Below are 144,179 nucleotides of genomic sequence, written 5' to 3'. Positions count from 1 at the left end.
AAAGCATAGAAAGTTCCCACATACCTCTCCCTGACCCCCCCCCCCCCACCACAGTCTGCCACCATCAAAACCCTGTACTACAGGAGTACATTTATTGGTTTCAGGCAAAGACCCAACAGAGACACATCATTATATCCCAAAGCTTGTAATGTACATTAGGGTTCACTCCTTGTGTTATACATTCCATGGGTTTTGACAAATGTGTAATGACTCATACCCACCATGACAGTATCATGCAGAAGTTTCCTTGCCCTAAAAGCTCTCCGTGCTCCACCTATTCACCCCTCTCTTTCTCCCTCCCTCCTGGCAACCACTGATCTTTTTACTGCCTCCATAGTTTTGCCTTTTCCAAAATGTCACTTAGTTACAATCACAGAATATTTAGCCTTTGCAGACTGACTTCTTTCACTTAGCAATAGGCATTTGAGTTTTCTCCATGGCTTTTTGTGACTTGACAGCTCAATTCTTTTTAGCATGGAAAAATGTTCCATTGTATGGATGTACCATGATTTTTATTTTTTATAGTCAAATTTCTCACTTAAAAATGGTTGCTGAATTTTGATTAGTTAGCAAGGACTTGTGCATTTCAGATTATGAATAAGTTCACTCAGATTTTTCTTCTAGAAAATCCATTTATGGTTTATGCTTTACATTTAGATTTTGACTCACTTGAAATGTATCCTGGGATACAATGGATATTCAAAGTTTCTTTTTTCTGTTATCACTCCAAAATTGTTTTTTGAAATATCTTTTTCCTACTAAATTAGGTATCACTTTCCATTATGTACTAAATTCTTTTTATTATGTTTATTTCTGAATTTACTATTTAGGTTTATATTCCTGTAGGTATCAGGATGTAGGTTAGGATTCACATTCTTCTATATGCTTAGGCTTATTTCTGCATTTCCAGTCCATAGGCCCATTTGCTTGCTGACAGGTTCGGCAGTCCACCGTTTTAAATACTGAGACTTTATATATGACTTCAGTAACCCCAACCCACTGCTCTCCCCAACCTTGTTTCCTTTGTTATTGCTTTTTATTTTACTACATAAATGTTAGAAAAGTTTTTGACAATTCCAGAAAAAGTGTTAGTAACTTTATGGAATCTACATCAAATTAATAAATTTAGGGAAAACTAACACAATGTCTGAATCTTCCTAGCGAGCACATGGTGTCTTGATTCAAGTCTTCTTTTTGTATCTTTCAGTATTATTTTAATTTTTTTGACATTGGATTTGCTTATTCCTATTTCACCTTTTGGCTTTGCTTATAAATGTGGCTTCCCCCCTTTCATTATACTGTCTATATTTTTGTTACTGATATATAAAGGCTAATGATCTCTTTAATTAATTTTTTTCCTGTTATCTTACTGAATTCTCTTTTTGGAGTAGTTTCTCAGTAGATTCTTCTGTGTTTTCCACATATACACTCATGTCATGTCATGTTACTGTGCCAATAGTAACAGCTACCTCTGTTTCAAATGGTTATTCCTCTAATTTCGCTTGTCCCAGTTGGCTAGTATCTGAAGTAGTATATTAAGCAATAGCGATCACAGTGAGATTTCTTGTCCTGTTCTCTTTTCAGAGGGAAAGCCTACTGTATCACCACTGAGCATGATATTGGGATTTGAGATATATACATATGTGTACACATTAAGTATATATAATATAAGGAAACAGCCATTGACTACTCTTTTACTGAATGCTATTTATAAAGACTGGCTGTTGAATTTTGTCAAATGCTTTTCATTAGGTAATTGGAGATAACCATATGATTTTTCTCTTTAAGCCTATCAATAAAACAAATTATACTAATAAATTTCCTAAGGCTCCATTATCTCATACCCTGAATAAACTTCTCTCTCTCTCTTTTTCCCCTTGGGTCCTAGAGCCTGAAGTATTGTAACATATTGTGAAACCATGTGACCAAATACCTAAATATATCTACAACATGTATACCACAGTAATGTATAGTACATTATATACTAACATCTCAAAATGAATTTCTATTAATTTTATGCAAATTATGGTATAAGATTACTATGTGACACATTCTGAAATGGCACCAACTTCACATAGCATTCCATGTCAATTTACTAGTCAAAATCCTTACTGGTAATGATGTTTTCATACATTGTTATCTGAATATTTAAATTAAGCTGTTAATCTAATAACCACAGTACTTTACCAATTCAAATCACTGCATATGTGGATGTTAAAGTAAATGAGTAATACGGCAGGAAAAATATTTCTAAGTGAATAAACTTCTCTTGATCATGATGCATTATTTTACTGATGTGATGCTGGATTCCATTTGTTTAAAACAGTTTTGCAGCTAGAGTCACAAAAGTGAGATTCAGTCTATGGTTTTCTTCTTTTGTGCAGTGTTTGTCAAGTTTTCATATCAATCTTATACTTGCTTCCCCCAAATATGGAAGTTTTCCTTCTTTCTCTATGCTCTGAAACAGTCTGAAAGGCAGCAGTGGAATTACTGATTGTTTAAGGATTTAGAGAGCTCTCCTGTGAAACACCTGGGCCTGATACTACTGGGGGAGTTGCTTCTTTGGTGATTTTCTATGGAAATTGGTCTATTTGAATTTTCTTTATTCAAGGTCATTTTTGGTAAATCATATTTCCCTGTGTTTTCATTACTATGATTACCTATACATTCTACAATGGCTATTTGTATTCTCCACTGATCCAAGAATTGTTTGAGTTCAATATCCAAATGGAAGAGCCTTAATTTTTACTACATTGTGACTTTTTGATACTGTTTCTCCTTTATGACACTTACTAAAGTTTTCTCTGGGACCTACATAGGTGTTTTTGTGACCCTTCCAGGAGACTAAACAGGGCAGAGCTCTGGCTACTCAAACCTGAGTCTTGTCCTCTTGCCTTCTTCCCTGAGCAACATGAGCTTCAGCACCCTCTCCAGCTTCTCCACAAATTACCAGACTCTGGATTCCATGCAGTTGCCCAGCCACCAGGCCTGGCAAGCCAACAGTGTGGCCAGATTCTATGCAAGTGCTGGGGGCTTGGGCTCCTGGAACTCTGTGTCCCATTCCACCAGCATGCAAAGTCTCTGAGGTTCCGGGTGCCTGGCTGTGGGGATGGCCAGGGGTACAGAGGGCACATCCAGAGAGAGAAAGAGACTATGCAATGCCTGCATGGCCACTTGGCCTCCCACCTGAAGAAGTGAGAAGTCTGGAGGCTGATAATTGAAGACTGGAAAGCAAAATCCTGGAACACCTAGAGAAGGGACCTTGGGTCAGACACTGGGGACATTATCTCAAGACCATTGAGGACCTGAGGGCTGAGATCTCTGCAAGTTCTCTGGACAATGCCCATCTTGCTGCCCATCTCAACTTCAGAGTCAAACATGAAATGGAGCTGGCCATGCACCAGTCTGTGGAGAGTGACAACAGTGGGTTCCGAAAGGTCACTGATGACACCAATATCACTCAGCTGGAGCTGCAGACAAAGATCAGGGCTCTCAAGGAGGAGCTGGTCTTCAAAAAGAACTGCAAGGATGAAGTAGTCTACAAAACCCAGACTGGGTTTTGCCAGCTCTGGGTTGACCATGGAGTGGAGTGCCCTCAGATTTCAGGACCTCAGCAAGATCACAGCAGACAGCCAGGCCTAGGATAATGAGCTAGCTCAGAATAGCTGAGAGGAGCAGTCTAGTTTTGGTCCCAGTAGATTGACGTGAGCACCTCAGTGGTCACCTCACAGCCTGCTAAGATAGGAGCTGCTGAGATGACACTCACGGAGCTGAGACTACAGTCCTGTCCTTGGAGATCTTCCTGGACTAAATCTGAAGGCCAGTTTAGAGAACAGCCTGAGGGAGGTGGAGACCCGCTATGCCATGCAGATGGAGCAACAAGATCTTGTTGCACCTGGAGTCAGAGCTGGCCCATACCTAGGCAGAGAGGGCAGCACCCCGCATACGAAAGCCCTGATGAACATCGAGGTGAAACTGGAGGGTGAGGCTGCCATCTACCACTACCTGCTGGAACAAGGGGAGGACGTCGGTCCTGGTAACACCCTGGACAGCAGCAACTCTGAAATCCATCCAAGAGACCGCTACCCACAGGACTCTGGACAGCAAAGTGGTATCTGAGGTCAACAACACCAAACTTCTGAGGCATTAAAACAACAGAAGTGGGGCATGTTGTGGTACAGAGGAGGCCAATAAGTAGTTCAGAGGTCACTGAACATTTTAAAAAGTGTGCTCTGTTCTCAGGATCAAGTTCAATATTTCTTAATCAAATCAACACCATTACTTAATTGTTTACATCTTCTCTAAACTAATTATTTTCCATTTGATCTGTCTTGAACCAACAGTGAATTAAAATTCTCCTTACTAGCCCTGGCTGGTGTGGCTCAGTGGACTGACTGAGGGCCTGAGAACCAAAGGGTCACTGGTTTGATTCCCAGTCAGGATACATGTCTGTGGTGCAGGCCAGGTCCCCAGTAGGGGGTGTGTCAGAGTCAACCACACATTGATGTTTCTCTTCCTCTCTTTTGCCCTCCCTTCCCATCTCTAAGAATAAATAAATAAAATCTTTAAAAGAAAGTCTCCTCACTAATGCATTTGTGCCAATTTCTCCTGGTAGCTCCTGAAACTTGCTTTATAAAAGTTACTTTGTATTTAATACATCCTTATTTAGTAGACAGATACTTATAATGTAAGATATTCACTGTCAAATAATCATTTTTGCTTTATAAAGTATTTTTCTTAGTTTTAAATAGTGCCTTTGGGCCTGATTTAAGATCATATCATATTAAGGTGACTATTTAGATCAATACCTTAGTTTCCTTTTTATTTGCTTTTATGAGTATACTTTTATCCTTTTCAACTTTTCAACCACTGTGTTTTCACTGTCTTAAATTTAAAAAAAGAAATTAAGCTTTGCTTAGTGATCACAAAAAAAAAGCTTTGCTTAGTGATTCAATTGGAAAATCTTTCCAATAGCTCAACTAACAAGGCCATTTAAAATTTATTGATATGACAGATAAGGTAGCTCTTAGTTCTGTCTCATTTTGCTGTGTTTGGCTTTATAATTAAAACATTCTTTCACTGTTGTCTATTTTTGTGTGTGTATAATTTTTCTGATAATTAGGATATTTTACTTTTGTTCTAATATGTAGTTCTGGTTTTATCTTTATAAGTATGATTTTAAATATTTTCATTTAATACCAGTAATTGTCTAAAAATAACTATGGGCACAAAAGAAATAAGCTTGTATAAAATTACTGTCCCTCTTGCACTACACAGTTACAGTCAATAGTATTATCTTTCTCAGTGTTTACCTTTGTACTGTTAAATACACTTATACTTCTACTAACTGATTTGTCAGCTTTAAATGATGTCCTTTGACTCCTGGCCATTACAGATGAGGCAATCCACAAACTTATTCTACCTCCACTTTTCTTCCTACTTTCCTGTTCTCTTAATATTTTTTTAAAGAATTTATTTATAGGGGAGTATAGGGGAGTATAAGGTAGTTAAATGGTAATGAAAGAGAAAAGAGAAAAATGTTTTATTTATTTATTTTTTAAAAAGGCAAAGGGAAGAAAAGAGGGAGATAAACCTCAATATGTGACAGAATCATCCATTGGTTGCCTCTGACACACCCCCAATTGGCACCTGGCCCGCAACCCAGGCATGCGCCCTAACTGGGAATCAAGCCGGCAACCTTTCAATTTGCAGGATGATGCCCAATCCACTGATCCATACCAGTCACAGCCAGTTCTCTTAATGTCTTGAAGTTTTATCACTAATTCCTACATTGTCAAATATTTAATATATAGACTTTATTTGTTCTTCCTTATTCTCTATTTTTTAGTCTTAAATCTTCAGTTAAATACACTCAGTGCTCCCCAACAGTACTATTGCCAGTTTCTTACTCATCTCTAGAGGATGAAGTTCATCCTCTACTAGTATCCTTAAGATGACCTTAGACTAATAATATGCCCTGTTGTCTTACAGGTTCTAAATGTTTATATACTTGAAGAACATTTTACAGATGATAAATTAAGGCATAGAGAGATGAAATAATCTGTACATGCTAGCAAGAGGCAGAGCCAAAATTTAAACTCAGGAATTCAGATCCAGAGTTAAGCCCTTACTTGTTGCTTCAACAAGTTCAGATATTCCATTTTAATCACAGATGAAATATTAACACTTGGAAGAAATGGTTAATGGCAAAGCAACTATGACACATGATGAAATTAGGAGAAGAAAAAAGGTATTTTTGAAACTGCTGGGTTAGACAAGAGTGGATTAGGAGGTTGAATTACTCGTGGTTAAAAGCCACGGCCTATAAACTCAATCTTTGGTTTGAATATTGGCTCTGCTACTTATGACACTATGGACACATCATTGAAACCTCTCAGAGCTCCAGTTTTTACATTTGTAAGATTGGGTTAAGAGTGACTACCACATGGGATGTTGTGAGGTTTAAGTGAAATAATTTATTTTATCGAGGGCCAAACTCAGTGCCTTGAACATAGGTTAATAAGTGTTTTAATGTACTAACTACTTTTGAAAATTATTACTATCATGAGGTTAATCAGGAAAACTGTGCATGTAGTTTCCTAAGATTATAATGAAAAAAAGAAAAAATCTCAATATTCTAAGAAGTAGAAAAGAAGCCCATTTTCCTTATATAAAATGCCATCTTCTTCCTTTCAGCCACTTGTCAAGTTCAAATTCCAACCCCCTCATGAAAATTGCCCTAATGATCCAATCCACACTGATCTAAATAACCCCCTAACTGTTTATATTTGTCTGTACCACACTTTCAGCATTTTATACAAAAGTGTCTTATTCTATCTTAACAAAATTTTGTAACATTATACAAGTATATATTGTTGACATATTTTCCCACTGCCTTTTTACCAATAGTGTTATATGTCATTTTGTCACATTAAAAACACAAAGAATTTATTTTTTCAATGAGTGTTACAGTTTTTACCCTTTTGGGGATCAAAATTACTCAGCACAAGGGGGTAGGTCCACAGAAATTTTTCTTCTTCTGAACGTTTATATTTAGGAAAATTCAAATAGGCTAATGAGTTAGATTAATTTTAGGTAAACCATTTACTTTTTAAATTCTTAGCTGTTTGAAAGCTTTTCTTATTTAAAAAATAGAGGCAAGTATTGTTAGGGGGATGGGGGTTTTATGAAACGCCTTTAGAATAATGTGTAAAAGTGAAAACAAAATAGCTATATGTATTTTAAAAACTGAGGTGAAGCAGTAGCCAGGTAGCTCAGTTAGTTAGAGCACCATCCCCATATGCCAAGGTTATGGGTTCAATCCCCAGTCAGGACACATACAATAATCAACCAATGAGTGCATGAATAGGAGGAACAACAAACGTGGGTGTGTTGACATCTCTCTCTCTCTAAAATCAATCCATAATTTTTTTTAAAAAACCCAACTGAATAGAATTACAGTATCTCTAAAGAACAAAGATAAAAGGGCTATGTAATTCATGAACATTTAATGTGTGACATTTACTGAAAGATAAATTTGTTAAAACACAACATGGTTAAGTGGGGATTCAAAAGATTTATAAATGTCTACTTTTTGTCTTAGTAGTCTATGTGCCACCTGAAGCAGATTAACGTGTACTGAACACAGGCTTCAATGCTATCTGAAAAATAAATAAATAAAAAATCACTATAGTACAAAAATGGGCTATAAATACATTATGCGGCCTGAATTTAATTAAACAAGTGTACCATAATCTACCTAGTGTAATCATTCTCAAAACTACTAAGAATACTCTTGAAATACAGCTTCATCTGGATGTATGTATATTTCCTTCTCTTAGAAATGATCATTCAGCCCTGGCTAGTTTAGCTGAGTGGAATGAGCATGGGCATGCAAACCAAAGTACTGACAGTTCGATTCCCAGTCAGGGCACATGTCTGGGTTGTGGGCCTTGTCCCCAGTAGGGGGTGTGTGAGAAGCAACCACACATTGATGCATCTCTCCCTTTCTTTCTCCGTCTCTTAACCTCTCTCTAAAAATAAACAAAAATCTTTTTTTTAATCATTGTTCAAATACAGTTTTCTCCTTTTTACTCCCAATCCAGTCCCCCCTCCCAACCCTCCCCACTTCCCTCCCATTACCACCCTCCCCTTAGTTTATGACCATGTGTCCTTTAAGTTTGTTCCTGTGAACCCTTCCCACTGTCCCCTTAAATTCCCTCTACTTTCCTCTGTGGGCACTGTCAGCCTGGCCTCTATTTCAGTGTCTTTGGTTATATTTTGCTTGTTTCTTTGTTTTGTTGTTTAGGTTCCTGTTAAAGGTGAGATCATATGGTATTTGTCTTTCACTGCCTGGCTTGTTAAGCTTAGCATAATGTTTTCCAGCTCCATCCATGCTGTTGCAAAGGGTAGGAGCACCTTCTTTCTTTCTGCTGCATAGAATTCCATTGTGTAAATGTACCATAGTTTTTTGATCCATTCATTTACTGATGGGCATCTTGGTTGCTTCCAGCACCTAGCTATTGTAAATTGTGCTGCTGTGAACATTGGGATGCAAAAGTTCTTTTGTATTGGTGTTTTAGTATTCTTAGGATAGAGTCCCAATGGTGGAATTGCAGGGTCAAAAGGCAGGACCATTTTTAGTTTTCTGAGGAAGTTCCATACTGCTTTCCATAGTGGTTGTACCAGTCTGCAGTCCCACCAACAGTGCACTAGGGATCCCTTTTCTCCACAACCTCTCCAACACTTGTTGCTTGTTGCTTTGTTTATGATGGCCATTCTAACTGGTGTGAAGTGGTATCTCATTGTGGTTTTAATCTGCATCTCTCTGATAGCTAGCGATATTGAACATCGTTTCATGTGTCTTTGGATTTTCTGTATGTCCTTGGAGAAGTGTCTGTTCAAGTCCTTTGCCCATTTTTTAATTGGGTTATTTGTCTTCTTAGAGTGGAGTCGTGCAAGTTCTTTATATATTTTGGAGATTAAACCCTTGTCTGAGGTATCATTGGCAAATATGATTTCCCATACAGTTGGTTCTCTTTTAATTTTGATACTGTTTTCTTTAGCTGTGCAGAAGCTTTTAATTTTGATGAGGTCCCATTTGTTTATTCTTTCCTTTATGTCCCTTGCTCTAGGACAGAAGTCAGTAAAAAAGTTTCTGCGTGAAATGTCTGAGATTTTCCTACCTACGTTCTCCTCTAGGATTTTAATGGTGTCATGTTTTATATTTAAGTCTTTTATCCACCTTGAATTTATTTTTGTATATGGTGTAAGTTGGTGCTCAAGTTTCATTTTTTTGCACGTGGCTGTCCAGTTCTCCCAACACCATTTATTGAAGAGGCTATTTTTATCCCATTTAGTGTTGCTGCCTCCTTTGTCAAATATTAATTGACCATAGAGACTTGGGCTTATTTCTGGGCTCTCTGTTCTATTCTATTGGTCCATGTGCCTGTTTTTATGCCAGTACCAGGCTGTTTTGATTACAGTGGCCTTGTAGTATAGTTTAGTGTCGGGTATGTGATCCCTCCTACTTTACTCTTCTTTCTCAAAATTGCAGCAGCTATTCAGGGTCGTTTATGATTCCATATAAGTTTTTGAAGTGTTTGTTCTATGTCTGTGAAATAAGCCATTGGTACTTTAATAGGACTTGCATTGAATGTGTAAATTGCTTTGGGTAGTACGGACATTTTGATGATATCAATTCTTCCAATCCATGAACACGGTATATGTTTCCATTTGTTTGTGTCTTCCTTGATTTCTTTCCTCAGTGTTATGTAGTTTTCTGAATACAGGTCTTTTATCTCTTTGGTTAGGTTTATTCCTAGTTATTTTATTTTTCTTTTTGCTATTTCAAATGGGATTTTTTTTCTTGGTTTCTGCTTCTGCTGTTTCATTACTGGTGTACAGAAATGCCTTTGATTTCTGGATATTGACTTTGTATCCCGCTGTTTTGCCAAATTCCTTTATTAGGTCAAGCAGTTTTGTGGTGGAGTCTATAGGATTTTCTATGTATATTATCATGTCATCTGCAAACAGTGACAGTTTTGTTTCCTCCTTTCTGATTTGAATGCCTTTTATTACTTTTTCTTGTCTGATCACTGTGGCTAAAACTTCCAGTACTATATTGAATAGAAGTGGTGAAAGTGGACAGCCTTGTCTTGTTCCTGTTCTTAGTGGAAAAGATTTTAATTTTTGGCCATTGAGTATGATGTTGGCTGAAGGTCTCTCATATATGGCCTTTATTATGTTGAGGAATGCTCCCTCTATTCCCACTTTGCCGAGTGTTTTGATCATGAATGGGTGCTGTACCTTATCAAATGCTTTTTCTGCATCAATTGATATAATCATGTGGTTTTGTCTTTGCTCTTGTTTATGTGATGTATTACATTTACTGATTTGCGAATACTGAACCATCCTTGCATCCCTGGAATGAATCCCACTTGGTCATGGTGTATAATCTATTTAATGTATTCTTGGATGCGGTTTGCCAGTATTTTGTTGAGGATTTTAGCATCAATGTTCATCAGTCAAACTGGCCTGAAGTTTTCTTTCTTTTTTGTGTCTTTATCTGGTTTTGGAATTAGGATGATGTTGGCCTCATAAAAAGAGTTTGGGAGACTCCCATCTTTTCGGACTTTTTGGAATAGTTTGTGAAGGATAGGGGTTAGCTGTTCCTTAAATGCTTTGTAGAATTCTCCTGTGAAACCATCTGGTCCAGGGCTTCTGTGTGTTGCAAGTTTTTTGATTACTGCTTCAATTTCTTTTGTTGTTATTGGTCTGTTCAGGCTTTCTGCTTCTTTTTCATTGAGTTTTGGAAGATTATATTTTTCTAGATATTCGTCCATTCACCTAGGTTTTCAAATTTCTTGGCATACAGTTCTTCTTAGTAATTTCTTACAATCCTTTGTATTTCTGTGGTGTCAGTTGTAATCTCTCCTCTTTCATTTCCGATTGTGTTTATTTGGGTCTTGTCTTTTATTTTCTTGATGAGTCTGCTTAAAGGCTTGTCGATTTTGTTTATCTTTTCAAAGAACCAGCTCTTGGATTCATTGATCCTTAGAATTGTGCTTTTAGTCTCTATGTCATTTAATTCTGCTCTGATTTTGGTTATTTCCTTCCTTCTGCTTGCTCTGGGCTGTCTTTGTTCTTGTTCCTCAAGTTCTTGTAGACGTAGGGTTAGGTTGTTTGTTTGGAATGTTTCTAACTTTTTTAGGTGGGCCTGTATCACTATGAACTTCCCTCTGAGGACTGCCTTGGCTGTGTCCCATAAGTTTTGGGTTGTTGTGAGTTCATTTTCATTTGTTTCCAGAAACCCTTTGATTTCTTCCCTAATATCATTCTTGACCCATTCATTGTTTAATAGCATGCTATTTAATCTCCATGATATTGAGTGTTTTTGGTATTTTTCCTTCGGGTTGGTTTCTAGCTTCAGTCCCTTGTGATCCGAGAAAATGCTTGGTATGATTTCAATTTTCTTGAAATTGTTGAGGCTTGTTTTGTGTCCTATCATGTGATCTCTCTTTGAAAATGTTCTGTATACATTTGAAAAGAATGTATATTTAGTTTCTTTTGGATGGAGGGCTCTGTATAGATCAGTAAAGTCCATTTCATCAAGGGTATTATTCAATGCCACAATATCTTTGTTGATATTTTGTTTGGAAGATCTGTCCATTTTCGATAGTGGGGTGTTAAAATCTCCCACTATAATTGTGTTGCTGTCCATATTTTCTTGAAGTCCTCTAAGATTTTCTTTATGTATTTGGGTGCTCCTATGTTGGGTGCATATATATTTACAATATTTATGTCTTCTGGGTGGATTCTTGCCTTGAGTATTATGAAGTGACCTTCTGGGTCTCTCTTTATGGCCCTTTTTTGGAAGTCTATTTTGTCTGATATGAGTATTGCTACCCCGGCTTTTTTTTCCTGTCCACTTGCTTGGAAGATTTGTTTCCAGCCCTTCACTTTCAGCCTGTGTAGGTCTTTTATCCTGAGGTGGGTCTCTTGTAGACAGCAAATATGTGGGTCATTTTTTCTTATCCATTCAGCTATTCTATGTCTTTTGATTGGAGCATTTAATCCATTTACATTTAATGTCATTATCAATAGGTACTTATTCATTTTCTTTTCTGTATGTGTGTTCCTCTCCCTCTCCCTCTCTGTCTCCCTCTCTCTCTTTTCCTTCCCTTCCTTAAAGCAGTCCCTTTAGGATCTCTTCAGAACTGGTTTGGTTGAGGTGTATTCTTTTAGACTGCTTTTGTCTGGGAAGCTTCTTATTTGGCCTTCTATCTTGATTGAGAGCCTTGCTGGATATAGTAGCCTTGGTTGCAGACCTCTGGTTCTCATTACCTGGAGTATTTCTTGCCATTCTCTTCTGGAGTGAAGTGTTTCCTTTGAGAAGTCAGCTGTTAGCCTTATTGGGGCTCCCTTGTATGTTACTTCCTTTTTCTCCCTTGCTGCCTATAAGATTCTCTGTTTTGTCTTGAAATTTTGTCATTTTAATTATGATGGGTCTTGAGGTAGGCCTGTTTGGGTTCCTCTTGATTGGGATTCTCTGTGTTTCCTGGATTTGTGTGACTTTTTCTCTCATCAAATTAGGGAAGTTCTCCTTCATTACTTGTTCCACTAGGTTTTCGATCCCTTGCTCTTCTTCTTCTCCTTCTGGTATCCCTATTATACAGATATTATTACATGTCATATTGTCTTGCATTTCTCTTAATCCCTCTTCATTCTTTGTGAGCCTCTTTTCCTTTTCTTGCTCTTTCTGGATGTTGTTTTCTACTTTGTCCTCCAGCTCGCTAATCCGATCTTCTGCTTCATGGATCCTGCTTTTCATTCCTTCTACTGTGTTCTTCAGGTCAGAAATTGTATTCTTCATTTCCCCTTGACCTTTGTTGAGAGTTTCTATTTCCTTTTTCATGTTTATATAGTTTGCAGTGAGATTGTTGTAGTTTCCCTCTAATTTCTGAAAGCTCAATGTGGGTTCATTGAACTTCCTGGTAATCATTGTTTTGTACTCACTATCTGATAGTTGAGTTGCCTCTATTTCATTTAGCATTTTTCCTGAGGCTTCCTCGTTTCCCTTCAATTGGGGGTTGTTTCTTTGTTTTCTCATTGTTCGTGGGTTTCTTCTTTTTTCTTCTTGTTTGTTAATTTGATCTTTTCTGATTCCCTGTAATTATGGTGTGAACTTCTGTGGTAGAATATTTGTGAGATTCAGTGGTGCAATCTCCTTCGTGTATCCTGGTGCTCACAGCTTCCCCCTACTCTTTTTTGTGATCATTTGGAGGAGTAAGGCAAAATGGTTTAAGACAGCAAGACAGTATACTATGATATTTACATTAGCAGCCAGTAGAGAAGAGATGGGTTATCCTTTGACTCTTTATAGTGTTAACCGTGATCCTCCACCCCACTATCCACATTTTAGAGAGGATGGAAAGAAGGTAAGACTCTTATTGGGGAAGAGAGGATTGTTAGTTGGATCTAGAAAGCTGTGAGGCTGTGGGAGGTCAGATTCTAAGGTAGGGTTGGACTAAAGATTAGTATATAGGAGTAGTGAGTTAAAGAATAGAGAAAACCCCCACAATAGTATAGTTCAGAAAATTACAAAGTGGGCTGAGATCAGGTAGGGGTATTGAGAAGCAATTACAATTGTATAGACTAGGTCTTACTAGTAGTAATAGTAAAGTGACAGTCTTGTGGCAGAATTGATGAGGTCTAGATAACAACAATAAAGAGTAACGAACCTTGAGAGGTGTATTAATGGAACACAGATGAAGGATAGCAACTTATCAACACCTTGTGACTGAGATACCAGGGGGAACCTATCAAATGACAGTATAACCAGCCAAGCAAAGAAGATTATACAGGAAGAAAAAGAATACCAAAATATTATTAAAATAAAAAATGTCATAAAAGTGAGAAAAAGATAATACAAATTTACAGTAACTTGTAAGATTAAAAAAAAGGAAAGAAAGGCAGAAGATGTAGTGCAGAAGAGATAAATTTGTAGTGGAAAGAATAATATTAGGATGAATGGAAGAGAAACATAAGGGATTGCGAGATAAAAATAATAAGAATTGAAAAATAAAATGTCACATAAAACACAAGATAAAATGAATCAACTAACAACAGCCACAGAAACCAAACCAAACCAAACCAAGCCAAAGCAACAAACAAAAACAAACAAAACAAAACAACAACAACAACAACAACAAACCTCTTGTTGGTTTCTTACTGGCCAGACCAGTTTTTCTGATCTTGCTGGCTTCAGCTGGCTGAGGGACCTTTGAAATGCTCCTCTCTCTCTCTCTCAGACAGATCTCAGCAAGTCTGTCAGGTAGCCTGGGCACTCCCGAACACACTGGCTCTCTGGATCTCACTTCAATATTCTTCCGGACTCCGGGGTCCTGCAGGGTTCCAGCTCTATGATCTCAGGAGGCACCCGCGATGTTTTGGGATTCACTGCGCCCTCCCTGGGAATCGTAAAAGGGCACGCCCTTCCCCCAAACTTTTCAGATTCAGGGTCTAGGATCGCCCTAAGCGCCTCTCCACGACCCTTCCGGGTTCACAGCACCCGTGATTCAGGCTTCCCTAATAGGGGGCGTGAGCCGACCTCGGCCCGGTTCTGTGCTCTCCACCGATCTGCACTTCCACCGGGCTAGGGGTGTGGACGATCTTCCAGGCTGCCCCTGGTCTTGTCGGCTAGAGGCCCTCACGTCTCCCAGGTCTCTGGGCAGGTGTTCATAGTCCCTGGGCGGTTTTTTCCCAGTCCAACTGGCTAATCTGTTCCTTCTAGCAACACGTTCTCCCCTGGAGTTGCTCACCCCCATATTCAGGGGAGGCAGCAGTGACTCCCCTGTCCTGGGAGCCCCGAGGCAGACCCCAGAGCACCGGGCCTGAAGACTGCACACCCCTAGTCCCCGCACTGATCCCTGGGCCCCTTTTGTCCTGAAGCAGTCTCCTTACCATCTGGTTTTTCCGTGATCACAGTAATTTTTGATGTCCTGCTTTCAAAAGTGATTCGGTAACCTAGTCCACTTGCTGTTTCTCCACCAATCCGAGAGTTTCCCTCCTCTTCACAGAAGCCGAGAAAAATGCTGCCTAGAGTAAAGCTGACATCTTCCGTCCCCCCAACAAAAATCTTTTTAAAAATCTAATAAAAAAAGAAGAAATGGTCATTCATTGTTAAAACATGAAGGTTTAAATTAAACCATGTGTGCTTTTCAAGTGAGACTTGCTTTAAATGCTTTGGTAATATTTTAATAATATATATGATTAGAATTTATATTATGGTCTCATTCAAGACTATTTTACATGGAACACAATCATTCTGAAAATATCAAGAGAAGGTTGTGAGGACAGAGGCTTGTTCACAGAGACCATCTACAAGATATCATCTGTAGCACTACAGTTAAAGAGTATGGAGCCTGGAGCCAATACTCTGTTTAAATCCCAGCTCCACCATGTCTTACCTCTGACTTCAGGCATGTAACCTTACTTACCTGTGTCTTTCCTACCCACTTGGTAAAATAAGTATAACACAAGCATTGATACCATAGGGTTGTGGAGAGAATTAAACGAGGTATTACACAGAATGCTGAGAAGAGAGTATAGCAGGTAGTAAATAAATGCTGTTAATTGTGAGCTATTACACAGTAACAATTTAAAAAGTTTATCTTGCCCTGGCTGGCAGGTGTGGCACAGTGGGTTGAGCACTGGCCTGTGAACCACAGGGTTGCTGGTTTGATTCCCAGTCATGGCACCTACATGGGTTGTGGGCCAGGTTCCCCGGTACAGGGAGTGTGAAAGGCAACTACATATCCATGTGTTTCTCTCTTCCTCTCTTCCTTCCCTTCTGTCTAAAACTATATAAATAAAATCTTTAATGAATAAGTATGGCTGGGTTTCCCAGTTGGTTGAAGTGCCATACTTACACCAAAAGGTTGCGGGTTTGATTACCAGTCAGGGTATATACCAAGGCTGAGGTTTTCAGCCCTGGTTGGGGAGCACGTGGGAGGTAACCAATCCATACTTCTCTCTCAACTGATGTTTCTCTCTCTCTCTAAAACCAACAAATATATCCTCCAGTGAGGATTAAAAGCAAAATAAAATATTTATCCCAGTGAATGTTCATGAATACATCTACTGAAGAAAATTTATGTTCCAGACTAGAACTCTTACTATTTTCATCCAACATTCCACAATAACTGCATGCAGTTAAGTGGAAATTTTTTTTCTTTCTGCTCTTTTTCATATTTTTTAATTTTTTGAGAGAGAAAGAGAGAGAGAGAGAAAAAAACATCAATTTGCTGTTCAACTTATTTACTCAGTTATTGCTTGATTTTTGTATGTCCTCAGGGATTGAACCCACAACCTTGGTGTACCGGGATGATGCTCTAACCAACTGAGTCACTCAGCAGGGCTCTGCTCATTTTCTAAATGATAATTTTGTGAAACAATATTAAAACAAAACAGTACTACTCTCCAAAAAATACCAACCTTACAATGCGACACAGAGAGAGGATCTACATGTCAGAAAGTAAAAAGTGTAGATGGTAATAGAATTGAAAACATTAACTCCCGAACCAGAAATACAGTCCCTAGCTAGCACTGCCTTTAGTAAAAATACCCATCTTGTGTGGGCAAAACATCTCATCATGATGGGCACATGTGTTCTACAGAAGTTATTTGGTTTGATCAGTGTTCTAGGTTCATCCCACTCAACCAAAACCAAAGAAGCAACTGACCACAGAACTAGAAAGTGTCATACGTATCTGGAGCCTAACAAATATAAACTTTTTGAGCTGAAATTACCCTATTCAAGAATGACATTTCTAAAAACAATGGAAAAAAAACAATTTAATAATATCACCTCATGTGAGTTTTTAACTTGGGATTGGCAAACCTCATGAAATTATACAGAAAATCCTACATGTGTGTGCATTTTTCTGGGACAATGACCCAGTATCTTTATCAGACCCTCAAAAGAGAGCAGAATCCCAAAAGCTTAACAATCACTGCTCTTTACAGTATACAAACTTCTTTCTATTTTTATGTTATTAGTTTCAGAAAAGACCCTACTTATATGACATTTAGCAGTATAATTCTAAATCCATTCCAAATCTCATGTAAGTTCTTACAGCCTACAAGCCTTTTCCAGAGTTGTAATTAAGAGACAAGGAGAAACAAGGAGCACAGAAGAATCACAAATCAAAGAGGAGTAAACTTTTTTAGCCAACTCTGTACAGAAAATGTTGTATAGTATAATACAAGGAGGAGTCTCTAATTATAAATTTAAAAGTCACAGTTGATGACAAAGACAATCACAGGTCAGTTTTCTATACTTACATAAGGCAGTTTAGAAAAATAATTTTACCACAACCATCATTCAAAGACCTACATAAAATTAGTTCCTTGCACAAACAGAAGTTTATAATACCCACAAGCCCAGGCAATACTTTGATCTATTTTGCACCTGCCCCGTAATTTACCATTTTATGATTTATTAGCAAAAACTTACAGCATTCATGAGACTTCCTCTGAGGTATAGGCTGCGATTGGCAACCACTGCCCAAAAAATAAACCAATACTGGCTGAACGACAGTAGTCTTCAGTTAAAACCTGCCAACCTTTCAATCTGGCAACAGTTAAAAAAAAAAAATTCTAACCAAACCAAAGGAATCCTGAGGTTTGTTTCCTTCCCTCTCCCTTGGGGACCACACCTCTTTGTGCACAAGGGTTTCAAGGTAAAAACCACATGAAAATCGGGCTACCAGGGCCTTAACTGCAGGGGCAGCAACTTGTGATTGAGTTCTTAAAACTTCTTAGTTGGTTCTGTAACATTGTGTTTAGGGAACTTTAAATCCTTACGATCTGGCCACACCCAAGGGCTGTCTTGGACTTACACTTGATTCGTTACTCCAAAGAGGCATTATGGGTAAGGTGTTCCATTAATACCCTATGTACAATTTGAGATCTATTAGAATTTGCCCCCAGTTACTGGAACTTTACTAAATAGTTTAATGAGAGCCCGGCATCTAATTAGTGTGTTGCCTGGGATGTTGTTCCTAGATTAGAGGGAAATTATTCCCAGTGAAGAAAGTACCAGAGGAAAATCACTTGCTAAAGTACCAGAACCTAGATACAAGTTCTGGCAACTTCTAGGCCAGTTCTCTTTTTACTAGGGACCAGTCAACGGTCTCTTTCCTACAGCCCTAAGTGCCTTCATTGGAAGGAATGTTTCTCTTTCTTGTACACATTTCTTTGTGTCCGAAATGTCCAAATGTGTAGAGAATTTTTATGAGTTTATTTGAGCCAAACTGATGACTTATGCCCGGAAGCAAGATCGCAAGTGCTTCAGAGAATAGGTATTGCAAATTTTAGAAAATGTATTTGAAATTAAAAAGGGAACAGAAGAAAATAAGCAAGATGCGGAGGTGGTGGTAGATTACAGGTTAGGGTGATGTATGTGCTTTCTTGAAGGTGGTTAAGGCTTATTTGGTTGCTTGATTTTCCTGTTGAGTTCAAGTAGTTTTCTGCCTTTTCCCCCCACCCCAGCCCATTCTCCACTTATTTGTTTTTAAAGTCCTCACCCAAGGACATGCTTATTGAATTTAGGGCGAGGAGAAGGGAGGGAGAGATGGAGCGAAACATCTATGTGGTGAGTTGTCAGGGACAGAATCCACTTATGGGACATTGTTGCAATGCACACCAGCCAGGACTGGATAAGGCTCATCATAGAGGTATGTTAACTAGGCTCTGACCAGAGTGGCTCAGTTGGTTGGGTGTCCTCCTGCAAACAAAAGGTCACTTGATCAGTTAGTGAACTGGCTGAGCTCAAGTTCCTGTGCCATGGCCCCATGGGCAATAGGAAGTTGGAGTTCGGACAGAGCAGCCTCAACCTCTCCTCACAGGGCAAGATGGATCTTGAGCACACCATGTGCTGGCTTCCCTGTGAAGCCAAGACCTCTCTGTGGTTCCTGGTGACCTTGACGCCGACATGGCCAGCCAAGTCATGCAGGAAGAGCAGCACTTGAGTGCTGCATTCGACATCCTATGTAATCTATGATCACCCAGGGAAGGGCTGGAGAAGGCTGACTCCTCAGCTTGAAGTGTCTGAGACTAAGATTGATGCCTTCAAGGTGAAGTATCCAGGTAACCTGGATGAATGGCTGAGGCATTTGCTGAGAGCCTGGGACAGCAAGGGGAAGGACATCCAGGGACTGGCGGTAGGACCTGGTGGCAGACCTCATGGATCAGCCCAGGCCCTCCAGGGCAAACGTGAGAAGTGTTAGCTGCACTGTGTGCCTGGTATTATGGAACTGAGCACGTACCTCTGGAGCTCCTGGTGATCCATCTGCTCTTCTCTGGGGGACTCAGGATGTCTGCACAGTCTGAACTTTGGCTACCACCACTTAGGTTGACCAAGTGCCTTCCATGTGCCAATGCTATGAAGACCTAGCAGTGAGCCAAATTAGGGACCCCAGCACTGGCAGAGGCACAGACTGGCTTCTCCATTAAAGCTAGCATTTATAGAGCTCTTAGTCTGCGCCAGGCAGGGCTTTGAGCACTATATAGATACTTCCATGTAAGGGAGGCTGTGGCAGACCCATTGCATGGGTTCCTTCAGGAAGATTTGGAACCTTGTCCAATGCATAGAAAAAACATCTGTCAAGTTGGTGGTCATTACTGTGACGATTCTGCAGGTGAGCAAACGAGCACAGAGCTAAGAAACTGAAGGCAAATTGGGATAGAAACAGAAGAGCAGCCTGGCTCCAGAGCCCACAGGGCAACCATTGGGTCATTCTGCCATCCCTAGATCTTGAGGTCCTCAGTGTAGATCTGTATACCAGAGCAGGTCACATGGGTCAGATGCACCATGACCTATGCTTAGGAAGCCTACTGTGCCCATTCTTCAGCTGTTGGCCCTTGAGTGCATGGAATCCCCTGAGGTGTGCAAAGTGGGGATGGTATGTTTGTGGACTGACTGAGGTGAGCCTGCTAAGTGCTCGAAGTGACTGGCTCAGTCACTGCTCTACAAATGTTAGTTCTTAGGAGTATGATTCCTGTGATCTCAATCTGTTACTCTTTTGTATTAAAATCACTCTTTCTGATAACGGAATTGGCAAGGTAGCTGGATCCTGTAATTTTAAAAAGCAATCTTTCTTCCTGTTTCTCAGGTAATCCTATTAAAGCAGATGGCTTTACACTTGAAAGATAATCCTATGGTCCAACTACGTGCTCCTCTTACATACATGTTGAACTATAATTCTCCCCATCCCCACCCACTTTTGTTAAGGCCTTATGAGCTAACAGTATCATAAACACAAAAACTTCCCTGGGAAAAAGAAAATTATTTCATGATGAGAAAATTATATGAAATTCAAATTCCAGTGTACATGAAGTTTTAAGTAACTCTTCAATAAACAGAACCCTCATGTAAGGTGTAGTTGAGGGCCTGTAGTGGGAGCTTAGTCCCTTCCACTGGTCCATCTGCCCCAACAGGAAGAGGCACTTTCCACCTTGAACAGGAAGACGTCTTACTGTGCTACTCTGGCAGGAAGTACTATGTCTTTCCCCAACAACCAGCCCAAAACTCAGTACACTGCAAATTCTGTTTGCTCCAATCAACTGGTTGCAACAACCCCTCTGAAATACTCCACCCCTAACTCCCCATTTATTCTTCACCTTTATTTTCTGGATTTGCACTTGGTTCGCCATTAGACCAGATGCCTCAAACTGCAATTTGTTGTCCCAGAATAACTCACTTTGGTGGAGAAATATTCCTTAAGGTTAAGAGAACACAGCCATTCTCCATGGCCTATGACCACTTCTGGGCCATCAGGACAAAGTAGGGTAGCTGCAAGAGACTGACAGAACCTAAAGTACTTACTGTACGGCCCATTACAGGAAAAGTCTACCAAACCCTGTTCTGTTAGGATTCAGCCTACAATTGGATGAATACCCTAAGTAAAAAATGAGACACGTAAGTATTATAAATTATTTCAAAACTTGATATAGTAGAATAAAAAGGCAACTTGAGAAATGTCAACTATAATTGGTTCCGGTAGGACTCAAATATACCCGTTTCTAAACTTGATGTATTTATATTTGGTGAAATATAAAGACTCCCTAGCCTAAGTTGTGGAAAGCAATCTTAATCTATGATTACTGTGACCTTACATCAAAACAGTAAGCTGTCTTTATGTTGGTTATAAATGTAAAAAAAGTAAAATATTTAAAACATTAAACATTGAGAATGATAGTGTTTTATTTCTTTATGAGCTTCCTTCCTTTCTATGCCACGGCAGATTTAGACCAGCTTCTGAAGTTTTATTTGTGCTTTCAATGGCAGAAAAATCACAGAGTTCCTTTAGTGAAGTTTCTCATCTCCATCACTTCCCCTGGCTGCATACCCAGGAATACTTCTTCAGTGGAGGCAGTGTCAGTTTCCCAGAGTCATCTACTACTTCTGGAACTCCATTTACGTTCCATCCACATCCTACAGTTTTTTGCACAGCTGTCTTCCCTGACTGTGAGGTGCCAGCACTGTCTGGAACTCTTCGCATCTGGGTGCAAATTTCATAGTAGCATCCTTAACCTCAGCTTGCAGTTTCACCAGATGGTTTATGGTTAGTCAACTCCTGCAGGATTCTGAAACGATACAACCAGCCTTTACTGGCAATACAATGTTCTTTTTCTCTCCTTGTAATTACCTTCCCCTTCGGTGTAGCACTAAGATACCCTGGCCTGAATGCTAGTGAAGCTGATTGGGATTTGTTTCTCATTACAGTCCTCAACCTCAAGTACAAGAAAATGCTCCAATTCAATCATAAGCAGCTTTCTCTTCCTAATGCAACTTAACCTAAAAGAGGTTGCAGCAACTTTACCTTAGTTTTTACATTTATCAGGCTTTTAGAATATGGTTTGTACTGTAGCTTCATGTAGGCCTAGGTCTCGCCTTGTCTTTGCTTTGCTGTCACCATTTACAAATCTAACCACATTCAATTTCACTTCCAGTGTTATCACTTTTTGCTTCCTTACTGCTGTCCTCTTTGTGGACCAATTCCCTCTTTTGATTATCCACTTTTATAGAATGTCATACAGGTTTATCACAGAAAGACAAGAAAGCAATACAACTATTCTTTACTAGCTGTGTTGAACTGACCCACCACCAACAGACTTTGAAAGAAGTGATGCAACTGGTTTCTGATCATGATGCACATCTTTTATTTGCATAATGGTTTATGGAATAAAGAGCCAGCTGCAAAGTTTATGTAACAATTCAGTTAATAATTGGTAACTGAATTTCAACCATGTTGGGGGCTGGTGTTACTTAGCTGTGAAAAATGTATGTTGGAATGGTGCAAAGTAAGAACTACATGCATCTAAAAAGAAAACTCTGTATTAGTCCACAGTCAATTTTAATCAGATTTGGTTAACTACTAGCCAAGCCTAATCTTACATTACATAAAACTTAAAGCTTTTCAACGGAATTCTAGTTCTCAAGGGAATGCTAGTTCCAAGATGCTGATTTACTCTTCGGAGATAGAGGAATGTTGACACAATTCTTCCAATTAACGTTTGCAGACAATCCAAAAACATTTTTCTCGACAACTTAGGCCCCCTTTGCTCATTTAAATGATCTTGAGGTCTGCAAAAACTACTGTTGTCCACATTATAACACTTTACTATCATCACAAGGCACCAGTCCATGTGTACTTACAGCTTGTTCCATGTTTACTGCTGTAAAAGAGGAGCATCCATCCCATTAATGTTGTTTCAGTTTTGACTTTCACTTTACCTTAGCCAAAAAGGCTGAAAAAGCAATCAGTTTTGATTTTGAATTCATTTACATGGTATATCTTTTCATTCAGGGCCATAAACAAAGTTTACATCAACCTTTAAGAGAAAATTAACTTGCCCTGGCTGGTGTGGCTTGGTGGGTTGAGCGCTGGCCTGCAAACTGAAAGCTTGCTGGTTCAATTGCTGGTTCCATTACAGGTCAAGAGGTATGCCAGCGTTGTGGGCCAGGACCCCACTAGGGGGCGAGCGAGAGGAAACCAGTTGATGTATCTCTCAAGCATGCAACAATATTTCTCTCCCTCTCTCTAAATAAAGAGCAAAGAGCAAGGGGAATGGGAGGGAAAGAGAAAGAGGGGAAGGAGAGAGAGAGAATGAGAATGAATGAAGGAACATTGAGTATTTATGAAATTTCCCGCCTTTATATTTCTCATATTTGAGAAACCCATCAGACAACATGCCTAATTAATGACAAATGAACCTGGAATTAGATTCGAGATTCCCAGCCTGCAACCACCTGCCTATGACTTGAACAAAGCTCAAGTCATAGGATGATCACCCACTGGCACATCAAAGAGTACTTATCAAATGTCTAGTAGTTCAGCAAATGTAAACCCCAGAACATCTGATCTCTGAGAATTTCAGGGGCTGAAAGGATTATGTCATTATTTTTAAGAAAAGATGACTGTGGTTAAAAGGTCTGTCCCCCCACCCAGCCAATGGCCTGTTCTTAAACTAATCTATTGATTCAAAAAATTATACTATCTTTGAAATCATATTTACTTTTGAAAGCTGAATGAAGGAAAAAAGTACTAATCGAGTACAATATCAAAATTCTGGTCAAATGTCAATTTTTTTTTGCTCAGTCTTTTAAATGTTTTATCCAAACTAATTTACAAACTTCTTACCTTATTAAATAAATCTTTGATTTCTTAATCAGATAAAGCATACAAATGTTTTCTTAAGAAAAACATCCTGCAACTTTATTCCTAAATGAAAACAAATTTACAGGTAAATCAATGTACAAAAACTAATACCTATTATGACCCTCACACTTTGCATTTTCCATTATGTCCTCATCCACATACATTAATCACAACAAGTCATGATGTGAACAGCAGTAGAAAAAGTTTAATCATTGGACATTTATGCTTTCTCATTTTTAACTTATGCTCTAGGCATAAGGTTTTCAGTGCTTAGCCATTTTTAAAAATAATACATAACACATGCACATTTCTATACATTTCAATTCTCTCAGGTAGAAGAGATGAGAGCCCTAATTTCACTGATCAGAAAAAAACCCACAACAAAGATCATCTCAAGTATATCATCTATCTACTTTGCACAGCTTGTGTTATGGAAACTTACAGGCATACTCTCACCATCAGACCTGCTACGGACAAAGTAATCATACTTCAGTACATTCCAAAACTGGTTATGCCTTGCTTTATGTGTAATGCTTTTGTTACTAGACAAGGTTTCCAATGATCAGAAGTTTTAAAACTTTAAGAAAAAAGGCAAGAGGATCCTGACTGCTGTGCTTCAAGTTGGTTGGGAACCCTCTGCAAAGCAAAGGGCTGCCTATTCCATTCCTGGTCAGGGCACATACTACCCAGACTGCAGGTTCAATCCCTGCTTAGTCCATGTATGGGAGGAAACACACTGACATTTCTGTCTCTGCCCCCACCCCACAATCAATAAACATATCCTCCAGTGAGGATTAAAAAAACAAAAACAAAACCTGAGACATGCCAAGTGAGACAGTTTGGAAGCAGATGTCCCCCAACCCCCACCATAAGTGTTTGTTATTTTAAACTACTAAGATTTGGGTAATTTGTTACATAGTGGTATATAAGTAATAGAGGGCACCAATCCATAGCCAAAAAGTTAAATGTACAACTTATGAATTAGCTGAAAAGGTCTAAAATTCAGAATCGCCTTTACCTTTGGTCACCAGTAATTTCAAATCTCCACGGCTTTCTGAAGAAAAAAATAATAATAAAAATTAAAAATCCCACAACAACCCAGAGATCTAAAGGGATGAAAAACTCAGCAAGAATGTAAATCAGTTACTAGAAATATACTTCATTATATCAGGACAACAAAATAGATTTCACCTTTATAAATCCATTTTCTTTTAGTTGGACAACTCTTCGTTTCCAACTCATCATTACTGTGCCAGAAGTACAGTTAAGACAGAAAGATACACTACCTCCTCTGCATATTCAGGTCATTTTCCAAGACCCAGGAATCTTCCTCTGACATCTCTAAGAATGTAATTCCTGAAAGGAGATGTTTTCTTTTAAATTACTTTGTGTAATAGTCAAATCAATGGCTTTTGCAAATAATATCTTTATAATAGCTTACATATCCTCATTAACATGTTCAGTAATCACAACAGTTCATTATGTGAACAGCAGTGAAAAGGTTTAATCACTGGATATGAAGTTATTGGAGGAAGCAAAGATGATCAAAATGAGAACCTCAGTGTCATCGTAAAACAATAAAAACTAGTAACAAAAATCATGCAAAAGTGATAAACATATAAATAAATACAACTCAACTAAAAAAAATTCCATTTATAACAAAGTACAAACTTCTCTATCCACAAGTACACCGACAATACCTATGGCAGTGACCCCTTGTGGCTTCCCTGGATTAGTGACTTGCAGTTAAGCAGTCTACATTTGAGTAGATCTGTTCTGCAGTAATACAAAGAATGCACCAGAATAATGTGACAGCCACTATTTCATCTTTCCTAAGAGAACATCAACACCTGGAATCCAACTGAGCAGAAAAGGAAAAAAAGCCCTCTTTCCTCGGTACTCTGAGACAAACTGGCAGCACCTTTCCTTTCACTCTATCTTTAAAAAAGTGAAAACTGAGTGCCTGCATTCCTGGTACCCTCCCCGGCCCCACCCACCTCCGTCTATGTTCTCAGTAGGTTACCTGCTTCTGAACCCATTTGAACAGAAGCCCTTTCGCCCACAACTCCACTTCCATCTGTAAAATCTAGTCCCACCAGCTTTCCTGTTTTAATACACCTACACTCTATGGCGATCTCCATTTCAAGTTACCTTTCATGGGGTAGGAGGGCATTAAGACTACTTCTCCATGCTGATCGCTGCTTATTTTCAAGATTATCCAATTGCATAGGGTTTCCCCACAAGCCCTGCTTCTTTCAAATGCACAACTGGTTGGACAGAAGGTTTTTTCAGGAACACGTCTGACACATACCTATTTGTGTACCAGGGACCGAAAGGACAAATTCACCTTAGACATTGTCTCTGCACTCAAGGAGCATCTTCTAGCAGGTTCCTTACAAACTCTAAGTCCTTAAAATTAGGGCAGCCACCACAAGGAGCTCCAACTTCGCACCTACGAGACCGAGACTGTGGAGAAACTGGAACTCTCATCCACTGCGAGTGGCAATGTAAAGTGGTGCAGCCACTTTGGAAAAACAGTTCTGCTAGCTTTCCTCAAGAGGTTGGACATAAGGAGTTAGCATATTACCCCAGCAATTCCACCCTTAGGTAGAGACTCATGAGAAAGACAGGTCCAGCCAGCCCTGGCTGGCGTGACTCAGTGGATTGAGCGCTGCTGCCCTGGGAACAGAAAGCTGGTTCCATTCCCTGTCAGGGCACATGCCTGGGTTGTGGGCCAGGTCCCCAGCTGGGGGCGTGCGAGAGGCAACTGACTGGTGTTTGTGTTTCTCTTTCTCTCTCTCTCTCTCTCTTTCTCTCTCTCTCTCTCTCTCTCTCTCTCACACACACACACACACACACACACACACGAGTCTCTCCCACTTTCTCGCTCTCCAAAAAATAAATAAATAAATACAATCTTTATAAGTCAATCAATCCGGGTCCTACCCTTTGCACGACAAGCAAGCTCATTCTGCATGGACCAATTTTCCCCAAATGTGACTTTTAAGAAAGCTATATAACCAACACCTCTGTGAATTTCAGTCAAATAAAATATAGGCCTATTATAATTCAAAGGACATGTCAATAATAAATAATACCTTGAGCTGAGTCTTTCTGACTGGAATCTGAACGAAGTAACAAAAAGGGGGAAAAGAAGCAATACTGCTTGGACATGTTGGAATCATTCTTGCGAGCAAGAGAAGGAAACGAAGAGGTTACATTTTTGTTAAACAGAAAATAAATACGCCATTTAATATGCTAAGGAGCTCTTCCAAGACGCAAAACAGAAACTATGCCCTAACTGGGCCCATTTTGTTTTCCTCCGAAAACTGCAATTTCATACCGTAAACATACAGCATCGTCCTAAAATAATCCCACTCCTGAAAGCTTTCTATGATGCCCCACACCTTAAACAAAACCCTTCTCTCTTGTCCCTCCTAAGACTGCTACTGATGAGTCCCCACTAGACCCTGAGCTTACCAAAACCCCAAGGACCTTACCTTATTTCCTTCTTAGTTCCCGCATGGTTTGAAAGGGTCTTACAAACTGTTCATTGAACTGAAAATCGACGTCTTCTCCTATTAGACTCACTTATGCTCCTTTGGGGTCACATACCTATGCCCGACCATACCAACAGCTCCTACATTATCTCCGCAATAGGAAACGACCAAGTAAAACGCGAAAAAAATATATTCGTGTGTGTGTGTGTGTGTGTGTGTGTGTGCGTCTTAGTAAATTTACTTTTGGCCCGATTTGTCTTCAGTATTTCTAGGACACACGCGTTGATCCCTTCTTTCCATCAAGTCCTCCATTCCCTTTTAGAGCTCGCTGCCGGAGACCCATCGCTTGCCCCGGAACTCGCCTCAGCGTTCATCCTGCCACTCCGCTTCGCATCCTCAGGCCGGGCCTCACAAGAACAGCGATGGCACTAGATTTAACCACAGGGAGGGAAAACAGCAGAAAAAGCCAGTTACAACAAAACCCCCGAACCACCCGGCAACTCAGCAGGAGGCGCGACCCAGTGCTCGTCCGTGAGTCGCCCTGCCTTTCCGATTGGCTGCTGCTACGTGACGTGACCTGTGATTGCTCACTTGGCGCCCAGCGCTGCGCCCACCGGAAGGAAGGATGAGAGTCCTGCGCCAGACTTGAGGGCCCGCCCTCTCCACGGACGGAGATCCTAGAGGCGGGGCGGCGTTTATCGTCAATTACGCCACCCCTGGAAGTTGGACAGCGCAGCCCGAAGTAGCTTGAGGGCCCGAGTTCGCTCGGCAGTGGGCTGCAGCACTCGGGACACCGTGCTGAGCCACCAGCGCGGCTACTCTTTACCACTAGTGCGTCAGAGCAGCCTCCGAGCTGCCTTAAAACCCAGCTCTGCCAGGCGGGCAATAGGCCAGGGTGGGGCGGGGCCGAACGGGCTCGCGCGGTGGACGTGAGGCGCTGGAGCTGCGAAACGTGGGGCGAGGGAAGGAAACCGGGGGACCTGGAGGGTTAAGGTTGTTCCAGCTTTTCCGGCTCAGTGATTGCCTCCAAATTTCTCATACTGTCTCATTGCCTGCCGTTTCCGTGGCTTTGAGTGACAGTTAACTCGGAAGGAATTCTACTTCCTTTCTTGGGATTTAACGTGAAGAGATGGGGAAGGAGGGAAATTTGGGAGAACTGTTGAAGGCGTGCGCCTCTATTTAGAGTGTGTGGGTTGCTCTTGATCTTGAGTACAGATCAGGTTTCACACCGCGGAGTTCGAAAAGGCCGGTCGCTTTCTGGCAGGATCTGGTCATTGGCTAGAAGTTTCCTTTAGCTCTAGAGGAGGGCAGATCTTCAGCCCAAACTAATTTGAACCCACATTTATGGTCCAGGCTGGTAGGTAGGTCATTAAAATCAATGCTCATGGTAAAATGGGAAATAGAAACATGGGTAAATGTGCTCAGGGACTAAAAGAAGTGCACTTTGAAAAGAGGTGGCCTATTAAGGTAATGTGATATGTAGGGTTAAGCTGTTGACAGAGCCCTACTAGAAGATCAAAAGGAGCTTTATGGGAATGGTGGTAATTGAGTTGGACCTTGAACCTTACCGAGATTGGGGGATGGGGTGGGAGCAAGATAGCACTTAAGTGCAGATAAAATATACAGAAATGGAAAAAGTAGCTTGGAAACAAATTACTTTTTAACGATTTTATTTATTTATGTTTAGAGATAGGGGAAGGGAGGGAGAGAAACATCAGGGTGTGGTTGCCTCCTGCTGGCCTCAAACAGGGGACATTGGCCTGCAACCCAGGCATGTGCCTTGACTGGGAATCAAACCAGTGACCCTTTGGTTCATAGGCCAGCACTCAATCCAGTGAGCTACCCTAGCCAGGGCAGAAACAAGTTATTTTTCAAAATTGAAAACTCAGATTAAGAAATCTCACCCATGTATGGTAGGCCTTTTGTAGTCACTTTTTTTGTTTTTTGTTTTGTTTTTAAATAGGGCTCTTTTCTCCACTTAAGCAGTTATAATTGTATACATTCCATTTCCCGCTGGGATTTCTTTCTGTCAGTTGCACCGTTCTCTCTACAGATTACTTGCCTCAAGTCAGTAAGCAAGCTTATATTACAGCCCTGCCACTCCCCCTATTGAAAATGATAGGGCTTCAAGAGTTGGAAAATTTCAGTTTAAGTAATATAGCTAATAAGCTTAGTAATCAATGCATGTAAGAGCTATTGTGCCAGGAACTGAAGGTATGTTCCACCCTGTCTCTAAGCAGTTCCACCACCTTTGTGCCTCAGGAGGACTGCAAGAAATCAAGATGGTATCTGAGCCATTGTCCTCCAGGGTGAGATGACCACAGCCCAGGACATAACTAATGACCACTGCCCGGGGGGGAAAGTATTCTTAATGCAGCTTTCTTAATGCAATTAACTTTCCCCTGAATTCCAAACCCCTTACATCTTGTCTTATAAAAAGGGCCATTTTAAAATGGAGTTTAAGACAGTCTGTTAGGGTATGAACCCGCCATCTTCTCGGATCACCTGCCATCTAAATAAAGTACCCATAAAGATTCAATCCCTGTTTCTGGTTATTGGGTTCAGTATGTGACAGGCAGCACGAAGGCCAGTGTTTTCCAGTTTCAAGAGTAGAACATTCCTGTGAAACCTCATAAACTGAAATGGCATGAAACGAACAGTAAGTTTGCATTCAGAAAGTTCGCTTTTACGGGAGACCTACATTAATACCTGTTCTCGCTAACGGAAAGAAATCCGGAGGATTTTCACTTTTACAGGGGTGAGGGGAGTGATGACTGTACTGATTATGTCTTTCATAAAGTGGAGTAGCTTGATTGAAATTTCAGAATGGGAGATACCTGTACTTACATTTGTAAACACAGACACGGAAACTCTTGAGCCCACGTGCACGTCTACACTGCCCTTCCCTTTACAACCAGGTTCTTCGGCTTTTCAGCCTCCTGCAGCCATATCCCTGTGATCACTGCACTACTGAAACAAAGTTGACAAAGGGTCACTGATAATCTTGCTCAATCCAAGTGGACACTTCCAAGTCCTTTTGACCTCTTTTTAACTTTGAATCATTTGCTACTCCTTGAAGCTCTTCACCTCCCTTGGCTTTACTGACACACTCTAGTTCTCTTCCTTATCTCTGATTTCTTCGATGTTTCTGCTGCCCTGCTTTTCCTGTGCCTTCTCCTTAGGTTCCTTAAATGGAGAAGAACTCATGTATTGCTTTTATTTGTTATATTGAGGACCAAATCCTGCTTAATTTTTTAAATGATGCATTATTACACTACTGTGCTATAATTCTTCCAGCCTGATTTTCTCCCCGCCTCCATTCCATTTTCTAGATTCCTGGCAATGACTTTTCTAAGAATGCAAGTTGCATCATGCTGGTTTCCTAAAGGAAGAATTTATATCCTTTGGTCTCTCCCATGCCTCAAAGACAGAGTACAAACTCCTCTGTGAAGTCTTTCCTCATATACCTCTCTTCCAACCTGAATTATAATAAATCTATTACTGTACATATACATTGAATTAAATACACATCTGCATGAATAGGAAGGAATCCTCTTTGTCTTCTTGCCACCTAAGAAACTGCAAGGAAGACAGGAGAGAACAGAGATAGATAAAGGACTTGAAATACTATGGTGGTAGTCCTAGCAGCAACAAGGTAGTATTAATCTGAATTTAGGGCTCAGCAAAAGAGGTAATATAGAAAGGAGAGACTTAGTCAATTTCCCATCATGTAAAGCTGCCATCATCACACTTTTTGATACCATTATCAAAAATTCTGTCCATTAAAGAAAATTTTGAGTACATGCCTCTGATATATGCATACTGATTTTTCTTTTTATTCTCACCCTGGGATATGTTTCCATTGATTTTTGAAAGGAAGGGAGAGAGAGAAAAACATGGACAGTATGCCTCCTGTACACATCCCAACTAGACATCGAATCCACAACTGAGATATGTGCCCTGAGTCGGAATTGAACTGGCAAACTTTCTTTTTTCTTTTTCTTCTTTTTTAAATATATTTTATTGATTACGGTACTACAGTTGTCCCATTTCCCCCCTTCACTCCCCTCCACCCTGTACACCCTCTCCCACCCACTTCCCCATCTTTAGTCATGTCCATGTGTCATACTTATAAGTTCTTTAGCTTCTACATTTCTCATACTACTCTTACCCTCCCCCTGTCTATTTTCTACCTACAATCTATGCTACTTATTCTCTGTACCTTTTCCCCCTCTCCTTCCTCCCACTCCCCTGTTGCTGACCCTCCATGTGATCTCTGTTTCTGTGGTTCTGTTCCTGTTCTAGTTGTTTGCTTAGTGTCTTTTGGTTTTGCTTTAGGTGTGGTTGTTAATAATGGTGAGTTTGCTGTCCTTTTACTATACATGTTTTTTTTAATCTTCTATTCTTAGATAAGTCCCTTTAACATTTTATAAAATAAGGGCTTAGTGATGATGAACTCCTTTAACTTGACCTTATCTGAGAAGCACTTTATCTGCCCTTCCATTCTAAATGAAAGCTGTCCTGGATAGAGTAATCTGGGATATAGGTCCTTGTCTTTCATGACTTGGGATACATCTTTCCAGCCCCTTCTTGCCTCCAAGGTCTCTTTTGAGAAATCAGCTGACAGTCTGATGGGAACTCCTTTGTAGGTTACTGTCCCTTTATCTCTTGCTCCTTCTAGGAGTCTCTCCCTCATTTTTACTTTGGCTAATGTAATTATGTTGTGCCTTGGTGTGTTCCTTCTTGGGTCCAACTTCTTTGGTACTCTCTGAGCTTCCTGGACTTCCTGGAATGCTATTTCCTTTGCCAGAATGGGGAAGTCCTCCTTTATTATTTGTTCAAATACATTTTCAATCTGTTGCTCTACCTCTTCCCCTTCTAGTACCCCTATAATTCGCATGTTGGAATGTTTAAAGCTGTCCTGGAGGTTCCTAAGCTTCTCCTCCTTTTTCTGAATTCTTATTTCTCCATTCTTTCCTGTTTGGTTATTTCTTTCTTCTTTCTGGCCCACTCTATTGTTTTGAGTCCCAGTTTCCTTCGCATCACTATTGGTTCCGTATGCATTTTCCTTCATTTCTTTTATAGTAACATGCATGTGTTCATCTAATTTTTGACCAAAATCAACCAATTCTGTGAGCTTCCTGATCACCAGTGTTTTGAACTGTGCATCTGATAGGTTAGCTATCTCTTGGTCGCTCAAAAGTATGAGTCCTGGGGCACTGATTTGTGCTTCTGTTTGAGCCATCTCTCTTTCTTTGGTTGTTTTTTTTTTTTTTTTTTTTTTTTTTTTGCCTGGTTGCTCCTGTTACGGTGAGGGGCGGAGCCTTAGGTGTTCACCAGGGCTGGGCACCCCAATCGCTAGATTGTGACATTGTATGTGAGGGCTGGGTTGAGAAGGAACAATGGCAGTAGCTATATTCCCTGTGGGACCTCAGTCCCTTCCCTAGGATCCTGGGTTGTGCTCTCTGCCCTGCTCCACAATCACTGCCTCGCTGGGTCTGCCAGCTGCTGCCTCGTACTCAAGGTCCATCTGCTGCGATCTTGCACACCCCAGATGCTTTATGTATCCCCAGTTGCTTTATGTGCCCAGCTCTCCCTGTTCTCCATGCCTGGCTGCTGCGTCTGGTTGCTTTTCTCCACCCCTCCTACCCGTCTGGATGAACGGGTCTATTTCAACTTCTTGGCTGTCCGACTTCCATTCAGATAATTTTCTGTCAGTTCTGGGTGTTATTCTGCCTCTAAATTGTTGTTGTTCCGATCTTCATTGTGTGTGGAGGTACGGTGCGTCCACCTATGCCTCCATCTTGCTGGAAGTCCCGAACTGGCAAACTTTCAAGGCATGGATCAACGCTCCAACCAACTGAGCCACACAGCCAGGGCTAATGCATAGTGATTTATAAATTACATGTATAAAGTGATATGCCAGTATACTTATATCAAAAATTAAAGAATGGGGTGAAAAATTATAAAAAGAAATTCTAATATTTTCTTGAAATCTCAGTTGTTGCGGCTGACCTGAAGGATGGCTCCACGACTCATTAGCATAGAAAAAAACCATCATCTGGCCTCCAGCTACCTCTCCAGCCCACCTGGAACAAACTCCCAGCTACCTCAGTACTCTCATTTCAAGGCTCCAGATTATTTTTTAATGCTTTATCTGCCAGTAAGATCCAAGGAGTGATTTTATGTCTCTGTTTTTGCATCCGCTTGCAGTGGCAAACTCCTGGGGACTCTTCAGCCCCAATATTATCTCCTCTGAAGTCTTCCCCAGCATCTCCCAATACAATCACCATCTTGTGACAGAAGTTGCAAGGACATAGGCAAAGGCTCTGACTGAAAAGCATGAATCAACATGACTCAAAGGTGTGGAGACTGCAAGGGAATATTGGTGCTGTGTCAAACAGACAAACAGCTAAGTGTGAAGTGAGACTGGCAAGTTAAAAACTAAAGTGACCCTTTCACTCATTCTCTTCATTGTTGTAAAGAGATTAAAAAATTAAATTTATTTCATACTCAAAGAAATAAATGTACAATAATTTGGAAGAGTTTTTGCCGGAATTGTTGAAATGAATTGTTTTTAAACTTTTAATTATGAAACATTTTAACACACTGGCAAACAAAAAAATAATATGTTAACAAATACGTATTTCACATCACTTGAATTAAGCAGATGTTAACATTTTGCCTAGTTTCAGATTTTTGTTTTCTGTAGAAGACACTGAAGTTACAGGTATAATTAAAGCCTTAAACCTCAGTTCCTTCCCCCGTCCCTTGTGCCCAGAGGCAGCTTCCTGTAGAAGGGGTTTTGTTAGCCACTCTTCTGGAAAATATTTGATGCACAGGGAGCCAAAGGTAAATTCCTGCCAGAGTGTAAAAAAGGTATAGTCAACAGGAGAAAGAAAATGAATTCTGAATAACAGTGTAAACCAATTTATTACTGTGTATGAGGTGATTGGTTTCTTCTGCCAGAGGTGGCTTTCAGCAGGAGAAGACATGAATTCCCATTTCAACTGACTATTTAGTGTGGCTATACTTGGCTCTGGTTTTGATTTCTTCTTTTGTAAAAGGATAAAATTCTGTCTTGCAAGACTTCTGGCCAAGATGAAGGCAAATGTAGACATACTGTGCCTCCTCCCACAACCAAGATAGGAAAAACATCAATTCATAAACAGAGTATCAACCAGAACTGACAGAAAAATGAACTGTATGGAAGTCGGACAACCAAGGAGTTAAAATAGACACATTCATCGAGACTGGTATGAGGGGTGGAGTCGGGCAACCGGGCATAGAGGGGTTGAGGCTTCAGGAGCGGTGGGACCAGGCGCGTAAGCCATCCTGGGTGTGCAAGACCACAGCAGGCGAACCCTGGGTGCAGGGTGGCAACCTGCAGACCCAGCAAGGCAGCGATTATGAAGCTTGGCACTGCGAGCAACCCAGGGTCCCAGTGCCAGGAAATAGAGCCTCATGGCACTGATTGAAAACACATGTGGGGGTCAAGGTTCCGGGAGAGATTCCCCGCCTCACAGGAGAATTCATTGAAGAGACCCATGGGGTCCTAGAATGTGCACAAGCCCACCCACATGGGAATTAGCAGCAGAAAGGCTCAGTTTGCTTGGAGGAGGTGGCAGAAGGGTCTGAAGTCCGGCAGAGAGTGGAGCAAGTGCCATTCTTCCCTCTCAGACCCTGCCCCCACATACAGAGTCACAACCCAGTGACTGGGTTGCTCCCTCCTGGTGAACACCTAAGGCTCCTCCCCTCATATGCAACAGGCGTGACCAGAAAAAAAAATATGGCCCAAACCAAAGAACAGATCAAAGTACCAGAAAAAATACAACTAAGCAACAAAGAGATAGCCAGCCTATCAGACTCACAGTTCAAAACACTGGTGACCAGGATGCTCACAGAATTGGTTGAATTTGGCCGCAAATTAGATGAAAAAATGAAGTCTACAGTAAGTGAAATAAAGGAAAATGTACAGGGAACCAATAGTGATAGGAAGGAAACTGGGACTCAAATCAGTGGAGGGGACCAGAAGGAAGAAACAAACAGCCAAACAGAAAAGAATGCAGAAACAAGAATTCAAAAAAAATGTGGAGAGGCTTAGGAATCTCCAGGATGTCTTTAAATGTTCCAGCATCTGAATCATAGGGGTACCAGAAGGGGAAGAGGAAGAGCAACAAGTGGAAAAGTTATGTAAATAAATAATAAAGGAGAACTTCCCCAACCTGGCAAAGGAAATAGACTTCCAGGAAGTCCAGGAAGCTCAGAGAGTCCCAAAGAAGTTGGACCCAAGGAGGAGCACATCAATGCACATCATCATTAAGTTACCCAAGTTTAAAATGAAGGAGAGAATCCTAGAAGCAGCAAGAGAAAAGGAGGCAGTTACCTACAAAGGAGTTCCCATCAGACTGTCAGCTGATTTCTCAAAAGAGACCTGCAGGCAAGAATGGGCTGGAAAGAAGTATCCCAAGTCATGAAAGGCAAGGACCTACATCCAAGATTGCTCTATCCAGCAAAGCTTTCATTTAGAATGGAAGGGGAGATAAAGTGCTTCTCAGATAAGGTCAAGTTAAAGGAGTTCATTGTCACCAAGCCGTTATTTTATGAAATGTTAAAGGGACTTATCTAAGAAAAGAAGATGAAAAAAAAACATGTATAGTAAAAGGATAGCAAACTCACAATTATTAACAAGCACACCTAAAACAAAACAAAAACAAACTAAGCAAACAACTGGAACAAGAACAGAACCACAGAAATGGTGATCACATGGAGGGTTAGCAACAGGGGAGTGGGAAGAGGAGAGAGGGGGAAAAGGTACAGAGAATAAGTAGCATAGATTGTAGGTAGAAAAGAAATTTATAGACAGGGGGAAGGCAAGAGTAGTATGGTAAATGTAGAAGCTAAAGAACTTACGACACATGGACGTGAACTAAAGGTGGGGAATGTGGGTGGGAGAGGGTGTGTGGTGTGGAGGGGAATGAAGGGGGGTGTAATGGGACAAGTGTAATAGCATAATCAATAAAATATATTTTAAATAATCCTGTCTTGCTGTTTTTGCAAGACTGAAACTAAGTCTTTAAAATGTACATATCACAAGGTAAATGCTTTAAAAGTAGTTTCAATTTTTAAAAAAGATTTCATTTATTTTTATACAGAGTGGACAGGAGGGAGAGAGAGGGAAAGACATATTGTTGCCTGTCTCATCCACCCCAAATACCAGGGACCGACCTGGTGGCCCAGGCATGTGCCCTGACCGGGAGTGGAACATGGTGGCCTTTCTCTTTGCAGACCAACACCCAACCAACTGAGCCATGCCAGTCAGGGCTAAAAGCAGTTTCAATTATTATTGCCAATTTAATTTTGTCCAGAATTCTAATTATTCTTTCCCGTTAGACTACAGTATTTCCTAACCCTTTAATGTTATTTTACACATAGGGGATATTTATGTACTACTTTAATGCAAACCAACCAAGCTATTTGGGACTGGCTTGATGTAACTACTTCAAGGGCTCCAGGTAGCCCAGGTCACCCTGTGGGCTGGGGATTGATGGATGCCTGTGCTCACCAGGCATGCCAGTTGGGAAGCTTTGCTTTAGAGGACCAGGCTAATAATATAATTTGGTGGACTAGCCAATGTTTGATGGTCCCTTGCATGGTTAGACACTACACCCAATCTGTGGAAATGCTGCCTCACAAACATGCCATTAGTTAAGAAAAGAACCTGATGAAAAGGGAGAGATGTGCCTCTCCTTTATTAGAGAAGCAATTCCAAGTACATATTCTCCTGATCAAACAGTATTATCTTCCTAGGACAGTCAAAAGAAAGTCCCAAAAGTAGAATTAGTTGTACCTAAGAAAGTATAAAATTTGGGTAGTACTTTACCGTTTACAAAGTGCTTTGAACATTTGTATCCTAATGCACTCTTATTACAGCCTTATGAGGGTGTTCAAAGATTGGGAGATGGATCTAGTATCATATGGCTGATAAAAGGCAATTGAGGCTTAAGTGCAGGTTTTTCCATTTTAATGTTTTTTTCTCAAGGTGATTGAGAGTATATCAGAATTGTGTTATGCAATACTGCTATATTATTTCCCTAATCATTAGTTGAGGAAATTAAAATTGTTACTAATTTCAGTTCTTAACAACTATGTGTTTTAAAGCCTCAATTAGAATATACAAAAGCCATACAGCTTAGATCTGTGTCTGAGATAAATTGAAGAAAGGATGCAGAAAGAGTAGTTTTGTGATTTTCATTATCTGACTTTAATGAATTTTTTCTTCACTCATTTCAAAACAATAATTTGGCTGGGACTGGAAAATGGAGAAATGCAGATTTTTATACTCTAAAATCTTGGAGGGTCAGGAATTCAGAGTGGATGAGCTGGGTGTTACAGGGTGCCTCATAAGACTGCAGTCAGAATGTTAGCCAAGAATGCACTCATCTGAAGACTTGACTGAGGCTTAAGGGTCTTCTTTCAAAAAGGCTCACTCACACTTCCTCTGGCTGGAGGCCTCCATTTCTTGCCAAGTGCACCTTTCATAGGGCTGTGTATGACATGGCAGATAACTTCCCCTGGGACAAAAACCATTCAATAGAGTAAGGAGGAAGCCCCAGGGCCATTTATGATCCAGTCTAATTGCCCACTATCACTCCCTTTTTTTTATATCCCTTAGAAGCAAATCACTAACCCCAGCCCACACTCAAGGGGAGGGGAATTAGGCTCTACCCCTTGGAAGGAAGAGTGCCAAAGAATGTGTGGACATGGTTTAAAATTGCTAAGGAGGAGGGCAGGGGGGAAGGCTACAGGAAAGGAAAAGACACATACCGAATTTGACCCAATTCTTTTAGATATAGGCAGTAAAGACAAAATGTGGTAGACTATTTAAAAATTGCACGCATTTGAAATGGAACAATAGAATCAAAGAAATTTGAAAAGTGAAATCAGATTAAGTAAATTAAACTTTAACTGGACTTAATGCTTATATAAAGGAGTTAAATAATAAATGGGTTTATGTCTACTGTAACATTACTGTAATATTTTCATGTTAATGGAATTTTAATATGCTTGCTATAGATTTCCAACTGATACCATACAGCACTTAAAATAGGTCAGGGCTATTCATCATCTGGACCCCAGAAGAAGAAAGATTTGGATTCCAGGACCAAGTACTAAGCTGTGTTCCAAATGTTTTCACCAGAGTGACTTTGAGTCACAGGGCATAAGAAGAAAGCTGAAAAAAGGAACAGTGCCTTCTGTTTCTCTATGCAAGGCACTTAAATCTAGGTGTAAATAAAACTAAATTTTACAGAGCATTTAAAAGCCAAGATAGCTTACATTATAGCAAGAATCTGTAGAAATTTAAAATCCCTACATCTTAAAATAAATCCAACAACAGATTTTAAATGCTTAGAAAATTAGTTTTGCTTTGTTTATTTGTAAATGTAGAATGTAATATACGTGATTCTGCTTTGAAGCTCTTTAAAAAGTAAGGTGTATAAATGCAAATCATATAAAGGTTACTAAGCTGATCACAAAAATCAATTGGTGGACATAAAAAAGCCTTGACTTAGAATTCAGGCTTTTATGTACTTTTATGTATGAGACAGTTTTCACAATAGTTTGAAATTATCTGTCCTGTTTTGGGCTCCTCCCAATAATGTTATTGATCTTGATCAAAGATGTACCTATTAGCATTGATACAGAGACAGGTGTACAGAAATAGGAGACTTTCCATAAGTCAGTCACCAGTTGGTGTTAACATTCTAATGGGTGTTTTCTGTATACTTTTTATTTTACCTTTTGACCCTGTAGTCACACCCTTGTACATGGCTCAGTCACTGTCTGCAATAGTCATCTAGCTGTTCTATCCTGCCACTACCCTTAACTTCCTCCTGTTCAATGGAGTCTACTTCTTATGTATTGTTTTTTTCTTTTTTTAATATTCATTTTGTTGTTCAAGTACAGTTTCCTGCCTTTTGCTCCCACCCCAGCCCATCCCCCCCAGCCCTCCTTTTTGTGTATTGTTTTTTCTTATTTCCTATTCAAAAGAATATAGTTGATGTTGGGAATCCAAACTCCTAAGTTCCAAGAGCTTCCTATTTAACCAACTTGTGCATTTTAACAGCTTTGAACTATCTTTTTGAATACATACACTTATCCACTGTATATTATTAAATTGACTCTCTTTCATGCTTTTGTGTAAAATCAATAGTACTTACTATTTATTGAGACATATAGTGGTTCGGGCATTGTACTAGCAGACTTACAAAAATTATCTTGTATTCTCAAACAACTTTTGTAACCTCAAAACGAATGAGGAGATGAGGAGTTGTAGAGGTTAAGTGACAGCTAACAAGTGAGGGAGCTGGAATTTGCACCCTGGTTAAACTTCATTGCAAAGCTCAGGCTCTGTCCACTGTGCCCTCCTTTTTTCACAAGTAACTGTCCTCTCCTCTCCGTGAAGCCATCCTGCTCCTTCAAGGAACTGCTCAAAGCATATCTTGAAGACTTTCAAATTTGCCACCTTTCTCTAGTTATTTTGATCATTTCAGAAATTTTCAGCATCGTGCTAGTATTTCTGTATAGATGCAAACAAACAAACAAACAAACAAACAAACCCCACCCAACCCTGTTTGCTTTTCCTACAGAGATTATGACCTTTCTTTCATAACTACAGAGCAACCAGGTAAGTGCTTTGCATTAGTGGTATTTTTGTAGATAATCTTTTGTGTGATAATTTCTAAAATAACCTTATTTTTTTTTATTTCTGTCAAAGGTTCTCCAAGGTGTACATCTTAAAGGTAAAGCAAGACAGAAAACCTAAAATTGCCACTTCCTGGTGATTTTGAAAAGGTTGCTACTGAGGATCATAACTACAGTTTAAAGAGAGACCTTTACCAATAGGTTCAGAGAAACAGGCTGAAGTTCAAGAGATGCTACCAATAGCCAATACAAGACTTGTTCCTGTCAAAGACTACAGGACGTTGAAGACGAGAAAGGGCTTATGACTAGCTAATGCACCAGTAGAAGAGAAACTACTCTCTGAAGAAACAGTGATGCTACAAGCACTATTTTCAGGTATGTCCCCCAATGACCTGTTATATTTATAAAACAGGTCTTATTTTTCTGAAATATCATTAAGTTGTTTACTATTGCCTATGAAAACACTGGCTGAAAACCACTGGTTTTTCACTGCCTGAGACGTGAAAAGTCTTAGTAGCATAAAAGAGAAGAATGAAAAGTAGTTGCCAAAATCCTTTTATGGCTTTCTAATTTTAAAAGTAATATGTTTATTACAGGAAAAGCAAAGAAATATGTAAATGCAAAAAATAACAGATAATCCTACCACTTGGAGTTGAGATCATATGGTTTATACCATATACTGTACCTTTCTCATCTTATAATGCACTTACCCATGTTATTCCAAATCTTTATACACAGTTTTATCTGCTAAATAATTTATCACTGAAGTCTTTTTCTTTCTTTAAAGAGAGGGAAAGAAACGTCAATGTGCGGTTACCTCTACATGCCCCTCACTGGGGACCTGGCCCGAAACCCAGGCATGTGCTCTGACTGGGAATCGAACCAGTGACCCTTTGGTTTGCAGCCTGTGCTCAATCCACTGAGCTACACCAGCCAGGGCTCACTAAAGTCTTTTTAATATGGAATTGAACTACTTGATATGTGGAATCACTTTGAGCTTGAAAATAGTTTGAATCTCCAAATTATTTTCTAAAATATTTCATAGAGTAAATATGTCCATCCATTGAAAAACTAACTTGTCCTCTTTGTGAATCAGGATGTTTTAAGAGAGGCAAAATAAGAACTGGCAACTTATTTGTTGATGAAAAAAGCAGAGATTGAGGTTTTACATTCTGGTAAATAACAAGCATAACCTGTCAGTAGAAGAAGAATATGTATCGTTAAAGAAGTAGAATATATTGTGTTTTTCCAAGAGGGGAAGGGAGGTAATAAATATATGTCCTCACATGGAACAGAGTTTTGGGTATATTTGGTTTATTTGTTTTCCCTCTGAATGGTAGGCAAGATTGTCTCTTCCATCTGAATAGTGCCCTATCCCCAAAAATGTTTCTTATTTCTAATCTTTACTTTCAGATAAATATAACAAGGGAACAAAATGAAACAATAAATGTCCTCATAATTAAGAGACTCAACTTTATCCAGTTATTATTTCCTGTTCCTATAAAAATCCCACTCAGGCAGTCAGTGAATAGTTAAACATAGTATTTCAAGTTGAAACTTTTTTCTTTCTTCTTGCTAGTGAAATAATTCAAGAGGAACAGGATAAATTCATCAACAGGCTCAAGGATAGAATATTCATCTCTGTACAAACTCAGTTAAAATGTGATTGTACAGTGAAACCTCAGTTCTTGAACAATTGGTTTTTGACCAAGTTGTTCATGGAAAAAAATGTCTCAGCTGTCTAATAAAACTTTGGGTCTCGATTCTCTCCCTAACAACCATTTCCATGTTGATACTTACATGATCAGTCACACATCTCTCCAGTGACAAAAAAAGGACATTCGGTTTTTGAACAAATTACTTCTGGAACAGCCTTCTGGAACAAATTAAGTTTGAGAACTGAGTTTTCACTGTATTTGAATTTTGGTGCCCAGTGCCTTTTGTATAGAAGTTCTATGCTCTATACCTGAAAGTGTCACTGTACACATTTTTCATCACAAGGAACAAATAAATTTAACAGATTTTAAGTGGGAATTATATCACTGGAAAGAAATATCTGAGTACTACGCAGAAATGAAGCGATTTGCGTGTACACTCTACTTGTAACTGTGCAAACCAGGGCTCAGCCATTGGCACCTTCACTCTCCATGACTCAACAGTTAGTGTTGAAGAAAACAGGTTTTTTAGCCCTGGCTGGCATAGCTCAGTGGATTGAGCGCAGGCTGAGAACCAAAGTGTCCCAGGTTCAATTCCCAGCCAGGGTACATAAAAAACAGGTTTTTTGTTTTTTTTTTAAAGATTTTATTTATTTATTTTTAGAGGGGGAAGGGAGGGAGGGAGGGCAAGAGAGAGATAGAGAGAGAGAGAGAGAGACATCAATGTGCAGTTGCTGGGGGTTATGGCCTGCAACCCAGGAATGTACCCTGGCTGGGAATTGAACCTGGGACACTTTGGTTCTCAGCCCGCGCTCAATCCACTGAGCTACGCCAGCCAGGGGAAAACAGGTTTTTATTACAGGGTTCCACTCCTGCTCAGAGCTCTCCTCTCCCATGAGACCTAGAACCTCCCTTGCTCCCCAAAAGGCTGCAAGCCAAAACCAACCCAGAAGTAACCCGTGTCCTTATCTGTCCATCAGCCAGTCTCTCAAAAAGATCTCTATCCTTTCAGGAATGTGCGCTTGTGGGTTTCAGAGCCCCCATCCTCTCAAAGCAGCTCTCCTTCAGGATCTGGGGTGTGCTGTTCTCGGCCTCCATGTAGCAGTCCCAGAACAGTGTGCCCTGTTGTGCTGTCCCAGAGGGTGGAGCCCAGGGAGGCACATGTCCCTTTGTGGGACCCTGCCTCCAGGAGTGGGCTCCCCACCTCTGTGGGTTCTAAGCCCCTGGTGGGCCCTGCATAGCCTAGTCCCATGAGTGCTCTCGTCTGTGTAGGGAGTAGGGCCACAGGCCCAGAACATCCAAATGCCAAAAACTGAGAGAAAGAGCCACCGAGTTTGCACCAAACTCTGAAGTCCCATACCAAGAGAGTGACTCCTCCATACATCCTTCAGAGAAATAAGAGTTCTGCAACTCAGCATTCCCTGTCACAATTCAGCTGCAAGCACCTCTCATGTGTCTGTGCTTGGCCTGGCAGATCCCTGCAGCTCCATCAGCTCTGCTGCTGTCTTCTCCAGGCAGGCAGGCCTTGTGGCTGACTTCTCTGCAGACCTCCTCTGACCTCGTGGCTCCCTGCTGACCTATGGCCCACCCTAATTTAAATGCTTGGCTCAGAACTTCCTATGGGACCTCATATCTGGCTCTTCCTATGGTGCAGTAGTGAGGCAGGAGACAGCATAGGAAGAACTCTGAGACTGCAATACTGTTACTGGCCAGCGTCTAGCATCCTGGTTGCCTGGAAACACCTTTTACCAATTAAGTAGATGAAATAGTAAACTGAGGCAGGGAGGAAGAAGTTGACATGTCTCATATGCTAACTCAGCAGTCCTGAGCCTGGTATGATAATATTGCCAGGTGTTCTAACATCACAAGAAACACTATGTTAGCAAGAAAGAAGGGAAGTCCTTGAAATTCTATGTAGCATTTCCACTATCTGGGAAAGAAGGCCTTGAATGTGTGCTTTCATCCCAGGGCCTGGAATGCGGGAGAGGGTCCATGTGCCCAAAGAAGGAGCCCATAAAACTACTTTGGTTAATTGTCTACCTCTGGTCACTATCTGTTTTATGAGGGAGTCCCTGATGCTTACAGAAAGAGCCCATAAGTAACTTTGGAAAGTGCCCCAATTTTAATTAACTGCCTCCTGTCACGTGTATGTTTTACAACAAGATGAACAAATGGAGTCTGGAGCAAGATAAGGATTCGTGCTAACAGACCCCCACACATATCTAAGTTTGGGTAGTCATGTTCCCCCAGGAAAGCTGGCACCACATTTAACTGTTAATCAATATGTAATTTTTTTCTCCTATCCCACCAACTATATAAGCCCTCAGAACAAAGGACTCTGGCTCTCGTTCTCTAGCGGGCTTGGGGAGTTCTTGACACTCTTGGATCTCGGGCCACTGGGCCTCTAGTCACCTGGGGGCTTGCCACCAAGGTCTTCAGCTGCTCTTACTTTTGTCGCCCTGCTTTGCCCTGAAACTTTGCCTTTCACTCACCACTCTACTCAGTCCTGTTCTCTTCTATGGGAACGGGTCACTAACAAACTGATTACACGCTAATAGATTTGCCGATCTGTAATTCTTTTCATGTGTCAGCAAGAAGAACCAGGTCTCTCCCATCAACAGTAGTGTCTGCCATTTTTGTCAGTTCTGCAGTGTCTTTGATGCACTTTCAGCTGCCATCTTTAGTCAGGGCAAGAGTTCCCAGTGACACACAGGCATTGGGATAGGCATCTGCCCCCCTGGCTATGTCAGGAGCCACTGCATGTTCTCACAGTTACGTACACAATTCACCCTGGGCAGCCTCCTTCCTGCCATCAGGAAGGCAGGGCTATTGATTTTGCCTTTCTTTTGCAATGTGTCTTAAACGCTGTACCTTTTGCTGGTCCCTGTCCCCAGTCCTTGTAACTGGGTACAGTCCGGGGGTGGGGGGTGGGGGGCAGGGCTGAAGAGGGATTTGTAATGGGGTCCAGAACTTAGGGTGTCTTGGGAATATTAAAAATATAGGATGTCCTCACACTATAGTCTGAACTGGGGGATGGGACTCATGGAGCAGAGCCCTTGAGAGTTGTTTTGCATAGCAACAGTTTTGCATATAACCTCAGGAATGGTCATTTAACATATCTATAACTTTTGACTGGTTTCATGGATATGTTAAACAGCTGTTAAGCAGCTGTGGCCTTGCTTTGAGCCAGGGAGGTGGGAGTGACTTCCAAGCAGTATCTAACTGGGAGGCACCTCCCCCTGGTTACAGTACCTGCATGAGAGCTTGGACATGTGGAGATGACTTGCTTCAAGCCACGGGCCACGCCTGCCTGGACTCACTATGGCAGCTCAGAAAAGCTAGAAAAATACAGGAATGCTGGCAGGTATAGGCAATGTGGGAGGTGTCAGAAATGGGGCTGCAGAGGAAGATTGCACTGGGGTTTAAACCCAGGCATGGCAGCCATGATGGGAATCACCACGTGGCTTTAGCAGAGGAGAACCACACAGTTTTGGGGCTACCTTTGCCACTCAGCTTAGGAAGCCACAAAGCAAGATGTAGCAGCGATGCAGAGCTCTCTCTTAGCAGTTCAGAAGAATGCAGGAGAGACATTGCAGGAAGGAAAGGGGTGAAAGGACTCTTGCTGGTGGGCCATGAGAAGGTGCCATGTGGGTTTGGATTGAGAACTAGAGATCACAGTTACACAGCTGATGGTGCTGGGAACTGAGGGAGGCCTGTCAGCCAAAGTGCGGATTACTGGGAAGGACTGGGGGCTACCTGAGCCACAGACCTCTATTTCTTTTCCTGAGATACAGTACCCTGGACCAGGCAAAGAGGGGAAGGAAGGACTGTGTGTGTTTGTGGGTGTAATAAGGGACTTTGGGATTTTAATGAAGATATTAAGTCATTATTTTTAAGTCTGTATAACTTTTGAATAAATAATCCCTTTCCTTTTCACCAAACTCTGGTATTAAGAGCTATAATTCCCTGCAGTGGGCAAGGCAGACCCAGTCAGACAGGGGGACCCCGGGAGAAGGGGGGTGGTCCATTCTGTAATAGTATATCATGCCCCCACCACAGTGTGGTCAGTAACATCCAGACTGAAGGCAGGATAACTGGGGTGTTCCTCTATTGTCAGGGGACACATGCTCTGTACCCTGTTACACACTTTGCAATAGCAAAGTCTATAATTATATAAGAAAGATTCTTAAACTGCCTCATTCTTCCATTCTGAGAATGTAAGTGAATTACTGTTTAGATGTAATCTTTTGCTCTTTTATTGCATTTTAGACATTAAGGCAAAAACCAGTATCTTTATTATAATGTTATAAATTTAATACTCAATTTTTACTGTTTTAACACTGGTTTTACAGACTCCTTTTAATTTTTATTTTCATTATTTTCTTGGCTTAAACAACAGAAATTTACTATCTCACAGTTACAGAGTCCCAAATCAAGGTGTCTGCAGGGTCAGTTCCTCCCAAGGGCTGTGAGGGAAGGGCCTGTGCCATGCCTCTCTCCTTGGCTTGTAAGATGGTGGTCTTTTCTGGTGATTTTTCACCTCCTCTTCCATTGGGCATGTGTGTTTCTTTGTCTAGATTCCTCTTTTAAGAGTCATGTTGGATTAGAATTCACCCTAGCGACGTCATTTTAGCTTTGTTACCTCTGTAACGACCCTGTCTCCAAATTAGGTCACGTTCTGAGGTACTGGGGATAAGGATCATGATATGACTTTTTTGAGGGACACAATTCAACCTATACCAGTCGCTTTCCTTCAGCTACATGCAGACTAAAGGCCAACTCCTTCCTGGGGCTAACTGACCTTCCTGTGATGTGGCTCCTGCTGGGCTCTACAGCTTATCTCTTCCCTCCCTGCATCCCCTCTTGCTTTCCATGCTCCAGTTGTAAGACATTTCTTACCTCTTGTTTTAGGAACTTACTTTTTCATCTGCCTGAAATGCCCATTCTCCCTATGTTAGTTCTGGTGATTAGTCCTCACCTTTCAGACTCAGATTAGCTATCATATCCTTTCAGAAGCCTGGCTTCCATTCTTCTACCAATTGTGGATTAGGCACCTCTTGTGCACATACAGTATTGAACCAAATCCTAGTACTTCCACACCGTCTTCCCCACTGTACTGTGAACTGCCCAAATATGGGGCCCATGTCTGGTTCTTTGTCATACCCACACACACTAACCCCTGAGTGCTGCCTGGAACACAATGGCCCCTTGTTTCTTTGATAGAAATGCCTAGATGGCAATGTAGGATTTTGAATAGCTATAAGAAAGAAATGCAGTAGATCTCAAGTTGCTGTCTAAAAAGCAGTAGAGACCAGCTAGGAATGGCGGGAGTCATCTCTCCTGGAAGGTGCCTCTTGGTTTCTCATGGCTTCAACTTGGAAGCAGTTGCACAGGGGCTCTGAGCTAGGGAAACTCTTAGAGATCATGTAGGCCAAGCCCCTCACTGTAAAGAAGGGCAAATTGAGGCTTGGTGGGAGGAAGGGACTTAATTATCATGACATTGTGTTTCTCTTTTGGGGAAAACATCTGTTTTTTAAAAAAATTCAGATGTAACTGATATATAACATGATATTAGTTTCAAATATACAACCTTTTTTCAATATTTGAATATATTATAAAATGATCACCACAACAAGTATAGTTAACACCCATCACACACATAGTTTCCTTTTTCTTGTGCTGAGGACTTTCAAGATCTAGCCCCTTAGCAACTTTCAAATATACAATACAGTCACCATACTGTACATTATATCCCCTATTAAAAAAATGAATGAGAATTTTTTCATATACACTATTGAGGTAATACTACTACTAAACTATTTAGAAATGAGAGAAAAGGAAGAAAAATCATTAATTGTTCCTGTAAGTTATTTGTAAATTATTATTATTAACATTCAGGGAATTTTTAAAAAGTTTATTTGATTTTTTTAGAGCAACAAAAGAAGGGGAGAGAGGGAGAGAAAGAGAGAGAGAGAGAGAGAGAGAGAGGGAGAGAACCTAGATTTAATCCTAAAGAGAGTGAGAGAGAAACATTGATTTATTGTTCCATTTATCTATGCATTCATTGGTTGATTCTTGTACATGCCCTGACGGGATTGAATCCACAACCTTGGTGTATAGGAACCACACCATAATCTGAGCTACCTGGCCAGGGCTAACAATGTTCAGAAAATTTTCTTCCAGGCTTTTTTCTGTGCTTAAACTTACTAGTTTTTTGTTTGTTGGTTTGTTTATTTGTTTGTTTACATAATTATGACCCTTATTTACTCTTTTAAGATTTTATTTATTTTTAGAGAGAGAGGAAGAGAAGGAGAAAGAGAGGGAGAGAAACATCTATGTGTGGTTGCCTCTCACATGCTCCACACAGGGGACCTGGCATGCAACCCAGGCATGTGCCCAGACTGGGAATTGAACCGGCGACCCTTCGGTTTGCAGGCCCACACTAAATCCATTGAGCTACACCAGCCAGGGCTAATTATGATCTTTAATAGCTGCATAATAGCAGCTAGTTGTACCCTATTGACAAGGGCATTCTCCAACTATTGAACATTTACATTGTTTCTAGTTTTTGGTTGTAATTCTTGTTTCCTATATTGAGATGAACATTTGTGTATAGGTTTATTCATTTTCTTCCATATTATTTTACCATTAAGGGAAGAGGTTAATACTCTCTTATAAATGTCAGTTTTCTTCTAAGAAGGAGACATTTTTATAGATGCTATGGTGATCATTCTTCCTCCTACACCTATTTAAAAATTTTTATTGATTGATTTTAGAGAGAGAAACATTGACTTGTTCTACTTATTTATGCATTCATTGGTTGATCCTTGTATGTGTCCTGATTAGGGATCAAACCTGCAACCTTGGTGTATAGGGACCACGCTCTAACCAACTGAGCTACCCAGCCAGGGTCCTTACTACACCTTTTTAAGTCAAGTTCTCTCTTCTGCACTGGTTTGGTTTATGTAGGAAATTCCACATGGCCTATCTTTTTTTTCCATGATGTTCTTCATTTCTTATAGATCTGCATCAACTCCTGGATGACTATCCTATAGTCATCCTATCCAGGATGACTAATTGTCTTCTCTGGCAATTCCAACTCACACTGATCTTTTTTCTCTTCATGTCATCCTGCATTTTATAACCTTTGCTCTGACATTGTCTATTTAAATTTACAATTTTAGTACTCAAAAAGTTGCTTATTTCTTTGGATACTTTGTCTGAAACTGAGGTACCTTGTTCAATGTGACAGCAATACATGTTTGTTATAAAACATTCAAACAACATGTGAGCATGTAAATACCAGGAAGTGAAAATATTCATAATACTTCTATTCTCCTAATTCTACAAGATAACCATGGTTAGCAGTTTGGTGTATATTCTCCCAGACTTTTAAAAAATCTAGCTATCAATAAAATTTTGTTTTAATGGTTGTCTATTATTCCAATATATTAGAAGTACCTAGATTTCATCCTAAAAAATATCTGACCTGTCATACATGTCCATTCATACTTAATTACATTTCCATTCATTTTCCAATTAAAAGATGTTTCTATTTTTAAAAATTGTATTTTCTTGATTATGCTATTAAAGTTGTCCCAGTTTTTTCCCCTTTACCTCCCTCCATCCAGCACCCCCCACTCCCTGAGGTAATCTCCCACCATTATTTATGTCCATGGGTCATGCATGTAAGTTCTTGGGCTACTCCATTTCCTATGGAGTACTTTACACCCCCATGGCTATTCTATACCTACCAATTTGTACTTCTAAAAATTTGTACTTTTAACACATCTCTGCTTAAGTATCAGATCTCTTTATATTTAATATTCATTTGTCCAATAAGTATTTGTTGATTAGGAACAGCCAGTGAGGCAGGAAGAATACCAGGAGGTTGTGGAAGCCATGTGCAGAAAGCATTTAAGGAGATAGAAGTCCACTGTGTTAAGTGCTTCTGGGAGATCAAGTAAGATGAGCACAGAGACCAGTGGATTTTGCAAGTTGGAGGCCAAATTGGTGACCTTGGCAAAAGCAGTTCCTAGGTATGGTGGAGAGGTAAGCATGACTGAAGTGAGATCAACTGAGACTGGAAGGTGAAGAATTAGAGGCAATGATTATAGACTCTGTCAAAGAGTTTTGTTATGAAGGGAGCAGAAAAATGTGTCTGCAGGTAGAAGGGCCAATGTTTGCTGAGATGGCAGATAAGATTCCAACACATTTGCCTGCTCATGGGAATGATCTAGCAGACAGAAGAAAACTGGCAATGTGCAAGGGAAAGGACAATTGCAGGAGGGTAACATCCTACACCATAGTGGAGTGAGGTCTGGCCTTAATTAGGAGCAGGGACAATTCATGCACTGAAACAGGACAAAGGAAAATACAGATTCTGTAGATAAACAGATTTAGTTGTAGGAAAATGAGTTTTATTGGATTGCTCCTCTGGTCTCAGTGACATAAAGTTAATAGCTGAGAGCTGGGGAAGAAGGCATTAGAAGTTTGAGGAGAAAATGTGAATAGTTATTTTTCCTTCTTTGGTGATGGAGAAACAATTACATGGTAAAGAATTACATGATGACAGACCAAGCCTAACTTAACATTTAAAAAACCCTTCCTTCTGTTAGATGGGTACCTCACTAATTTCTAATTGTTATATCTTTCGCTAATTCATCTAATTTTCTCTGTTCTGATGTTGAGTCCTTTTACAATTCTCCCTTGAATTCTTTATGTCCAGAACTTTTCCAGAGCTGAGCTTCTTGTAATCCCAATACTTTGGGTCTTTGAGGTAGTTTTTGTTTTCACAAGTCCTTTGAGATGATGTCATGACATTCTCAGCCTTTCTTTTGTAATAGTGATACATTTAGTACAATCTTAGTAGATATTATTTTCTAATGTTCTATTTTTGTACTCATTGCAATTTAGTGAATTAGCTTCCTCTAAAAGTGAGGTGGTATGAGCAATTTGAAAGTAAGACAGTGCGAGAAGCTAGTATCTTAAAGAAAAACACTCAGCTCAGCATTATGGCTCTTTAGCATTGTATTTGTCCCAGGCAGAGTTTTCAGCCACTTGAATGACTCCCTATAATCATCCCATAACTAAGCTATTGTTTAATTTAAAAAATCATGTTGGTGAGAATGTAAATTATAATTTGTATAAACTTTTTGAAAGACAATTTGAGAATGCGAATTATTTTTAAATTGACCTATCCATGTATGTGTACCTGAGGTCCAAGTTTATTTTTGTTTTCATATATAAGTGAAGTCCATTTATTCCTACATGCATAAATAAACTTACCTCTGTACCTTACTCCTAGGAATTGTGGAAATGACATGAATGTGTGGATGTGTGCACACAAACACACTAGTGCTATTTACATTGTCTAGAAAATGGGAACAACCTAAATGTCCTTTAATACAGTCTGGTTAAATTATTATTATTTTTAAAGATTTTATTTACTTTTAGCAAGGGGAAGGGAGGGAGAAAGAGAGGGAGGGAAACATTAATGTGTGGTTGCCTCTTGAGCGACCCCTCCTGGGGACCTGGCCTGGGATGTGCCCAGGCATGTGCCCTGACTGGGAATCAAACTGGTGATTCTTTGGTTTGCAGACCGGTGCTCAATCCACTGAGCCACACCAGCCAGGGCTGGTTAAATTATTTATGGTTTAACTATATTGTGGTATACTGTGGATACATTTAAAATATTGTAGGTCAGCAGTTAAGGACATGTAAAACATGTCTATAACAGTGCTATTAAGTAAAGCAAAATGATTCAGTATAATTTTTGAAAATTATATCTAGGTATTTGTATATAAAGAGATCTGGAAGAATTTCCCCGAAATATTAAGTGATATTTACTTCCTTTTCTGTATTGTTTCACTTTGTACACTGACATTTTCTTTTTAATCAGAATATTTAAAAAACATTTTAGGGGGAGAAAAAGTTTAAAAGAGTAATCAGTCATTTCCCAATTCTCTAACTCACAAATATGATTTGGGTACCTCTACTCTCAATTACGAATACTTTTGAAAATAAATCACATATAAATCCACATATTCTGCTTACTGTTCAAAAGATCACTCTAGTAACTGTGGACATTAAGATACCATTTAGACTTCCATTTAAAAATCAAGCTCACAAAACATAAGCTTTTTTAAAAAATTATTTTTTTTGTTCAGTTACAGTTGTCTGCATTCCCCCCTGCTCCACCACTCCCCCCCAGCCAAACTCACCTCCCACCTTTGCTTCCACCCTCCCCCTTATTTTTGTCCATATGCCCTTTATAGTAGTTCCTGAAAACCTGTCCCCCCATTATGCTCTCCCACCTCCCCTCTGGTTACTGTCAGATTGTTTTTAATTTCAATGAGAACATAAGCTTTTTAAAAACCTATTTAAAAGAAAAGTTTTAGCTCTAGCTGGTGTAGCTCAGTGGATTGAGCACAGGCCTGCAAACCAAAGGGTCACCAGTTTGATTACCAGTCAGAGAACATGCCTGGGTTGCGGGCCAGGTCCCCAGTAGGGGGACGCGTGAGAGGCAACCACAGCTGGATGTTTCCCTCTCTTTCCCCTTCCCTTCCCCGCTCTCTATAAATAAAATCTTTAAAAAAAGTTTTACATAGAGGCATTAAATAGTTTCATTACATATTCATTACATATGCAACAGTTAGTACCTTCATTGTTCATTTGAAAATCCTAATGCAAAATGATACATTTTAAACAATTGATTAAAATTTGATGACACTCTAGTTAAGGGTTTTCAGCATGGGCAGCAGTGCACTGGTAAAGGGCCACTGTGCTGTTTTCTTGTTGTCATAGTATTTTGCCCTGTTTTAAAACATAAACAATTGATTAGTACTTTTGTCCCCCAAATAGATTATAAGCTATTTATAGTTAAAGTGTATCTTTTGCATGTTATAATTGTACTTTTCAAACCCATTCATGTATCTTAAAATCAATTGACTGGGTCACAATTGGCATTAAATTATATATATATATACACACACACATACTTATATATGCATTATGTAAGTGCATGGCATGTAATAAAGGTAAATTATGTTTATTAAACTTATGGGTTCCAGCAAAATATCTGGAAAGTTCAGTGAAGTACTTAGGAAAAAACTTTAAAATCTCAGTTAAATAGAAGTCAGCTGTCCAGGAAGAAAACTTGGCAGCCAAGAGTTTAGCCTTCAAATTGGAAATTTAACCAAAAACAGTCACTTGAATTACAGAAGTAAATTTCAGTTAAGATGAGTACATCAGTCTTTACTTCGGAATCCATTTAATCTTATTTTAGACAATACTTTATTATTTTTTATCCTCACCCAAGGACATGTTTATTGACTTTAGAGAGAGGGGGAGGGAAGGAGAGAGGAAGAGAAACATTGATGCAAGAGAAACATCATTTGGTTTCTTCTCACACACACCCGGCTGGGACTGAACCCACAACACAGTCATGTGCCCTGACCAGGAATGGAACCCATGACCCTTCGGTTTATAGAAGGATGCTCCAGCCAACCGAGCCATACTGGCCGGGGCATCATAGTCTTATTTTAGACTATTATCAAAGCTGGCTGTTCCTTCCCTGATCTACAACAAACTAGAAAGAGGAAAGTAGAACTAAATGAAAAGAATTCTGAAGGCCAACACCAACAATAATAGGAAAGAATAACCAGCAGTCTGGGAAGATCAGGGACACTACAAAAGAACTCCTTAGGTAGTAGGTACAAACAGATGCAGATGCCGTAGTGGCACCTAAGGGCACACTTTTTAGGCTATAAGGAATGATGAGAAAAACTCTGGACAGGGATCAGAGCTGGGTTTCACGTTTGTGCAGAACTAGCAGCACAATATAGGCCAAGAGGCTTAACCTCTCCCTCTGTTCCAGATTCCTAACTACAAAATGAGGTAGATGTACTAAATATTCCTAAAGTTACCTTCCCTTTTAACAATTTTCTCATTTCAGTGAATTTACAGTTAAGATTGGTTTATGATCTAAATTCTAAATAAATCAATTAGAACAAACTGGGTAATTGACTTGTATACTTTTAAAAGAAATAAATGAGAAATTAAAAATTATTTAAAAGTATGTTCGTATCTTAAAATACTACTGTGTCTCTTTCCCTGTTATCTTACTACTTTAAGATAACTCTGAATATTTACCTGAAAATATGTGCAGAATTTGGCTACTTATACTTGGCTGTATTTCTACAGGGATTTGAGGTGATTTCAGTACCACTTAAGGCATTTTCTTTTTAAATTCTTCAAGTTTTATATTTTTTCATTTTTTATAATTTCTATTTGGTTATCCAAATGCAAACCCAGTCCAGGTTTCAACGGCAACATTTTTTTATTTTCTTCAACAAAAAGTAAAGAATGGAGACCAGCTATATCAGTATTGTTCACTGATAATAAAAGGTGTATCTTTCAAGCAACAACTTCAGTGGGACCCCAGCAGGCATCATTTGCAAGGGTTTACAGACTTTGGTCTTGGCAAACTTGATGCTGATGAAATGCTACTCGCCTCAGAAACTGTTTAGTTAATGGCAGTGGGTATTGGTGGTTATTGGGGAACACCTCTTGGTTATTTTTTGTAAACGGTGTGTCTGGGTATTTGCAAGCTCAGCTGCTTCATCTCACTATTGGCAAACTGAGTGACACAGGGATCACAGTTGTGGCTGTTACCTCTGATGCTACAGCTCACAGCATCCAGGTGGCAAAAGCATTGGGGATACACATTGACGGAGACCAAATGAAGTGTACATTTCAGCATCTTTCTGGTCAACAGATAGCATACTCTTTTGATTCTTTTTTTTAATTACTTTATTGTTGTTAACAATAAATGCATTTCAGAATTTTCAAAGCTTTCAGTTTATTAATGGCACAGCACATTGGCAGCACCTTGCAGAGTCTGTAGCACTGGGGGAACAGGAATGATCAAACATGGAAAGAATCCCAAGAAAACTTGCAAATTTGGAAAACCACGTACTGAAAATTGAACTTAGTTGCACAACTCTTCAGTGAGGGCACGGCCAGCGCCTCAGAATGTCTGCTGTCAGTAGGCTGCCTCCTTTTCAAAACTGTGTGGGTACCATTCATTTCTTATGCTTAATTAATAACCTGTTTGACATTTTTAATGGTAGGAACTATTATGGAAAGGGACTTAAAGGACCTCTAATGCCTGCAACTTTAAAAAAAAATCATGTGTTAATTGAAGCTAAGATGATTTTTTTACATTATCTGACACTAGCAATAATCAAATAATTAAAGGTAAGTGAAAACTAGAATTCCTGGGATTTTGCTTAATGCTGAGAACTTAAAATGGCTGTCAAAATTACGTTTTCCCAAATATATTGCCTTTTCCATATCTTCTGACTTACAAATTCAGTCAAGACCATCTAGAATTATTTCTAAAGATGCTTAGACAGATATTAGCGACCAGTTCTAACCCCACCTGCACAGACATTCCAGGTACAGATTACAAGATGAGGCTTTTCCAAGTGACCTGAGCACCCTTGACATTTCAGTTGCTTGAAGGACACGGATGGCCCTTTGGACAGTTTCAAAAAGAGGATATTTGCCAAGATTGGTTTGATTGTTTGCTAAAGTGAGGCATTGCTAGACCTATCAGATCATAAGCAAAATCTCATCTGTTGTGCTGGTTATATTGCAGATAAGTTATCAGCTCTTTTAGGTTGTAAGGACTACATCAGTGCACTGTATGCATTGGATCTTAAAGCCTCAAAAACTGGGTCACTGTTGTGTGTTAAAAAGAGGAATGGTTTACATATCCCCTCAGAAAGCTTATGTTGAGTCATAAATATTGATGAGCAAGTTGTAAGAATAGTGTTTTGTTAAATAGGTCAGGTCTTTCTACCTCATTACGGAATAGGTCGAAAGGACCATTATGGTATGATCACATCGGAGTTTATGGTGCTCTGCTTGATCTATGCTCTTGCTAGGTAGCAGTTAGGAATGAACGAAGAGAGGCAAAATGAAAAGAGGCCCTGCCCATTGCAATCTAACAAAAAACTTAGAAGGCTAGAAAAAAGGAGACATGTCTTACCAATTAACTCAGCAGTCCTAAGCCTGGTCCAATAAGATTACCAGGTGTTCACATATCACAAGAAAAATCATGATAGCACAGGAGGGGAGGAAAGCCTTTGAAACTCTCTATTAATCTCCAGGTCTGGAAAGGGAAGGAGGAGGGGGAACCTAGAAGCTGGCTACAAGCATAAAACCCCAACAGTCGGGGCACTCAGACTGGCTGGGTGCTGACTTGCAGCTTTGTGTGCAAGTGTGCTCCGTAAATAAACGTGCCATTTCATTTCTACTACATAAAAAGAATGGAGTTTATGAATGACCTCCTAAACAGGAATTTTACCTTCAACAGGAAATATTGTGTGCTTTCTGGATATATTTATCTTTTTGTAGATTTAGATGAGCATCTCTTTGATGGAGAAGTGTGTGCCATCAATCACTTTGTAAAGTTAAGAAAGGAAATAATCTGTTTCTTACATTTCAAAGCTAAAGATATAGCTCATTTCCCTATAAAATGCCATTCAGAAAGAACTGACATAAAAATGTCAAGGAAATATCGGTCACCTCTACAGGATTACAAAAGTTCAAGTTTTGCTAATACCAATAAATTCAGGCATCTGCTAAGTTACGATGGATATCCATTCAAATGAAGGACCTAAAATATACTCAATTTATATTAAGAGTAACTGTTCAACATTTATTTTAAAGTTCAACTTACCATATTTTCAAAATAGGCCATTCTGCATAATGGACACATTTGCATTTCTGACTTAGAATCTGTAATTTGTGTATTATAAAATCTGCTTGAACTTTGGTATTGCTTGCAGCACTCAGTTACCCAAACCGTTCAAAGCAGTTAACAGCTGGCTAGCCAAGAGGTACTGTCTTTCAATTTACTATTGTAAGACTGAATAATATGACTGGACACACTTTAAACTTTAGTCTACTTTAAAAACAAGGGAATAACAATGACTAGGAGTCACCAACATATTGACTCCTTTTACAAATAGACTACATTCCTTAAAAGAACTTTGGTTTATAGCTCTTAAGAATGTTGACAGACTATGAAACCTTGAATATAATTTTTACTTACATATGAATACTGAGGTGTGGTTTGAGAATTGGCTAAATTAAAATATCCAAATGCCACAAAAATCTCTTTGCAAGTGCACATGAAAACAGAAATACTTGTGCTTTACCAGGCAGAAGGTAAACACATGAGCCATGAGATGGTTCCTGGTCCTGCAGTGAGGCTGGGAATCCAGTTTTGGGGAAGTGCACAGGGGATGTGATCTCTATTATTCATTGCCCCTGCACTTTGAAATACTACTTTAATAGAGTAGATACTTACTTGACTCCTATTGGAAGAGCTCAATGCTAACCAGTGAATAAGAAGCCTTTACTTGAACTGCTGTTCCTTCTGAAGTCTACTTGTGTTTATAGGGAAGCTAAAACTATGAAACATATTTCAGTGTTGAATGAATAATGAAATTTCATAGCATGTGAGTAATAAATCAGAAAAAGATGGTCAAATTGAGACAATAGGTATGAAACAATTTGTCTTATATATTTTTTTCAGAAATGTAGAAGAAACTTAAAGATGGAAATGTGCTAAGGGCAATTTTCTCCATTCTCTCACACCCAGATTTGAAGAGATAAACAGAAAAAGAGGTATATGTAGTTTCACAAATGGGAGTATTTAATGGATAAAAGAAGAAAGAAGCACGTTTGTCACTTCCGTTTGTGGGCTGCTCTGTTACTGAGTGAATGTTCATACAGTCCAGTTACTATGAAAACTGAACATTGTGAAAGATTAATGACTAGGTGAAAATTAAGTTTCATTACTTGAAATTTACCCTAAATAGTATATTTTGATATATTTCTATATTTGTTCTACTTCAAAGGCTTATGTTTTGAAAAGTAACCAGTTATACTACATTGTATATTAGCTGTTGCTGAGAAGTATGAATATATGAATTTTGTTTGCAACAGAATGAGTTTAGATTCACCAGGATAAATCTTAAAGGAAAATTGTCTAAGTCACCACCTTCAATGATTACTTATATACTCCAAGTTTTGTACCTGATCTTTACTCAAAGCTAGGTTCATATCTATAGTGTCTTATATGTTCTCTGCTGTTACATTTGACTAAAGTACTAATATATTCTGTATTTTAAGAAATTGGTGTTTTGTATTATTTAAGTGCCAGATAAATTGGACAAACATTGCAGATAATATTTCCATCACTGACTTTAGTATAGTTAATTGCTCTTACCCTAGTGAAAGTGTGTTATCAGATTTACATGGTATGACATGCTTCATGGTGAAATTTTTAAAAATATTCATATTTGAATAGGGTTATTTAGTTTATAAATTCTACTCAGTACCTTTGTCATTTTTTTGTTTGGAGAAAACTAACATTCCCTTCAGAAATTTATCCTTTCCACTTTTCAACAAATAGTACTGAAACAACTGAATATCCACCTGCAAAAGTATTAACTCTAAATGGATAAAAAACCTACATGTAAGAAGTAAAGCTATAAAACTTTCAGAAGAAAAGAGAGCTGGGACTTATTAAGTGATAGTTTGTTTCTTAGATATGGCTCCAAAAGCACCATCAACAAAAAACTGGACTTTATCAAAATTAAAAACTTGTGCTTCAGAGGACACCATCAATAAAGTAAGACAACCTACAGAATGGGAGAAAATTTTTACAAATATTACCTGATAAAGGATTTGTATCTAGGATATACAAAGAACTCAGTAATGCAATAATAAGCAACCAAGAACCCAATTTTAAAAATGGGTAGTGACTGTGAGTAGACATTCTTTAAAGGAGATATACAAAGGGCCTATAAGTACATGAATATATATTTTAACATCATTGGCCATCTGGGAAATGCAAATCAAATACAATAGGGAAAGAAAATTACAATGAGACACCACTTTATGCCCACTAGGAGGATAGCTATAGTAAAAAAGATAAATGTTGGTAAGAATGTGGAGAAACTGGAACCCTTACATACTGTTGGTGGGAATGCAGACACTGGAAACCAGCATCGTAATTCTTCAAAAGGTTAAACAGAGTTACCATATGACCCAGCAGTTCACCTGACAGGCATATACCCAAGAGAAATGAAATCAAGTCCATGTAAAAACTTGCATATAATTAGCTACATAGTAGCTACATAAATAGCTAGTAACATAATAGCTACAAAGTGAAAAAGATTAAATGTCCCACTGATGAATAAGTAAAAATGTGCTGTATCCATACAATAGGTCACAAGGTAAATGTATCTTACTTTTTAACTGCCAGATTTTTCCCCCCAAGTGACTGTACCACTCTGCATTTCATCTGTATGAAAGTTCTAGTTGCTCTACTTACTCCCCAGTACTTGGTTTTGTTTTAAATTAGTCACTGAAATAGGTGTGCAGTGATATTTCACTGTTGCTTTCATTTCCCCTAATAGCTAATGATTATTTTTTTGTAGGCTTATTTGCCATCCACATAATTTTAGGTGAAATGTTTGTTCAAGTATTCTGCCCATATTTTGGAACATTGGTTTTATTCTTCCTGACCATTAGCTACATATTCTGGACAAAACTGCACTATCAGATGTTTTGCAAATTGTTTTCTCCTAGTCTGGCTTTTCTTATTTCTTAGTATGCTTTGGAGAACAGACATTAATTTTGATAAGCCTAATTTATTGATTTATTTTTCCTTTAGGGATCCTATTTCTTAGTTTTACATCTAAGAAATCTTTGCCTAATTCAAGGTCACAGAGACTTTTTCCATTTCTTCCAGGTATTTTGTAGTGTTAAGTTTTGCATTTATGCCATGATCCACTTTCAGTTAATTTTGGTATGTGGTATAAGTTCATATTTTTACATATAGATTTCCTAGCACCATTTGTTAAAAAGACTATTCTCTTTCTCCAGTGAATTATCTTTGAATCCTTGTAAAAAATTGAAATATATTTCTGACTCTATTGTGTTCTATTGATCCATGAGTTTAACTTTCACCAATAATACCACAGCCTTGATTAGCTTAATGTCTTGAAGTCAGGTTGGAATCTTCCAACTTCATTATTTTTTCAAAAATGTTTGGCTATTCTAGTTGTACCTTTCCATGTAAATTTTATAATCAACTTGTTGAATTTTACAAAAATTCTTTCTGGTATTTTGACAAATGATGTTGAACTTATAGATTAATTTGGGGAGAAATAACAGCTAAATGACATTGAATGTTCCAATCTACAAGGCATGTTGTTTGAAGGTCTTCAATATTTTTTTTAAATCAGTGTTTTCTATTTACACATATCTTTTGTTACACTTCGTATTTTGTGGTGGTGCTGCTATAAATGGTAATTTTAAAATCTCAATGTCTAAATGTTGATTGCTACTATGTACAAATGACACTGACCTTGGTAAACTCACTTGTTAGCCCTAGTAGTTTTTTTAAAAAAAAAAGATCCTTTGACTTTCCTGTATAGGTATTCACAGCATCTACAAATAGATATTGTCTTATTTCCAATCTATGGCCTTTTCCCTCCTTACTGTATAGTGACCTCCAACACAATGTTGAAGGAGTGCCTTGTTCCCAATCTTAGGGGAAAAACAATGTATTCACCATTCATATGCTAGCTGTAGGCTTTTTCATAAAAGTTCTTTATCAGGTTAAGGATCCCCACTATTTCCAATATGCTGAAGTGTTGTGGTTTTATAATCATAAATGGATGTTGAATTTTGTTTAATAATTTTTCTGTACCTTTTTGGGGGAAAAATCTTGAGATATAATTGACATACCATAATATCACCCCTTTTTAAGTATACAATTCAGTAGTTTTTTAAAATATATTTAAGAGTTTGTTTCCTGCAACTTTGGAGATGATCAGTTTTTCTTGTTATGCATGTTAATACATAACACTGATTTTTTTTTTTAATGTTGGGTCAACCTTTTATTCTTGGGATAAACCCATCCCGGTCATGATGTGTTATTTTCATATATTGCCAGATTTTATTTGCTAATATAATAAATTACAGAGTTACATTAAAGTCTGTGACCTTATAATAAATATTACCCTGAATATACATACTTTTATTGCTTTTGGTAAAAATTAAAAATGCCTTAAATGCTTTCATAAAACTATTCAAAACTAAATTTTGAATTTAAAAACTTTAAAAACTTTGTAACTTACATTTAATAATACTACTACTTGGATCATAAAGTCACATTTGGTCTATAAAGAATAACAAAATGAGCATTAAAGAAGCCTCACAAAAAAATTAGAAGACCCGAGTAATTTACATAAAACTACATAATGAGAAAATAACTACAACAGTGAAGGCTTTCTAGTGATTGGCTTCCCTCTCTGGGTTGCTGCTATAAAATTCCTATGTGAAATGCTTAAAGGGATGCAATATGATCACACAGGTAGGGCTGGAGGTCCTGGTTTCAAGCTGTATTTACATAACAAATACTCATTTTCTTAGCTATTTGTGTTACAAAATAAAATAGAAGACTTTCCTAAAGATATTTTTATTTACACATTACATAGGAATTGAGAAAAATGTCAGTTGTCCATATCAAAGAATGCAGAGACTAAGGCAGGAGTCTTTCTCAGAAGTTGCTGCTCTGCTAGTTTTATTACCTCTAACCTTAAGATTCTGGTTCCCACATAGTCCAAAGACAAGACCTACAAGTTGCTTTTAGTTTTTTTAAGTAGTTGTTTATCACAGGAACATCAAACATTGTAAGAAAGGAAGAAGTAGATTGAGTTTCTGCCCTTAAAAGCTGTCTCCAGAGCTTGGGCTGGTGTGGCTCAGTGCACTGAGTGTTGGCCTACCAACCCAAAGGCTGCCAGTCACTGGTTTAATTCCCAGCCTGGGTTATAGGCCAGGTCCCCAGCTGGGGCCTTGCCAGAGGCAACCTATAGACATTTCTCTCACATATTGATGTTTCTCTTCCTCTCTTCCCCTCTCTCTAAAAAATAAATAAATATTAAAAAAAAAAGAACCAGTGGAAATAAGAGAATGTCTCATTTCAAAAACAATTTACATTTACGTTACTTATATTTGGGCAAAATGACAGATTTTTTTTTTTTAGTTGTGTGCTTTCAAGGGTAATGTTAAATTTACCCAAAATCAGGTGTGTTAAAAGGTTTCTTGCATGTTAAGTGGTTAAAAGTATTATTAAAGAAAAAGTGCAAAATCTTTTGTTACAGAATAGTAAAAATGTTTATTTTTTGTATGATTTACTTTGCTGTCTTGTTTTTACAATATAGAAAAGTGTATTCTTTGAATAGCTCTAGTAAATATAAATTTAATCTTTCTACTTTGGGATGTAAATAGAGCTAAAAAATTATATACCCAACCCTCCCCAAATAGTCTTTTAAAATCGTTTAATTAATGTGGATGTTAATCTTGTTCAGCAATTTGATGCAAATGCCTAAGTACAAAAAGTTGTTTAGTAAGTACTACACACAAAGGAAAAGGCTTAATACTTCAGCTTCTTGAAAATCAGAAAAACTAGTAGCATTTGATTGCACCTTGAAATTTTTACAAGCAAAACATTCTCAAGCAATGCCATCATACGTAATCTATAATTGTAATCCAAATTTAACACACATTTTCTGCACACTGTATATAAATACACATCACAAAGGTGCAATTAGAATTGAACACATAATATGTACAAAATGAACAAAGTTTAGTTTTAGACCAAAAAGGTATTGTAATCTTTTGAAAAATAACTTGATTAGATATTTTTATCCTCTTACACTAATTTACATTTATACAGATTTTAATTAAACACAGTAGATTGAGGTGTAAGAATGTTTGCATTATCTACATTTAAAGTTTACTGCACTATAATTTTATAAATCCAAATTTCAAAAGGAAGATACTCTAATGAATAACGGAACCTTCTTTTGGATTACTTAATTCCTATTGCCTATATCTTGTGTGTTCATATGAACATATATACACAATACATACAACTATAGATTGCTTATAGGAAATGTAATATTCATATACTAATTGTTGAGGATTAAGGTACCTAACAATATGCCTGAATTCCAACATGGTTTTTCTTGTCATAAAATCTAGAGTCCTATTATAACAGGCTCAAAAATTCATAAAGCTTTTAAATTTCTGAAAATGATTTAGGTTATTTTAGTAATTATATGAAAACACTCATACCTTCAGCTTACCAAATCACTGGCTAAAAATGCCATATTAAGCTTCTCTTATATAAAAAAAAAAATCCCACTACAATTCTGAAAGCTTTGTTATTGGGAGGCCCATTTCAGCAAATCAAGTCATACATTGGTTTGAAACTTCTTAATTCAAAATTCTATAAAGAGAATTGTTTGTATAAATGAAAAATCCTTTCCTAAATTCATCTCTTAGAGCTTCAATATTCTTTATTTCTCCATCCAGGTCAACTTTTATACCTGATAATTATATATAAATTCTATTTTACCACTACCTAATAATATGTTTACCTTCTATTTATAGGAACCTTTCATTTTAATAGTACCCATTAATCACTGACAATTTATTATCATTTCAAATACATACCACTTCCTTGAAAGAAAATGGAAACATCCCAGAGCATTTCTTAATCACTTATTATAAAAACACACTGCCCGTCCTTTGAGAATTATCTACTACCCCTTAATGTTTTATGTTTTCTTAAAAAAATAACTTTTTTATTTTAAATGTGTGCCTATGGATTACTTCCCCTTCTGACATTCCCAAAGGGACAATACGTATTATTCCAGAATCCACCCTAAAAAGTCGATTTTTCTTTAAAAAGCACTGTTCTAAACACAATGTTATTGCAATATGTTTCATAAGAACTCATTTATGTAGACGTACTATCTGCTTATATTCTAGGTCTAGTACCAGAGAATGACTGGGTAACATCAATGCTGCTTTGGCTTTTTCTACTGAACAAAGTCATACAACGCCATACATTATAAATTATAGTAATTTATAAATGTTCTTTGTCAATAGAGTCAGAAGGATAGAACATCTAATCCTTAAGAAACCCAAGCAAATTAAAAATATATATAATACAATAAAGAAAAATTCAATTTTAGAAGGGGCATAAGCAGATTTAACTAAGATTTAAAATGTACTAATTTCCTCATTTAAAATTTCTTTTCTCTCAATATTATAATTTCAGGTCTCACAAGGACTGAATTAACTATACAATAATTGTTAAACTATCTTTCAGAAAATCAAGTGTCCCTGCACCTTGAATTTTCTGTACAGTTCCACTTATCAGTCTCATGTGCAAGAGTTAGCAATTCATAGCACAGGCATCACTTTTTGCTTTTCCTGCAGAGTTGATAACGCTCATCAAACATCGTCCGAATTCCTCAAGTATCATCCGTTCAGCTGCTGCCTTTGATTTTCCCTTCTTGTCTGCCTGCTCTGCCTGGGCAAGAAGGCAGTTACACGTGGCTTCAGCTACTTCCTTAGTTACAAATGTGAATGGCAATCTGAAATGATTTGTGAGAGAGAGAGAGAGAGAGATGATGATGATGCTGAATAACTGCAATAGTGGATGACACTGTTTCATTTGGGAACCTGTGACATTTTCATGATTCACCAGCACACTGAGCATCACAGTTTACGCACTGAGGACAAGCACATCCAAAAGGGTTTTAAACGCTTAGACCTGATTTGAAGATTGAGCATGTTTTAAAAATACTGTTCAGAAAACACAACATTTTACATAAAATATATGTCTTCTTACCTACATGAAGTTATCTAATTAACTAAAAGATGTAATTCTACATGTTGACTTGATATTTCTTTAACAAAAGTCCTCCCTATTCATGAATGTGAGCTCCATGAGTGCAGTATTTTCTTTACTGCTCTTTCTTCACTGTCTAGAACAATGCCTGACACAGAGACACTCCATGAATATTTCCTGAATAAATGAATGAATTATTGTGAATCGAAAGCATTATCTCCTGGTCAACATTGAAAATAAAGTACTTTTTCATATTTCCATTTATTTGTAAAAACAAAAAAAAAATTCAAGCATACCAAAATTTTGCATTGTTCTATCACAACAAACAAAACAATGGGAAACCCAATGTTGTTCTGTATTTGGCGTTTCATTCATAAAGACCTGAACTATTAAGTACTGAATTACAACAATCCATCCTGAGGCTGGCAATACACAGCCAACTGTGAAAAGCCTTCGAGACAAAATTGGGCAATGTAAATCTCACCACTAACTCAACAACTTTTAAACAAAAAATTACAAAACAAAAAAATGAAGCCTTATGACAAAAGAGGGTAACTCAGGATTTAGCCTGCTCTACAGTTTTATAGAAATCTTTAAAATACAAAAAGCACTTTAAATTAGAAAATGTAATATTATAATTATGTCACTATTGCAATAATATTGTATAATTAATAATACTGTATAATAGCAGGGCTCATATTGCATTTGGAAATCAGAAAGGTAAAAGGAAAAGAAAACTTAAAATGTTGCCATTCAAAGACAAATGTTATATGCTGGTATAACATTTTAAATAATTCTTATACAGTTTTCATTATAGTGTATAATTTTGTGTTATTTTAGATTTCTTAATATAAACATTTCCTCATGAAAATGAATTGAAAAATTAATTATAAATATTTGAGTATAACAATACCTTTCATCTCCACGTGGAGAGTAAATTTAATATTCTGATGGCTTACTTGAGAGCAGATGACCAGGAAAGGGATCCCTTATTAAGGTGCCTACCCATTTCCACTTTATTGAGTCAAGAACCGTTTGCTGGTGATAATGCTGTTTTAAGAGTTCTTTAGAATTAATATCTGAGATATTTTGTACAAAAGAAGCCTTATTTTTATAAGCATTGCATCTTAATTTCAACTTAGGCATTTTAAATGATATACATTTGCAAGGCTCCATTTAATAATTCCTCAAATTAACCTCTAACAAACTCTCTAATACAAACCCAAGTCAGTAACTTGTCGAATCAAGCCTTGCCCGTGCTGCAACTGAGATGGCTTTCTCCTCACAGCCACCTGGTAAGGGTGATTTGAAGGCTAAGAAAACAGTCACAGAGAGATGAAGTTCTTGAATTCACAAACTATTGCAGAGCACAGTAATAGCCTGACTTTAAAGGAATCTCCAGCTTTTCTGCTCCAGAGCTCAGCTGTCTATGAAATACGGAGCTACAATAATGTAGTGTATGACTGGTGCTTCAACAGGGTGGAGAGAGTGCTACGAGGGGCCGGAAAAGGCAAGATAAGGAAAGAGAGTATAAAAATATGGATGACACAACAAATAAGATATGAAAACTCTTTTTTTTTAAAGGTTTGTCAAAGTACATAATTGCTCAGCTTAGTAGGGAGAAAGACAATGAAATTAAAGCAGAGTACACAGCAGAGTATGGCTGTGCATTTTAGAACTACAACATATGTGACAATGGTTTTTTCTGTTGCCTTTAAATTTCTTCATAACAAATAACTAAAGATAATGCAAAGAAAATGCAAAAATCAGATTTTCAACAAAAGCATGAACTCAATTTTTCCCAAAAAGAGAAACTTTACTAAAAATGAATATTCATGTCATACTATAAAAATAGACGAACTACTGACTTACTTTCCTCCTCCACTATTCAAAGCTGGTGTTGGCCTAGTAAGCAAATCCGAAATTTGAGAGGACAACTTGGTCTTCGCTGCTGTTTGTTGTTGTACCCTTACTTCAGCTGCATCTGCCAAGTGCATCAATGTCTTTCTTTCTGGGCTTTCTTCAAAATTTTTACAGCCAATACATTTGCATATTGAGGAACACATTATTTTTGCCTAAAAGATTTACAGAAGAAAAGCTTTCAAATTAAAACCCAAAACACATTAATATAGGCTCCATGATCAAATCAACAGATAATGAAGTTAATTGGTCAACTAACATAACTGATCAAGTGACGTAAGGTTAGAGGGAACCATCTCTTGCTGACAAACACTAAATAAGGTAATTTTCCATGTGCATAGGTAGGTATTCTTAAGTCTGAGAGTGGCTATGCAATGTTTGTGTTTGAGAGCCCTTCCATGTCAATTCTCCTACCTCTCACTATAGCTTTTCTAGAAACTATAGATTTTCCTCCTGGTATGAAAAACATCTTCTGGAAGTACATACTGTGCTCATGGATAGGAAGAATTAACATCATTAAAATGTCCATACTACCCAAAGCAATCTATAAATTCAAAGCAATACCTATCAAAATACCAATGGTGTATTTCACAGAACTAGAACTAATATTCCAAAAATGTATATGGAACTACAAAAGAATCTGAAACAGCCACAGCAATCTTGAGAAAGAAGAACAAAGTTGGAGGAATTGTATTACCTGACATAAAAATATACTACAAGGTACTGGCATAAAAACAAGACATATAGATCAAGGGAACAGAAGAGAGAGCCCAGAAATAAATGCACATCTTTATGGTCAATTAATATTTGACAAAGGAGGCAAAAACATACCATAGGGTAGAGAGAGTCTACTCAACAAATGATGCTGAGAAAATTGGGCAGACACACACAAAATAATGAAATTAGACCACCTTTTTTTACACCATACACAAAAATAAACTCAAGCTGGATTAAAGACATAAATATTAGACTCAAAACCATAAAAATCCCAGAAGAAACATATGCAGTAAAATCTCAGACATTTCTCTCAGCAATTTTTTTCTTCTATTGTCTCAAACAAGGGAAACAAAAGAAAAAATAAACAAATGGGACTACATCAAACTAAAATGTTTTTGAAAAGGAAATCATCAACAAAATGGTAAGTGAACATATTTGCCAATTATACATCCAATAAGGGGTTAATATCCAAAATTAATAAAGAACTTAATAAAACTCAACACCAAAAAAAAAACAAACAATCCAATTAAAAAATGGTCAAAGGACCTGAAAAGACACTTCTCTAAAGAGGAAATACAGATAGATGGCTAATAGCCATATGAAAAGATGCTCAATGTCACTAATCATCAGAGAAATGCAAATTGAAACCACAATAAGATACCATCTCACACCTGTCAGAATGGCTGTCATTAATAAATCAACAAATAACAAGTGCTGGTAAGGATGTGGAGAAAGGGGAACCCTCATGTGCTATTGGTAGGAATGTAGGTTGGTGCAGCCACTGTGGAAAACAGTAATGGAGTTACCTCAAAAAATTAAAAATGAAACTGCTTCATGACCCAGCAATTTTACTCTTGGGAATATTATCTGAAGAAACCCAAAACACTAATTTGAAAGAATATATGCACCCTTATACTCATTGCAGTTTTACAATAGCCAAGATTTGGGAACACCTCAAGTGCCCATCAGTAGATGAATGTATAAAAAAAACTGTGGTGCATTTACACAATGGAATACTACTTGGTCGTAAAAATAAAAAAAATAAGAGGAGGAGGAAATCTTACCTTCTGCAACAACATGGATGGACATGGAGAGCAATTATGCTAAGTGAAATAAATCATTCAGAGAATGGCAAGTATCATATGATTTCTCTCATATGTGGAATCTAATGGACCACATAAACAAGCAAACAAAATACACTCATAGATACAGAGAACAGACTGACAGCTGTCAAAGGGGAGTAAGGTTGTGGGGCTGGTGGAAAAAAGTGAAGGGTTTAAGAACAAAAAAACAAAAAATAAAAAAACTTTATAGAAACATACAACAGTGCAGTGATTACCACAAGATAATAGGTGAGAATAGAAGGGGGCTTGGGGGGATAAATGATGATGGAAGGGAACTTGGAGTGGTGAACAAAATATAATAAACATGATGAATTATAGAATTTTATATCTGAAGCCTATATAATTTTTAATCCTCACCTGAGGATATGCTTATTGATTTTAGAGAGAGAGGAAGGGAGAGAAAGTGGGAGAGAAAGAAAGAGAGAGCATGTGGGAGAGAAACACTCATGTGAGAGATACATCAGTCAGCTGCCTCCTGGATGCCCCCAACCACTCAAACCCACAACCTAGGTACGTGCCCTGACCAGGAATCAAATTGGCAACCTTTTGGTGTACAGGACAACTTTGTTAGATTGTACTGTGATCGCTGTCATAGCAGCAGGCACTAAAAACAAAACATCAGGACTGGTAAATTTTTGTGTAGTCATTTTAATATTGATGGAAGAAAATATACAATATTTCAATATATATCAACATTATGCTTCCATAAAGCATAAAGCATATTATGCTTTAGTATTTCAAGAAAGGTAAAAATGCAACTGAAATGCAAAAAACAAAAAACAAAAAAACAAAAACAGAAACAAACAACGAAGTGTGCAGTGTATGGAAAAGGTGCTGTGACTGATCGAAAGTGTCAAAAGTGGTTTGCAAAGATTCGTGCTGAAGATTTCTCACTGGATGATGCTCCATGGTCAGGTAGACCAGCTGAAGTTGACAGCAATCAAATCAAGACATTGAGAACAATCAACATTATACCATGAGGGAGATAACCAACAAACTCAAAATATCCAAATCAATAGTTATTGGTGAAAATGAAAATTGTGTCTTTTAATTTATGAGAAAAAGCATATGGACTTTTCAACCCAGTAGTTTTATAGTTTTACAAAATCACGTTCCCACTTTTCTGCATCTTCCTTTTCTCACACCGTGCCTCAAGGAATCCCTTTTTCCACGTCATCTGACATAGACTGACTTCATTTGATTTAATGGGTGGGTATTAATTCCTGGTATTGATGGGCCACATCTTATTTGGTCATTCCCCTACTGATGGGCATTTGTTTCTAGCTTTTGAGGAGCACAAACAATTCATAAAAATACTTCTGGTGGTCCCAAATGGTCAGGACAAGTACAAGAGGCAATGGACTGATGATGTTTCTGTCTCACATCAGTGTTTCTCTCCCTCTCTTTCTCCCTCGCTTCCCCTGTCTCTAAAAATAAATAGATAAGATCTTTAAAAAATAAATAAAATGGTTGAGATAGTAAAAAAAATATATATATTTGTATATATGTGTATATATATAATGGTTTTTCTTTCTATGAGCTACATTTCTAGGATTGGGCTCACTGGTCAAAGGGTACATATATTTTAATTTTAATAGAAGTGGCCAGATTGTTCTTTCAAAAGGCTGTGACACCACATCTCATCAGCAGTGTATAAGGGAAGCCTGTCCTACATTATGTCCAACAATGTATGTTACAGCTCTTTTTACTGCCTACCAATCTGACTGAGGGAAAATAAAGTGAGATGCACTGTCCTTTAATTTACATTTTGCAGACTCCTAGTAAATTTGAGTATCTTTTATTGGCTGCATTTTCTTCAGTGAACCCCATGGGAATTTAAATAAACAACTTCTCTCCATAACACCTGGCAAGATAAACATCATATTATGAACACATTTACCCTACTCCTTTCTTACAATACACTAATAAATTCCATTTATCAAGGGGAAAAATGAATATACATTGTGAGTTAATTGGGTTACTAACAGCCAATCTGAGACTCCTCACCTAAAGCAAGATTAAGAAGTACCTAATGATGAAGAGATAAAATCACTGAACCAATAACATAAATTTAGACTAAAGTTTTAAGAACCATAAGAAAGGTACTAATATCTAATAGGAACTCAGGCAGGAGAAATTAGAATGACCAGGCATCCATTTGGCTTTGTAATTCAACTCCTTTTGTGGTAAAAAAAAAAAAAAAAAAAAAAAAAAAAAAAAAAAAAAAAAAAAAAAAAAAAGGGGCAGAGGGGAAAGAAAAAGGTCATAAGAAAAGGCATAGCCAGTTATATAATATAAATAGTCACAAATTCAATCAACAAGCTCTGTGAAAAGAACATAAATATGCTATCCAGAATGCAGACCAATTGGACCAAAAAACCCAATCAATTCAAAAGACCAACAACTCAACACAAACTGTCAGACAACATCGCAGCTAATTCACAGTGAGCCAATTAGCCACTACTAGTCATAGTTCAGTATATTCCAAGTTTTTCTATTTCTTGGTCTTTTAGAACAATAAATTAATTAGACATTATATATGTCCAGAATGTCAAGGATTATACTGCAACAGATAGGGCGGCTCTCTCTTTTAACACATTGTATGCGGGAAACGTATTTATACATTTTACGTTGACTGGTAGTAGAGCGTGTGATAAAAACTACCTGCAAACAATGTGTTAACATATTCAACCAATCTACTGCTGTTTCTACTTCCATTGATTCACAGATTTGTAAACTAGTTCAATTAAATTATTAGTCTGTGTATGTTTGAATTTCATATGCCTAGCATGTATTGATTGTTCACTGCCATATGCACAGAAGGGTTTCTTCACATTTTTGACCCAGCTTGACATTGATTTCCATTTTTTCTCTTTTTGTGGACTTGGTTTTATGGCTTACATTTTTACATATTCATAACAATATTTGTGTGATATGGGTTACAAACAGAAGCCCCTTATTTGATTAGAAGTTCAAACAAAAAGGTCAATCTCTTCCAACACTAGATGAAAAATGGCTTGTGGGGACTCTGAGACATTATTTAAGAGACTTTCAAAAATAATATGGATTATATGCAATCTTCGCTTACACTGCCTTTAGGACTAACAAGATGTTACTATACTTCTTGAGTGGAGTATTTGACCTACGCAATACATAAATAAAGACTTCACTACACAGGGAGTTCAGTACACAAATCTTTACTGACACGTTTTGTACGAGAGAGGCCCTGAACTGCAGGTATGCACTGCTGGAGCACAGCAAACCTCACCAGGGGAGACTGCAGTCCTTTCTGGTATTACCTTACCAAATGCAAGGTTAGGCCTTCTTCCAAAACTAAAAATAAGGTCTCTAAGTGAATATGAAATTTGAAAGAAGGAAAATATACCAGATGAAAAGAGCCAACTATAGAAATGACTTCAGGTGCACCAAGAAACCAATTACAGTAACCTAGGACTAATCTCAGGCATGACTGGATTCTTATACTTAAGTTTTGAAAATAAAAATAATACACTATATAGTACTTTATCTGAAGCAAGACAGGGATGATTTACCACAGCATCTGTCAAAGGAGAGTTTCAACTAAATTCTTCAGAGAACATGTTTGACCCAAAAATAAAAACAGCAGATAAGTGGGTTGGTAAAACAGTAAAAACAGATGCAGTCACCTCACAATTGACCAATACTTTCCTCCAGCAATATTCTACATTCCTCCTTTAATACTTTTATGTTCACAAAGCAAACTTCGTAACATAATTTAGTTTTCACGGAGCAGTGTTCTTTAATAGTGCACTATTGGAATTTGGGAAAAATAAATCTCTACTCTCAGGACCATTTGTATCCATATGTATTTCCCAAAAGTTCATAGGGAACAGAATGGGTAGGTAGCACTGACCCTCAGTTGAGAATCACTATAGAGTTTCCAATCCTTTGCTGTTGTTATTTTTATTGAAAATCAGTAAACTGGTGCTCTGATTTCCATACTTCTAGGTATAATGACCAAGAAGTTATGAACTGGTAAATCAGCTAATAAGAACCCAAACTGTAATAACAAAACCAAGGCACAGGCATACCTGAGAGATATTGCGGGTATCACAATAAAGCAAGATGTAATTGTTTTACTTGTGCAGTGTCTTCCCTTTAATTTTTTTTTTAAAGCCCTCAACACCTGTGAAGCACAATAAACCAAGGTGTGATAAAATGAGGTCGGCCCTGCTCTCTGAACCTCGCTTGAGAGGCCAGAAGGTCTTCCTCAAATGATGGGAGCCAACTATTCACATTTTCGAACTGCCATAGCAAAGCAATTCCCCAATTTTCAAGTAAATTTTTACAGTATGCCCTTTCTAATGTTATTTTTTAAAAACAGATTATTTTCCCCAACCAGCATCTCACCTCATAGCATTCACAGTAGTTTTTAAGACATCCTGATCGTTTGCAATTACATCCTTTGCTATGACGTCGGTCTGATTCTCCTTCCTTTCCTTTCCCTATTTTAGGTTTAAAAGCTTCAGGATTTCTGTCAAGGCATGCCTATCAAAACAGATCAAATATCAAGTGAAGTTTAATCACAAGAAATTAACTGTAAATACTGCAAAGGGAATTAATTTTCTTTGTACAACAAAGAGATCTACATAAAGGAGGTGAAAACTAAAATGTTTATCAGTTAAATGAAATAAAAAATAATCACCTTTATTGCCTTTTGCCTTTCATTTTCATGTTCCAAATTATTGTAACAATTAGTACAATTGCAGTTGTTGCAAAATTCACCATTTGCAAAGCAATCGCAGTATCTGGAATATAAAAATTAGTGCAAGTTATGTAAAAAAGACACTTAAAACAAACACAACTATGAATTTTCTGATCTAATAGCATTAAATATGTGGTAAAGCATTTCAAAAATGTATTCAGAGCTATTGAGAGTTAACATATATTGTCAACCACATGATAAAGCTCAAAATAGAGACCACTGGCTCCTAGAATTTTAGTTTAGAAACTTAGTTCCAGCGGCAACAGCCATCAACACATGAGCTACATGATTTTATGTGCCCCCAAAGTTATTTCAAAATCATGAAAAGGGAGAAATATTGGTTATATTCTGTTAGTGGAACCTGTTCACTTGAACTCCTGTTGTGCTTCTTTGGAGTCCAAACTCTCATAAGACCAGTGCTTTTCATTTAATTGTTTCATATCAGATCTCTTAATTCAGTACTAATAAGCAAATTAATCATCCAGTAATTTAAAAAACCACTCAAATTAACACCTCATTCAGGAAACCAAATTATAAAGATGTCATAAATAAGGTCAAATTTATTATTATTAAGGACAGAGACTATGCCTGTCTCCTGCTGCTGTGATCCTAACCCCTACACCTGTGCCTCATCTAATGTAAAGACTCTACAATTATTTCCTTCTGAACAAATGAAACAGTATTTTCAAGTGTGTTCTCATACACACTTGTATGTCTATTTAAATTACTCAGGCTCATGAAAATGGTCTGTTAAGAAATTTTACTAAACTACATTTATTTTTAAAAGTATTTTCAGGTATATCAAATGAGGAAAAAACAGCAAAAAGACTTACAATTTTAAACACAAAGATTTTGTACAGTTACAGGGTTTTCTGGGCCGACTGGCGGACTCTGATGGGATTATGCTACAGACACACACAAAAAGATACACATTTTAATCAATTAAAAGTAACTATTCAAAATTAGAAAAATCCCTAACCTGTAAATTGTTTCTAAGATAAAGCTTTAATAAATATATCCATCTCTAATAAAAATGTTACTATGTTATTCCATTTATATTAAGTTCAAAAGCAAGTTGTAACACAAAAAGGGAGGCAGAGAGCCAAGATATGGGGGTTGGGGGGCAGGAAGTTATCATTAACTTCAACAGAAGATTCCAAAAAATACTCTTCCTTCAGAGAACTAGAGTAGCAAGCTCCTCAAAACTTTTTAGACTCAAATCTAAAAGGTAGTGAGAAGAAAAGGGTATGTGGGGCTGAATTATTTGGAAGGGGAGGGAGCAGTAGACTGGTTCCATCCAACACTGCAAAGGCAAAAATTAACAGATTAAAAAAAAACAGACAAAGAAACAAACAAAAGAAGCAAGGATCTAACATAACAACTTAAAAACCAGTATCATTTGAAAAGTACATTCAGGATGGGAAAGGGAGGGGAAAGGGGAGGGGAGAAGGGGAAAGGAGAGGACAGAGGAAGAAAGGAGTAGAGAGACAGAGAATAATACAGCATGTGGAAAAATTGGTGAATCCAAGAAAAAGATATTTGGGAGTTATTTTCTTTGATGAGCTACTGATATATTTAATATATGAAAATAAAGACATGACTTAAAATTTAAAAAGTCCCCCACCCCCACCACTGACTGGGCCATGCCTGGGAAAACTCTGGAGGCCTCCAGACTCAGCTGGAAACTCATCCTGAACACAAAGCTTAGCTTGATGTGGAGAGGGGCAGAGGCAGAGTAAAACCCTCCAGGTTGGCAAAAATACAATTATTCACAAAGTATGGTGGAGGGCTCCTCTGGGGGGGGGGGGGCATTGGTGGTGGATAGGGCTGGGAGAGGAGAGTACCCCTGGGTTGGCACTGATATAGTGTTGGCTAACAGGACTAAAACAGGCATCTCAGGGGTGGCCCTCAAATAAAATATTTGGGAGTTCTTTTGACTATTCCTATAACTTTTCTGTTAAAGTATTTCAAGATAAAAAGTACCATAGAGGCATTGCTCACATAGCTTTGGAGAAAAAAGAAAAAAATCAAATAAACGATTTAATATATATATGAAATATATACACACACACACACATATTTTCATGCTGCATATAACCTGATCCGACAACTTAACTGACATATTTTCTAAATACTTACCCATTGAATGGAAGCCTTGCCTGGGTCTGGATCCCTGGTGTACCAGTAAAGTTGGAGTTGCTTGCTATAGACACATATGAAGACTGCTGTAGCTACATGTAAGGAAAGATAATTTTATACCATAATTACAAAAATGGACAATATTCTCAGGTATAATGATCAGTAAGAAGCACAAATTCACCTACTAAAATAGGAAAAGTAGAATGAAGAATTTCATGCAAACATACTAACTCATGGAGATTTTCTGAAGATCCAAACTAATATTAACTGAAGTGAAAACAATGTGATTTTTTTTTAAGATTTTATTTTTAGACAGGGGAAGGGAGGGAGAAAGAGAGGGAAACATCAATGTGTGGTTGCCTCTCATGTGCGCCCACCAGGGACCTGGCCAGACATGTGCCTTGACTGGGAATCGAACCAGAAATTCTTTGGTTCACAGGCCAGTGCTCAATCCACTGAGCTACCCCAGCCAGGGCCAATGTGAAATTTTAAAAATACAACATGGTACAAATATAATAAACGTTTTCATGGAGGAGTATGTTACCAGAATTGGAAAATTATAAATGCCCTAAAAATATTGTAATAATATGTATTGGCTAAAAAAATGCTATGTTATCTGCTTGTAAATAAAACTTACTATATTGATCATTCATCACACTGCAAGTTATAGAAAATGAGAAGTTACGTGCACAGTAATTAAGTTCCTACTTAACACTGATTTCTAAACATAAGAGATGATAATAAAAATACTGAACATTAATTTTTAAAATCAGTACCACATACTGATGTACATATACTCCAAAGTACATGTCATTCAGTTTCCCCCTCTTACATTCTGAAGAGATCAATTCAACAGCTTAGAACATTGGTGCTAATTTGCTTGGTTTTTACCTGAAAAAGAAAACTTCTGATCCCTAGAAGCAACACTCCTAATCCAAGCCAGCCAACTGGATATCTGTAGCTTCAATCTAAAGACGGCCAAATTGCCCTGGCCAGGGAGTTCAGTTGGTCAGAGCATCACCCCATATACCAGGGATCTGAGTGCCATTCCAGTCAGGGCACATACAAGAAGCAACCAATGAACACATGAATAAGTGGAACAACCAATCAGCATTTCTTTCTCCCTCCCTTCCTCTTTCTCAAATCAATTAAAAAAAATACTGAGTTAGAGGGTTTGAATAGTTTTCAAAATGTGACACCACCAAATATCTTAGACCTAATTATCCTTTTGGAAACGCAATGACTTCATTTTTGCCTCATACCTGAGTAACGTACTGAGCTGGAAGCACCGCATAACCCACATTCCCTGCCCCCGGAGCTGGTGCCAGCACAGTGCCTGGTGGCAGGTTAGTGAGGTTTGGCTGGATCTGTGGCAGTGGGGTGGCAGGCATGATGAGTCGCTGCTGTGGCTGGCTAGTAGTAACTATCTGTGAAGTTGGATTGATTGGTTTTGGAACAACCTAAACAAGAGAAAAAGTATGTCAATCATTACAAAAATAAACTTTATAGCTTCTCAATTCAGTATATATCTCTTGTAATTAAATCTTAACTTTTGCCTGTGGCCACCTAGGTGGCTGCTCTTGGTTGGGGTACATTCTGCACCTAAGGCAGGAGATGGTGGCTGCAAAGAAAATGAAATAGTTGCTGGAGTTGATCAGCTCTAGACTCCAACTTGTTAGGAAAAGTGAAGAATATGTGCTGGGATACAAGAGGACTCTGAAAATGATCAGACAACGCAAAGCAAAACTGGTCACCCTTGCCAACAACTGTCCTGCCTTGAGGGAATCTAAAATAGAGCACTAAGCCATGTGGGCTAAGATTGGTGTCCATCACCACAGTGGCAATAATACTGAATTGGGCACAGGGGTGTGGAAAATACTACAGAGTATGCACACTGCTATCATTGATCCAGGTAATTCCAGTATTATTAGAAGCATGCCAAAACAGACTGGTTTAAAATAAATCACGCAAAATTTGGCTTTAATAAAACTGGCCAGAGCTTAATTAAAACAAACAAACAAACAAACTTAGCTTTTAATTTTAGAAGTAAACTGTCCATCTGAGAGAGACTGAGAAAAAAGTTATGTGACACTCACTTGTTTGACAGTCTGTGCAGACACAAGTGGGACTGACATCCGCACTGGAGTGGTGCTGACGGCGGGCTTTGCTTTTTTAAAAAGGGGGAAAAAGGGACAATTTACTTTCAGAAAATAATATTTAAAGTGTCTTACTTAGTTCTCTCAAGATGCCTTCATGAAAGAGCTTAACAAATTCCACCTGCTTCCTATTTGGAGCAATCTTTAATCAGTATAGTTACCTTTCAAAATTCCTTAACCCATCTACCAGGAAACATATAAAATTTCCTTAGCCCAACTACCAGGTAGTTATAGTCACTTTATGAGGGAATATTTTCATTTAAAATATTCTTCCAAAAGTACTTCAATCTATATTCAGGTGATTTATATAATCACTGCTAAATAGATAAAACGTTGCATAAAATTTAAGAACCTGCCTTTGAGGAACTTGGGTAACAATGCTGTTCTATCCTATTTCTACTTGCTGTGTTTATATTCAAACCAGAGAAAATATCGTTCTTATGTAATTCATTATTTAGAGTACTTAATAAAAGGCAGCATAGCATGCAAGTTAAGAATATGTATGGGCTCTTATAAATCATCAAACCCTGGGGGTTCAAATTCTAATTCTGCTACTTTCTAACTGCTTAAATTCTCTCTGCCTGTATCTCCATCTGCAATATAGAGGTAGTATCTCTCTTAAAGAGTACGAGGATAAAATATGTTGATTCATAAAAGTTTATTAGACCCCAGCTGGTGTGGCTCAGTGAATTGAGTGCCGGCCTCCAACCAAAGGGTTGCCAGTTCGATTCCCAGTCAGGGCACATGCCTGAGTTGCAGGCCAGGTCCCCAGTAGGGAGCTCAAGAGGGGCAACCACACACTGATGCTTCTCTCCCTCTCTTTCTCCATCCCCCATTTAAAAATAAATAAAATCCCCCCAAAATTTTTATTAGAATCGAGCCCAACAAATAGTAAGTGCTCAGTAAATGACTGATGACATTATCATTGTATTACTACAATTACTACTATATAAATGGCACTGTGGACAGAGCTCCAGGGAAACTAAAGAATAAGATACCCGCTCAAAGAGATAGCATACAAGTAGAGCTGATTAGACAGTATCCAGATAAAATAAATACTGTTTAAAATAAAAAGAGAAAGTACTGTGGCAGTTCAAAGCAGACAGAAAATATAGGTGACTGGCAGAGAATGGGAATATGGAAATAACACATTGAGGGCATTATGTCTGAGGAGGGTCCTGATCTGTGTGTACAGGTTGTAGAGAGGGCACACAGACTGGAGGACATGCCTTGCTGAGGATGAAGCTTGAGAAGTGGAAGCTGGATGCTGGGAAGCTGCAAAACATTTCACAAAATGTTGGTGAACAGAACAATTTGATTAGAATCTAGGGTTAAAGTAGGCAAGTACAGGCACAAAGGCGACAGACTGCAGCCACTCTGAAGACCTTGAATGTTAGGGTAGAAATCTCTCCCTCTTTTTAAAGATTTTATTTATTTATTTTAGACAGAGGGGAAGGGAGGAAGAAAGAGGGAGAGAAAGAAACATCAATATGTGGTTGACTCTTGTGTGCCTCCTACTAGGGACCTGGCCTGCAAACCAGGCATGTGCCCTAAGAATCAAACCAGCAACCCTTTGGTTCCCAGGCCAGCACTCAATCCATTGAGCCATACCAGCCAGGGCAGAAACCTGTTCTTTTAATTCAGTAGACAATGAGGAGTTTCTAAGGGTTCTAAAATATAGAAATACTATTTTTTTAAAGGTTTTATTAATTTATTTTTAGAGAGGGAAGGGAGGGGGGTAGAAATACTATTGAAATAGACAGAAAGAAATTGTGTTTGCAAGCAGTGTGTAAAACAGAATGGAGTTGCAAGAAACAAGGAAAATTAGAAGAATTCAAAAAATGAGGGTCTCATCTGGGGTGACAGCACTGGGAATGGAAAGAAGAGATCAGCTGCAGAAAAATGGTGGAGGTGAAAGGACATGAATTATCAATCATTTGGATGGTAGAAAATGTAAGTCTAAGGGAAGAAAAGTCATTGCTAAGCTTTCAAGTAGCTGGGAAAATGACAGCTATTAAAGCTAAAATTTCAGGGGAGAGAACGTTTAAAGGAAAGATGAAACCTGACAGAGAAATGCCATGAAGAAACTCAGGAGACAGATTGGCACTACACCTGTCATGTTTGGACCAAAAGAAACACGTTCATGCTGCCTACTGCCACTTCTGGAGTGTAAAAAGGGGATTTAGAAAGACAGAAAGAAAATTCCTTCAGGTTTTATTTATGCAAACAGTCTAGAGACCGGTCTGGAAGACAGAGGTTAAGAAAATGGGCTCTAAATTGCTCTGAACCATAAAACTAACTAACTAACAAAAAACAACAGTCTTTCTTTGATAGAAAGGCTGGGAGGGTTGATGGCCGAAGACCAAAAGGTGAGAGTCTTAGAACATTAGAGTACTCTGACCTAAAAGGGAGCAGGATCCTGTAGCAAGGTGACAACCTAGGGAGAAGGGGAAGGAAAGCAACCTCCAGAAAGTGTATGATTAGTGGTAATAAACATATCTCTGAATACACATACAAAAAAAAAACAAAAAACAAAAACCCCACAAAAAACTAAATGGTATGCTTAATAAGGATGAAGTTTGCAGTAGGTATGAATTACATCTCAATAAAACTGCTATACAAAGAGTGTATGACCGTAAATTATAGAAGCAGCGACATCTGATACCTGATTTGAAAGTTTCCTATTCTGTTTAATTCTCCTCAGTTACTTTATCTTTAGTAAAGTTCAATAACAATTATAGACTGGTCTTGGCAATACTATAAGGAATTAAAAGGTAAATAAAAAACCTGAATTCATGCTTGGCACATAGAAGAAGAGTGGACTCCCTACCTCACTAGCACATAGAACAGCAATTATGAAACTAGTTCAGTTAGAAGAATGTAAGAACTTCCTAATGGTCTGTGAAATAATGGGAAAGGAGTGTGTGGCCTGTCCTCAAGCTCAGATAATTCTTATTTGGATAATAAAGGGTAACTGTCCCTGTGCTGGAGTGCACACAAAGAGTTAGAAAATTTGGGAACTCTGGGTTTACATTAGCTTGGCATCTGCATTCTGAGTTTTAACTGAAACCTGGGTAATGAAGAAAACAGAACACTATAAATTATCTGCGGGGTGGGGGGGGGTGTCAAATTAATGTTCTACAGTAAGTTAGCAGTCCTTATTTCTCATCCTCCTTAATATTACTACTATTGCAGTTTTCACAGAAGCTGGCATAATCCTTTATTTTTTAGTCTTTAACAGGAATTCTGAACAATCCTTTCAGAACAGCCCCTTCCATACTTCAGAAACCACTCCTGCAAGTTCTTAAGATTTTTTAATTTCTTAAATTGATTTCCCCCATCACCAAGATGGTATATTATATTCTAAAAAGGTTAACCAAGTACTCTTCTGGGTCTTCCTGCCAATTAACAGTTGTAGCCTTTGAATACCGATTTTTGTATGGCTTTAGTGGGAAAATGTATAGAATGAGCTCAATTCCCTTTGGCATAAGTAAATCACTCATTAGAAAAGCATAATGATACATTTGATAAATTAGAGCAACTATTTAGTGTTATCTCTTAATAAAAACTGTAAATTTAACTCATTATTCCTGTGAAATAATATATATACCCAGATCTTTTATGAGCTAGAAGATAAAGATAAAAAGAGAAAAATACAGGTGGTTACAAGGGAAATCGCATGAGTAGTAAGTGTATGTGTCTGGAAGAGGTTATGTAAAGAGAAGGAGCCAGAGAGACAAGAGAACAGAGCAGGAAAGTTGAAGGTGGAAAGCAAAAAAGGAAAGAGCAGAGAAGTAGAAGAGGGAGGAGGGTGAAATAAGGAATTTCCAGGAGACAAAGAGAATAGAGAGGTAGAGAGAAGCAGAAAATCAGACACATAATTAGAAAAGAAGGCACCAATAAATACACTAGAATTATGAAATGCCTAACCCATCCCTTTGCTCTTCCTGTATCTTCAGCTCCCTTTTCTGCTTATACCAAAGGTTTATTCTTGATAATAAGTAAATTAGTCTTAACATTACATGGAAATGGACACTCAGCATATTGTGTACATACAAACACACATATAAAATATAACCAATTGTATCTAATGACTGCTTTATGGTATCTAAGGAAACTGAATTTGTATATTGGATTGGCCAAAAAGTCCTTATGTTTTTTTTTTCTGTAAAAGACAGTTTTCATTTTCACCAATAACTTTATTGATTTGGATATTTTGAATATGTTGGCTATTTCGTAGGTGGTATAACGTTGACTGCTCTCAGTGTCTTGATTTGATTGCTGTCAATGTCAACTGGTCTACCCAACCGTAGGGCACCACCCAGTGAGAAATCTCCAGTACGAAACTTCGCAAGCCACTTTTGACATGTTCGATTGGTCACCACACCTTCTCTAAACACTGTACAAATCTTATTTTTTTTGTATTTTAATTGCATTTTTACTTTTCTTGAAATTAAGTATAATATGCCAAAAATGTTGCACATTTTCTTTCATTTTCAATATTAAAATGGCTACACAAAATTCTCCAATTCTGATTAAGTTTTTAATTTAAATGCATACTAATATGACAGCTGTCACACTACAGTCTAACAAAATTGTTTCCAATGAAGTTAAAGACAATTAAGTGCTACTAGAGCCACCTTACAGAAAAAAACAAATGAACTTTTTGGCCAACCCTATACTTCTGTTAGTATCCTGCTAAGTTTAAGTATTAAGAGAATATAAAATTTGATTCCCCTAGTCAGCAATATGTTTTATTTTCCCTCTCATTAAGACTACTGATCGTGGATTTTCTTCCACAATCAGTTTAAAGAGGGATTTGAAAATATAATTACATGTCTAATTTTAATGGAATATACACTAAAATAGTTCCCCTCATGAGCCCTCCATTTTTTTCCATCACTAATTTACAAAATAGACTTTCCCTTAGGTAAAGTAGCTATCAGCAATAGATAGCTCCAACCCTCTGATTCCTTAATGAAAGGGAAAGAATAGGTCTTCAATTCTATTTGCAGCCAGTAAACAATAAATCATTCACTTGCCATCAACTACTTTTTGATGTCACTAGAATATGCAGCAGTCTTCCAAGGGAAAAAATTAGGCCCTAAATTATAAACTGCCCTGATTCTTTTATAACATTCACTTTTTAAAGTATAAATATGGAGAAAGGTTATATGCATGAGTCTGGGTTTCAAGTGGCAGAAAGGATTAAACATTATCAGAAAATGGAAAGCATATAAACAGAAATACCTTCCAGGAAAAATACAAGTGAGCAAAATAACTGAACATTTCAATGGCTTTTTATTAGCAATTACAGATTCAAAATAAGAATGTAAATGATATAAATTCCTACTTATCATTTTACCGGTCATTTCAGCTCACCCAAACCTTATCAAGCATCTTCATAGTTTAGAAAATAAGATAAATAATTTGGTTCCATCTCAATTTATCCCACTGGCATAAATAGTAGGCTTTTAAACTAGCAATAAAATGACCAACTGCAAACTGATGAATAATTATGATTATCTGGTGGTACAGCACACTGCGTACCACCTTCAAACAGAATATATAAAACCACGATTCTATTTCACTGATTTTTATAACAGCTGCTGACTCAAACTCTCAAGTGAAATGCCATACTTAATCAGGATTTCAGCAAGGACTGATGTTTTTTAGTAATGTTCAAAGCATTAATTACTATTTTTTTAAAAAATGGTTACTAACCTTGCTGAAGAGGCTGAGTGTTTGTACTGGGATTCTGACTACCTGGCTGGGTTGAGCTACTGGCTGTTGTGGCAGTAACAAGTCGGACATAATGAAACTTGCTTCCAGGCACTTGGATCTGCTGGACATTGGGAGCAGTTGCCAGAGGAATAATTGTCTTAAATTGTGATGTGCTCACGCCTCCAACAGTAATGGTCTGCACAGCCGATTTCACTGCCTATTAAACAATACAACATGGCTATCATTAATCTGGTATTTAACTTTCCTACACCTTTTAACTTAAGACAATCGCTCAAGTAAAAGTATGTTCCTGTGTTTCATCAAAAGCTGTTGAAAGGAATAACCTGTTCAAAGAGAAATGAAAAGAACAGTAATGAATACAGGTGTGAAACCCACAATGATTGAGTTCTGTCTTCCATCTCTAGTGGTTAACATCCTTGATAATCCAGGTCTGATGATTTGCTATGAAGAAATTATTACTTAAATTACAAAAACTCATACAGTTTTGTTAATATCAGGTAAAATTTATGAGAAACAGTTTATTTTAAAATCCCCAGAATTAAGCCTCATATTCAATACATAAGAAAAGGATACAGATACTTAGCTTTATTACTATCCACCAAATTGACTATTTCCTATATTCTAAAGGAGAAAGAAACCCCAAAAAAGCCCTCTTTAAGTCTAGTCATTTCTGAAAGGCTCAGAGCATTCTAAAGATCCAAATGTACCCACTAACATATGGGTAGGAGACCAAATTCAGCTCAGAATTACACCAACTTGGTTGTCTAGGGAAACTAACTACTTTTGGGTGATTCGGATCTGAGATGGTAAGATTATTTTTAATTTTCTCCTTCAGTTCGAGTTCCTAAAAAACTAAATGAAGCATCAGAGACAGAACAGATGTCTCTTAAATTTCTCTAATCAATGTTTAAGACTATCATACAAAAGCAAAGGTCCAGACAAAATTTTTAACTATTTCTATAGTATTATCTTATAAAAAATCACATCCCTACCTATTCTTCAAAAAACCCTCATGCCAACTAACATGATTGAGGATATCCATATTTGTTATGAATAATAATTTGTTAAAGAATAATTCTTAAGAATTTGAACATTTTCTTAAAAGCCTGGAAAATTTTAAGAAAGAGAAAAATATCATTTAGTTTGGAAATTCTACAGGTAGTAGTCAAAGGAGATTACTTCAGCATAAAATAATTCAAATTATCATTAGGCAGAGGAACCACGAAGCAGATTTAAAATAGAGATAATAGCCATTACAGTAGGTGAGTTAAATTAGAATATAAAACTTAAAGAGATAAAATGCATACATAAAGAAGCTACTGAAAAATCAAGCAAGTTGAGACAAATAAATACAATGGTGCAAGACACAGTCCTTGCTGTATCAGCTCTAAATGGGGGAAAAATATTGTCAAGAAACAAAGCGCCTTAAACCTAGCAGTTAAGTGTACTGGTTACTTAACATGTATATATGCCCGTGCTTAAAGATGATCTGACTTAAACCTAGCGACCACTTCACCAGCACGCCACAGCATGGCACAAGCATAGGGGCTGGTTTAGTTAAGTGTGCACAGTTCTGTGTGTGCCTTCCCCATTTCTTTAGTTTCAACTTTTCTATAATCCTTAACTTCAACCTACAACTCTTAGAAGCTGTATATAATTGGGTCTTAAAAATAATCAGATTTGATTATATTTTTAATCAGCATGTCTGTTTACATCTAACATAGTTCCTTAAATGTTTGAACTTAAATATTGTACTTCTATTTGAACTACTTACTCTCTTCTGTTCCTTTTTTTCTCTCCTTTCTTGCCTTCTTTTTGGTTAAATATTTTATTTCATTTTCCCACTGTGATTTATATATTATATTACTGTTCTTTTACTGCTTACTCTAGAGATTAGAATGTAGAAATTAAGTTAGTACTTTATACATCATCCAGACAATGAAAGAACCATAGAACACTAACACCATTTACTCTTGCCCCATCTTTGCGCTGTTAAGTATTTTAATTCTACGTATAAGTTAAACTCCACAAAACATCCATTTGTGTATACTGCGCAAATTTACCCTTTCTGTCTTTTCCTTATGTGCAAGTCTGTTGATGAGAAATTTTCTCTACTTACTTTCTCAAAACATCTAATCCTTTATCTGTATCTGATAAACTCATCTACTAAATTTTTAATTTCCATTTTAAGTTTGAAAATATTCACTATTTATCATAAAAATATTCATGATTCCTTTTCATAATTTCTAACTGCTGAAGTTTCTCATCATGTTAAAGAAATTTCTGAATGTATTAGTCAGGTATTTTAAAAATCTGAGCCTGATAATTCTACTGCCTATATCTCTTGGTTTTCAATAATTTGGCCTGGTTGCCTGGTATGCCTGATGATTTGTCACTAAATGCCAGATATTGTTTATGAAAAATCAAGGAGATAATTTGAGGATCTGAATGTTATATTCCTCCAGAGAGAATTCACTTAGACTGCTAGAAGGCAGTTAGGAGTGAGGGCAGATTATCTATACCAGTCACAAACTGAGCTGATTTGATGCTGAGCTTCAATTTTCAAGAGGCCTTGTCTATTTCTGGTTCACTCTGGCCCCATCATACTTCACTGGCCCTAATCAGGGCTGGTGTGTTCACAGGGTTCTTCATCCTTGTTGGGGCATGACCCCAAATTTTTGTCCATTAGATCTAGAAGATTAACAGATCTATAAGATCATCTAGTTTCTCCACTCTTTGGTGGCCACTTTTTACTCACTTTCTTAGTCTCTCAGCCACAACTTAACAAATCAGCACAAACACTAAGGGGAAGCGTCACAATGAATATTGGGTGGACTTCCCTAGGCTTCCCTTCACTTCAGGATGGTGGCCCTCTGATGTTCCAGCTCCCTTGGTACTTCTCGAAAGCCAAAAGGATTTTTAAAATACATTTTACTTTGCTTTTTAGTTGTTCTTGGCAGAATGAGTCTGCAACAAGCTAGTTCTATAGGCCAAAAAGAAAATTCAGAGTTCCTGGGTTTCAATCTAGAGTATATCACTTCTTAGTTGTGTGACCTTGTGTAACTAACTAAAACTTTCCTGTGTCTAAGTTTCCTCATCTGAAAATGTGAAAATGGTACTTTATCAAAGGATTGTTGTATAAAGTACAAATAATAACTTATCACATATTACAATGCTCAATTAATGTAAACTGCTATTTGTATCATCATTATTATGCCAATTACAGATGGAGAAACCGAAGTTCAGAAAATTAAGTATCTTCTCCAAGGTCATATGGCAAATAGGTAGTAGAGCCAAGATTTGAACCAGATCCAATTCCAAAGCCAATTCTCTTAAGTTAGGCATTATAATGCTTGCTGTTATAAATGCTCAATGAATAATTAAATGCCTGACCAACCCTGTGTGACTGATTTACCAATGTTGCTCAGGTTGGTTGAAGCACTGTCCTATAAACCAAAAGGTCAATACCAGTCAGGACACATACTTAGGTTGCAGGTTTGGTCCCCAGTTGGGGCACCTACAAGAAGCAACTGATCGATGTTTCTCTCTCTTTCTCTCTCTCTCCCCCTCTTTCTAAAATCAGCAAACATGTCCTCAGGTGCAAATAAAAAAAAAAAAAAAGCAACTATCTTAAATACAAAATAGCTATATTTAACAGGTATTAGTGGCTGCTGTTAAAAACATGGTCTTGAAAGATTTTTTTCTATTTGTTCAAGCCATGTCTGTTTACAGATTAATATAATTATATATTTAATATAAAATTTCTTTGTTCATTTTCCAATCAGCAAATTCCAAAACTCCTTACTCAACTGAAGGTTTATCTAAAAGAAAAAACAGAGTAAAACTCTTTTTGTTCTGCAAACGAGGATTCTTATTTTATCTGGCAATTTTGCAGACAAATATATAGATGTTTCAGCCAATATCCCAAAACACTGAATTTGTAGGGTTCCATATTAATGTGCTCCCCCCCTTTTGTAAAATTTGCATTTTGGTCCATTTGTAAACAGGGTTTATAAATCATTATTTAGACATATGGGCTTTGGTTCCAGTTTCTCTCAGTATTGTATGTATTCTGGCAAGCAACCTAATGCATCTTTATACCTTTGTTTCTCTAACTGTATAGGGGAGAACATTACCACTAAATGAAATTCAAATAATGCTTTGGGACACTGAACATTATGCTGTTGGTGATTACCAGAGCAAGAGTGGGTGGGGAGGTAGAAGAGGGTACGGGGAAGGTAGATGGTAATGGAAGGAGTCTTGACTTGGGGTTGTGAATACACAATATAGTATATAGATGATGTATTACAGAATTGTACACCTGAAATTTATGTAATTTTATTATCCAATGTCACCCAATACATTTAATAACATTTTTTTTTAAAGACAGCATTTGGCCCTGGTTGGTGTGGCTCAGTGGATTAAGTGCTAGCCTGCAAACCAAAGGTCACTGGTTTGAATCCCAGTCAGAGAACATGCCTGGGTTGCAGGCCAGGTCCCCAGGTTTCTCTCACATGTTGATGTTTCTCTCCTAGACCTTCTCCCTTCCACTCTCTCTGAAAATAAATAAAATCTTTAAAAAAAGCATCTGTTTAATCTACTTCAAAATCAGAATAACAGTTTCCTTAATGCTGGTTGGATAGTGTTTAATTACTACAGTGTGTTTGTTTCACTGAATAGTAGCTTTGCAGGATTAGATATTATATGAAATGGCCGACCTTTGTCAAATCAATTGGTAAAATCTTATGGCAAAGAAAGTTAAAGGCCTTTGTTGTGGGATCTCTTAAAACCTTTAATATACTAATGAACATTATAAATTTCGTAAAAGGATGTGGTATATGGTATTCCCCACACTTATGTATAAAAACAACAGCATTTTCTGGAGGAATTCTCTCTTTTTAAAAATTTGTTTATAATATCTGGATGCTAAGAGAAGGGTAGATAGCATTTATTCATGTAAAGACACCTTATAGGAAATACTTTTTCATAGAAGTTATAATAAACAATAGAACAGAAATAATCCTAAACAACTGGAACCATAGAAGTCTGATGTGTGAAATCTCTTAAAGTAGCAATTCATATGCATGCATTTCTACCTAGAATATGACTTAGGACTCAGCTGTAAATCTAGATAACTGGCAGCTAATTTTTGGCATAATCTTATGACAAAATTATGAGGAAAGAGCTTGCTTTTTTAAAATTAAAATACAATTGACATAAAACATTGTATTTGTTTTAGGTACACAATATAATGATGACATATATATATATATATATATATATATCATTGCATATATTGCAAATTGATTACCACAATAAATTTAGTAGACATTCATCATCGCACATTACAAATAATTTTTGTGATAAGAACTTGAAAAATCTACTTAGCAACTTCCAAATATACAATATTTTTTAGTATTTATTTTTTGAGTTTCTGCATACATTTTATAATATACATTATTAACTACAGTCACCATGCTGTATATTACATCTCCAGAATGTATTTATCTTATAACTAAAAGTCTGTACCATTTGACCACCTTCACACATTTTGTCTATACTCCCTGCCTCTGGCAAACAACCAATCTGTTCTCTGTATCTATGAGTCCATTTTAATTTTTACAGATTCCACATGTAAGTGAGAGCATATGGTATGTGTCTTTCTTTGTCTGACTAATTGCACTTAGTATAACGTCCTCTCAAGGTCTATCCATAATGTCGCAAATGGCAGGATTTCATTCATTTTTATAGCTGAATAATATTGTGTGTGTGTATGTGTATTAATAAACACATTTTCTATATGCATTCATCTGTTGATAGAGACAAGCTATTTCCATACTTTGGCTATTGTAAATAATGCTGCAATGAACATGGAAGTACAGATGCCGTTTCAACATGGTCATTTCATTTCCTTCAGATAAATATCCAGAAATGAAATTGTTGGATTAATATGGTAGTTTTATTTTCAGGGTTTTTTGGGGGGTGAACCTCCATACTGTTTTCTTCATAGTGGCTGCACCAATTTACATTCCCCACCAAGAGTGTACCAGGGTTCCCTTTTCTCCACATCCTCATCAACATTTATTTCTTTTCTTTTTGAAGATTTTATTTTTGGTGAGTCATTTTAAGAGGTGTGAGGTGGTATCTCAATGTGGTTTTGATTTGCACTTCTCTGATGAGTAGTGATGCTGAGCACCTTTTCATGTGCCTATTGTCCATCTGTCATCTGTATGGCTTCTCTGGAAAAGTGTCTCTCCAGTTCCTCTGCTCATTTTTTTTAACTATATTGTTTTTAATTTAGTTGTATGAGTTCTTTATACATTTTAGATATTAACTCATTATCAGATACATGATTTGTAAATATTTCCTCCTATTCCATGCATTGCCTTTCATTTTATTGATGGCTCCTTTTCTGTACAGAAGCTTCTTAGTTTGATGTAGCCCCTCTTATTTTTGCTTCTGCTTCCTTTGCTTTTCGTGTCCAATCCAAAAAATCATTGCCAAAACCGATGTCAAGAAGCTTACCCCCCATGTTTTCTTCTCAGAGTTTTATTGCTTAAGGTCTTATGTTCAAATTTTTAAACCATTTCGAGATGATTTTTGTACATGGTTTAAGATAGTGGTCCATTTTCATTCTTTTGCATGTGACTGTCTAATTTTCCCAACACTATTTATTGAAGAGACTATCCTTTCCCCATTGTATGTTCTTGGCTTCGTCATAAACTAATTAACAATATATGCATGGATTTATTTCTGGGCTTTATATCATGGATCTATTCTGTTCAATTTACCTACAGGGTCTGGCACAAATAATGCCCCTCTTTTACAGCAAAATCATTAGCATGTAATTCTGTAACATAACATTATTGCACTCAAGTGCACCATATGACATTTTAGGCAAAATGTCAAAGTTAAAACTATAAATTATTACACCCATATTATTATCCTACCAACCATACTTGAGCAGGCATTACTTCTGCCAGACCCTGTATATATCTGTGTTTACGCCAGTACCACACCATTTTGATTACTACAGCTTTGTAGTATAGTTGAAACCAGGGATTTGTAGGGTTCCATAAAAACAATGCTTTTCAAAAATGTGTACCCTGGCTGGCGTAGCTCAGTGGATTGAGCGCGGGCTGTGAACCAAAGTGTCACAGGTTCGATTCCCAGTCAGGGCACATGGCTGGGTTGCAGGCCATGGCCCCCAGCAACCACACATTGATGTTTCTCTCTCTCTTTCTCCCTCCCTTCCCTCTCTAAAAATAAATAAATAAAAAATCTTAAAAAAATGAATAAAATTATAGCCTTTATATGTTTAAAAAAAATTTGTGACATAGTATTTATAGAGCTACCATCATGGAAAAACTATGCTTACATTATCCTAATTCCCAAACTTTAGGTTATTAAAATAAATTAGCCTACCAAGAAGCAAATCTGCAAGCTATAAAATGCTTTCAGACCAGAAGAGACAAATGAAAATAAAGAGATAAATATTATATGTATTATATGACTAATGACAGTGACAGAGATGGATACCAGAACTTTCAGCACAGATTTACTGACTGGTAAAATATTATTAAATAGATTTAAGGCATTTTGGGGGTCAATGCACATGGTCCTTTCCCCCCACCCATGACTGAAGGCTGATCAGGGGGCCTTGGCCAGAAGGAATGTGTATTGTTTTGGAAATGGGGATAACTGTCTCTTTATCCCCTTTTGGAAGTGGCACCCTGTTCTGTGACTGCTTCTTGACCTTTTCTTTACACTGAGTTTATGTAATTTAGAGTCACAAGTAGGACACATGCCTTCTTAGTCTGGGACCCCTTAAAACAGCCTTGGAATTGACGAAGGGTACAGTCTCTCTTGCATTGACCTGCCACCATTGGTGTACTCCCCTGTTATATGAGTAAGAAATGGCATGTCCACATCTACTAGTCCATGAGGTAGGTTTTAAAAAAAACTTGTTAAGGAATATCACAAACACTTATGCAGCTCCTCAGTTTGAAGCTCTTGTATTATGGCAATCACCTGCTATTTTTTCATGGATATTAACCCAACATATTTTATTCATAGTTATGAATTATAGTGGCAAAGATGAATAATTTATATATGATGTACTAGATAGAAGCATTTAAAGAAATGGTCGCCCTAGCTGGCGTAGCTCAGTGGATTGAGCGCAGGCTGTGAACCAAAGCATTGCAGGTTCGATTCCTAGTCAGGGCACATGCCTGGGTTGCAAGCCATGGCCCCCAACAACCCCACATTGTTTCTCTCTCTCTCTCTCTCTCTCCCTCCCCCTTCCCTCTCTAAAAATAAATAAAATCTTAAAAAAATATACGTGCATATACACTTAAAAAAAAAAGAAATGGTCAAACGACCCTCACAGACAAAATTAGACAATTTGCTTTATAAGGTATAAGCCTTATAAAAATCAGAAACTGACCACACTAAGGATTAAAACATATTACTAAGATAGGATAAATAAACAGTATGGGATTGGCCTAGGAAGAGAGTGCTAAAGATCAAAGGAATAGATAAAAGAAATCATATAGAACGGGGGGACCCCAAAACAAGAATTATCTTCTGGAGGGCAGGCCCCTTGGAGTACAGGCTTATTCCACTAGATGTGTGTTCTAGGAACTCATCTGTACCAGTGGCGTTGTTGTGAGAGGCTGTGTTCAGCTTCAGTAAGCTTTTTTTTTTTTTTTTTTGACAACTCGTCCAGAGCATTTGCCCATTTCATGATGGGGGGTTTACAAGCTCACCTGCCCACATCGCACTGAGTGTTCAGCAGTTTTTGATTCAAAACAGCATGGCCTCCATGCCCTACTGTCCCTATTCACCCAATCTTGCCCCAAATGACTTTTTTTTTGTTTCCCTAGAAGAAAAAAGTCCCCAACGGGACACATTTTGCCAATGTGGAAGAGGTGAAACAAAAAATGGTACAAGCACTAAAAGGCTTCAAAATTGACGAGTTCAAAAACTCTTACGAGCAGTGGTTAAAAATGTCTCAATAGGTGTACTGCATCAAATGGAAAGTACTTTGAAGGTGACTGAAGTTTAAACATGTAAGAATATACAATTTTTTATAAATAAATTCCAGTTTTTGGGGGGGTCCCTCTTAATAAAGAATAGTTCATGATGAATGCTGCCATCTCAAATCAATGGAAAGTGATGAGCTAGTTCAATAAATTGTATGGATTAGCCATTTAATCTGAAGAAAAACAGCTGGATCCCTAATAACTTAATCCTTGTTACAATTCCAAATAGATCAAAGATTTACCAAAAAATAAAACCAACAGTGGCATAAAGTCAGACACATATATGAAAGGAATAGAAAAGTCCAGAAATAAACCTGTGCATGTATGTTCAGATGATTTTCAACGTAAGTGCTGCTCTAGCCTAGTAGCTCAGTTGGCTGGAGTGTTGTCCTGATACTCCCAGGTTGCAGATTCAACCTCTGGTCAAGGCACATACAAGAATCAACCAACGAATGCATGAATAAGTGGAACAACAATTTGATGTTTCTCTCTCTCAAATCAATTTCTAAAAATTAAAACAAACAAACATAGGTGCCAAGACCATTTACCATGGAAAAGAGCGTCTTTTTAACAAATGGTGGTGGGAAAAGTGGGAATCCACATGCAAAAGAATGAAGTTAGATACTTTCCTAATATGAAATATAAAAGTTAACTCAAAAGGGTGAAGCTCCATGACATTGAATTTGGGAATGATTTCTTGGATATGACACCAAAGGCACAGGCAATTAAAAAAAATCATACAAATTAGATTTCATGAAAATTTTGAAATTTTGTGCCTCAAAAGACACTGTCCACTGAGTAAAACACCAACTCACAAAATGGAAGAAAATACTTGCAAATCATATTATCTGATGAGAAATTAACATCCAGAATACATAGGTATAGAGAGCTTCTAAAATGCAAATCAATTAAAAAATGGGCAAAGGACTTGAATGGGTATTTCTCCAAAGTAGATACACAATGGCCAATAAACACATGAAAAGATACACAAACATCACTAATAATTAGGGAAATTGTAAATCAAAACTGCAGCGAGATACCACCTCATACTTATAAGAATAGCTGCTGTAGAAAAATTGTTAGTGAGGATATGGAGATATTGGAACCCTTGTGCCTTGTTGGTGAAATATAAAATGGTACAGCCATTTGTGGAAAACTGTATGATGATTCCTCCAAATATTAAACAGAGCATTATTATATGATCCAGAAATTCCAATTCTGGGTATACACTCAAAATTATTGAAAGCAATGTGTCCAAGAGGTATTTGTTCATAGCAGCATTATTCACAAGCTAAAACGTAGAAGCAACTCAAGTATCCAGACAGATGAATATATATACAATGGAATTATTCAGCCATAAAAAGGAAGAAAATTCTGACATATGCTACACTGCTGCTGAACCCTGAGGACATTATGCCAAGTGAAATAAGCCAGTCGCAAAAGAATAAATACTGTATGATGCCACAATATGAGGTACTTAGAGACAGAAAGTATACTGGTTGTTGCCAAAGGCTGAAAGAAGCAAAGTAGGGCATTACATGTAATGGGTACAGAGATGCAGCTTTCCAATATGGAAAGAGTTCTGGAGATGGATGATGGAGATGATTGCAAAACAATATGAAAGCACTTAATAGTACTAAACTATATACTTAAAAATGGTTACAGGTATCTGCCTTACAAGATGGGTTATGGAAATCAGTCAGAATTAAAATGATATAGATGCTAGTATTAATTTAACCATTTCATAAAGTTGGAAAAAGCAAAAATAAAGCTTTCTGTTCTTGTACTTAATTTGTAATAAAAAAACTTTTAAGTAAAATAAGTAATATTAAAATCAAATAATGATTTTAAAGATGGATAGTTTAAAATACTGACGTAAATAAAACTTGTTTAAGAATAGCTCACAAATTCAAAATTCATACATGAAGACACTATACAACATTTTGAATAATTTATAGGATATAAATAACCCAATTTTGTTTCTGAAAGAAGGGGCAGGGGAAGGAAAAAAGGAAGATGAAGAAAATAAGAAAAATATCAATCATTTATAAACTTATCTGAATTCCCAATCCAAACATAGTGTAAAAGCAAAAAAGATAACTGGTGAAATGTGAATTAAGTAGGTATTTAAAGACATTAAAGGAATATGGGTAAGTTAAAAAAAAAGTGTCCGTACCTATTATAAAAGGTTTGGCAAACAGGCTTACAGTTGTTCATATGGAAAATAATACAATTGATAAACAATAAAAGAATAAACTGTTTCAAGTACTCGTAACAGCAAACCTACTTTTGCACCAACCTCTATACACAAAGAAACATCTCTAGATATAATGACATGACTTACTTTAAAAGAAAAAGAGCCTGAAGTACAGAGAAGGTTACAGATGAGAATAAAGTAAGTTGATAATTCTAAAGTTGGATAAAGGGTACATGGAGTTAATTGTACTATTCTAACTTTACATATTTTTAATTTCTCTAGTAAAACATTTTAATAACATGACAACAGTACCCCATAGGTATTCAATCAACACAATTATAAAAGCATAAAACAAAACCAATATACTAACATAGAAAATAGATTATAGTCTCAATCATTTATTCCTTCTGCTCCTTTATCCTGGCTAATGGGTACTGGTATAAAGAGCTATATACAAAATAACAATTCAGGTAACAAAATCAGTGGAGCCGCTACCTGGAGTTACCTCACCTCCAACTCATCCAACAATCTATGTCAAAGTTTATTAAGAAAACAAATTCCCTTCACTTCAAATTGTACTCATTACCACCATGACTACTGCCAACCCCAAAATGTAAGAGCTTCACAACAAAAGCTATCACCTTCTAAAACCTCTGTTCCAAGTGTTCTCTCAGCTTTTTGATACTATCATTACTCATATCACTTCCTGCTGGGATATTTGCAAAATAAATTCAAAATCAGCTTCATGATTCATCTTCACCTGCCTTGAATCCACCATACAAATACTACCTTTATGTAAACTTCAGTTTCCTATTTTTATTACATTCCTGTTGCCTCAGAAACATTCCATGAGTCTCCATGTAATGACACATTTAAGCTTAAATTTGCTTTGCTTTGAAAATTATTATATTCTAACCCTGTCTTTATATGCTTTCTACTCCTTCCAAAGTATTATTAATTTCAATCAGAGTAGCTATTTTACTTTCCCATGTGTACCTCTATTTTACTTCTAGTACTTTACTCTTGTGGCTGACATCCACTCTAATTCAGATCTACCCAAAACCTTAGCTCGAGGATGCTAGCTCTACTCATCCCAACTGTGGCTGAATCCCCTTACATACGATCTTGTGCCATCACATCTTTTCCTGCTTTTGCAATTTTACATGTTTATTTGATTCATTTGTCACATTCCCTTCTACACTTACATAGACTTTGGTTCCACTTGTCTATTTTTGCTCTGTTTCCCCCAAAAGTACGACCCCATCCCATAGTAGGCATTCAATAAGTATTTGCTGATTGGTGAATGAAGGGATACCAGGACTTACCTCTTTCTTTTTAGTTTCATATCACCTTACTACATCATATTACCACACAACTTAGCACCTGTTTCATTATTATTCATTATTGGCTTACTTCATTCAATTTTGTAGGCCCAACCACTGTAAGCTCTTCTGTAGTTCCCATAGCTTCAGCAAAAGGGCAAACACAGAACTCAGTAAATATTGACAGACACTGACAAATACAGAATGAAAGAGTATCTCTTTATTACAGGAAACCATTTTATTCCAGTTTCCAATCTCCCGAATGCCAATTACCTGTGTTAATACAGCACTATGATGCTATATAAGAATGATATAGTCTGATTGCTGCTAATAACCAAAATATCAACTCTTTTCTGCTTCATAGACATATTGCTAGATTCTACTTCCTAGCCTCCCATACAGTAAGGTAAGGAGGCTACGTGACTGGAGTTTTAGCTAGTGAAGTGAATGGATGCAATATGCCCTTTCAGGTCTGGCTCCTAATAACTCCCACAAGTGTTTTTCTCCATTCCAGCTGGCCAGAATGAAGATAATCTTCAGGGATATTGATAACATCATTCAGCTTATCGTATTTCTAGCCTATTATAAATATTAGCATTTTATTTTATTATTATTTCTTATCCTCACCCAAGGACATTTTTTTTCATTGCTTTTAGAGAGTGAGAGTGAGAGAGAGAGGAATTCAATCAGTTGCCTCCCATATGTACCCTGACCAGAGATCAAACCCCCAACCTATGGATGTACCCTGACTGGGAATTTCAGTGTATGGATTATGTTCCAACCAACTGAGCCACACTGGCCAGAGCAATATTAGCATTATAAAGTAAAACTGTCATATCATTTTCTGAAATGTATTCTATGGAATCAAATCAACATAATGATCTGATACTCAGTGGTATCTATTGTATTTTTTAAAATACAAGAAATCATTCTTTAGTATTCAGACATTTTTATTATTCCTTTTCCTCTGAAAATCTGTATATTTCAGTATCACATTTTATGCTTTTCTTTTATTATAGTAATAAATAAATTTAAAATTTAGAAATATTATTTCCTATTACCCTTATGTATAGTTCTAAATGTTAAGTAATTCCATTTGGATTGAGTTAATACAATTATTGTATATACTTAATCAAAGCAATATAACTATATTACAAATTGCAATCATTATAATATAAATTTTTTTGTAATACATCTTCCAATAAGATGCATAAGACTCATTTTTAAAGACTGCTTCCTATATCAATAGGTGAATATTAATATTGCTAAAATGAGTTTTAGCACCAATTCTCGATCTATTTTTTTAAAGAAATATAAATGCCAAAAACCACTTTCACAAATACACATAGATGAACAGAAAGATATTAACTGTAATAATATACATTAATACTTTGAATTCCTTCTGAATTTTATACCAAAAATCATACTATATTCTACCATTGAAAACTATTTATAGTGATCTGAAACTCACTTAAGTCCTTCTTCAATTTAGTAGAAAGAAAAAATTAGAACCTAGGGGCTTCCAGTCAAGATAGAGCAATAGGCACACATGCTTCACCTCTTTGCACAACCACAAGAAGGATCACAACTAGCTGCAAAACTAAAAACACCAGAACTGCCAGAAAACCAAATTGTGTGGAAGTCCAACAACCAAGGATTTAAAGAAGCTGTGTTCATCCAGATGGGTAGGAGGGGCAGAGATTGGGAGCCGGTGGAGAGGATGCAGTGTTGGTACAGGAAAGGCAGTGGCGGTGACAAGGCAGCAGAGACCGGGGAATGGCCAATCCCACATTCCCATGTGGTGGATAAAAATTGAGTAGGATACCTTGGATATGAGCAATCCCAGTACCAGGTCAAACCACATAGCCCAGGGTTCCAGCGCCAGGAAAATAAAGCCTTATAACTTCTGGATGAAAAAACAAGTGGGGCTTGGGGTAGCAGAAGAAACTGCTGGAGTCTCAGGAGTTTGTTTCAAGGGCCTGTATGGTCCTAGACTGTAAGCAAACCCCACCCACCCTGGGAACCATCATAAGGGCAACAGCTAGAAGGGCACCAATTGCATATAGGAAGTGGCTGAAGTGACTGCAAACTGGGCGAGTACCAAGCAAGCCTACAGCAGTAAGGCAGCAGCACTGTACCCTCTCTGACCACCTCTGTCCCCCCAACTGCCCATACAACCACAAAGTAGTGAAGCAGGTTGCCCTACCCTGGCAAATACTGAATGCTCAGCCTCATACATCTTAACAGGTGCACTAAAACAGGGAGTCAAAGCAGCTCTATCTAATATACAGAAACAAACACAGGGAGGCTGCCAAACTGAAGAGACAAAGAAATATGGCCCAAATGAAAGAACAAAATAAAACCCTAGAAAAAGAGCTAAACAAAATGAAAATAACCAACGTATCAGATGCAGAGTTCAAAACACTGGTGACCAGGATGCTCAGAGAACTCATTAAGTACAGCAAAAGCATAAGGGGAGAAATGAAGGCTATAATAAGTGAAATTAAAAAAAAAAATCCACAAGGAACCAACAGTTCCAGGGAAGAAAGAAACAAATCAACGATTTGGAAGAAACAAAAATTCAACCAAAACAGAATGAAGAAAAAAGAATTTTAAAAAATAAAGAGAGTATAAGAAGACTGGGACATCTCCAAAAGTTCCAACATCCAAATTATAGGGATGGCAGAAGGAGAAGAGGAAGAGCAAGAAATGGAAAACTTACTTGAAAAAATAATGAAGGAAAACTTCCCCAATTTGGCAAAGGAAATAGACATACAAGTCCAGGAAGCACAAAGAATCCCAAATAAGTTGGACCCAGGAGGAACACACCAAGACACATCATAATTAAAATGCCAAAGGTTAAAGATAAAGACAGAATCTTAAAAGCAGCAAGAGAAAAGGAGACAGTTACCTACAGAGGAGTTCCCATAAGACTGTCAGCTGATTTCTCGAAAGAAACTCTGCAAGCAAGAACGAACTGACAAGAAGTATTCAAAGTGATGAAAAGCAAAGACCTACATCCAAGATTACTCTATCCAGCAAAGCGCTCATTTAGAACGGAAGGGCAGATAAAGTGTTTCCCAGATAAGGTAAAGCTAAAGGAGTTCATCATCACTAAGCCCTAATTACATGAAATGTTAAAGGGACTTATTTAAGAAGAAGATCAAAACTATGAACATTACAATGATAACAAACTCACAACTACCAACACCTGAATCTAAAAAAACAAACTAAGCAAACAACTAGAACACAGCAGAATCATAGATAGGAGATCATTGGGAGGGTTATCAGCTGGGAGGGGAAGCGAAAATAGGGTAATGTTGAGAATAGTATAGGCAATGGAGAAACCAAAGAACTTATATGCATGACCCATGGACATGAACAAGGTACGGGGGAATTCTAGGGGAAGGGGCCTACTGGGTAGAGGGGGGCAAAGAGAGAAAAATGAGACAGCTATAATAGCAAAATCAAGAAAATATACTTAAAAAAATTAGAACCTATCTGAACTATAAGGAAAAGTATTTTTAATAACCTGTAATCACTCATTTTTCAATTTCAAAGATATATATAAAAAATGCTTATTACCAAAACCTATCAAATGATAGGTGCTTTGTTTATCCTGATGCATTCAGAAATAGGGGAAAAAAATGTTAACTTCCTGTGAAGATGATGTCCTTTACCTTAACAGAGTTTTGGATTGCACAGATGTCTGCATTTGAACTTATTCAATGGTATCTTTAACATTTGGATATTTCAGTATATGTAATTTTACCTCAAAAGAAAAAAACCTCTAAACAAATAGTGAATTCTGGTTAATGATATATTAGATGAAATAATTGGGGAGAAGTATATTGAACATATGCAAATTCTTTGAAATGCTTTTTAAAAATAAGATGTTTAATGGATAGAGAGATGGACAGATAGATAAAGCAACTACAATAAAATGATGAATCTAGAATGTAATTATAGAAGCAACATAGAATTCTACCCAAGCTAAGAAGACCCAGAAGTAGGAAAAGTTCAAGAAGTTATAGAAATTAGAAAAGTAAGAAACTTTCCTTAAACCACATATACATAGTTTGTGCTTCAAAATTCCTCACACTGGAATCAAGTACATTCTGCATTCTGAATGGCTACGAGTGGTTCAATTACTTAGCACAGATAGGGCAGACAAGTAAATGTGTTTGCCAAATAATAGCAACACCCCCCCATCAAAAAAACCCCACTCCCCTAGACAGAAAAGCAAAACTGGCAAGAAGAGTGAGGTGAATTCAAGGATGTCCAGGATAACTTGCATAACTCTCAAAAGTGAAGAGGAAGATATTTTGAAGGTGTATCCATGTTCATCATTAAGACATTAAGAGGAAAATTACAACTGAAACTAATATACAATAATATTGAAGGTAAACTGTAACTGAAAAATAAAAAAAATTTAAAAAAAGACATTAAAGGGGAAAAATGTACCATTAACATTATACATCAAGTATAACCAGGCCTTACATTTTAGGAATATTTACTAACCAAATTCATGAGAAAAAAGGAGTTTCAAGGTTTCTAACCATTGTTTCTTTGATCTAGTTATCCAAGGTCTGCAGACCCTTACTTTTCTTTTGTCCCCTCTCTAATAATTAGGAATTTTTAAAATTGAATTTACTGGGATGACATGGGTTAATGCAATTATATAGGTTTTAGGTGGACAATTCTATAATATATCATCTGTATATTGCACTGTGTATTCACTACCCCAAGTGCCTTTACCTTTCCTGAACTTCAATTATCCAAAAGATCAACTCTTCTGAAGCTTATCTGATCAGATTTGATGTAAATCAGTACCCCAGCTTCACGTTTTGTGCTAGTCATCTACCTTTAATAGAATATTTTCCCCACCCTAGATGTGTAAGCTTAAAAATGTGAAAATTGTTTAAAAAATCCAGATAATCGTTCCAATAATAAAATGAGAGGCAATCTTAGAAATGGCCTAGATGTTGTAACCACCAGATAAAGACTTTAAAATAACTATGATTAATATGTTAACAGGCCTAGTGGGAAAGGAAGACAACATACAATGAACACAGGGGAACTGCAACGAGACAGAAGCTTTAAGAAAAAGTCACATAAAAGCGCTAGAAATAAAGTACAATTACCAGAGATGAAAAAGTCCTTCAATGGGCCCACTAACAAACTCCACACAACTAAGAAAAGAACTGGACTTCCGGCCAAAATGGAGGTGTAGGTAGATATACTGTGCTTCCTTGCACAACCAAAAGGAGGACAACTGCAAATTTAAAAACAAAACAAAACAAAAAAACAGAACTGCCAGAAAATCGATCTGTATGGGAGTCCGAAAACCAAGGAGTTAAAGAGGAAACATTCATCCAGACTGGTAGGGAGGGGTGGAGGTAGGCAGCCTTGACGGAGAGGACTTGAGGCAAGTTGGTGGCTGGAGGACTAGGGTGGGTGAAGTGGCAGCTGGCAGACAGGGTAGTTCCACATTTGCATGCGGATAAACTGGGAGGAACAACTGGAGAGTGAGACAGACTGCACAACCCAGGGTTCCAGCATGGGGAAATAAAGCCTCAAAACCTTTGACTGTAAAAACCTGTGGGGATGCAGCAGTGGGAGAAACTCCCAGCCTCATAAGAGAGTCCGTTGGGGAGACCCAAAGGGTCCTAAAATGTACACAAACCCACCCACCCGGGAATCAGCACCAGAGGGGCACAATTTGCTTGTGGCTAGTGAGAGAAGTGACTGAAAGCCCACCAAGAGATGAGCAAGCGGCACTGCTCTCTCTCAGACCCCTACCCCACCAACATAGGTACGTGGGTTGCCCACCCTGGCAATACCTAAGGCTCTGCCCTTTACTACATAACAGATAAGTGGAGATAAAAAAATATGACACAAATGAAAGAATAGATCAAAACTTTAAAATAGAACCAAGCAATGCAGATATAGCCAACCTATCAGATGCAGAGTTCAAAACACTGGTAATCAGGATGCTCACAGAAATGGCTGAGCATGGTTGCAAAATACATGAAGTGAAATAAAGGAAAATACACAGAGAATGATCAGTGAAAGGAAGGAAACCGGGACTCAAATCAATTCATCCCTTTCCTAAGACCCTGATGTCCAGTCATTGTCTTAAACCTCTTCCAACACCTCTCTTCCTCCCTAGCCCTGTGGCTACTAATCTGGCTCACACTGGAGATACTACAATAATTTAATTTGGTGATTCTCTACCCTGGCCTATACCTTAGAATTTTAAAATATTAAATCTAATTCCTAGGCCCCAGCCCACAGACTCCGATTTAAATGGCGTCCAGGTAGGGCCCAGCATTAGTTGTTTCAAGAGGTCCCCAGGTGCTTCAAAAGAGCAGTCAAGGTTGAGAATGGCTAACATTAACTGGTCTCTCTCAGGGCTTACTTCCCTACAAACTATCTTTCATAATGTCACCACAGTCATCTCTTTAAAAATGCAACCTCATATTATCCTAGGGCGGTGGTTTAGGACTACTTAGAGAGCTTTGAAAAATTTTGATTCTACGCCAAACTTTGGACCAATTAAAACAGTCTCTGGCCTGGCCAAGTAGCTCAGTTGGTTAGAGCATACATAGTCCTGATACATGAAAGTTGCAGTTTTGATTCCTGGTTATATGGAACAACAAATTGATGTTTTTCTTCTCTCCCTCCCTTGCTTCCTCTCTCTCTAAAATTAAAAAAAAAAAAAAAAAAAAAAAAAAGGCTCTCGCTGGTGTAGCTCAGTGGACTGAGCACGGGCTGGGAACCAAAGGGTCACCTGTTCAATTCCCACTCAGGGTGCATGCCTAGGTTGTGGGCTGGGTCCTCAGTATGGGCCACGTGAGAGACAACCACACACTGATGTTTCTCTCCCTCTCTTTCTTCCTCCCTTCCCCTTTCTCTAAAAATAAATAAACAAAATCTTAAAAAAAAAAAAGGAATCTACGGTAGGTAAGTTGGTTAGGGCATTGTCCTGACACACCAGGGTTGCAGGTTGAATCCCTGGTCAGGGCATGTACAAGAATCAATCAATGAATGCAATAAATAAGTGGAACAAGAAATGTATGTTTCTCTTTCCTCTGTCTCTAAAATCGATCAATTAAAAAAAGTTGAACAGAGCCTCTGGGGATAAAAACCAGGCAATGGTATTAAAGCTCCCTAGGTGATTACAATGTGCAGACAAGGCTGGAGAACCACTGTCCTAGCAGCAATGGGAAGAAACAGAAAGTCTTTAAGAACAATTCTCCTCTGAAGATAATGAGACTTTCCATTAACTTTAGTACCCTCAGCTCTCACACTCCCAAAACAACTTGGCTTCCTGAAAGAGCCACACTTGTAGACTTTTTTGTCAAGTATTACTTCAAGCCAGAAATCCTCCTCTGCTCACCTATAGTTAAGGCCCAGACCACCTTTAAAGTTAGTATCTTTCAAGAATACCCTCCCTTATATAGACCTTTTCTGACACACAAAGCAAAGCTCATCAACCTACCTGTGAACATTAATGATTCTGCATGGCAATTCTTAGTGTTTAAGTCTAATTGTCCTAATGAACTACTTGAAATTAAAAACTTATCTGATTTATGCTTTTAGCCCCAGTACCTATCACCATGCATAGTATATATAAGCACTCAAGTATCTGTTGAATTCATTTCATTTAAGTAAATAAGTATCTATATTATTATGTAGGTGGAATCACATTTTAACAAACGTAGGAGACATCATATTTATACATTATATTCAGGTCTCATTAGAACAGAGACCAACAACCTGATGTTTTTTAATGTAAGGCAATGTTTATTCTATTTGTGAACAGTAACACATAAGGGAAGTACAAGGAAAAGGCAAGTACAAAGGGCAGTATGTTTCTGGCATCAGAAGGGCAGTACCTTTCAGAATGATACTTGGGTTTCCAACTGAGTGTGTCCTTTAAAACATACCTTTTCAAAACATTATGCTGGTTTAATGACATCTGTATGTTTTAAGAAAGTGAGCTAAGACTTCTTACTTAACCTAAGAGTAAAATGGTAGGTACTTTGTCACCTTAAAAACTCTAATAATATGATTACCAGCATTTGATGCCAATTTCTAGTATTCTGTGTAGTCTATTACCCAGCAAAAGTTCAGATCTCCCTAAAATCCAGGACAACCTAAGCAGAACACAGAGTATTTATCAAAAAGAGTTACATTTAACATTTTAGATATATATAATCACTATACATGCATGTGACTTTCACGAAGAATAATTTTGCACAAATATTAACTGAAGAAGAACTAAACACATAATATACCTAATTCAAAAGAGTTTTGCTATGCCCATATTCATATGGGCCATGAAAACCATCTTAGCATGTGAAATGATCACTAGGTTACTATGTGTTTTAGAGTAAGTTTTTGATGTCATATACCCTTGATTACTAAATCAATCCAGTATTCACTGAATGTCTATTCAGTTGCCTGGGAATATATTCAGTATCTGGAGTGACTAGTAAGAAAATAAAGGCATTAACTACAATACTTGGCACATATGGATAATTTTCTTACCTTATTTGGCGATTTCAAAGGTGAGATGGCTATTTTATTTGGTGTCTGTGTTGTAGAATTTAAAGATGATCCAATAACACCACTTTCAGATATTGTTATGGTCTTTGATGGAGTCCCGGGAGTAGACTGTGAAAGAACCCTACCTGCGAATGAGAGGCAGCATGTCAGTTTGACTTTAAAATAACAACAACAACAACAACAACAACAGTAATGTTTGTGATGATGATCTATATTCACAAGGGCTATAAACAACAACAACAACAATGTATGTGATGATGATCTATATTCACAAGGGCTATAGTATGTTTACTATTTTATATGTATCTACATATGAACTTAAACACTCAAATGAGTCCCTGATGAATTATGATGAACATAAACGGAAAGAAACAAAAGTATTTCCTAGTAACACTTAGTAACTTACACCACTTTAAATAAAGACCAAGAAAACACTTTTTGCTAACATTCTCATTAATCTTGTTAAATCTATAGAAAATAGTCTCAGGATAACTAAGCAACATGCCCTATGTAACAGCTCCTGAAAGTTAGGATTTGAAGTCTTAAAACTTCAGTCTCTGTTTTCACTATATTACCATAGCTGTCTTACTATTTGAACTTACGTCACAGGATACAGTTAAACCCACATCTATAAAACATATAGTTATGGGACTAACTTGAACACTATTTAGTTTAATAATACCAAAAGGACAAAAAAAATTTTCTTCCTGGACAGTTTCCAACAAGAATAAAGACATACTCTGTTCTCTTCTAGACAACACCCTTTAGGAACAACAAAAACAATAGTGTGTCTGGATGGCTTAGAGAATTAGAAATCGTATCATGATGAGTTGAAATATTAGTAATTTTGATCCTAAGCAAGAAAGGAATAAAAAGGTGATACACTTCCAAATTCTTAAAAGACTGTGATAGTCATTAGTGCCATTCATCAAGTATTCTGGTTCTCTCCCATTCTGGGCACTTGGTAGAACTGTACTTCCTAACCCTCCCCACTTCCGATGATTGACTAGTTCTAGCCAACGAATTTTGGATAGAAGTGAGGTATGTCATTTCTGTGCCAGAATATTTACCGCCTATGGAAGGTTTTACAAAGTTCTTTCTCTCTGCCGCATCTGACATGATGGCTCCTTTGTCAGCCTGAGACCTTGAGAGACTGATGAGAACAACCTCCTTCTAATCCACAATGGACATGGAGATAACCGTTAAGTATGAATTTAAAAACATTGGGGGATTTTTAAAAAACTTCTGAATTTAGAGATTCTTTGTTGTGGCAGGAAAGCCAAGATTATCCTGACTAATCCAGGCTATCAAGCTGAAGGATTAGAATGATCAGTTCCATAGTACTAATGCATCAAAATAAAAAAATGTTCAGTTCAGCACCAAGAAAAAAACAAACAAAAATTGGAAATTTTTGTTAGAAGTGACTATTTCACTTCTAGCCAATATGGAAGCATAGGTAGATATACTTTGCTTCCTGACACAACCAAAAGGACAACAACCAATGAAAAAACAAAAAATAACCAGAACTGCCAGAAAAATCAAACTGTATGGAAGTCCAACCACCAAGGAGCTAAAGAAGAAACATTCATCCAGACTGGTAGGAGGGGCAGAGATGGGCAGCCAGGCAGAGAGGATGCATGGCAAGGTGATGGCTGGCATACTAGGCAGGCAATGCTGTGGCTGGCAGACCAGGCAGTCCCACATTTGCATGCAGATAAACTGGGAGGAACAACTGGGGAGCAAGACAGACTGAGCAACCCAGGGTTCAGCATGGGGAAATAAAGTCTCAAAACCCCTGGTGGTAAAAACCTGTGCGGGATGCGGTAGTAGAGAAACTGTCAGTCTCACAGGACAGTCTGTTGGAGGGGCCGACAGGGTCCTAGAACGTACACAAGCCCACTGATGGAGGAGTCAGCACCAAAAGGGCCCAGTTTGCTTGTGGGTAGTGGGGGAAGTGACTGATAGCCAGCCCAGAGCCAAGGAAGCAGCACTGTTCCCTGTCTGTCCCCTTCCCCACATACAGAGCTACAACACAGTGATGTGAGATACCATGCCCTAGTAAATACCTAAGGCTCTGCCCCTTAGAAGGTAACACATGTGCCAAGACAGAGAAATATGGCCCAAATGAAAGCACAGATCAAAACTCCAGAAAAAGAGCTAAGCAACAAGGAGAGAGACAACCTATCAGATGCAGAGTTCAAAACACTGGTAATCAGGAGGCTCACAGAAATGGCTGAGTAGGGATGTAAAATGAAGAAGAAGTAAAGGCTGTACAAAGTGAAATAAAGCAAAATATTCAGGGAATAAACAGGGACAGGAAGGAAACCAGAACTCCTATCAACGATTTGGAACAAAAGGAAGAAATAAACATCCAACCAGAACAGAATGAAGAAACAAGAATTCAAAAAAATGAGGAGAGGCCGAGGAACCTCTGGGACAACTTGAAATGTTCCATCATCTGAATCATAGGGGTGCCAGAAGAGGACGAGCAAGGAATTGAAAACTTACTTGAAAACATAATGAGGGAGAACTTCCCTAATCTGGCAAAGAAAATAGACTTCCAGGAAGTCCAGGAAGCGCAGAGAATCTCAAAGAAGTTGGACCTGAGGAGGAACGAACCAAGGCACATCATAATTAAATTACTCAAGATTGCCCTGGCTGGCATAGCTCAATGGATTGAGCGCAGGCTGCGAACCAAAGTGTCGCAGGTTCGATTCCCAGCCAGGGCACATGCCAGGGTTGCAGGCCATGGCCCCCAGCAACCGCACATTCCTGTTTCTCTCTCTCTCTTTCTCCCTCCCTTCCCTCTCTAAAAATAAATAAATAAATATTAAGGGAAAAAAAAAAAAAGAATTGGAGAAATTTTTTTAAAAAGTTACTCAAGATTAAGGATAAGGTGAGAACCTTAAAAGCAGCAAGAGAAAAGGGGAAAGTGCCCTAAAATGTAGTTCCCATAAGACTATCGGCTGATTCTGCAAAAGAGACCTTGCAGGCAAGAAGGGGCTGAAAAGAAGTATTCCAAGTCATGAAAGGCAAGGACCTACATCCAAGATTACTCTACCCAGCAAAGCTATCATTTAGAATGGAAGGGCAGATAAAGTGCTTCCCAGATAAGGTCAAGTTAAAGGAGTTCATCATCACCAAGCCCTTAGCATATGAAGTGTTAAAGGGACTTATCTAAGAAAAAGCTCATCAAAACTATGAACAGTAAAACAACTCAAAACTATCACCTGAGCCTAAAATAACTAAAACAAAAATAAACTAAGCAAACAACTACAACAGGAAAAGAATCACAGAAATGGAGATCACATGGAGGGTTATCAGTGGGAGAATGGGGAAAAAGGTGCAGGGAATAGGTAGCATAAATGGTACATATAAAATAGATAGGGGGAAGTTAAGAATAGTTTAGGAAATGGAGAAGCTGTAGACCTTATATGTACAACACATGGACATGAATTAAGGGGTGGGAATGGTGGAGGGAAGGAGATAAAGGGGAGAATAAAAATGGGAATAATAACAGCATAGTCAAATATACTTAAAAAAAAGAAATGACGGTTTCAACACAACTGACTTTCTATTCACTGAAAAATGTTTCAAGCAGATGCTGGATAATCAAATCCACAGGGGGGCCTACTTGTTTTTCATTCAGATAGCACTTCTGATTATCTAACATCCAAATCTCTTTTTATCCTTAGCTCTGTAAACAAATTCAAGCAAGTATGTAAGTTATACAGTTTCACCTTGAATCAATTTGCAAGGCATTTACATTCTATTGTCAGGTGGTCTCCACCTGAAGCAAGAGACATATTCCAGAAAGCTACAGATGGGGCAGTTTGGGGCTGGGAGCTAGCATACCTGAGCAAGAACTAATTCTATAAGAGATTAATTCATCAGTGAATATTTTCACATTAATGAAGTTTGCTCCACTGAGGCAACTTTGTACCTTGGAAGTTCTAATAACAAGGACCTCTGTGTCTCACTTAACCATCTCAAAAGTCTTGTGCAGTGGTCGGTATTAGTATCTTACAAAAATAAGTAAAATGAAGAGATAGCGTATTTACCCAAGATCTAAGAGAAGATCAAAGGAAGAGCCATGACTAACAAACAAGTCTCCCAACAGCTCCTGCTCCTTCCATCTACTACACTGCTTCCATGAAATACACCTTCACTCAATAAGACATTCACTGAACCATATCTATGTGCAGAAACTGTGCCATGTGTTAGAAAGATAAAGATCAAACAACTGCCATCAATATGCTACATACACACGCGCTATCACATAGATGGACTATGAGGAAATCGGCTAGTCATAAAAGGACAAAGTTCAAGTGACAGAGACAGAAAACTTCCCTTGAGGCTAGAGGAGGGAAAAATGAGGAGTTATTATTTAATGGGTATAGAGATTCAATTTTGCAAGATGAAGAAAAGCTCTGGAGATGGAGAGTGGTGATGGTTACACAACAATATGAATGTATTTAATGCCACTGGACTATCCACTTAAAAATTATTAGAATGGTCAGCTTTATGCTATATAGGGTTCAGCAGAAGTAACGCCTACTTGAGTGTGGTTGGTAAGGCAATAACATGGGCGTAATAATTTATAGTTGTAATTTGAGCATTTCATCTATAATGTCATATGGTGTGTTTCAGTGTGATACTGTTATGTTACAGAATTACATTCTTATGATTTTGTAATAAATATTTTGTAATAAAAATGGGTATTATTTGTGCCAGACCCTGTGCATATTTTATCACAATTAAAAAAAATAATTTTTAAAAAGTAGATGGGAAACAAAACAAAAAAATTACCATTGAGAAAAACAATGAGTTTAGTGGACAGACAAGAGAGACAGTATTGCAATACAGTGTGAGTAAAAGAAAATTTAAAAGCCAGTGTGAAATTTAATGAATTCTAATTAAAGTTAAGTATTTGGCTGGTATAATTAAGTTTTATGAAAATATATAGGAGATGGTCAGAAGAAGGGAGCCTGACTAAACCTAGGGGTAAAAACCTTTCAAGACAGACAGAGGTAATTCAAATATAAAATGGAGGAGTTAGCAAACAAAGGCATTTCAGGGAAAATAAACAGTGCCAAAATCCTAAGTTCTTAGAGAACATGGTGCATTTGTTAATCTCTTAAAATAAGTTAAATCAGTAGGTCTGGAGCTGATGGGAGGTGAAATGAAGAAGGTACATACAGATAATAAATGTCTTTAGTGCTAAGGAAGCGCTAGCTTTTGAACTTAATCCTAATGACCTGAAGCCCAGGAATGAGTACAGCTGAGAAAATTTTAAGCAAGGTTATGACAAGATCAGATTTCCATTTTAGAAAAATCATTTATATACAAATTTATCTTGACTGAGAAGCAAAAACACACACACAAAAAAATCTATCTGAAAAGCCCAAATGTCATTAAGAAATAATCTAAATGTACTTTGAAAGATTATTAGCTGCAATATAAAGATGATGGAACCTCCTGTGATAAGAGAATTCGACAGGATAGCAACTTTGGTGGTTTAAAATTTGGTTCACATGAATTTAAAAGGCTATAAAACACTAGTTAACAGTAAAAATTATCCCTCAAACTGAACTTAGTGCCAACAATTCTAGTGAAATTTTATAGAAGTTTATGCATTTTGGTAGGGTTAATAAATCTGTAATTAAAAGGTGAACCAGCCCTGGCTGGTGTGGCTCAGTGGATTGAGTGCTGGCTTGCAAACCAAAGGATCAATTCCCAGTCAGGGCACATGTCTGGGTTGCAGGCCAGGTCCCCAGTAGGGGGGCACACAAGTGCAACCACACATTGCTGTTTTTCCCACTCTCTAAAAACAAATAAATAAAATTGTAAAAAAAAAAAAGTGAAACTATGATTAGTGTGCAACACATTATAAATGACCCAAAGACCCAGCAATGATATTTATTATAGTCAATTGTAAGAGATGAAATCTGGACATCAACCAAAAATGCATTCACACACTTCAGCAAACACCACAACTGTTTAGCATACAATTTCCCCACATAATTAAAAAAATTTAAGGGACTCTGTCTCAAACTCAAAACCAGTAAAGAACATTGCATTGAGACATTCCTCTTGGTTAACTCTTTCTACCTACTCAAAACCTCCCAGGCGACTGACAGCCCGTTTTTCCTCAACACATCCAAACCTTGCTCACTTTCAGCCAACTGAAGCCCGCTTCTGAAACTACCTCCAAATCCCAACCCTTTCCCAATCTTTCCTCTGGGGCTATACCTGTCTCCCACAAAGTTCTCAAGACACCAGTTTCCTACAGCCATCACAAAATCTCTACTGAGGATTGAAGAGAATGAGAACATTCATTTACCCAACAAAGTCCTCAAATCACAATCTTTTCATGCCTTCTTTGATTTGCTAAAATGAGAAGCCTCCCTACACATACAATTCCAAACCTCATAAAAATGGCAAATCATGCCATTGACTTCAGAGTTGTCTATTGTTATGCAGTCTATAAACTGAACAAAAACGGTAATAGGTGGTTTTAATATATACCGCCTCCCCCACCCATAGTTAGTTAACATTTGAAGCACACTCATCAAGAATACACACTGGAGCCCTGGTCGGGTACCTCAGTGATTAGAGCATCATCCCAATACACCAAAGATGCAGGTCCAATCCTCAGTCAGAACACATAAAGAATCAACCAATGAATCCATCAATAAGCGGAACAACAAACTGATGTTTCCCTTACTCTCTCTCTACCCTCCTTCCTCTTTCTTTAAAATCAGTAAATAAAACTTTTTAAAAAATACACATAGCAATGGGTAATTAGTGTATGAAATTCTCTAGTTAAAGTATATCACCCAGAAGTGCTTCCTTACAGCACAATGGAAAAAATGAGCTCTAAATTGGTAGAAAGAGTAATGTCAATTTAACTATGAATTAAAGACCAGTCACCGCAGCTACATGATTTTTCTCTAGAAATATTGAGCTGCTTGCCAGCCAAGGCATAAGAAGAGAGATGGACTGAACCAAGCTATTATAGGAATACAAAAAAGATAATCAATGGTGTTTACAAGTCAGGAATAATGATGGGCTATGGACTCCATGTTTAGTAAGGAAGAATGTGAGGACAGGAAGAGGGTAATTATCAATGAGAAAATGAGAGGGTTAATAGATCTGAGATTTCAAAGTCAAAGAATTGCCAGATTGGGAGTACAAAGGCTGATAATCTAGAATAAAAAGAATGAAATACTAAAATTAAGATTCCTGAGGTCTTGCAGTTATTGGGTGATGATAAATCTTAGAGAACTGGGTCACACTAAGGAATTTGATAGCAAAAACAGCTAAAATTCTGTTATCACTTTAGTAATTACATCATTGTGACAATTTGCTAGTCACAGAAAACTGCATATAGCCCTGGCCAGATAGGTCAGTTGTTTGGAGCACTGTCCTGATATACTAGGGTTGTGGGTCTGTTTGATCCCAGTCAGGGCACATACATGAATCAAACAATGAATGCATAAGTGAGTGGAACAACAAACTGATGCTTCTCTCTCTCTCTCTTCCTTATTCTCCCTAAAATCAATTAAAAAAATTTTTAAAAACCCTAAATTTAGATAACAAAATGAGCATATTAAAATACTGAAACCAAGAATTCAAAGAGAAACTATGAAATACTATATTCCCATGTGTAATTTAAAACTATTAGACTTAGCACATGTGCTTTAAAGACACACTGCCTGTGTTCAAATTCCAGCTTGGCCATTTATTAGGTGAGTACCTCCATTTCCAGACTGGCAAAAAGGGGCTGGTATTAGTGCCTACCTCACAGAATTGCCAGAGGATTATAGAAGTCACTATATGTAAAGAGCTAAGAATAGTGAGAAGCACCTAGTAAACACTACATTAGCTACTATTATTTGAGTTTAAGACTTTGTACTACTTTCATGGTAAAATTCTACCCAAAACTAAGGAAACTACAGTAATGGACTGATTTTGAGACAAGGCATTTTGCTTGAAGCACACATCTAATAAGTGTAACATTTCTTACTGAGTTTGGTTCAAAGAGGTAGGAATAGCCTTTTCTTAAACCTAAATATATAGCTTAAACTATAAGGTAAATATATAGCTTAATAAACTATAAAGAAATATAACCTGCAATGACTGGTGGTGATACTTGAGTTGTCTGTCCTGTAACTGCTTTACTATTAATTGGTTTTGCAAAGATCAGCTTCGTGATTACAGGACCAGAGGTTGGTGTTCGAGGCTTCTTAGCAATCTGAAATATATAAATAACTATGAAGACCATTTGTTTGTATAAAATACCTATTAGTCAAAATCAGACAAAAGATTGATATACAGAAGTACATATGAAATCAGCTCATTTAACAAAATATAGATAAGTATTAATGTTAAAAACATTAAAAATGTAGCCATTCATCTAAATATTAATAAAATAACATCCTTAGGCCAATATATAGTAATACCTTTGCATTTCATTGTAAATCCTTATTTTAGTCTCTGGTATGTAAACATATGATGAAAACCAAAGTAATGTTAATAATAAAGTTTATTTAATAAACATTTAATAGTAATAATAAAACACTATGGCACAGCAATAGTCTTTTTCAAAATAAAAAATTATTCGATAATAAATACATAGAATAGAGTAAGGCAAGAAAAATAGTGCAAATGATGAAACCACCTGTAAATATAATTAGATAGACCCCTGGAAGCAAAATATAAATACATATGAAAGATGGGCTCATGATGAGATGTTTAGCTTTAGATCTATACATCACGGGTAGGTAAACAAAGAAATGAACAAGTTAAATGCCCTAGGATGCAGAGACAACTTTGGCAAAACAAAAATTATTCCAAAGGCAAAAACCTCTCAAATATTATTTACTAAAATGCTGTTTACCAGACTATAAATTCCTTGAAGGGAGAGTATTTTACACATCTCTGATCTTAGGTTATATACTGGCGCACTGTTGACTTAAACTAAAATTCTCTACCAGTCAAAAAGGAGAGAATTAGCAACGTTTTGATAATGAAATTATCAGTGCATGCAAAGACAGAGCTTCCTCTAAAAGTTTAAAGCAGAAATTTAGGTATAATAAAAATCAGACTTTTTTGCCCTGGCCAGTGTAGCTCAGTTGGTTGGAGTGTTGTCCTGTAGACCAAAAGGTTGTGGGTTCAATTCCTGGTCAGGACATACACACAGGTTGCAGGTTTGAGCCCCGGTTGGAGCACATATGATCCTGGTCTGGGCGCATACATGAGGGAACCAATCAACGTCCCTCACATTGTTCCTCTATCTCTCTCTCTGGCTCCCTGCCCATCTCTAAAAATAATGGAAACCATCCTTGGGTGAAGATGAAAAAAAAATATCAGGGACTTTTAGAGTATAAAGGACATTAAATATTAATTTTATCTTTGGGCAGACAATGAGGCCCTGAAAGTACTATTTATTATCGGAAATAATGACTCAAAATGAATAAATATGACTAACTTGAATGACAGAAATACACCAGAACCTGTAACAGATCATAGACCTAGATAAATATCAGCTTTGTGCTCAACTTATAAATTAAACTAAATAACACATTTTGTTACACTTAGCATATATTACTTTCTTACACTCAGAATATATTACTGACAAAACAAAATGTCAATGAAATATAAATCACTTTTTAGATAACAAGAGAATCCATTACTATATTAAAAAATACTCAACTTGCAAAACTCTAATACATCCAAATAAATTCATAATTGTACTTTAAAGAAACTGATGAAATTGGGGAGACATAAAGAGGACATATTCCTCAACTGTTTTTACAGGCCTAAAACTCTAAAGTACGTCAGATTATGTCATCTATTGACTTAGTATTAGTAGTATTAATAATCTCAAGAGGTCAAAGTACTGATATTCTTAAAATCCATTTCTCAAAATAAACGATCTTAGCTACAAAGTAAAGATTAGGAGTTTAAAGTATTTGCCCATTTTTAACTGATTTTCACAATCATATGACTATATGAATACTTACAATCAGAAAAAATAATGTAAACAGTACAACCAAAATCACAGTAATCTGTCAAATGAACAATCTCAACCTGCCCTCTTATTATGTTTCTTTAATGGAGATTTGCTCAAAAATAATGATTTCTGGTTCTATTAAGGAACCATGATTTTTGCATTATGAATTCCCAACTACCCTAGAACAAAATTACTTTATTAACTAAAACAAAGCATAAAGGATTTTATAACAAATTTATCCAATCAGCAGATTAAGACAAAAAATCAAAAAGGTAATTTACAAATAAAATAGCTAAATATTTGATCAAATAATACAAGCAGATAATTTTTGGCACTGCATTGTATAGATACAAGAACTAGTTAGGAGTCATGCTGCTCCAGATAGCTAGTTATCACTCTTAAATACTATACAGAAGAAACATGGGAAGGTGTTTATATATCTGTAATTAAGTATAACTATACCTCTTTGTTACTGCCTCTGGCCTCAACTGTCACCTCTTTCCTTCATTTTTCAAGATGGGTCTCCTTCTTCCACCCTTACCTGCTGTCCATACCCTAACAGTTTCAATACTCATTAAACTTAAGACAACGCTGAAGACTGTCTAGGAAAAAAACCAGAGAATCATATACACCGTGTAATAATAAACCAAATATTCTGGTGCCTAAAAAGGAAACATATAGATGTGTAGCTATTTGTTTTTTCTGTGCTTCCAAGCTTTGTAGGTTACTTCTGAGTTAGAAAGATTAGGGTTGCCTAACAGTAACTAGACAAGTAGAACAATATCCTAAATGGAGTTTCTTTTGTTTTGGTTATTGGTTTTTTTTAAACCAAAGTTCTTTCTAATAAATAGAATCAGGGTTTATAAAAGTGACACAGTAAAAGAGGCTATAAGAATTAAGTTTGTCTTTTTTTTTTTGGTCAGTAGTTAGGTGATCAGAGTACAACACTAGTGGAAACAAATAAATTGGTCATTAAAGCAGTATGTATACATTGCTCTTATAAATGAAAAATATGACATTCTGATTTACATTATCAGTTTCTTGTGACATGGTTATAATCTACATCCCCAAAGCTGGATGTACTCTGGTAAACCAATAAAAAACAAATTTCAAGACTGATTTAACAAACAAGCTTAAGGACAGGATGCTTGATGATGATAGGATATCTCACTGAAGACCCCTCATCAAAAGAAGTAAAAAGGCCCTGAATGGTGTGGCTCAGTGGGTTGGGCATCATCCCACAAACCAAAAGGTCACTAGTTTGATTCCTGGTCAGGGCACATGCCTGGGTTGCAGGCCAGGTCTCCAGTTGGGGAGCAGAGGACAACCTATTGACATTTGTCTTACACACCCATGTTTCGCTCCCTCTCTTTCTACCCTCCCTTCTGTGCTCCCTAAAAATAAATAAGTAAATACTTTTTAAAAATAAAGTAAAAGGAAGTCAGAGATAAGAGATGATAATGAACAAAAAAAAAAAGAACACAATGTTTAACAGTGGCAAAAGGGAAATGGGCAAATTACAAGGTTTAAGAAATCTTACAAAGTTCTTAAATAAAAGCCCATGAAAGATAAGTTTCTAATATTTTGTCAAACATTATTTCTATTATCAGCTGAGAGTGGATGGTTCCCCAAACCTTCCTATTTCCTTATACAACTGATTTAGTTCTCTAACTCATGCCTTCTCCTTTTTTCCTAAAAGGTGACTCTTTCAAACAAAGAATGTATTTGTATTCCCTGGTCTTAACTAAATCACTGTATTTCTAAGAGTAGTGGTGACTAAAAAAGGCCTATCTGAGCATGAAAAATGTGAAACCATCTAATAAATGTTCTGTTAACCTTCTGTGTTAAGGTCCTATTCATACTAACAATTGGTACCATTTTGGAGGATCCTCAAAGTTTTGAAAACTACATTAAGTACTTTCTGTTGCTATGTATGTCATCGTGATCAAATAGCCATTCTAGCTAAAGTCAAAAACTCAAAGATGATAAGTAACCTATACAAAGTTCCACAAGTGGTAGGGTAGCAGAGACAACTCAAATCTAGTTTGTCTAACTCTAAAGCCTATATGTTACCTTCCATCACACTGCACTGACTCTTCCAAAAGGCAAACATGAGTGATGGCAATGGACAGTAAATGCTAAAGAAAAGCACAAACTGGCAAGTATGTACTATTTCTGGCTCCAAGGGTTTCTCAGAGCAGCAAGTTTTCCTAGACTTTGGCCATCTGTTAACTGAAAAAATGTCTGAATGATTTTTTGACAGCCCATCAGAAATTCTGGCATCTTTATACCAGCAGAACATCCTTGTAATCAAACTATTATTAAGAATAAAATGCATTTAAAAAGGAGTAAGAAGCTTTAAATACACTCATCTGAAATTTAACCAAAATTACATTTGCTCAAAGTTCTCTAGCAAAAATATTCGAAGGATTAGATATATCAAATTTTACAAAAATGAAAAAACAAAAGAAACCCAAAAACTCCACACAATTCCTAAATGCAACATTCAAAAGTAATCAGTAACAACTAAGCATTTAATCACCCTACAAACACAACTACCAATCAATTTAATTTTTAACATGCATTTTAATTTATAAGCCCCCTTTTTTTTTTACCTGTACTGTTTTTAACTGTTGGGTCTGTAACACAGAGGGCTGAGTTGTTGTATTAATCAGTTGATTTCCTGGGGTCAGTGCTGAGACACCAATGACAGGTTTCACCTCTGGCCTCCCTCCAATGGTAACTACTTTAATTTGCTGCGGTGGTAACTTAGCATCTCCTGACTGGGCCTGAGTTGTAACTTTCTGAGCCTGGGGTAGTTGGCTATGGGGTAGTGCTAAAACAATTGGTGAACCAGACTTGCCCAAAGTTGTTAAAATTAACTTCTGTCCATCTGGTTTAAGGGTCTGATTGCCAAGTTTAAGATCAGATGTCTGTGATACTTTGTTTAAAATAATCTGATTGGCAGATATAGTCACAGGAGTCTGAGCACCAAGTTTTTGAAGGCCACTTGGAAAAGCTGGTTTCACTGTGGTATTAGAATCTGCTTTAATAATTGTATTCACTGCAACTTGGTTAGTGTGGTTACTGTACACTGTGATTGGTTCCGTGGAAATGGGCGTGGCTGTAGAGTCACCAGTAGAATTTATGTTGACAATTTCTTCCAGTTCTGTCTCCATGGGAATTGGGGATGAAACAATAACAGCCTCAATACTATCATCATCCACTAAAGTTATACCAGTGTCCATTATTTCCTCTGGAAGCAAACTATTCACCTCAGCTGGCACCACCTCCATGATCGTTCTCCTGCTAGAAGTTGACCAGGCACTGCAATAAAAGTTGAAAAATAAAAAAATTACTAGATTTCAAGAACAAATTTAAGAGAAAGAAAAAAATTCAAGGAAAATGCAAATGACAAAATAAAAAAATGACATTTTTAATTGATCTATAATTGAATGAAGAATACTCCTGATGCAGATGTGGGTTAAATCATTTTAACATATCTTCAACTTTGAAGAATCTGAACTATAAGTCATAGGAGATACAATACCAGAACCAAACGGCCTCATTCACCATGTCTCATTCCAAAAGTACACTGCATTCAGGCAACACTAAGTCACTTAATTACAGGAAACTCCTTCCCAATGCCCACTCATAAAACTTAAATCTTTACATGTCTAATCATCTTCTTTCTTCCCAGCTCCCCCGCCCCAAACTGACACACCTGGGAAGTAATGATATGCACACAAAGAAATAAAGATTTTTAAAATATAACCAGGGTACACTTCCAGCCAAATGGCAGCATAGGAAAACACAGCGCACCTCCTCACACACTACATCTAAATTATAACTAAATTATACAACAACTATCACTCAGAACTGTCAGATATTGAGTTGAATGGAAGTCTGACAACTACTAAATTAAAGAAACCACAACCACTGAGACTGGCAGGAGGGGTACAAGCACAGAATGGGCTGGTCCAACAACCACCTGCGGTGGATAAAAATTTGGGAGGGCCATCTGGGGAGAGAGGAGTCCCAGCCCCACACCAGGCTCCCTGGCCCAGGGTTCCCATGCCAGGAAGGTAAGTCCCCACAAAAACCAGCAGGGGTTGAGGTGGTTAAAGAAACTTCTGGAGCTTCAAGCAGTTCCTTTTAAAGAACCCACACATGGACCTACTCAGACTCACTTCTTCTGAGCTCCAGCAACAGGGGAGCAGCTTGAAAGGCATCAGCGGCATACAGGGAGGAACTGAAGTGTCTGGCATCAAGGCAAGAGCTGGGGGACAGCTTTCTGCCAGACACAAAGGCAGGCAGAGGCCATTGTCCCTTTTCTGAACCCTCCCCCAAAGGAGCCACAAGAGTGGGCAGGTGGGTGTCATATCTGAGATTCTATCCCACCCAACTTACAGCAGTTCATAGTGGCTTTTTCCATAAGAATTGCTGGTCTTTCTGCATGCGTCATAACTTCCTAAACTCTCTCAAACAAGCAACAGCTGGCCCTATGAGCCCACAGCCCCTGTAACCACTTGCTAAGTGATGCCAGATCCAGCACTGGCAGCAGCCAGCGTAGGTTCACATCTTGGCTTTACCTGGGAACTTCCAAGCCCAGCACAAGTAGCATCCATCTGCAGATGGTTTTGTAACTCATGCAGGGTGGCCTTGGGCAAAACACAGGTGGGGACTGACCTTGGCCTACACCACTTGGGACACCCTAGAGCTTCCATCCTCAGTGGACTGCTACACACCACTTCAGAGCACCCTCACCCTGCCCCTGCACAGGTGATCCTCCATGGAGGACAAAGGTTGGTGGTCAGTGGTCACACCCAATCCTTGCAGCTGACTGGCCTGGGTAAATCACTCTCACTGACCTGGCAACAGCAATCAAGGCTCAATGACAAGAGGAGGGTGTACTGAGCCCACACAAAGGGTTCACCTCAAGTACCTGGCTTGGGTGATAGGGGAGGCTGTGCCACTGGACCCTATAGATCTACTACATTAGGCTACACTACCAAGACATGGGGTCATAGCAGCTCTACCTAATACAGGGACTCTGCCAAAATGAAGAGACAAAGAAACATGACCCTAATTAAAGAACAGATCAAAAACCAAAAAAAGAACTAAACAAAATGGAGAGAAGCGATCTATGAGATACAGAGTTCAAAACAGTAGTTATAAGGATGCTCAAGGAACTTAGTGAGGACCTCAACAACATACAACAGGTCCAGTCAGAAATGAAGGATATAGTAATTGAAATAAAGAACAATTTACGGGGAAACAACAGAAGAGTGAATGGAGCCGAGAATCAAATCATTGATTTGGAACGTGAGAAAGCAAAAAACAACCAATCCGAACAAGAAGAAAAAAAGAATAAAAGAAAAAATGAGGATAGTGTAAGAAGCCTCTGAGACAACCTCAAGAGGTCCAAGATTTGCATCATAGGTACGCTAGAGGAGAAGAGAAAGAACAAAAAATTGGAAATCTATTTGAAAAAATAATGAAAGAAAACCTCCCTAATTTGGTGAGGGAAATAGACATGCAAGTTCAGGAAGCACAAAGAGCCCCAAAGAAGATGGATGCAAAGAGGCCCTCTTCAAGACATATCATAATTAAAATGCCAAAGGTTAAAGATAAAAAGAGAATTTTAAAAGCAGCAAGAGAAAAGAAGTTAGTTATCTACAGGGGAGTTGCAATAAGATTATCAGACTATAAGATTTCTCAAAGGAACTTTGCAGGCTAGAAGAGATTGGCAAGAAATATTCAAAGTCATCAAAAGCAAGGACCTACAGCCAAGACTGTTATACCCAGCAAAGATATAATTTAGAATCACAGGGCAGATAAAGAGCTTCCCAGACAAGAAAAAACTAAAGGAGTTCATCATCACCAAACCATTATTATATGAAATGTCAATGGGACTCATTTAAGAAAAAGAAGATCAAAACTATGAACAATAAAATGGCACCAAAAAAATACACATCTATCAACAATTGAATCTAAACACCAAACAAAGCAAACAAGAAGAACAGAGACACAATCATGGATACAAAAAGTGTTTTGATGGTTGGCAGATGGGAGGGAGATGTCGGGGAATGGGTGAAGGGATGAGGGGATTAAGAAGTACAAATTAGTAATTCCAGAATAGCCATGGGAATGGAAAGTAGAGTATAGGAAAGGGAGCAGCCAAAGAACTTATACGCATGATCCACGGACATGAATAATGGTGTGGGGATTGCCTGAGGGAGTGAGGGATTCTGGGTGGAGAGTGGAAGAGGGAAAAATTGGGATAACTCTAATAGAATAATCAATAAAATATAATTTAAATAAAATAAAATATAAACATATTGGAAAAATATCTTCAAATCTCCAGGGAGCTAGGACTTAAAATGATGGCATAATAGCATTCATAAAAATCCATTAAATTCCCTAGCCAGGTAACTCAGTTGGTTAAAGCATTGTCCAGATACACCAAGGTTGTGGGTGCCCCAGTCAGGTCACATACAAGAATCAGACAATTAATGCATAAATAGAACAACAAATCAATGTTTCTCTCTCTCCTCCCTCCCTCTCTAAAATCAATAAAATAAAAATAAGTATATATGTTTTAAATCCATTAAATACTCAAATTAATGTTAAAAGAGTTTCTAGATTAATCTATCTCAGCAACTGAACATCAAAAGACTTATCTGGTCCAAGTATGATCAATTAGAGTCATACCAAAGAAACCTTTGTTTGGAAAAAAGATTCTCAAATTCCTCTCAGCCATTTAATATATCAAAAGGGCACCACTTGAGAGGTACACAGCAGGTCCCCATAAAAAATGGTAATAATTATAAAGCAAATCCCTGACCAATGTGGCTTGGTTGGGTGTCATTCCGCAAGGTGAAAGGTCGCCGGTTTGATTCCTAGTCAGGGCACATGCCTGGGTTGTGGGTTCAGTCGGTCAGGGTGCATGCAAGAGGCAACCAACTGATATTTCTCTCTCATAATGGCCCTCCCTTCCTTCCTCCCTCCCTTCTCCTTCCCTTCCCCTTCCCTTCCTTTCCCTTTCCCTTCCTTCCTTCCTTCCCCCCTTACCCCTTCTCTAAAAATAAACAAAATCTTTAAAAGTAGTAATAGTAGTGCAGATTATGAACAAACCAGAACTGTGATGTTTTTAGCCAAAGGTCCTGCAAAACTTCCAATAAAAGAGTCAGTATCATTATCTTTACTTATTAAAGAAAGTACATTATGTTTATGACTGACTAGCAGTAAGTTAGAGTATCAAATGTCTGTAGAATATCAAAAATCCATAGGAACCTAACCAACAATTCTTCTTCCTTTTTTAAAATATAAAAATGCAATATCTGTTCCAAAATTAAGAGTAACAGAGAAGAGTTGCAAATTATGGTGATTAGCATTGACAATTACTAATACTGACAAAATTGATCATTATTAAGCCCTTACTATCTATCAGTGATGGCAATTTAATTTACCCTCACAACAACTCTGAGATGGTATCATTATCACCCCCATCTTTCAGATGAAGAAATTTAGGTTAAATAATTTGACCAAGGTCACACAGCTAATAAATGGAAGAACCAGGATTCAAAACTCAGGATATGTTTCATTACCATTTCATAATTTTAATCACAAAATTGTATTGCCTTAAGTTCTACCACTGCTATTTTTAAGTGGACAAAAAAAATAAGTCTACTCCTTTACAGTCAATCCCACCCCACCTGTACTATCAGTACAGATGAGTTTTGCCTTTTGCCCATTCTAAAGTTTCACATAAATGGAATCATGTTGTGTACTCCTGACATAAAGGGATCATATGGCATGAGCTTTTCCCCTCAGCATGTTGAGATTTCTCTTTATTCTTGCACTTCGTAGTAGTAGTAGTAGTAGTAGTTCTGTTCCTTTTTATTATTGAGTAATATTTCATTGTAAGAATCTACCATGATTTGGTCATCCATTCACTTACTGATGGATATTTCATTTGTTTTCCAGTTTGGGACTCTTAGGAATAATACTGCTATAAACATTCAAGTTCTATTATTATGAACACTCAAGTTCCAGTTTTTTATGAATGCATAATTTCCTTTCTTTTGAAAAATACCTAGAAGCAAACTTGTAGATCATAAAGGTAAGTATTTTTAACTTTACATGCAACTGCCAAACAATTTCCCAACTTGGCTATACCATTCTATACAGCCATGGGAAATGTACAACAGTTTCAACTCTTTCACATCCTCACCAACAATTGGTATTATCAGTCTTTTTAATTTTAGCCATTCCAGTGGATATGAAGTAATATTTCATTGTGGTTTTAATTTGCAATTCCCATTGACTAATGATGTTGAGCATCTTTTCATATGGGTATTGTCTATTTGCATACTTTCTTTTGAAAAGTGAGTGATTTCTTTTAAAATCTTTGGCATTCTTAAAATACTTTTTAATTTTGTTTTTCTGTCTTACTGAGTTGGATGAGTTATACATACACACTGCAAAATCATCAGTCACAATAATTTGTAACTCAAAGGGATCACTAAGGTTTTGGGACCCCAAAGTACTAGCAACTTTTCTACATGTGGCTCTTCCTGACCAAGAGAATACACTCTGGCACTTAGTACAGACATGTAAAATCAATACCAATTACATCTTAGCAATAGAAGCTACAGCAGCACACAACAAACCCCACCCCCTGGAAAGTGTCACTTTGCCTTTCCTTCCCTACTGCAAACCTTGCCCAAGCCCTATCAGTTGCATCTGAACACTCCATGTAATCAACTCCACAGAATAAAGTATGCCAATGACTTGAGTGCCAGTATCCAACAGAGCCATACAAGGTTAACTCCCACTTCTCCCTGAATTTTCCCCAGTATATTTAGACATGTTAGTTTGACCTCTGATTTCCTCCTTAAGGACTGGGAGACTTCAGCCCAACCCCATTCATCTTTCTACTTTAAAGCACCTTATGTCAACATGTAGGAAGAGGGAAAGGTCAGGCCATAAGGGAGATAGTGGCCTAATTGTGAATATACTTTTAAGTTTCAAGCACTCACACTTGCAGCTCAACTAAACAAGCTTTTAATGTTTTCAATCCACCTAAAGCTTTCGATCCTCATTTCTGACATTATTTTCTCACCTTTGGAGACTCTGTTATTCAGCTGCTGCAGTCATACTGTCTTTCATGTGAGGCCATGGAGTTGAGTGTACAACAGCCACAAAGCACCATCCTGCCTACCTGTCAGCTCACCCCAAAAGGTTCATTAAGAGATAAAACACTGGAGGACTCTTACTCTCCCTGCTCTGGTTCACCCTTCTTGCCCACCACTTGGGTAAGAACAATCGCTCGAGAGAGTCTTTTCCTATACCTTAATCCAGCCAACACAGGCCTCATCCTTCTTTCAGAAAGCCATGTACGTCTCTGTCAGCACTCCCCAGAGCTGACAAAAACTGGGAGGAGTCAGATTTTTGATCCTCCAAGCAAGCTAACAAAGCAGCCTGTTACTGTTTCATGGACACTGGCAGGCCACACAGTAGTCCTAGGTCAGAGACACAAGACTCACACAGCACAGCAAGGAACATGAGCATCATGTGTGTATCAGTTCCCTCACTGCCCACAAGTCCTATTGAGCAGATCTGGAGAGGCCCATGTAGATGTTGCACAGGAACAGGATTTGCATCCCAACTGACATATTATTGCCAACTTCTACTTGCTAATATTTTCTTAAGCATTTTTGCCTACACTCATGAGGGATATTGGTCTGTAGGATTTTTTCTTGTAGTGGCTGTCTCAGGATAATGCTACCCAAATAAAATGAGTAAGGGTATGTTCCTTCCTCTTCAATTTTCAAAAGTCTGCATAGAATTGTTACTGTTTCTTCCTGAAATACATGTTAAACTTCACCAGTAATGCTATCTAGATGTAATATTTTCTTGTGGGAAGGGTTTTAACTGTATATTCAATTTCTTCAATAAATGTAGGGTTATTCAGGTTATCTCTTTCTTCAGGGAATGACTTTTGATATTTGCAAGTTTGTGTACTTCAAGGAATTTGTCTATTTCCTCTAAATTGTTGAATTAATTAGCATAAAGTTATACATAATATTCTTTTATTTTAATGTCTGTCAAAATTTCAACCCTCTATTCCTCATTTTGGTAATTTCTGTCTTCTCATTTTTTTCCTGATCAGTCTGGCTGGAGATTTAGCAATTTACTGATCTTTTCAAAGAAGTATTTTGGCTTCATTGATAGTCTTAATTGTCCATTTTTTTTATTTAATTCACTGTTATATTTATCTTCTTCCTTCTACTTAGTTTAGGTTTAATTTGTTCTTTGAAGCTTAAAATGGAAGAATAAATCAGGGTTCAGCAAACTACAGCCGACAGACCAAATCAGGCCCATGGTCTGCTTATATATTACTCTCCAACAAAGAATGGTTTTTACATTTTTAAGTACTTGGGAGTGTGTATATATATATATTTAAATCAGTTTTTTAGCATGGCCTGCAAAGCCTAAAATATTTTCTATCTGGCCCTTTATAGAAAAAGTTTGTCAACACTTTCTTCTTTTCTAAAATAAGCACTTAACATTAAGAATTTTCTCCAATGCTGCTTTAGCTGCTTTCTATTTTAATATGTTTTTCATATCATTAATTTCAAATGTGTTCTAATATTCCTTATGATTTCATCTTTGACACTGGAAAATTAAAAAGTGTGCTATTTAATTTCCAAATACTTGGTGATTTTCTATCACATTGATTTCTAACTTACTCATATTATTATGAGAGAACATAACACTCTATAACATTCCCATCATTTGAAATTAGAGACCTGTTTTATGGCTCAGTATATGGTCTATCTTGAACACTGCATGTGCATTTGAAAAGAACGTGTGTTCTGTAGTTACAGAGGGTAGTGTTCTATAAATGTCAATTAGGTCAAGTTGGTTGATAGTGTTGTTCAGATCTGCTATATACTTATTTTTTCCTCTTTTATCAATTACTGTGAAAGCCTGTTAAAATCCCCAATGTAATTATGGATTTATCTATTTCTTTTCTTTTGCGCATTTTTACTTTGTGTATTTTGAAGCTCTATCGTTAGGAAGAACATTTTTTTTGTCTTATTAAAAGAGACTAGGAGTTACAGGACTGAGTCTTCCTTTGAACTAGGAATAAAGTTCAAACTTCTAACAAGAAAAGGTCTGATTGGTTTAGCCAGTCTCTGTAGTATGGGGCTGTGCAAAGTTCTGCAGTCAGGACACCTCATGAGCCCCTAAGCAGACTACAATTGTTGCTTTATGATTAGACATTCATATCTGTTTCAATCATGGTCACAGGCAGAGCAGACCATGCTAAAAGAAATTCTCAAAAGGAGCTTGTGGGCATGGCCAGAAAGGGTATGGCCATCTAGTTACATGAATCATCACTCTAATTTTATCCCTTAGGAATGGAAGATATGTAATAGCACATGCAACCTCATCATTGCTGTGTGGACCCCTCCAAGAAAAAAAGAGTATTATCTCAAACCAACAGGATTGAGGAGCTTTAGCTCACCCTGGCTATACAAAAGATTGTTTATGAAGGAACGGCAGGAAGAGAATACAGAATATACAATGCATTCCCCATGCCTCAATGTTTTTGCTTATAAAACAAAGTTCTAAAGGAAAAGTACGATTCTGAAAGTCAGTACATTGAGGTCGCCCCCTCACAGTTGAAAATAGTTGAGTAATATAAGCCAAATGAGACTTAAAATATTTACTCATTTCAGAAGGTCTAATGATTTCTAAAGTTGTCTAAATGTATTACATTTTTAAGATCTACCTAAAATAGCACTCCCACTCTCATCTCCACTGCCCTAGGCATTCTATCGCATTACCCAGTATTTTCATCACAGCATCTATAACAATCAGAATATACCTTTGCTTCTAGTCTGATTCTCCCCCCCCCCCACTTTATAGAATGCAGGCTCCAAGCGGACAGGGAGTTGTTGGTGTTCATCACCACTGTACTTCCTTTCCCCAATGTCTAGAACAGAGCTGGCAAATGATAACCTCTCTGTACAAATCTGAAGGATGCATAAATTAATCGTGGAAAATGGGTTTCATCTAAAACTCAAGCACTATTTACAACGGGCTCTGAAAGATACGTAACTTTGGTCTGTGTATTTGAGCAGGATAGGTTTTTATAATGCTCTGAGTCTCTACAACATTTAAAATAACAAACATACTGTCATAATAAACTCCCTTTCAAATGTTTTTAAATACTTAGATTTAAGTTTTTAACCAGTATCTTCTCCAATCACATTCCATGTGAAAACCTACAAGGTTCTCTCAACTTTTAACAAGCTTATGGTTTTTATCAGTCATCTAATTAACAAATACTAGCTGCTTCCCAATTTTGTGGAGGGCATTATGGGAAATTAACCAAAGACCCTGCCTTCACAGAGCTTAGAAATTAATAGAGGAATGGCATGACCACAGTTGTACTTTTGGAGGGTTAGCTTTATCTCAGTATTTTATTGGGCTGGAGGCAGGGAGACCAATTAGGAGGTAATTACAGTTATTCGTTCAAGACAAAGAAGACAAATGAAGGGTCTGATTTAGAATAGTAACAATGAAAACAAATGAATTAAATATAAAATGAAAAATAACATAAGATAGCCCTGGCTGGTATGGTTCAGTGGGTTGGAGCATCATCCATAAACCAAAAGGCTGCCAGTTCAATACCCGGTCGGGGCACATACCTAGTTTTCTGGTTTGGTCCCCAGTCAGGGTGTGTGTTAAGAGGCAGCAGATGTTTGTCTCTCACATCAATGTTTGTGTGTGTCTCTCTCCCTCCCTTCCCCTTTCTCTAAGATCAATAAACATGTCCTTGGGTGAGAATTTAAAAAATAACATTAAGACAGAAATGACCAATGCTCTATATTTTTATATATTTTTAAGAGTTTCTCATAGACTATCACCAGTGTTGAAACACTGTTCTTTTCTTAGTTACAGGTGGAGGACAATCTTCATTCTGCACATAATAATATGAAATGATGACCTATCACTTATTACAAATGAGTAATTTGCAGGTGTTTAACAGAAATGTCTAAGTGTTTAAGAACTATACTTTCAACACTAACTGGTTCACTATAGCATTCGGATTTTAGCTTTGATTTCTAAAATCAAACATCGACAACTCAAAAACTAGATACGGAACAACATTTCTCAAACTTAACTGAGAGCAGTAGACTCTAAGCCATGAGTCCTGACAAAGATTTTAAAAGTTTATATTTTCATTTTGATAATATATATTTAAAGTATATTCTGAATCATTTGGGTAACACCTCATATCGACAATCAATGGTACACTAGAATTAGGATGAGCTACTAAAGAAAAGGCACAGAAGAGTCTTACAAGGTAAATCATACATTTATGCACGTGAAAGCCAAACCACCTAACCTGTGCAAATTCAAATAGAGAAAAGTGGTTTAGAAATTATTATAGGATACACAGTGTATAGAAAACCCCACACCGTGCTAAGGTAGACAATAGTATATTCACTGTGCAAGAAAGATTTCATTTCAGCAAAACACCATCTCACCACCCTAAATTTAATTTGTTTTACTGGTTTAATAGTTTTGCTTATATTTCATTTACAAATTTACTTTGTTACTTGCATACAAGTAATAAGCATAAGGATTTTATACCTATGTATATCTAAAATTAAGTTTCTTCAAAATTATTTTGTTTTGTTTAAATCCCTTCAGATTAGTTGCAACTCTTAGAGTGTGGATTCCGCTGCTATTTGGTCTGCTGGTTCTTCTTACCGTTTTTCATTTCTCCTGTGATTTATAATTGTTTTCAAAGATTTTATTTTTATTTATTTTTATAGAGAGAGGGAAGGGAGGGAGAAAAAGATGGAGAGAAACATGGATGTGCAAGAGACAGATCCATTGGTTGCCTCTCACAGGTCCCCAGTTGGGGACCTGGCCTGCAACCCAGACATGTACCGTGACTGGAAATCAAACCAGAGACCTTTCAGTTTGCAGGCCGGCACTCAATCCACTGAGCTGCACCAGCCAAGGCTAAAATTAAGTATTTTAATAAAATTATTTTGTCCAACGCCGGGGATCCACATATATTTTCCCCCTTTAAAGTAGACTGGAAGCCTTGGCTGGCATAGCTCAGTGGATTGAGCACGGGCTGGCAAACCAGTGTCGTAGGTTCGATTCCCAGCCAGGGCACATGCCTGGGTTGCAGGCCATGGCCCCCAGCAACCGCACATTGATGTGTCTGTCTGTCCTGTCTGTCTCCCTCCCTTCCCTCTCTAAAAAATAAAATAAATGAAATATTTTAAAAAATAATAAAGTGGGACTGGATTCATGCCTAAGACTAACATAGAAGAAAAAACCATGGAGATTCAAATCAGAATATCCACCCCCCCACAAAAAAAACACCCCCCCCATGCCCCAAAATCCATTTCTGCTTCTTGGCTCTCCTAGTAGTTAACATGTAACACTAAGCAGTAATTTCTAAGCCTCATTTATTTGCGAGGTAAACTGTGAAGACAGTTATGTGGTACACTATAACTCAAATAAAGAGTCCTTTTCCTCTATTTAAATTAGTTTCTTCTGATTTCTTTTTTATAGCATTCAAACATTCTATAACTTCCTGCATTTCCAACACACTTCTGATTATTAATAGACAACTTTACTAACCACAAACAATCTAAGACTGACAGAAAGAATCACGAAAAGACAACAGCCTTCTGTGATTCAAAGGAAAAGAAATCCAATAGAAAAAAACCATTTTACTCTCTGTCCTTAAGCAGTTTTAAAATTCTTAGCCTTACTACTAACTTAGCAGCTGGGTTGGCATGGGCCAGCTGGGTTGGTCACAATATAAACTCTCTAAGATTAAAAAAAAAAAAAAAAAAAAAAAGAATCAAATCCCTACTAGATACAAGGACATCAGACAAATGATTTTAAAATTCACTAGGGTTTAAGGTCTTGTCATCTTTGATGTCCATCTATAGAGCTAGTCATATATCACAATGTCTCCTTCCACTGCAACCAACAATTTCCAAATTTCCAAAGCTTTCAGCCTAAAAGTCCGTTAGGTTTTTTCTGTAAGATAAATGATATATTTTTCATTTTCACCAATACCTTTATTGATTTGGATATTTTGAGTATGTCAGCTACCTGCCGCTATTGGCTTCTAGTGGGTAGGGGCCAGGGTTGCTGCTAAACATATTTCAATGGATAAGACAACCTCACAGTAAAGAATTACTTGGCCAAAATGTCAATAGTATCAGGAAACTTCGCAAAACCACTTCTGACATGTTCAATCAGTCACACACCTTTTTTATATACTGCACAAATCTTCTTTTGTATTTCAGTTGCCTATTTACCTTTCTTGAAATAAAGCATAATATGCCAAAAATGTTGCTTATCATCTTCCACCTTCAATATTACAATGGCTGCACAAAAATTCACCCATTTTGGTAAGTTTTTAAAATGCAAGCGGATGTGACAGATGTCACAATACAATCTAACAAATGGTTTTGAATGAAGTAAAGACAACTAAGTGCTACTGGAGCCATCATATGGAAAAAAAAGTATAACAGACTTTTGTCCAACCCAATATTTTGCTTCCATCTCCTCTAACCTATAACACATCCTACATAAAAGCTATAGGATTCATCTTCCTCAAGTGCATCTCTGAGGCTGTCATTGTCCTATTTAAAATTTTTCTGTAACTCTCAAGGCCTTCTGCATTAAGGCCCTACTGAACCTCATCCTTCCAACTTACCCCCAACAATTCCTAAACTAAAAGTTCACGAGGCAATGATATTGAGGTATCCCCTATCCCTAGGGTGTATGTAAACACACTAGATAACAGATATCAATAGTAATACTTGAAAGAAGTAATGGAAATGTGCAATGCTCCTCTCCTACCCAAAAGCCACTGGACATAGTCTTCCTTCATTTCTAACACAACTTCTAATTATTAATAGACAACTGTACTAACCACAACAATCTAACACTAGCACGAAGAATCACAAAAAAGACAACAGCCATCTATGATTCAAAGGAAAAGGAAGCCAATGGAAAAAAACCATCTTAATCCCCCTCCTCGATCATTTTTTAAATTCTTAGTCTTACTAATTTAGCAGCTGGGTTGGCATAGACCAACTAATTGCAACATAAAATCTCTCTCTAAAAAAAAAAAAAAAAGCAGCAGCAAATTCCTACTAGATACAAGGACATCAGACAAATGATTTTTAAAAATTCATGACTAGCCCTAGCTGGTGTGGCTCAGTGGATTAGCATGGGTCTGTGAACCAAAGGGTTGCGGTTCAATCCCAGTCAGGGCACGTGCCTGGGTTGCAACCCAAGGCACTTGAGAGGCAAACACATACTGATGTTTCTCTTCCTCTCATCCTCTCTTGCCCTCTCTCTAAAAATTAATAAAATATTTTTAAAGAGAAAACTTTAATAAATACAGTTGTTAACAAAACTTTTGAGTACGTCTCAGTTCCCTAAAATTTGGGGGGGGGGGGTCCTTTAGTCTTCTAATGAACAAACCCAAATGTCCAAAATTCTCTCTCTCACACACACATAAATACTTCCCCTCTGAATAAAATACATGTATGATGTTTATGATATTTACTGCTAATATGAAATTACCAGTAGATACTTCTTAATATTCATCTCTCCGTTCCCTCTTATATACTCAACAGCACTGTACCCAATCCTTAACTACAAAATCTGGGAAAAAACAGGGCTTGAAATTAAATAATAAATATTTGATTCACCTGTTAACTTTTCTATAACATTATTGTGTGTGGCAAGGAGCCAGACTCCTTAGGGATCTGCAGCCCAATCTGAAACACAATGAATCTTTAGGTAACCTAACAAAATTAAATTATAGCGTCATAAAGGTCAATCCAATTTCTCCCGCCCTTTAAACAATGGGGTCCAGTATTTTTAATATAAAAATTCACAATTCATCTTTACTAACTTAATGACTCATATCAGATACATGCATCAGGCCATCACAACTTCCTTAACAATGAGAGGCAAAACTTGTGAACCAAAATAGAGCTCCCAGAGGTGTAATTCATTTGGATTATAAAATCTACTGCAAAATCCTTCATAAGTTTACTCTCTGAATTGATGAAATGGATGGGGGAGGGGGCAGAGAAAAATATAAATATAAAATATGCGTGACAGTGTCTCAATTGTTATTTGTTAATGTCAGGGGCAAAGGGGATCACTCTGTGGACGACAGAGCCATAAAAAACAAAGACAACATTTTTAATTGTTACAAAACTGGTCTATATGCTCAAAATGTGAGCATCCAACACCCCAACAAGTTAATAGACTATGATCTAAATTAAGAGCTTAATTAAATGCAAAATAAAATGCCAATGTTCTGCTTCCCTAAAGAAACATACAACCCCATAAACTGCTGAACATCATACCAATAACCACCAGAGGTGGATATTTTGAATATTAAATCAAGAAATCATGATACGTGCTAGCGGTTCCTCTAGGCCTCAGCAGCAGCCTTAGGTACAGAGCAAACTCGAGCCCTCTTAACACTCAAAGAATAATGTTGATGTCATTCCGAGGCTACTGATCTTTGCACTACGTACTAGTCATTCCTTGATCCAAAACGCAATTCTTACCCTCCACCCCCAACATAAAGGATCTCCAGACAGAGAAGCCCTCGGGTACCCCCTTCTCTACCTCCAGCGGCTGCTGCTTTCTCCTCCCTCCAGCTCCGAGGTGGGGGCTCCAGAAGATCCCAGGCAATTCCGAGCCCGGGTGGTGTTTGTTTTGCCTGTGCACGGTAGCTCTGGCCAGATGCTTCCTTTCCCAGTTTGCCCGAAGTGGAGAGCTACAGGGAACTCGGGGGCTGAGGAGAGAGCCCGGGTGGCGGCGGCTACGCCGCCGCTGCCGCCGCCTCTGGTATGTCAGGGGCCGGGATTGTATTTCGAAAGATCCGCCATTTTCACCTCGTCATCACCATCACCAGCTCAGCAGCTTCCCCGACAGCCCAAGCCCCAGCAGCCGCAGCCGCCCGCCAGTAACCTCCCCCTTCCTCCTCCTCCCCTCCTTGACCCTCCCCTCCAGAGAGGCGCACACCCACATATCCCGGGAAGCCTCCAGCCGGCCCCGCCAACCTTCAAATGCACAGGGGGATACCAGTGCACACACAGTCCAAGCCGAGACCTCCTATCCCACAGCGAAAAATGGTGTTCCTGCGGGCCCGCAGCCACGCCAAAGGAAGTCGCGACATGTGCGGGTCCTCAGCCCGGCCTATTTTTGTTTTGAAGAGCAAAAGCAGTACAGAAGGTGGCATATGGATAATAAGGAACCCAATTACTCCATTTTCAAATTAGCAACTTGAAGTGATGTAATGCACTGTATTCACTGTGCCCATCTCAGGCACTAAAAACAAGATCAAGACCTACAGTGCTACGCACCAACTCTGACATTTTCCTCCACTGTCAGCACTACTTGAACAGAACGAGCTATTTCCATAGTCACACCTGACCTTTCTGACACATTGCAAATTACAGGCATTGATTTTTATGCAGATACTGCAGTCAAAACAAAGTTCTGAACTATTTTCCTCTCCATTTGATTTCATCTGATATCTGTCCATGAGCAGTGTAACTTCCAATTTGTCACTGGTTTAAGACGTCAAAGCCCAACTACGCTTAAAATGTATTGATCCTATTCGTGGATGAACAGTTTCTAAAACATAGAAAATATAACTTTAAGTTAAAATTCTTTGCTACATTTTTAGGATCTGTTACCAAGTTTTTTAAAATCTGCTGTTCAGTACAGTGAAAATAAAACAATTTGCTTAGAATAAGACCCTAGAATTACCCATCCACCCCCACCAGCCCCTTTTATCATGACGTTCAACAAATAAGTAGAACATAACATATATATTTTTAATCATCAAGGAAATAACAAGGAAACATAAGCTGCAAGGCTTCTGACGAAACCAGAATTTTTTAAAAAATAAATTGCTACCTTTGCTAATTTCAGAAAAATCTGATAATCACCTATTCAAAGTCTGAATTCTATACCTATTACAGTATGAGCTCTGAAAGACCAATCTGAAATGAGCAAATTGAATTTCAAGGTTTCGAATAGGGCCACTAGATTGTTTTTTTTTTTAAGTTAGTCTAAGAAGAATGAGGTGTAAGTTGAAAAAGCCATTTCATTTCCTTACCTTGCTTGAATGACAACTCCATATAAAAGTCGGTAGATTCAGGCTTAAATTAGTGTTATTTACCACCAGCCTAATCGCCGTGTCTATATGCAGCCTGCTAGAGCCTTGAAAGTATCAAGTCTCCCCAGCGTCTTCATCTTTAAACTTTATTTTCGCACCGCCAGCCACGTACACCCGCACCCTACTTGGTGTTTACCGTTGCTTGGCCAGGCTAAGTCCCGGCCCGCTCCCTTCCCCCGTGCACCTCCGGGACATTATGACATTTGGCTGGTGGGCTTCGCGAGGAAAACGGACACACACGAAGATACCATACAAAGGGGCGTAGGAAGAACGGACGGCGGGCAGGAGGGAAAGGAGGGGCTGGTACAAAATGACACAGCAGCAAAACCGGTTCCCAGAAACCCAGAGCCGACACGGCCGACTTCTCCGGCACGCAGTCTGCGTGTCAACAGCCGCGGGAGCCCTTCCTCCAGACCGCCAGGAAGGGCGGGCTGCCGGGTGACAGACGCCCTCCCGGGTGCAGGCGGGAAGGGGAGCACCCGGAGGATCCTCCCGCCCACTGCGGCCCGGAGGTGGGGCGCGGCGACCCCCAGCCTGCACGTTCCCGCTCTTTGCCGCGACCCACCAGCCCCGGTTCCCGGAGGGGGTGGTCCGGCGTCCGGCGCCCTCGACCCGCGCCACCACTCGTAGCTGGGGCCAGCGCCCCTTCCTGCCCAGATGCCCCACCCCAGGTCTGACACTCACCAAAGCCGGCGGCGCCGCCGCCTCCTCCTCGCGGCCGCGCTCCTTGGGCTCCAGCAGCCGCGGTAGCGGCGGCGCCTCCGAGACACAGACCCGGGTTTGTTCAAAATCACGCGCCCAGCGCCATTCCGCCGCCGCATCCCATAATATGCTAGGCCCTCCCCGCCTGCGCGCCCCTCTCAGCCCGCCCCTCCATTCCGCCCGCCCCTCCTCTCCGGCAGACTTTCTCCGCCCCCGCCCTTTCGACGCCGCCGGCCTCTCACCAACAGCCCCGGCAACCCGGCCTTGCGTCATTCCGCAATGCGCCGTAAGTACGCTCCAGCTTCACGTGACTCTGAGTGGGATATCTGTCAAAGCTTTCGCACCGAAAGTTCCACCCTGCCGTGGCTGGGAGGGGAAAGGGCGGGATCGCGTTTGCAATGGGGCGGGCTTCCCTGATTTAGTGTTATTGGCGATTTCAGGCATCCCGCTACTGTTTGATGTGCTTGCGTGAAAGGGTGATCAATATTCACAAATGCCAAATTTTATCGTTTTTTAGGCACTAATTTTGTAGGGGTAGCTGAAAAGTCCCTGGAGACCACTCAAAGTTACATTTATTTGAAAGGGAGTTTTGGTGTTTTTTTTTTTTTTTTGCAGTAGACTGCTAAGACGAACAATCAAAAGTCCTTGTATTTAGTCATTTTTTAAATTTTCCTCCTATCCTTTATTATAAAATAAGAAAAGATGCCTACATTTGGCGTCGGATAAACAGTCACTGAGAGATTATTCAGTTTACAACTACTCCGTGTAAGACAAGAATTAAACAGGAGAAACAACAGAAATTACGAAAGAGTGTAATGCAAAATAGTGTAGTACAGTCTGTAATTGCTAAAGAAGCCTGGAGAACATACAGGTCAACGTGTGAACATACAGTAGTCCTGGAACAATGGAGTGAGATGCAGTGGAAGTAGCACTCACTTTGGAATCAAGCAGTCCTGATTTTAAATTCTGGCAACTCCACTTATTAGTGTACACCATTTATTATTACTTTTCTCATCTATGGAATAAAAATAAAGCTTCCCAGGGTTCTGAGGGTTAAATGAAGAGGAGGGTATCAAGCTGCTACACAGTCTCTGCCTCAAATGTTTGTTCTATTCTGCCATAATCAACAGCACCCTGTACCTCCACCTCAAATTCAGTTGTTAGGATTTAGCAAGGCAAGGACATGAAATAAGCATAGGCTTGGAATTGAAGTCTGTGGGTCAGTTTACATACCTTGGTTTCCTGCTGGATTCCCAGTGGGCATATACAAGAAGTGACCATTGGTTTTCTCTCTCTCACATTTCAATGTTTCCTCTTCTTCTCTCTCTCCTTTTGTCTCTCTCTAAAAAATCAATAAACATATCCTCAAGGGAGGATTAAAAAAATTAAAACCTGACAAAACGAATGTATTACTGAGTACCTGTTATGTTGCCAGTATACTGCTAGGTACTAAAAGTGTATATAGTTGACCAAATTTTCTCAAGCTAGGTTAGTTTCCAGAAGATTATTTAGAAGTTCCTTTGTCATGAATCCCTTTGTCGTAAGTCAGCTTTAGGCCTTCTGTGCTCCTGCCACTCAGAGAGGATCCATCTAAGCTATCCTCTTTTTCCAGCAGTAAACTGCTTGTTACTTGGTGCTTGCTACACTGATTGGCGGTGGGGGGGGGGTGGGGGGGGGGGGGGGGGGGGGAGGAAAAAGAAGACAGCTTCTCTCTGATCCGTTCCAACTTCATTCTTACCCAGGCTTTGGGTCCCTGGGTCTCTGTAATACTGATCCTCCCCAGCATAATGACCTCTAATGGTCTGGGCCCAGGACAATTCCCACTCCTCTCCAGGATTAGGGGGTTTGTTGCTGGGTATTTTTTCTCCTCTTTTCCTTCAGCTGCAATGGGCCTCTACCTGGCCCTTGAGGAACAACAAGTTTGCTTCCCTTTCTCCATCAGTTTAAGCCTTCGTTCCTTAGAGGAGAAGGGTTTGGGCTTCATGCTACCTTTCTCCTGCAATGCAGCCAGTCTACTTCTGTATGCCTGTCTGCCACCCAGCCCCCAGTCTTTGTCCTGGGTGTCCATTGGAGGTCCTTGGAAGAAAAGCCTGGGAATGGTGAATGTGAACTCCCCTTAAGATCGTGGCTCCTATGAGATTCCCATGCCAGCCACACTCAGTCTTTGGGAATGTATAAAAAATTTAGCAGTATTCTCTTTTTGTAAGGTTGCATCACCTCCTTTCCATACTCTGCAACAGATGATCCAGGTTTGCACCTCTTCTGTTGTTTAGAAGCTCTAATCTTTCCTTTGCATTTCAGGCTAGTTGTTGCCCTGTGACCTCAATTCCCTGATTGGCTCAGTAAAAGTAATGATTTTGTAGATTACCTAGCTTATTGTTGTAATGGTGGGAAGAATGCTTTCTCTAGCTTTCTACCCTGAGGCAAAAGCTGGAATTCCTCCAGGTATTATTTTTATTAAGAGAACCTGAGAGTCTCTATTGTTGGACCCACAACTCTCATCAGTTTTATCCAGGAAAGTCCTTCTACTTAATTCTCTTAACCATCCCTTCCTACTTGTCTCTCTATCTCTCAGAGTTCTTGCTTTACAATCCAACCTTCACTATCTGCTTCTGGTTTTTGCCGCAGTTGGTGGCATATTCAGATTATATTCCCACCTTACTGACATTAGTTCCTAATCAATCTTTAGACTTGTGTACTCCTTGATTTTATGCCACCCCCGGAGAAGTGAGATTAGATGGAACAACATCATATTCGATGATGCTGGGATTTTCTAGGTTTCCTCTTTATCCAACTATGTTCTTTACAAATTTAACAAATATTTTTTGAGCACTTAACTAAATACAAAGTGCACATGTCTGGGTACCAAGTAGTTTACAAAAATGAATTAGTCTATCACAACCCTCTCACAATTATCCCCACGTACAGTTCAACTATATGACCCAACTTGACATGTGGGAACCAGCAGACAGATGCAATAGGCACTAGATGGCATGAATGAAACTTAAGGTTATAATGAGTCTAGAGACAGAAAGGGAAGAGGATCACAACGCACTAGATAATGGAGAGAGTATAGCTTGTAAAGGTTCATGGACCTCCAAGAGGAGGGAGAGGACCTGACCAAGCATCATCTTTCTTAAGAGTGTTTATAGAATCCTGCCAATGCTGTTTGGGAACAGCTGTGACGTTCAATTGCCTGCCACCCAAGGAACATGATTCCCAATGCCCGAGTCTGGTGAAAAAAGAAAGGGGTTATTTATTTAAAGGTTATACAGATTTAGAATAATGGCAGATTTCAGAAAAGCAGAAGTCTGCAGCTCAGCATTCCTGGTCACAGTTCAGCTCCAAGCATCCCTTGTGAATCTGGGTGGTTAGGCAGATCCCAAGCAGCTCCATCAGCTCTGCCGCCATCTTCTCCAGGCAGACTCGAATCTGGGTGGCTGGGCAGGTATACTGTCCCCAACTCCCTACCCCCAATACCGCACCGCCACCTCCTGCAATTCACCAGACTTCTGGCTTTCAGACCTTCTCTCTCTTACTCCGGACCACGTGGCTTCTCCCCTCTTTCAGCCCACCCTGATTTAAATGCTTGGCCTGGACTTCCTGGTGGCCTCATATCTAGCCCTTCCTTTGGTGTGTTAGTGTCAACCATTTTCTGGCATTTTCCCCATATCCTTTACCTTCTTTTGGCTGCCATCTTTAGTCAGGGCAAAAGTTCTCAGAAATGCATGGCAATCTTGGGTAGGTATCTGTCCCCTGCCTTTCACACAGGCACTGTATCCCAGCTTATCACAAGCCCCTGAAGGTTTTTGCAGTCACAAACAGAATTCATTCACATTTTGCCCTGGACTGCAGCCCTCTTCCCTTCAGAAAGGCACGGCTATTAACTTGCCATTGTTATGCAATGTATCTTAAACACTGTAACATCCATTTCCCCTCTTCACCCAATCAAGGATTATGGGGATTGTTCTCCTGTTTTCAGAGGACTTATGCTCTATACCCCATTACAAAAGGACCTGCTGATCCTGACACTTGGGGAATTTTGGGGAAGCAGAACAATTGTACTGAAGCTTCTCTTCCTCGGAGGCTGGATAAGCACTAGCCTTTGAAACTGCTACAGAAGACAATCTAAACTATAAATAAATACATTAAAGCACAAATAAACACCTCAAAAGACTAAATTCAATACATACAGGCAAGACTATGAAACAAATAGCATGGTTTTGTTCCCTTTAAAATTAAGATGTACATTCAGTAAATGCACAGATCTTAAGGGTACAGTATGGTGAATTCTGCTAATCTATACACCCATAAAACCTACACCACTACCAACACATAGAATATTTTATCACCTCCTACTATTTCCCAGTAATTCCCACCGTCCTCTGACAATTTCTGACTTTCAATCACCATGGATTAGTTTTGTCTGACTTAGAACCTGTAGATGGAACCATAATGGCAATCTCAAAAATACAATATCCAGTTATTTTGCCAGCATAATGAGTTCGAGAGTAACAGAGAATGCAACTTGAGACAATCAAGCTATGATAATCCATAGGCAAGTCCAAAAATACTACGTGGAAAATTCAGAAATAATTAATGAATTTTATTTTATTTTCAATTTTTATAGAGAATTATTATAAGCATTTATTTGAACCAAGCTGATGACATGCCTGGAAGAAAGATCTCAAATGCTCTCACAATTCTTAAATTTTAAATTGCATGCCATTCTCAGTACCAGATGAAATCTTGTACTGGCATCTGCTCCATCCAGTCCAGGACATGAATCATCCCTTTGTCCAGCTCATTTAACCTGTATATGCTACTGCCTATGAGTCACTTAATAGATGTTTGGGTTACCTGATTGACTGAGATGGGACCAGAGTGATTGTGATTAAGAAACTTTTTTTAATTGAATTTATTGGGGTGACATTGGTTAATAAAATTATATAGGTTTTACTTAGGTGTTCAATTCTGTAATACATCATCTGTATATTGTGGTGTGTGTTCACCTCCCCAAGTCAAGTCTCCTTCTATCACCATTTATCCACCTTTACCCTGTCTTACCTTCCCCCATCATCCTTTCTCTGTGGTAATCACCATACTATTTTTCTGCCTATGAGTTTCTGGGTTTGCTTTGTTTGTTTTGTTTTGTTTCTTTTGCATAATCCTTTCAAGGTAACTCTTATTTTACTTAATAATGGCCCTGAAGCACAAGAGTAGTGATGCTAGCAATTTGGATATGCCAAAAAGTAGCTGTAAAATGCTTCCTTTAAGTGAAAAGGTGAGTACAGTGCAATGAGATATTTTGAAAAGAGAGAGACCACATTTACATAGTTTTTATTACAGTATATTGTTATAATTGTTCTACTGTAGTATTAGTTATTATTATTAACCTCTTTTTTAAAATATATATTATTGATTATACTATTACAGTTGTCCCAATTTTTCCCTCTTATGGCCCTCTCTGCCCAGTACCAGCCTTCCCTACAACAGTTCCCTTTAGTTCATGTCCATGAGTTGTATATATAAGTTCTTTTGGCTTCTCCATTTCTTATACTATTCTTAACCTCCCCGTGTCTATTTTGTACCTACCAATTGTGCTTCTTAATGCATGCATGTTTTTTCACCAACCTCCCCAAGCTGATACCCCTCCAAATGATCTCTATATCTGATTCTGTTTCTGTTCTGGTTGTTTACTTAGTTTATTTTTTTAGATTCAGTTGTTGATAGTCTTGCCCTTTCAGTATTCATAGTTTTGATCTTTTTCTTAAATAAGTCCCTTTAACATTCCATGTAATAATGGCTTGGTGATGATGAACTCCTTTAGCTTTACCTTGTCTGGGAAACACTTTATCTGCCCTTTAAGTCTAAGTAATAGCTTTGCTGGATAGAGTAATCTAGGTTGTAGGTCCTTGCTTTTCATCACTTTGAATACTTTTTTGCCAGTCCCTTCTTGCCTGCAGAGTTTCTTTTGAGAAGTCAGCTGACAGTTTTATGGGCACTCCTTTGCAGGTAACTCTTTGCTTTTCTCTTGCTGCTTTTAAGATTCTGTCTTTATCTTTAACTTTTGGCATTTTAATTATGATTTGTCTTGGTGTGGTCCTCTTTGGGTCCAACTTATTTGGGACTCTTCTGTGCTTCCTGGACTTGTAGGTCTATTTCCTTCACCAAATTAGGGAAGTTTTCTTTCATTATTTTTTCAAGTAAGTTTTTGATCTCTTGCTCTTCCTCTTCTCCTTCTGGAACCCTATGATTCAGATGTTGGTATATTTGGAGATGTCCCACAGGCTCCTTATGCTATCGTCATTTTTTGAATTCCTTTTTCTTCTTGCTGTTTTGGTTGAGTACTTATTTCTTCCTTATGTTCCAAATCGTTGATTTGAATACTGTCTTCCTCCCCTCCGCTGAGGGTTCTCTGTAGATTTTTCTTTATTTCACTTAGCATAACATTTGTTTCTTCCTTTATGTGACTGTTGTACTCAGTGAGTTTTTTGAGCTTCCTGATCACCAGTGTTTTGAACTCTGCATCTGATAGGTTGTTATCTCTGTTTCATTTAGTTCTTTTCTGGGGTTTTATTCTGTTCTCTTATTTGGGCCATATTTCTTTGTCTCCACAATTCAGCAGCCTCCTTGGGTTTGTTTCTGTGTTTAGATAGAGATACTTTGACTCTCTCTCCTAATAGGGTGGCCTCAATTTGTAGAAAAGGTACCTATAAATTGTGTGGGGGCAGAGCCTTAGGTAATTGCCAGTGTGGGGCAACCTGCTTCACTGCTTTGTGGCTCTGTGTTGGGAGAGGGCTTGGAGGGGGGCAATGCCACTGCCTGGCTCCTGGAGGTTTGCTTGGCACTTGCGCCCATTTCCGGTCACTTGGCCCATTTCCTGTATGCTACTGGCACCCTTCTAGCTGTTGCCCTGATGGTGAATGTCCAAGTTGGTGGGTTTGCATACATTCTAAATCCATGTGGACGCTTTAAATGGAGTGTCCTGAAAATGTGGAAGTTCCTTCTGCTGCCCCAACCCCCTCTGGTTTTTACAGTTAGAAGTTACGGGGATTTATCTTCCTGGCACTGGAACACTGGGCTATGTGGTCTGGCCTGGGTTGGGATTGCTCACTCTCAAGGTATTCCTCCAAGTTTTTATCCACTGTATGTGAATGTGGAACCATATGTTCCAATACTGGCACCACCTCTTTGTACCACACTGTGCATCAACGCTTCTTTATGTGTCTCTGTGACTCTGCCCCTCCTACCTGTCAGACTGATGTGGCTTCTTTAATTTCTTGGTTGTTGGACTTACATACAGCTCAATTTTCTGACAGTTCTAGATGTTATTTGTTTTGAGATCTAGTTGTAGTTCTTTTTAATGGTTGCACAAGGAGGCAAAGTGTGTCTGTCTGTGCCTCCACCTTGACTGGAAATCTATTGCTAATATTACTGAATAAAAACTCAGATGTTATTGCCAAAAAAGTTGGGCACAACTTCACAGAGTCAGTTTGAGACAATTTTATTGCTCAGAAAAATTAAGATTTAGTTTTTTAAAGATTATATTTATTTATTTTTAGAGAAAAAGGAAGGGAGGGAGAAAGAAAGGGAGAGAAACATCCATGTGTGAGAGGTACACTGATCAGTCACCTCTCGCATGCCCCCAACCAGGGACCCGCCTGCAACCCAGGCTTGTGCCCTGACTGGGAATGAAACTGGTGACCTTTTGGTACACAGTCTGGCACTCAATCCACTGAGCCCCACCAGCCAGGGCAGAAAAATTAAGGCCAAAGTATCTTCAGGAAACCAATGCTCTGCTCCAACCTTTAGAACAAGATACAGAATCTATATTTCCTCTCTGACTGGTCCTCCCTGATTTGAAAAGCACAGGTAATCAAGAAGAATGCCAAATCTTGCAACTTGCTAAAACCCAGGTTGGGTATTTTTCTGCCCTCCCTAAATCACTTGACTTGGCCACGTTCACAATACTTCTAGGGCTGTCACACTGCCTGAGTGCTCACAGCATCCTCCTCATGTGCAGGCCCAGCTCCCTGAAATTCTGTGTGTTCTGCTTTCCCAGGAAGAAAGTGCTTCTTTCTGTTGTTAATCTCTTAATGTGCCTAATTTACAAATTAAACTTTATCATAGGTATATATGTATAAGAAAAAAATAGCATATACAGGGTTCAGTACTACCCACTATTTCACGCATCCAGTGGGGGTCTTGGACTATATCTCCTTGGGATAAGGGATACTACTGTTTGGATTTTTTAATGCCTGGTTTCTTTAACTGTATATTATTTTTGAGATTCATTCATGTTATTACATATCTTCAAAAGAAACAACAAACCCAAAATGGAGTCACTTGTGCCAAGCCCCACATATACTTAATAGCTAACCAAATTGCAGTTTCACCCTGTCCCAGGAGTAGAATTTTAAACAAATCAGTATAAAATTTCCTGGTCAGCATTAGTAAAGTCATCTGCTTGTTAATATTTCCCCTAAAGGATGGTGAAGTTGCTTGAAATAATCCACTATTTTTAACTTTCCTCCCCCACCCTCTTTCTGCCTATTAAAGTGTTCTTTTTTCTTTCTTTTTTATACAAGTTTTTGGAGTGCCCTTTCAGTTGTTAGTTGGGATGCTGCCTGATTCATGAATCATGTAATAAAGCCAATTATATCTTCATATGTACTAAGTTGAATTTTGTTCTTTAACACATGTGTCTGAAGTTTTTTCTTTTTAATGCCGAGTAGTATTCTATTTAATGAATATACCACACCTTGATTATCCAATTTCCTGAAGATGAACATTTGGGGTGTTTTCACTTGAGGCTGTTATAAATAAAGCATCTATAACATTTTTACACAGGTAAACATAAGAAAATCATAATTTTAGAAACATGACATTGAAGATATATTGAAGGAGAATGAATCTTGCTAAGTGGCCTGAGAAATGTAAAAGACATCTCAAAGCACAGAGCAAAGAATATAAAGAGAGCTGATGTATGAGTAGTTGGAGTTCCAGAAGAAGAGAAAGAAACAGATAAAATAGAGGTAATGATGGGCTGGTACATATCTCCGCACCTAGCTCTTTCCCTCTCTTAGGAAAGTAACATGAAAACATTACTCTTTGCACTTTCATCTCTTTATTAATTCTTTCACAGCCCATGTCACTGACCACCCTGATATTTTGGTGGCCTGTACATGGACATTCTCTGTTTCTCCCTCTTCCCTGCCTTCCGAGACTTGTGACTAGGGGAGCAGTGGGCAGTGAAAGCGTCACCCAGTCTGACCCTCTACCCCTGTCACTGAGAAGTTCAGAGAGAGGATTCTAATCCTTTCCATCTCTTCAGACTCTGTGGACAGCCTCTTCCTCACCAAGCTACACAGCTAGAGATTGAATTCAGTAACTCTTAATGAAGTCATGCCTGTACTCTGGATGTCACCAAAAAGCTTTAAGGAATTAAGATTGACTTTTGAAGCCAACAAGAGCCCCTTGGAGAAATAGTCGGATACCTTGCTTTGTCATGTGGTTCATGACAGTCTTTCCAGGAAATATTTACAGCACAGCTAGCAGAGAAAGATAGTAGCCTTCAAAAGTGGTGAGAAGGATGGGGTCAACTGCTTGTGGCTTTAGAAATACAGCTGAAAGCATTGATCTCCAGTCACTTACAAAAAGATAATGAAATTGAACAATTCAAACAAGGATGGCACTACAGGCTTCTACAACAGAAAAAGAAACTATGGATATCAATCAAGCCCAGACTTATGAGTTCAGCAGATCTTGGTGGAGTTAAAATTGAATATCAATCTATAAGTTTTGAAATTTCCAGCAATGAAGTAGAGAATGAATGTGTAATCCTTAACCCTTGTGAAGTGTCAAGAGACAATAATCAAAGCACTTGATTTCCAAAACCTAAATTCAGTTTACACCTTTATGGCCAAACAAAATGGCAGTGAAACACCTTGGTTGTACCTTACCACTAATGGTTAAGAGTTCCAAGGCTCAAAAGTGGAAGAGTAATGAAATAGAGGAGAACTTGGTGAAATGTGAAAATAAGAATACTTCACCCAGAATGAATTTGAAGCCTCCTGTTTCTGCGCACAGAGATTCTTCTGACAAA

General features: G+C 38.1%; 2 protein-coding genes, 3 long non-coding RNA genes and 1 pseudogene across 14 annotated transcripts in view; 3 read left to right on the top strand and 3 right to left on the bottom strand.

Moving 5' to 3' along the window:
* Nucleotides 1-17,538, bottom strand: part of LOC118500899 (protein transport protein Sec31A-like) — a 24,779-nt gene extending 7,241 nt beyond the window's left edge. Inside the window, exon 1 of one of the 3 annotated variants that reach the window (XM_036027244.1) lies at nt 17,519-17,538. In XM_036027244.1, the coding sequence (XP_035883137.1) occupies nt 17,519-17,523 (5 nt within the window). In that variant the 5' untranslated portion in view covers nt 17,524-17,538. Of the gene's footprint in view, nt 1-1,469; nt 2,376-3,186; nt 3,884-17,518 lie in introns of those variants that run through there. The other 2 variants (XM_036027258.1, XM_036027249.1) reach the window with 2 other exon arrangements.
* A 3,712-nt stretch (nt 17,539-21,250) lies between these two features.
* Nucleotides 21,251-27,884, bottom strand: LOC118500901. Of its 3 annotated transcripts, XR_004903485.1 has the most exons (6): nt 26,825-27,884; nt 25,427-25,502; nt 25,168-25,236; nt 24,745-25,082; nt 23,709-23,789; nt 21,251-23,108 (listed from the first exon to the last, which is right to left on the bottom strand). It is a non-coding gene; the product is annotated as an uncharacterized LOC118500901 (long non-coding RNA). The 3 variants fall into 3 exon arrangements; XR_004903486.1 differs by lacking the exons at nt 25,168-25,236; nt 25,427-25,502 and having other exon boundaries at nt 26,825-27,882; XR_004903488.1 differs by lacking the exons at nt 25,168-25,236; nt 25,427-25,502 and having other exon boundaries at nt 27,227-27,877.
* Nucleotides 27,885-33,051: 5,167 nt separating this feature from the next.
* LOC118500202 lies at nt 33,052-34,321 on the top strand. The gene is made up of 2 exons (XR_004902762.1): nt 33,052-33,340; nt 33,440-34,321. It is a non-coding gene; the product is annotated as an uncharacterized LOC118500202 (long non-coding RNA).
* Nucleotides 34,322-39,253: 4,932 nt separating this feature from the next.
* Nucleotides 39,254-41,952, top strand: LOC118500898. Its single transcript, XR_004903483.1, has 3 exons — nt 39,254-39,914; nt 40,005-40,306; nt 41,511-41,952. It is a non-coding gene; the product is annotated as an uncharacterized LOC118500898 (long non-coding RNA).
* Nucleotides 41,953-61,830: 19,878 nt separating this feature from the next.
* On the bottom strand, nt 61,831-134,318 carry LIN54 (lin-54 DREAM MuvB core complex component). Of its 6 annotated transcripts, none has more exons than XM_028505561.1 (13): nt 134,054-134,318; nt 116,700-117,411; nt 112,200-112,323; nt 104,049-104,191; nt 82,909-83,125; nt 77,125-77,195; nt 76,291-76,488; nt 75,029-75,120; nt 73,723-73,794; nt 72,830-72,932; nt 72,535-72,672; nt 66,257-66,459; nt 61,831-64,127 (listed from the first exon to the last, which is right to left on the bottom strand). In XM_028505561.1, exons 1-13 carry the CDS (start codon nt 134,188-134,190, stop codon nt 63,926-63,928), a joined length of 2,412 nt encoding a protein of 803 aa, XP_028361362.1. In that variant the 5' UTR covers nt 134,191-134,318; the 3' UTR covers nt 61,831-63,925. The 6 variants fall into 6 exon arrangements, with proteins under 6 accessions (XP_028361362.1, XP_035883112.1, XP_028361363.1 ...); XM_036027219.1 differs by having other exon boundaries at nt 117,360-117,411; nt 134,054-134,213; XM_028505562.2 differs by lacking the exon at nt 134,054-134,318 and adding an exon at nt 133,310-133,858.
* On the top strand, nt 76,593-77,034 carry LOC114491535 (annotated as a pseudogene).
* Nucleotides 134,319-144,179: the final 9,861 nt, after the last annotated feature.

The sequence above is a fragment of the Phyllostomus discolor genome, chromosome 1 (genome assembly GCF_004126475.2).
Source record: "Phyllostomus discolor isolate MPI-MPIP mPhyDis1 chromosome 1, mPhyDis1.pri.v3, whole genome shotgun sequence".
Lineage (NCBI taxonomy): Eukaryota > Metazoa > Chordata > Mammalia > Chiroptera > Phyllostomidae > Phyllostomus > Phyllostomus discolor.
Note: the sequence above shows the minus strand (reverse complement) of the source record. Positions and strands in the feature narration are given on the sequence as shown.

Excerpts from the sequence above, each read along its gene's own strand:
- LIN54 (XM_028505561.1), bottom strand. The coding sequence starts at position 134,190 with ATGCGGCGGCGGAATGGCGCTGGGCGCGTGATTTTGAACAAACCCGGG. Across the intron at positions 77,196-82,908 it reads CACTCAGCCTCTTCAGCAAG|CAAAGCCCGCCGTCAGCACC; the intron begins GTTAGTAACCAT and ends TTTTTAAAAAAG. Across the intron at positions 72,933-73,722 it reads AAATCTTTGTGTTTAAAATT|ATACTGCGATTGCTTTGCAA; the intron begins GTAAGTCTTTTT and ends TTTATATTCCAG.